The following is a 121,896-nucleotide window of genomic DNA, read 5'->3' as shown; positions in this document are numbered from 1 at the left end:
ATATACACCCGCGGGGGGACGACACACTGAGGCAATCAGAGATGTTACACAATGAACGACAATTGATTCATAATGTGCAAAAACACAGCAAAATTCAGGAACCACGACAATATGAGATATCTTCTTTGATATATAGTGACACTCCACCACCCCTGCGATTCGGTCTATACACACCTTCATGTTTGTATCCTTCGAAAAATACTACATCGAACGCACATGAGTACCAGGTCTCAGTGAAGGCCAAGAAAAGAAATGTATTATCCAATGAATCAAGCAGCAAATCAAGTTGTTTGTTTCTAAGACTGCGTATGTTTAAATGTAAAATCCACATTCTGTCCTGCTTCTTAAAAGAGTGGCACTGCAGAAGAGATTTAAAAGATTCAGCATCATGATATATGTCTTTATGAAAGATAGCCATAGTAGCAACACTAGTAATTGAAATGATGCAAAGGATAAAAGAAAAGAAGCCATTCAGTGAATCTTATCAAGGTCACTTTCATTGTCGATGCGCAGTGCTCGATCACCAGGCACCTTGCGCACAAAGAACTTGCCATTTTTGTACCACGTGAACTGATAATGATACTCCCCAGCTTTTGCTTGCATTAGCCAGAGAAGTTTCTAGTTCTGTGGCGTCAGATTATCAAGGAAATGCACGCCAGAATTAGCGGTTTTTAATTCGGCTTTCTTAGCCATCCATTGATCACATGTCGCACGTGATGCGAAACGGACGAGCACTAGAGGAACTTTGCCAGCTTTTGGCGGCAGTCTATGCACGCCTTCGACTTCGTAGCTAGTCAATCCAGGAAGGGTAAACTTAGTTGCTAAATTGTTCAGCTTCCCGAGCAAATTTTCATTCTGGGTGACAGGTAAGACATGGATTTCAATATTTTGTCACCTGCTGTATTGTTCTAGGGCACTGACTTGCTTTTGCAACTCAAGAACGTTCATGCTGGTGTTAGATGTCCCGCCGGTATCTGCCCTTTTGTTTAAGGGTGGTTATTTCAGTTGATTGATTTTGCATTTCAGCAAGCACCGAATCATATTGATCAGACAAATGCTGAACAGACAGCTTCGATTTGTCCACTGTATTCTTCCACACCATTAGTGAATCTACCTTGCTTTGTATGTCAGGTATTTGGGCCAGCTTATTATTAATTTCAATAAGTATTTTCTCGTAGGCCAATTTATGCATGCCTGTGTGGCTATTGTCACCATGTAGTACCCATCGGGCTGCCAAAACAAGGCAAACAAAGCATCGCTAGCGAAGGGGGTCGGCGAATGGGAAATAGCACTCACAAACAAAGGCTTTGTTGACTCGTCCCAATATTGCGTGAATGGTGGCTTCGCGCAAGCAACAAGGTAAATATGCTTGGTAGCGAAGCTTCCATAGGAGACCATACGTTCAAAACATGGCGGTTCGTTGACGGTTCAAGAGGCTTAGCGCCATCTGTATGTGGTGGGAGCACTTCCAGTGGAAAAAAAAAAATAATGTGACGCCATATCCGTTAAAAGCAAAAGTGACGTCGTTTTGTTTTCGAAGGCGCGAAATTTGTTCTGTTGGCCTGCCTTTGGAGCTATACATTCATATGCCCCGCCATTCGACTTGATGGGCGTTTCGAGCTTTCAGCGCGGAAAGCGATGCAGCAAAAGGCCAATCGTAGGGTTGTCTAAATCGCACCCCTTCACAGAACATACTTTCTTTGGAGGCCGACGAAAGCTTCAGGTGTAGAGTGCTGATCCTATCGTCGGGTGCCAAGCCCGTCGGCCAGCGCAGTCGCACGAATACCACCACACCGTTATCTGGCGGTCGTAACACACTACTTTTGACTGAACAGGTTAAGAAGCGATGAAGCTACCCGCGTCACCGAATTCAGACAAACTTCGACAAGCAAAAAAAGCACAACCTGTGAGGGGGGCGTATTTCAACGGGTGAAGTTTACGAGCGCACCTTTCTGCACATTTCAAGAGCTGCATTGCATTGCGAGTGATAGTGGCGTCAACGCCCCCTGTAACGATGGGCTGTCAAAGGAAGTGTAGTTATGAATAATAATAAATTCAATAAACCTGTATCTTCTTAACTCGTCACGAATATATAGGATTGGCCAGGAATATTATTTTCGTAGAATGAACCTGTGTCTCACTTGAATAAAAAAAAAGCGCTTTTTTCTTTCACAATGTTTGTTCCCTCCAAACGTAGTCACGCTTCAATCGCTGCTCCCATAACCCCACTTGCTGATGTCGGTGACAATTTGTGCTGAACCGCTTTTTGCCCGAAGCTTCGCGACCTATTTGGATCGACCTTGCAAGCAATTACATCCACCTTTTACATTTTCCTATGCTGCCCTCTGCTGCACGCCTATGCAAACATCTTGAAAGGGTACCGGGGCTTTCGCCTGTTAATTTGTGCACCTACGCTGGTGTGCTAACAGTGCGTCCGACAAAGGAACGGTTGCCTTGGGCTTTGTTGTCGCTGAATTCTGGCGCTTGCAGCTAGATTTTTGTATTCCTCTTACTCAATCTTTACACATTGAGCATATTCAAGAAGCCTTTGAGCGCAGCCTTTCGCGTCGGATTTACCAAAATCGCGCATTTGCTTACATCGACATGTACAGGCAAATATCATTCTTCAAATGTTGTGCAAACGGTGCCTCGCTCATATGAAATAATGTTAACACGTACCGAAACATACATATCTGCGCATATTTAGCTGCATTGTTCCACCCTGAGACGAGTCAATATGAGCGACCGAGCCACTTAAACCACGGCAACTGTGATACAGGCACATATATTGCCGACTGTTATTACTTTTTGTGACTTGTCTTTGACTTTATCGTACTTTAAGTTCGTGCGTGCCATAAAGTATTATTTGAGAAAACTGCGCTCCACACAAGTGCTCGCTTAAAGGCCATCTCGTTCTTTTCCGAAAACGCGGATGCTGTCATTGACAACGTTGGTAACTGAGCGACGCGATAGTTTGTGCTGCTGTACCGAATGCACTGTCTCTTGTTTCTCGTTTGACGCAGAGGTAAGCAGTACTTCTCTGGAATTAAGAAATATTCAGCATAACAACAAGTACAGACCCGCCCATCTACTAGCAGATACGAACAGCAGCCTTCAGTAACCGTGGCGTGCAGATGTTGGCGCAGCGCTGTGTCGTGTGAATATTAGTTGATATGAAAGTGCTATGGGACCACAAGTGAACGAGCAGTTTGCTTCGTTCTAACTGCTTATATTTCAGTTCAGGTCCGTCGGTAGCGGGTGCATGAGCTCGACGGTTTTTCTATAGGCCTAACCTTCGCTGAATAGGATCAACATCGGCTCAAAGTCAATGTGTATGGCTAGAGAGCCGAAATTTGTATATTTCAACTTCGAATCCACGTTTCGACTGAATTTCAGCTCGAATAATTATACAGGGTGTTTCAGCTGACTTGAGCCAAGTATTCCAAAAAGAAACCTAGGCGCTACGCGTGTCGAATTGCCGCAGTATTGTTCTGAGCCATATGGAGCACGTCATGCTACTTTTTTAAGCCACCAAGATGGGTAATTAACAAAGTTTTCTGAATTACCTTTTTAAATATGAACTCTAGCGAAAGATCTTCAATACATAAGTTGTAGAGCTTGTTCTGAACCATCGGATTATTTAATCTATGCTAAGGTAACTGCCCTGTATAATTTTCCCCCCTTTCTTTAAAGTGTGCGAAATTAAAAAGAACCACGTGACAGCTCGTTAATGCATCGAGCTTTTAGTGCCCCCAAATGTAAGTCGAACGAGCTAGCAAAGGCTGCTCCGCGCATGGAGATCGATTGAACAGGCTGTCGGTGAATGCGATTTACGTTAAATCACAAAATAGGCGTACCGTTTTAAAAAAGAAATTCTTCAATGAAAAAGCGGCCGCCACATGTGAATGCGATAGGGGATCGGAGGCAGCATTTCACGCAGCGCAGGCATTTTTTTCTTTTCTATTTGGACCAATCAAGAAACGCGGTGGAGCGGCGAGGCTGACAGTGTGATGAAAGACGGTGATTAGAACCATGCTGCCTCTGGTCCATCGCAGTCCTTCGCAGTCACCGACATAAAGTAGCATAGTAAACGGCAAGAGTGCACACTCGAGCTGTTTCGCGGCCGAGCAACGGAGATTCGCCAATTCCGCTAGGTGGCAAAGCACATCAAGAAAAGTGTGGCTGCAGCCATGGCTAGGAGCTTTACAGGCGACCAGTGAGACCTCGTCATCTTCACCGGGCTCGCGACGTCTTTACTCCGTAAAATGCGTCTCAAGGCCGTTGTAGGGTTCTTATTCTGCCAGCATCTGACACTACTGCTTCGTTGCCGTTTCACGGTAAGGCCATAGGAAGTTCTTTTCCGCGTTCTCAAAGACTTGTTCTCTTCATATTTCGTTTTGTCACTGTTAGCCGCATGAACGAGTTGCGGAAGGGTGCATGGCGGTCATGAAGCCATAAACAGCTGCTGCCCACTTGTAACGTTGAATTTAATTTTGCATTCTTTTTTTATTACGCGCAGCAATGAGTTGTGATGCCAGGGATAACAGCGACGTGGCAGATTCCGAGCTGCGAGGGATGTTCAAAACAATGACGAAGTTTGAAAATAAAATCATCGACTTTTGAATCTAGCGCCCAACGCCAGACAAGGAGAGAGGAAAAACTGACTTGTGTCGTGCGCTAGATGCAGAAAGGGAACACCAACATGCCCAAACTTACGTTTTTTTTTTTCAAGTAACATTGTTCGTTAAGAAATGCGGCCTATCATGCCGTTCGGTGCAGAGGGCTTTGCGTTAATTAAAGAAGGTTGTGCGCAGCGGCTTCTGAAAAAACATGGTGCCCCGTTTTGCAACAGAAATGTGGCTATATTTAAAACCGTGCACGTGAAATATTTGCAGTATTGCAATAACGCGATCTCTCTACCTCTGTACCAGGCTATGTGCGCTCGAGCGTTGTTAGCTGTTTTGCATTGAGCTGAAGATACGTGTTTTCACGTTTTAATTGTGTGTGGAGTCCTTAGCGTAGAAAGTTTCTTGTATGTCAGCATTTATTGCAGTGCTTCCTTGACAGCCATTTTCTTTGACGACATACTTAATGCCAGAGACAGTGGCTGTGTTAAATTATAAAAATATGTGTTACACAAAGGAACCTAGTATCTCCATTCAAAAGCTTTGAAGTATCCCTTAACTGCTGCCTCTGTCATTCCACGTAGTGCAGAAATCTCCACTTTTCCTTCCTGAAAATACACGCTACAGCCAAAGGACATCATGCATATTCAAGAACAAATTTCCAAGTATAAAAAGACGATTGCAACGCTTCGAAGACAGGAGGTGAAGACGCCAACACTGTGCAAGTGCTTAATTGGTTGAGAGAAGTGATTCTTGTGGGGAAGGAGAAAATGCTAGCGCTATTTTTTGCAACCAATGTGGGAGCACGGCTCAGCGCCAGCAGGGTGGAGGGGATAGTGCTAAAATAGAGAGAGGGTAGGAGGGAGAAAGGTAGAGGGTCGTAGAAATGGAAGCGAAGTAGTGGCCGATCAGGAAGCCCGAGGTGGTGGGATGGCCGTTGGGCCATCCGTCTTTGTAGAAATGTCCTATAGTCTCGCCGAGAGCCCCGACGAGTCGAGGTACTCGACGACACTTAGGAAGGCTTGTAGCTGATTACGACAGGGAAAGAGGATATCTTCCTGTCGTGAACGGGGAAGCCCCAGGCGGTGGAACTCTTGCAGAAGTCGACCGCGGCGCTGCAGGTGAGCAGGGCAGGCAAGCAGGAGGTGCTCCAGAGCTTCGGGTTCACCTAAGGAGGCACAGGCTGGCGAGGTGGCTTTCCCAAGGCGGTGCCGGCGGGCTGCCGTCCAGTAGCAGCCAGCTCGCAGTCAGAGCAGCAACGAGGCCGGGCTGTGGAAGAGGCCGTGGAGGCCGGCCGAGGGATACCCGTTTGTCCGGGTGGCAGGCAATGATGTGCCGGCGCAGCCTGTGTCTTGAGGAGTCGGCGATGCCAGTATCTTGCAGCTGTTCAATGAGGGACTCACTGGATTACGCATTAAAGATAATGATATTGGTACGTGCCCGATTGTTTATGCAGCCACTTTATTTTGAAACGCAAACATTCACATAATTTTGCTACCTTAGATCACCCTCCTTCGTAAAAGTAAGAAAAAGTGTCATATTTATTCCTTCTGAAGCAATCGCATTTTCAGTATATTTGGTGGCTTATGTGTGGTATCTTTTTCATTATCTGGATATTTACAACATGTGTTCTGTGTGTTGCTATGCTTGTGTGAAGTTTATTACCATCAGGCCAATAATTTCTAACTATTCTCCATTATACTGATGTCACACGACCATTTTCAATCGCGATCAAGCCCGATCCGGATCGAAATTCTCAACTGCGATTGGCCCTCTCGCGCACCTTGCGCAAAGGAATGAACCGCAACTGAGAAATACAATCCAGATGGGGCTTGATGGCAAATTGAAAGTGCGCTGAGTGACACCCGTATTACTTGCATTTCGCAGTTTCTTGCCGCTTTCATGCATCTGCCACTTTCCTAACAATCTTGCTGAAATAAATTCTTGTCTGCTATTTTCGTATTTTTGGCTGTCCAGCAAGCTGATTGATATTGATGGAGCATGAACGTTTGCAGGTAAAAAAAGGCCAGCATCGCCAGATTTTTATGACGCAGTTTGCCACACGCCGATGTTCTCCGACACACAATACAGCTAAACTGCCTGGCTAGAGAATCGTCGAGGTTAACGTAAAAAAAGAAGGAACAAAAAACACGCACGCGTACACTTGGGGCCCAACTACACCAAGCACTGCGCGACTGCACCACGCAGAAATCCGGTGGTGGCTCTGTTTTTCCTACCGCGTTCACCGCACGTGCGCCGCTGACGACACGCGGTAACGTCGCTGGCTCGGTGTGACGTAGCCCAGAAGAGTTCTATTGTTCCCTCGCTTGCTGCACACGCAGTGGCACGCACTCAGTGACCCATGTTGATGAGGTGTTCATTGTAGCGCAGCGCATTCATGGCGCAGCTCGCTAAAGTTTTTACCTGAAAGATGTATTATAAGAAGTTGAACATACCCAGTACGTTACTGGCGCAACCTGCTGAAGCATCCTGTTGCTGACCTTGCGAAGCTTGTGACGTGGCCTCGATTCTGCCCAGCATCGGAGAAATTTACAGGATATTTTTTGTCTTCGTACAGTGGCACATTCCCAGTGACACTTACCACGCTAGGCAAGTTGGCGTCAAAGAGGTTCATTGGGCACCAGCATAGACCGAGTGGCACATTCGCAGTGCTCCAAGTCAGCGTCAAAGAGTTTCATTGAACAGCGGTACCGACACAGTCCCGCACCTACACTCTGCCATGTTGCCGGGAAAGAGGCTCGTTGAAGAGCGACGCATATGTACACATTGCCACATACTTGGCGACTCAAGTTTGTCCGGTGGTTTGTTTCGAATCCTGTTCCCTCAGCCAAAGAGCCGGATGGTAAGAGCCATTCCGCCATGGACTAGAGAGTTCCCGAAGTTGACGGGAAAACAGTTACATACAAGCATACATAGATACGCAGATACATATCTCCCAGAAAGTGAGTACCCTAAGAATTCGAGCACATTAAATATGCTGTATCCATGGCAAAAAGCAACGCAATCCTTTAGGTAGCAGCTGCAGAAGAAATGTTAAGGGTGCAGTCAGCTAGGGCCTCCAAAACGCGCAAGAAACCTGTGACAGTGCTGGTTGCGTAGACAGCCCATCCCTGATTATGCGCTGCTTGCACAGCTCCATGTGAGTACTTTCACAATTCATGTTGCCCTCAGGGCCTACAAATTTTCGAGTAACATAGTTTGATTCAGAAACTAAGTTGCCATAAATTTTTTGAAGTATCCCAAAGCTAAGCAGATCCTGCTGCGTCTTTTTTACGATTGGGGGCCGGACGTGCAAACAACATAGCTAATGTGCATCGTCCGCTCATAGGCCCCGCATGGCACTTTGTGCGAGATTTGTCGCATATGTTCAGTGCAGACTAAACATTCCAAGCAACCATGGATATCCGTCGGACGTCCTATGGATATCCATTTCCATCATTACAGACGTCCAATGGACGTCCGCAAATCTTCGACAGAAGTTCATCAGCCACCCGACGCATATCTGAAAAAGCAAATTTCTACATCCATCAGACATCCGAAATGGGATCCTATGGCGGACGTATTTTGAATGGTGTGTGTGTCATGTATATATATGTGTATGTGTGTGTGCACGCACACACGCGCACACATCTTGGAGCAGCGATAGTGGAATGCATTCAAGCACTCAACCAATGTTAAATAACCGGTCGGGTGCTTCAATGCATTTGACTGTCGCCGCTCTGCTGAAAATAAACAATAAACATGGGTTGACACCAGATTCAAAATACAATAAATCTTTTACTGCCACGTTATCATATAAAGTCAACGAAGCACAAATGAATACTGTTCACAGCTACAAATATACATGCAGTTAAAAAGAGCACTTGCAGACCTAGGTATCATGACTGAAGTCAGGACAGCGCGAAGACATAAAAAACAAAAATGGAAACTCCTTCAGCACGTTGAACAGAGTCTCACAAATGTGGGAAAGACAATACAACGAAATGAGGTCCTATGTGATGATACTTAGTTTACTTTTTCGTACTGTCAAACCCTAATTACAGGCACATGCTTTAAAATAAAGAAAGAAAAACAAAAGCAAGAATAAACGTGTGGCGGAAATCGCAGAAGGACAGCACAATGCGTAGTGGGAGTTTAAGCATCACGGCTTACCAAATACAGCAAGGTATGAGAAAGAGCTAGACAAACGATGGCAAAAACGGTGGGACGAAGGCAAACAATGTCTTCGTCTCACCTTTTTTGCCGTCCTTTGTCTCATTTTGTTTTGACTCAACAAGATTACTTAATGAAGACATAAACAACTGTCTGCACAAAATAATGTAAAATAGAATTAGAACACAATTATGTACATGTCAGAAATAGAACGCGTTTTGAAAGATATGAAAAAAATAATGGCAACCATTTCACTCTGTGAAGACGGAATGGCAGCGAAAGTTGACGACAGTCAAAGCTCTCAAACGAAAACCGAAGTGCTTTCGCTGCCATTCCATCTTCACAGAGTGGAATGGTCGTCGTTTTTTCGCGTTGCGAGTCTGGTGTCGTTGCTCGTTCGCAGGTGCCCGGACTCGCGATTGTCGTTTTCACTCAGCATCGCGGAAACGTTCTTCGTCGGTAGTCGTTTCGTGCCGGCGCCTTTTACATTCTCGTTGCTGTTCCCTCCTGCGCTCCTCATACGCATGTTCTTCAGGTGCACGAACTATACGTGTCCGCCCCATCGATAATGCAGTTCTTTTTAGCGCCGACACTTCTCCTGCTTATATACTGGGATAACCTTGACGTCAAGCTATTCACGGCGAGCCTTCTAATCTTACCTAATCTGTTTCCCCGCCATTGAAACGATGGATTGGCGGCTATACCTTGGGTTGGATCGGATCGCTGCAGGACACTGTCGTCGAACAGCATGCGTTGCTGAGGCTTTCTGACAGATCAACGCACATATAAAAAGTTTTGTTGAAACATATTTATGACATATAAAATTATGCAGTGAAATAACTATTTGTTTTGGCAATAATTGGTGTCCGAAAACCAAACGTCTATGCCGTGTTTCCGGCTACTGAAATCACTTCCGCTCTATTCAAATACCAGCTTAGCCTTAGAGATTGCCTACCACTACACGTCGTCTATGATGTATTTTTTTCTGCTTCTGTAATTGTTCATGCAGCCAAAAAAAATGCTAGTCTTTAGGTGCTTTAATTGTCATTTTAGGTTGCAAAGATGCGTACCCTAAACTAAATTTAGTGCAATTTAGTATCTGAATAAAACTATGTGACCTCAAACGTTGACGCCGCTCAGGGCTACAGGAATAGTGAAAGTAGTCACATGGAGCTGTAAACAAACACGTACCTAAAAACCTTTAAAACAAACCCCCCAAAAATGACTTATCTAAATGTTTATCCATCTTTGTTAAAAATATGTCACAAAGAATTGTGGCCACACAGGACCCAATGCAGATACCGTTGAGTTGCAGAGAAGGCAGGTTGTCAAAAAAAAAATAAAAGTAGATTTCAAGTAAAACTGTCATATATAGATAAAAATATCAACTAAAAAGCCTGTTTAATTCTCGAAAAACACGTCGCCGTTTACGTCTATGCGTTCCTTAAAGGCCAACAAAAGCTGATCTTGAGGCATAGAATAAAACAAGTCTTCTACATCTACAGGGAAACCAAAGCGAGTGTTATCTGTGCTCTCAAGAAACAGCGTGACATCAGTAGATTCCTTTGTAAGGAACATATCATCTAAAGCAAGCATTTTGCGATGCTTTTGCAAAAACGCACTAACGTTTATCTGTCACGAACCTTCCTCACTAACGATAGTCCGGAATGGAATTTCTGGTTTGTGGGTCTTGGCTGTAAAAAAATGCGTTTAGGCTACTACCTCTGCTTTAATCAAAATCCATAGCAAGTTTCTGAAGATTGAATTACATACAAAAGTTTATAACCTTCGTCTTGACCCTAGCAGCACTTTTCTTAAAAGGGGAAAAATTCTTATTGATCCCCTCTTGCGTGTCGCGTCGGCTTCGCAGATTTTGAATGATTCTCGGCGTACATTCCAAGAATTCACCAATGCCTTATTATCGAGAAGGAAGTGCAAGTTCCACGGACCACCCTGATATCATTCTCAAGTAGGTGGACCGTTTATTTTCGGCACATCGACCACTTTATATAGCGCCAGGCCGACACGGCCGCTAAGCCTGACCCAACGAAGATGGTGGCTGGAGCCCCGTCTCTTTTCGGGTTAGAGCTGCAAGATGGCAGTGGTGAGCGTCGAAGGGGATGATATAACGAGAGAAGAGCATGAGGACGAAGCAGGTTGGCGTGTTGTGAAGAGAGGAGGATGTGCCACTGAGCGGACAAAATCTCACGGAACCAAGGATCAGGCAGCGCGCTTCTCCAGCGAGAACGCATTCAATAATAGGCGGAACAAGGGACAAAAAACAAAGCAAATCATGGCGGCAACCAGGATGCCCAGTTTTGAAGGCAGAGTACAAGATAATAGTGCGCCCACGTGGCAGCTTCAAGGTCACCGACTATGGGATCAAACGCCTAGAATGTTGCGTCGCGAACGCCGCGGAAATCCCCAGGAAGGAATCGGAAGATGACACGGTGTGTGCCAACTACAAACAGAACATTCTAGTGATCAGCACGTCATCGGAGGAGTGCACCAAATATACAGGACTATCACTCGACTGAGAATGGGAGACAAGGAGTTCGAAGCCAACGCGTTCGAGTCGGCTCCGGAGGATACATCTAAGGGAGTGATAAGAGGAGCAGCGCACGAGGTTTCTCCTAGAGAAATAGTGGAGATGCTTGTAACACCAAGAAATCCGACGGTCCTCATGGCCAAAAGGATGGAAAACACCACGAACGTCATCATCCTTTTCGACGGGCATCACGTCCCAAACTACGTGAGATACGGAAGTGCACTGGTCATGTGCTCACTATACCGGAAGCAAATAGACATATGCTACTAATTCGGACGCCTCGGACACAGAGCCGATGTCTGCCCGAACCCGAACAGCAGGATATGCAGAGGCTGCGGGATGGAGAACCCGCCATAGGACCACGAGTGCGAAGCGAAGGGCCACGAGTGCGAAGCGAAGTGCCAGCTCTGCGGCAAAAACCACCCTATGGCGGATCGCCGATGTAATGCCAGGTACAAGTTACCGTACTTGGTAAAGAGGCGCCGCTGGGAGCGAGTCAGACGAGAGGAAGAAAAAGCGATGTACCACGAAAGGGAAGCTGAAAGACTGTACAGGCCAGGACGGGAAGACAGGAGACAGCGGTCGGAATACCGAACAAGGAACCAATCTGGACTAGAAGATTTCCCCAAGCTCCAGGCAAAGGAAAGGGGCCGCTCGACGTCGAACAGAGCCAGATCGAGATCGCGGTCCAGATGGAGATCCAAACCCAAGACCAGTAATACCAAATCTCCCAGAGCACAAGGGGGAGGAGGATCCCAGAGCCCAAGAGGAAAGCGCACGTCAACGGCGCCGCGGGACCCTTAAAGGTGAGCTGGGCGGACGCGGCTTCCGGGGCGCGTGCGGAGGCAGAAGCTGCTTTTCAAAATAGAGTTAAGACGCTAGAGAAAGAATTGGCGCAGATCTGGCAGAGGAATGTTGCGTTTATGGATGAAATTAAAAAAACTCAGGGAAGAGAACGACCGTTTGAGGAGCGCGACAGTGCCATGCAACGAGGAAACCTCGCGAGGTATAAGGGAGGAAAAAGAGACAGCAATGGAAGAAGACGTAGCCCTCACAGTCATTAAACGTAGAATCGAGAACGCTCTGATTGAAACCGGAGTAAATAAACCCAAGCCAGTCATGACGCCTCAAGGAAGACAGGAGGAATTTGAACAGAAAATCGAAACCAGCATCAAACAGAACGAAACAAAATTTGAAACTAAACTAGAACAATAGGAAGTGAGGCTTGAGGCAAAGATAGAGGCGCTAGGAAAGGCGATACTACACCAAGTGCAACAAATGATGGCTGACTTCGAAGCAAAACTAGCAATGTGGGGACCGCAAACAAGTAGGGGGGAACCAGTTAAGACGGCCATTAAGCCGTACACTAGGCTCCCGGTACCCTCAGAGGGATTGAAGAACCTGTGACGCCACCATGGACAGACGAATTAGATACATTATTTGGCAATGGAATTGTAGAGGATACGATCGAAAACGACACACCTTGCAACAACACCCTAAAGACAAAGAAAACCCGGATAATATAATGATGCAGGAAACAAATGGGCTGGCAAAACTGTCGGGTTACAAGTCCTTTGGTACTGCCGTAGGGGAGACGAAGGCGCTAACGACGTTCGTAAAGCGAAATCACTCAGTCGTTCAACATGACACGGAAGTTAAGTCAATCCATCACATTCTTTTAGAACTCATGCCCATGCGGAAAACGAAGCACAGTCTCTTTGTATTAAATATTTATAGCAGTCCAAAATGCAGACACTATAAATTTCGATCGTTCTTTAAAAAAAACCTAGCCATTGCGGACAACCGAGTGGTAGTGATAGGAGGCGATATTAACGCCCAACACGTGGCATGGGGTTACAAAATCGAAACTCAAAAAGGCAGGAAACTATGGCTAGACGCGCAACAGGAAGGCCTGACCCTAGTGACCCCCCCCCCATTGGTTCCCACGAGAATAGGTACCAGCGTTTATGTGGATACTACGCCAGATTTAACATTCACCAAGAACATACGGGACACACAGTGGACAAATACGCAACACGACTTTGGGAGCGATCACAATATGCTAGCAATAACGGTAAGGGCAGGACGGCGCGAGACAAAGGGTAGACCACTTAAGATTGCCGACTGGGACAAATTCAGGAAAATAAGGGAGGAGGCCGACGACATGACACAAGGTATTGAGGAATGGACCAAAAAACTAAAGGGAGATGCGGCGGCAGCTACGAAAACGGTACCGCCGGAGGCGCATTTAGAGAACGTAGACAGTAATCTTCTTCACATGTGGAAAGCTAAGGCAGGGTTGCAATGGAGATGGAAAAAACAAAAACACAACCGGACGCTTCATAGAAAGATAGCCAAATTGAACAGGGACATAGAACAGTATGCCCAGCAGCTATGCAAACAACAGTGGGAGGAAAAATTCAACACGATGGACAGTCAAATAGGGATGGCAAAAATGTGGAACATCCTTCGATATTTGTGAGACCCGGATGGGACAAAGTCGGCACATAGGCAAAATATAAATTAGCTAATACAAACGTACCGAGGGACAGAGCAGGGCTTCCTCAAGGAAATGGAGAAAAGATACATCTCGCAAGCGCTGCCCGTCATACAACCTGACTGCACAGGGCAGGTAAATGACGAATTAGACAGCAAAATCGGCGAGTCAGAGGTCAGGGCAGCCCTACAGAAACTCAATACCAAGTCGGCACCCGGACTAGATGGTGTAATGAATAAAACGCTAAGGAACCTGGACGATGAGTCTATAGCTAAGTTAACCGAATATATTAACGAATGCTGGGAGGCACGGCAGATTCCTCAGCAATGGAAGACGGCACAAATCGTGTTAATACTTAAACCGGGCAGGCGACTGCAAATTGAGAACTTGAGACGCATATCTCCCACTTCTTGCGCGGGGGAACTCATGGAGCACGTGGTCCTAGCGAGGGTAACCACCCACCTCGAAGACTGCGACGCGCTCCCGCCCACGATGATAGGATTCAGGAGAAACCTCTCAGCGCAGGACGCTCTGTTGCAACTAAAACATCATATCGTAGAGGATTCGGGCAGATCGACAAAGGCAATTCTCGGGTTGGACCTGAAAAAGGCCTTCGATAACCTAACACATGCAATGATACAGGATAGAGTCAGCGAACTAGGACTGGGAAAACGCACGTACGATTATGTACGCAGTTTTCTAACGGGCAGAAAGGCAAAGATCACGATAGTGGACCTAGTTTCGGAGGAGATCGAGATAAGCAGCGCAGGTGCACACAGGGCTCGGTCTTATCACCGATGCTGTTCAATCTGGCGCTAATCGGGCTGCCAGCCAAGCTACAAGAAATCGAGGGTCTAAATTATACCTTATGCGCTGACGATATCACTCTATGGGTGAGAAACGGAAGTGACGGGTAGATAGAACAAATGCTTCAAACAGCGGTCGAAACAATCCAAAAATATCTAGAGGGGACAGGGTTAAGAGGAAGCTTTAGCTCGGGGGCTCCTATCTAAATACATGTAAAAGGAGAATTCGTTTTTTTCGGCAACCACCGCACCGAATTTGACGAGGTTTGTTGCATTTACAAGAAAAACTCAAGATCTAGTGACTGTTGGTTTCGAATTTTTGAGTTAGGTTGTCATTTCATTATTAAAAATTGGCAAAATCGAAAACTTTCAAAAAACGAAACTATCAAGTTTACAACTCTGTAAATCAATCACTAAAAATGACAATACAATTCTGTGAATTGCATCTAATCTAAAGCGGACAAAATTGATATGTTACACATGAAGATAAAAAAAATTAAACATAGGGAAATACAACTTTTGCAAAACCGTTGTAACCAACGTAACAAATTCACGTAAGATGTAAACTGACATACTGAATTTGTCCGCTTTGAATGATCTAATGGATGCCATTTACAGAACCGCGATATCAGTTCTTGATGCAGAGCTATGAATTTGTAAACTTCGTGCTTCTATTTTTTTCAAACGGTCAAATATTTGAAAATTGTTCTAAGAAAATTCAAGCCCTAAATCGAAATTCCACTTCCAACAGTCACTAGAATTTAACTTTCTCTTTCAAATGCAACAAATTTCATTAAAATCGGTCCAGGGGTTATCTCATAAAAACGTTTTTGCGTTTTAAATGTATTTGAATAGGCCGCGTCGGAGTTGGGCCCGAGCTAAAGCTTCCTCTTAACATGCTCTGCAGAGAAATCGGAGCTGTTGCTGTACAGACCGACTAGCAGAGGTCGCAAACCAGGCCACTACAGGGAAGATCTCACCCATAAAGAGGAGATACAGTTAAAGACGGCCGATGGGAAACCCATACCCAAGGTCGATAGGATCAGGGTATTGGGGCTCCTCATTGAAGCCAAGGGCAACAACGGAGAAACCCTCAGAAGACTGGAGGGAACTGTAGCGCAAATCATGAGGCTAATCAAAAGGATAACAAATAAACATAGCGAGATGAAAGAGGAAAACATGATCCGACTAGTACAGGCCTTCGTAATAAGTAGAATAGTATACGTAGCGCCGTATTTAAAATGGCAGGTCGTGGAAAAGATAAAACCAGAATGCCTCATTCGGAAAATATACAAACTAGCAAAATGATCGGACTACCGATCAGCACCAGCACGGACAAGGTGGTGCAATTAGGCCTACACAACACGATAGACGAGCTCATTGAAGCGCAATGTATGGCACAATATGAACGCCTCTCTAAGGCTAGAGCAGGCAGACAAATTTTAGAGAGATTAGGCATAGGTTACCACGCACAGCAAGGTGTCAAGGTGGACATCCGGAGAGAGACGAAGGAAAGATTGGTAATACCTCCCATACGAAAGAACATGCACCCAGAACACAATAAGGACAGCAGAGAGAACAGAGCGAAGCAAATACAGAAGAAATTCGGCAGTGACAAGGACGCAGTGTTCGTAGACGCGGCTCGATACAGTCGCATACGGGGGTTTACGGCAGCCGTAATCGATAGGTAGAAACGGCTCAAGACGTGCGCGACAATACGCACCACAAATAACGAGATAGTTGAATGAATGAATGAATGAATGAATGAATGAATGAATGAATGAATGAATGAATGAATGAATGAATGAATGTTTGATGTTTAATGGCACAAGGGCCAGATATGGCTAAAGAGCGCCAATCTAGTGCTAATGAGTTTGTAGTGGTCTAATGGGATCTGTGAAGCTAGTGTGACGTGGCTGTAAAGGGGCCTAAAAGACGTTGCTTTACATGACATAAAATCTACGCATAATAAAATTATGGCAATGATTAATGTCGTGTACTATGAACATTACAATGCATTGGGAAAAATGATGCAATATACAAAATATGTGGGAAGCTAAAATTGTCTAAGAGCACTACTGCCTCGCCAGAGCCCTTGAACCCAAGGGCCGAGAGGCATGTGCTATACGAAACAACTATCAGAGCGCTATCCTCTGGAGAGAGCAGGCGCTATGATCATATGGGGCTAATTACATGTAACACAACATCTTTCAGGAAAGCTAGGACTGCATTGGTATCAAAGAGCGGTTCTGCACCGAGTAACATAACAGGAAGAAGGGGGATGTGCTGCCGGTATGCTAAGGGAGAATGTTTCTTTCATATTCGGCTTCCCGACACTCCAGGAGGACGTGGAGGACGGTCAGCCTCTCCGCGCATCTACCACAGGTTGGAGGCTCATTTCCAGTGAGTAAAACGTTATGCGTGCCAAATGTGTGTCCTATTCTTAGACGACAGAATAGGACATCTGTCCGGCGTGATTTTGTTACAGGAAGCCAGAAACCTAATTGTGGCTTTATTACATGCAGCTTATTATTTTTTTTCCAAGTCCCACAAGCGTTACCACTAGTTTCGAAGTTTGCTTCTTAAGAAAGGCTTCAGGTACGTGACAGGGACTGCAGCGGTAGAATTAACAGTGTGTGATGCAATTGATGTGGTCATCTGGTCCGCTAGAACGTTACCCTGGATGCCCCTATGGCCAGGCACTCAGCATATAATCACATGCTGGTTAGATACATATGCTTTACATAAGACGGAATAGAGTTCAATTATTACAGGATTTTTGTGCTTACAGAACGATATCAAAGACTTCACAACACTTAGGGAGTCCGTACATATAACTGATTTTTGAGTTTCGATCTCCTTATATGCTTCACGGTCGACAATATTGCGTAGGCCTCAAACGTGAAGATACTAGTTTCCGGATGCAGTAAATAGGATTCTCAGAAGGATGGACCGATGGCTGCATAGGACACCCCGTCGTGCGACTTTGATGCTTCTGTGTAAAATTCCGTGCAGGAATGCTTATGCTGGAGTTACAGGAAATACATTTGGATTTCAATTTCTGGAGCGTGCTGTGTAACTTTCATGACAGATGTATCGCATTGTATCATCTGCCACTCCCAAGGAGGTAGCAGCTTAGCTGCAGGCCTTAGGCAATGTCTGAGGAGTGGTATATCCATTTAAGCGCTAAGCTCCCTCACACGCAGTGAAACGAGCTGTCTTACAGTGGGACGATTGTGAAAGAGTGTAGCATCTGTTATATCGCTAACGGTATTAAAACACGGATGTTAAGCATTAGAGCGAACGTTTAGAAAATATGTTTGGCTGGTGTACGCTCTCTGCAGATGGAGTGGCCACTCATTTGATTCCACATATAGACTTTCAATGGGACTTGTCCTAAAAGCGCCCATGGCCAGTCGGATTCCTAGATGCTGAAGCGGATCTAGCATATTTAGCGCGCTCGGGGCGGTAGAATGATAGATCACGGCACCATAGTCCAATCGTGATCGAATTAGGCTCTTGTGGAGATTCATCAAACATTTCCTGTCGCTGCCCCATGTTGTATGGGGTAAAATTTTCAGTAAGTTCATTGTTTTTAAGCATTTCACTTTGAGATACTTTATGTGTGGAATAAATGTTAGTTTACAGTGAAGTATGATTCCTAAGAACTTGTGCTCTTTGTTCACAGGGATTTGTTGGCCATACATTTCGATATTGGAATCTGCAATGAGCCCTCTCTTTCTTGTGAAAAGCACACAAGAACTTTTGTTCGGGTTCATTTTAAATCCGTTTTCGTCTGTCCATTTAGATACATTGTTCAAGCCTTGTTCTACTTGCCTCTCACAAACTGCAAGGTTGCAGGATTTGAAACATATTTCTATGTCATCTACGTAAACAGAATAAAAAATGGCTGGCGTTAATGAAGCCCGAAGCGTACTCTTCTTCACGATTAAGAGCGTGCAGCCAAGCTGTTAGGAATGGCCGTACGGGGTGACAACGTGCCAGCTATTTCAGCCCGCTGCATGTGTTCCAATCCAACCGGGACGGGGCGCACTTCAGACATCTGCGGATAACCGGCAGCCACGTGGCGCGGGGTCAGCTCAGGGGAGTTCTCTAGGGGAGGTAATTTGTGGAACATCCCTATGAGCTTTCGAGACACCAGTCAATGTGCTACCCGGCCGCTCCACCCGGGGTGGAGCAGAGTTCTACGAAGCCCCTCTGACGTCGGCTCCGGGTCCTTACACCAGTGTGTGTGTGCGGCACGTGTATGCTAGCCCTCATCCTCCTTCAAGTCGAGAGCCCTCATCCACCTCCAAAAGGGGGGGTCATCTTGAATGACGTCGAACTATGACGTCGAGCGGAGAGCTTATAAGCAGCGATTGTCGGCTGCTAGTGGGTGCTCGTTGTCGTGCTAGAAATGTACTCGTGAGCTGCGTGCTCGTTGTCGTGCTAGAAATGTACTCTTGAGCTGTGTGCTCGTTGTCGTGCTCGAAATGTACTCTTGAGCTGTGTGCTCGTAAGCTGTTTGCTGTATGTTTGTCTTGCGGGCTCCATATGGGAGTCACGCTACACTGTCGATATATGTCTTATCTAAGATGTAAATAATGTAAATAAATGCTGTTCACCGAGTTCCTCTCTACGACCGTCAACTCCTTCAAATGGTGGCAGCGGCGAGATCGTCCGACGACTCTTACATCTGGTTGACAGCGGTGGGATTGTCCGACAACTCTGACAACTGAATGGCAGCGGTGAGACCGGCCTACGGCTCCTAGATTGGCCTACGACTCGGAGACAGAAACGACAGCTGACAGACGTTGGCACATGGTGGCCGACCGGTATCCTGATCAAGTTGGAGGCGACTTGGGTTTGACCACCTCTTGCAACTGACTGGGCACGGCGGAGAAGGACTGGTGATATGGTGCTGCTTCAGTGGGTAAGCGTTTGGTTTTGGCTGTAAGATTTACCAGTCTTCAATTTCTCTGTGTTTTGGAATTTGATTCACTGGGGCTCTTTTACTTGTATTTTGATTTGCGTGGGTATCGCAGCCAGTATTGTGTGACAGCAGAGCCAAAGCTTAAAGTAGCGACCATGGTCCTAATGTGTTTTACGGGAGCTGACCTGTTGTGTTTATGTGAAGAGCTCATGGTAGACGTAGAGAAGGACTTGAGGGAATCAGAAATTCGTAAGACCATTTTGCAAAGTGGCAGGATTTGAAAGTCATCAAAAAACTAGGTGAACAAATTCTAAACAAAAGACAGGAACAGGAATCAATTAGGCAAAAATGCCAAGAGCGCGAGCGAAAACGCCAAGAGCGTGAGCAAAAACGGCAACAGGTTGAAAAAGAAATGGCAGCAGTGAACAAGGAGATAAAACATTTGCAGCAGTTAAACGCAGGAAGTCAACAGCGGCTTGAAAAACCTGTAGGTTGGACTCAGCGAAAACGGTAGATAGATAGCAGATTTTGGTCGAAAGCCGAGAGAAGTAGTAGCACCAGGGAGATCGGCGGCACGTTCATAAGTGAACTCAAAGTGCTAGAAGTTGACGATGCCTTAGTGGCAGCAGAGACTGTTAAAGGCCAGCGTGAGAGCAACGATGTGCTGTGCAAACAGAGGACTGTAGAGACAGCTAGGCCCGCTGCGAACAAATTGGCGCAGTTACCGCGCGTGTGCGTCGCTTGTAATGTTAGCGAGGTTGCTAGCGAAGTAGAGAGTACTGTTGGCCCGACAGACGCGAGCACCCATGTCGAGTCAGATCAGCGTGTCAAAGTAAAGTGTCAGCTGGACGATGCAGTCGAGGGTAATTCTCAGAATTGCGAGCTCCATAGCTCAAGAGAAAACAACTGCATTGTTCAGGGATCGGTGCAGCTCTCCGCCAGTCTAGGTAGCCAAGAGAGGACTGATTTAGTTAATGATCATTCAGACTGTGCGGGTAAGAGACCGATCCGTGCCGACGAGGTGTGTAATGGCCAGCACGAGGCGCGAGATTACGGCATGAAAGAGAGTTCGAGGAGAAAGCGCCGCAGAAAGAAGCGCCGAAAAGATCAGAATGCGGTGGCTCATGTAGCGAAGCCAAAGACGGCGACATGCGCGAAAAGGCAGGGCGCGGAGAAAAGAAAGGTGCGGTTGTCACGGATGACGGGTGCGCATCAAGCACGTTTTAGCCACCGGTCAAAAGGAGACCGAGAAGCATGCTCTGCAGGGGCGCGGACAAAGGGCACGGGGCAGTTAAATTCCTCGTTGTTCCGTCGTTGTTTTCGAAGCTCAGCGTGTAGGGCGAGGGAGCGCAAGGTGGCAAGACAAGACCAGATGGGGAGTAGCGACGCGGTCAATCGAGGTCGTGAGGAAAGAGGGGCGCCAGGACGCAAATTGGCAGGAGACTGTAACGTCTTGGAGGAGCTGATAGTGAGTCAGCCCTTTTGTTGCTCGTCGGTAGCCGGAATAGCTTTCGAACCGCGACCACCTGGAGTACAGCTAAAATAGTATGGAGTCAGTTGTAAACGTTTGAAAAGAGAGGCCAGGAGAGCTTCCGTAGAAGGAAAACGTGTTGTTTTGTTCTATTTTTGAACATTTCCAAATTTTCTCGATTTGAGACTACGATTTGTTTCAATACGTAAGGTATGAGCTTTCTTTATGTTTTCGTTCGAGGAGCTCCGAGAGTTCGAAGACGCGTTTTAAGTAAACCTGTAGTCCCGCCAGATGTTCATTAATGAGTACATAGGCTTTCTTTTTTTGTGTCCGAGTAACCTGAGTAAAGGTTATCGTTGAGAGGCCTATGGTAACGCGCGTGTATTTTAGTTAACCTTCTTCTTTTTTGTGTGTTTTTTATTTTCTAAGGTTAAGCGGGTAGATTTTCAGTTAGTGCATCATTTGCACTGAGAAGAGCTCTTAGGTCCATTAGCGCGTGTCCTGTGCGGACGGAAGGAAGCAGAAAGTTTATGACTGGGTTGCTCGTGTGTGTTCAGGGCAGCCATATTCTGACTTTGGTAGTTAGTGTGCAGGGAACGAGTTATTAGAAGACACATTTGTTTGAAAGTTCCTTTGTGTTGCGCAAGTTAGGCAAGTTTGGTTGTTCGTTTAATGAACGCGTCCTGTGTGGACTAAAGAAACAAATGTGAGTAAGCGTGATAAAAACTTTGTGTATGACGCAAGCACGTGTTGGGAATAGGGACCACAAAGCTAGCGCGATTGTATTTACGTACCTGTAGAGTTGGCCAAACGGTTCAGTGGCGCAAGTAAGTGCGATAAGTACACCACTGTGATAGGATAAGAAGAGGCTGTTCGTGAACTTAGGCTGCTTAAGCTATGTTTGGGTATTGGTGGTTAAGAGCCTTGAGTTCAATTCTGCGTAAACCTTTACTCTTATGCAGCGCGACGGTCGGGTTTGGTCGAACTCAAGAGGAACGTGAACGCTCGCTTTGGCGGCACAAAATTTTGGAGAAAAATCTGGGGTTTCACAGTTGAGTGGCTTGCATTGAAATTGTGATAGGAAGCCTGGTAGGTTAACAGCTAATTCCGGGCGTTTGAACGCTGAGCGGTATTGTGTTGCTGGGATCGACTCTTCTGTGCCAGTTGTTGTGAGATGGTTGAAGGCATTCCAAGTAGGCAGGGGTTGCAGAGAGCAAAGCCATCGTCTTGCTCGCTAGCAATTTTCTTCCTGCCCAGCAGGTTGCCAGCACTGGCCAGGCGAGATTTTCCGGGCCATGGAGGAGCTGTTAGGAATGGCCGTACGGGGCGACAACGTGCCAGCTATTTCAGCCCGCTGCACGTGTTCCAATCCGACCGGGATGGGGCGCACTTCAGAGAACTGCGGATAACCGGCAACCACGTGGCGCGGGGTCAGCTCAGGGGAGTTCTCGAGGGGAGGTAATTGGCGGAACCTCCCCATGAGCTTTTGGAGACACCAGTCAATGTGCTACCCGGCCGCGCCACCCGGGGCGGAGCAGAGTTCTACGAAGCCCCTCTGACGTCGGCTCCGGACCTTTACACCAGTGTGTGTGTGTGTGTGGCACGTGTATGTTAGCCCTCATCCTCCTCCAAGTCGACAGCCCTCATCCTCTTCCAAAAGGGCGGGTCATCTTGAATAACGTCGAACTATGACGTCGAGCGGAGAGCTTATAAGCAGCGATTGTCGGCTGCTAGAGCGTGCTCGTTGTCGTGCTAGAAATGTACTCGTGAGCTGCGTGCTCATTGTCGTGGTCGAAATGTACTCGTGAGCTGTGTGCTCGTAAGCTGTTTGCTGTATGTTAGTCTTGCGGGCTCCATATGGGAGTCACGCTAGACTGTCGATATATGTCTTGTCTAAGATGCAAATAATGTAAATAAATCCTGTTCACCGAGTTCCTCTCTACTACCGTCAACTCCTTCAAATGGTGGCAGCGGCGAGATCGTCCGACGACTCCTACATCTGGTTGACAGCGGTGGGTTCGTCCGACAACTCTGACAAAGCACACCTCCTTGAGGTACACCAGTTTCTTGTATAAAAGATCGAGACAATACATTGCCGATTTTCACGCGGAAGGTACGTTTGGACAGATAGCTTTCTAGTGTGTTTAGCATATTTCCACGAATGACCATCCCCGGTAAGTCTCGCAAAATCCCGTATCGCCACGTAGTGTCGTACGTCTTCTCCACATTAAGGAACATCGATAAGAAGAAATCTTTATGTACAAATGCATCGCGGATATTTGCTTCAATGCGTACAAGATGATCAGTTGTGAACCGCCCATCTCTGAAGCCACAGTGATAGGGATCAAGCATCTTGTTCAGTTCAAGGAAATGTATTAGTCTACGATTAATCATTTTTTGAATAGCTTACAAAGACAATTTGTAAGAGCTATCGAGCGATAACATGCCGCCAGGGCATGTTATGCCGATAACATGCCGCAGCTTTGCGAACCATGGCCATATCTTTGGCACTTGAAGCGTCTTCGTGGGTTTGGGATGTAAGGCCTGACTATGATTCTGGTATATCTCGTTTCTAGGTTTTCTGGTAGCACGCTCGATGCAAAGGTAAGGATGAGATGCTTAGTAGGAATATCTTGGTTGTCTCGCTTGAACATTATTCTTTGCACTTGAATAACATTGTGTTCTTTCCAGCCCTCCAGCAGCTCTTCCTCGCTTAGGCTCAATAGATCTTCATCAGAGATGACTTCTTCGCAGATGTTCAGTGAACGGAGGGGGGGGGGGGGGTAACGGTGATTACCAGATTACGGTATGCTAGGAGATTTGAGAGTTTTCCATGCTCTTGAGTTTCGCGGACCTCTAGAAGAAGGTCGTCACTGCTCATTTTTGTCACTTTGTAGCCAGCACCTAGTGTGTCGGTAAGGCATTTAGCTACGAAGAAAAGTGAGATAGTTCTGACTGTCTTTTCGGAATCTTGACTGTGTATTACATGAAAGCGGGGGAAAGTTTCTTTGCGCTGGCTGAATAGCTGAAAGGTTTTTTCGGTGTGCCCTCTTTTTGAAAGAGGACGATCATGAAGGGGGGAGGGGAATGACGTCTTAGCCATGCAGAATACTTTATTTCAGTAGCTACGCCAGCCGCCAACCACCGGGCCCAACAGGGGGACGCCATGAGTCCGGGAGGAAACGCAGACGTCAGCTGTACGTAGCTACTATAACCTAATATAATATACCGAAGGTTGGATACATACAACAGGTTAACCCTTGCCGCCTTGAAATTCGGGAGTGAGAAGAAGTGATAAGAAGACAGCGAGAGAGAAAGACAGCGAGAGGGAAAGCAAAAGATTGAATAGAGGGACAGGAAAAGGCGACTGCCGATTTCCTCCAGGTGGTCAGTCTGGAGGTGCCGTCTACGTGAAGCAGAGGCCAAAGAGGTGTGTTGCCTCCACCGGGGGGCCTTAAGGGTCCGAACCACGGCATCGGTTCAACCGCAGGATACCCCATTCCCCGGACACGGCTAAGCCACGGAAGGCTACACGCGGGAGGGTCCAACCCTTGTGTGCTAGGGTACGTGGTGTCGCAACACACCAAACGCCTGCTGACGCAGACGCCCCTGCAGGGGAGGTAGCTGAAGAAGTAGCCATAGCGCTCGCAGCAGCTCAGACTAACGCAACCGTGATAGTCAGTGACTCTCAGGCGGCAATAAGAAACTTTGCCAATGGTCGAATCTCCCCGGAGGCACTACGCATTCTTCTTGCAGGAGGCGAAAATTACAAAAGAAAGATATACATCACCTGGACACTCGCTCACACCCTCGCGGAGGACGGCAACAATGAGGCGGCACACGACGCGGCTCGAGGGCCGAGCCGCAGTCGCAAGTGACGCCCTGACACCCTCCGGACGTGACGGTGCGGTTAATGAGTGGGAGTGGGAGGACAGAATGACAACATATAATGACATTACGAAACATTATAGGTTACAGAGGCACATATTCCCGCGACCTCACGCAAAATTGACAGAAAAGCAGTCTGTCGCATGGCAGCAGTTACAAACTAGGACGTATCCGAATGGTGCGCTCTCGCACATCATATATCCCGAAGTATATCCTACGGACAAATGCAAAACATGTGAATCCAGAGCCACTCTGGAGAATATATTATGGGAATGCCGAGGAATATATAAGAATAAATAAAACGCGGCCTTTAGCAGCAGTCTTCGCACACGCTGGGAAGCCGCGCTGCTCAGCCCTGCCCTCGAGGATCAACTATGGGCCGTCCAGCGGGCCGAGGATGCCACCAGGACCCACGAACTCCTGGCCGTCACCTAGGCGGGGCCGTTGGCCCTCCTCACCAACTCGCAGGGCACACAATAAAGTTCTTTCCTCCTCCTCCTCCTCCCCTCTTGCGCTTTTCGATTGTACGTTTCCTTTGGTAGAACAACGAACCCAGTCCTCTTGAAGAAGCATAAGGTTGTTTATTTCAAACTTAGAAACCACACCATTTAACAGTCTTTTGTTACTCTGCGTGTCCAGAACGTTTGGTGAGCGCTTCCACAGACAGGCTACACCCTCAAGAAGGCAGCGGCCCCAGTCCTCTTCGTTTCTCGCTCTCATGGCCATTTTCCCGTTCGCTGCAATCAGCTCATGTGCTGGTATACCAGGCTCCAACCCATATTTTGGGCCCTTCTGCAGTAGACGTGTTACGTTCTCAGGCGGAGAAACATTTCCCAGGACAGTTACACTTCTTTTTTTTATTCTCCTTTGTCACGTCCCTGTTACCTCAACAAGACAGCAACTGGTTGAAAAGGCGCCTCCAATGGAACTCCTTGAGATGAGGAGCTGTTTTCATCAGTGACGCTAGCTTCATTGTGGCGAGCCATCTGGGGTGGTCAACCTAACAAACCAATCAAAGACAATCTTGAAAAATATGAACTTGCCACGGCAGTTCTGACCGGATTGATCTGCACAGTCTATTACCATGTTACCATGATGGCTTTACAGTGGCAAAGAGAGAACATCATCAGGGACCAGGCCCTCGCGGATACAGAAGGCGTAGCGTCTTGCCCGAAATGTAGCGTACACGCTTTTTCGTGAGAGCACAGATCACATTGGCTTTCGTTTCCCTGTAGCACAAGACATATTTTTTATGCCTCAAGATAAGCTTTTATTTGCTGTTAAGGAGTGCATAGAAGAAAACCGCGACGCGTCTGTCCTGAATTCATCAGGCTCGTCAGTAGATAATTTCACCTCTTTAACGGAGTTTAACCTGATATCAACTTCTTTTTGACAACCTGAGTTTTCTGCAACGCAACGGTATCTGCATTGGGTCCTGCGTGGCCCCAATCCTTTGGGACATATGTTTAGCAAAAGTGAATAAACTTTTGGATAGGTCATTTTTCGGGGGGGAGGGGGTTGTTTTAAAGGTTTTTAGGTACGTTGATAATTTCTTGGTCCTTCTAAGAAAGCAGACGGCCTTCACCTACGTCTCTAGAGTAGGTGAAGTTCTAAGGGCATATGACGAACGTGGACTTGGGCTCAATTTTACCCATTTACCCAACTACCTGACGCAGCTGTATTAGAGTATTTAGATCTAAGACTAACCTCGTGTGAAATGCACATTTGCTGGCGCTTCTTCTCTCCTGCAGAAAATGATTTGTCGCCATATGATTCGGCTTAACGTGTACAGTAGCCCCGGGACACGAAGCATAGTTTCAAATCACTCGTTACCAAGGCAGCCAGTCTCGCTAAGGATGCACCATTGTTTATTGGAGGGGACATTATTGCACCCTGTCATGTGTGCAAATATGTTTATAGCACAATTAAGGGCAGAGACTATGACAGCAGGCACTAGACTTTAACTCTCATTATATAGCCTTCATACCCCCCCCCCAGATGGGGTACCTTGACATGTAGAGATTCGACATCTGAGCTAGCTTTCGTTCGGGTGGTGGTGGATTCGTCTTGATCCCATTCTAATACAGATTTTGGTAGCGATCATTACATACTTATGATTACTTTGGTAGTGGCTAATAAAAAGGAGCGCACCTTCAGGATGGTTGACTGGGATGCATTTAGGAAACGAGGAGCGCAGAGAATCCAAGGTGAGGAAAGTGACGTTGAGGCGAGCACTAAGGAACTTAAGACCAATATTGACACAGAACAAAAGGATAGTCGCCTGGCGCATTTGTTGGAAGCGAAGCAGTCGATGTTAGCGAGATGGAAGGGTCAGAGGTTGAATAGAAGGCTTAGAACACGTATAACAAGGATTATTGGGGAAATTGAAGATCATTGTCGGGTACTGTGCAAGCATCAACGGGCTGAAATATGAAATTCTATTGATGGTCGTATTAAGAGGGGAGGTGCCTGGAGTTCGCTCATCAGAGGACTATGATACGTAAGCTAGTCCATCAGACGTGTCGGGACTCCACGGAGCAGGAGTTTCTGAAGGATTTGGCTGAGAAATTCCTTCCGTTGGAGACTTGGCATGATTCACCTGACATGATTTCGGAGTATAGTGGGGATGAGAATAGAGTTATGGATGAGGAATTTACTGAAAGGGATATAATGGTGGCGCTGCAGAATCCTAATGGTCGATCGGCATCAGGACCGGATGGGATTACGAATAAAATGTTACAGAATCTACACAATGGGTCAATTGAGTTGCTTACGCAGGACATCAATAGACGATGGAAGGAAGGCTCTTTCCCGGAATAGTGGAAACTTCATCTATTGTTCTGATACCCAAACCGGGGAATGCCATAGGGCTTGGAGATCTCAGACCAATTTCCCTGACATTGTGCTTGGGGAAAGTCACTGAGCATGTCATTTTAAATAGGCTAACACATTATGTTGAGGGCAATGGGTTCTTTCCACATTCGATGATAGGATTGAGGCCAGGCCTCTCAACTCAGGATGCTATGATCAGGGTTAAGCATCAGCTCCTTGACCGGCGGACGAGGGATACTAAGGTACTAATTGGACTTGATGTGGAAAAAGCGTTTGATAAAATCCGACATTCTTTTATTCTACGGGTGCTATCGAGCTTGAATATCGGGCAGCAGCTTTTCCATTTTGTCGGCTTTCCTTATGGATAGAAGGAAATGTCTTAGGTTTGGGGAGATCAATTCGGAACTCATTAAATTGGGTTGTTGTGGTACTCCGTAGGGGATCCGTACTCTCGCCTATGTTATTCAGTCTGGCGATGTCGAAGTTGACTAATACATTGGACACCGTCGAAGGTATTGGCTATTTTATCTACGCGGATGACGTTAACATACGGTGCGTCGGTGGTAGTGATTGAGAGCTCGAGGCTAGGCTGCAGGAGGCGGTAACACTTAAGGAAGAATATTTGTGCTTTATGGGGCTCAAGTGCTCCGCTAAAAAGTCGGAGTTGTTGATCTTCAAATCTAAGAAGCTAGGTCGTAGGCTGAAGGATTGGGTACCGGAAGTTGAGCGTTGCATTAGAATGCATACTAAGGAAGGGTCGTTGATACTCATAGGTGAAGCAATCAGGGTCCTGAGTTTTGTAGTTGAAGTGAAGGGATCGAATATTAGAACCATTCAGCGTATTATCAAAAAGACGGAGGAGGCCATGAGACTTATCAGAAGGATCTCTAATAGGCACACAAAATTATGGGGTTTTACGTGCCAAAACCAATTTCTGATTATGAGGCACGCGTAGTGGAGGACTCCGAAAATTTCGACCACCTGGGGTTCTTTAACGTGCACCTAAATCTAAGTACACGGGTGTTTTCGCCCCCATCGAAATGCGGCCGCCGTGGCCGGGATTCGATCCCGCGACCTCGTGCTCAGCAGCCTAACACCATAGCCACTGAGCAACCACGGCGGGTCTCTAATAGGCATAAAGGTTTAGGATAAGAACGTGCGATGCGGTTAGTTCACGCATTTATTATGTGTCATTTCTCGTATGTGGCAGCTATGCTAAATTGGAATGGGGGAGGAAAGATAAGTTGCAAGCTTTAATCATAAAAGCCGTTAAGCCGGTGCTTGGTCTGCCTGTAGGTTGTTGTTGCGGCTGGGTTTGCAAATACTTTAGATGAAATTGCCGAGGCTCGGCGTACCGCTCAGAGAGAGCGGTTGCTAGGTAAACCAGTGGGTAGGTATATTTTAGAGTCAATTGGAGAATCGTCGGCTATGTCGCGCGATGGGGTGAAACTACACGAGTTGACGGTGAACCTTAGGGCCAATATCACGCTTCGTTGGCTTCCGTGGAATGTGTACCCTGTGCACAATGTAGGGAGGAGGGTTACGCGAGCTAGGGCTTTGTTGCGACAGGCAAAGGATCAGGAGGAGGAGCCTGCGTTTGTTGTCGCGGCATGGATTAATGGGAAAGATGCTTATTTGGTGGCGGTTGTAGATGGCAAAGAGAGTGTTCGAAACGCCGCTTCATTTATACGAATGTTCGGGGGGTCTCTGAGCAGGTGGCTATTGCTCTAGCACTAATTGACCCAAGAAGTGTTTTGGTGTTTAGTGACTCGCGATCTGCGATTAAAGCCTTCTCGAGGGGATTTGTGGAACCGGCTAACAAACTGCTGCATGGTAGGGATATCACTGCGCATACAGTTACATGGTTCCCGGCGCTCATAGGGTCAGTGGAGAAAGCCCCGCATAATCTAAACAAGGTGGTGAACATGGCGGCACGAGGATTAGTATGCCATGAACTCCATGAACGGGCTGGATTTCTCGCTCCTGACTTCCGAGACCAGCTGTTAACCTACAGCGAGATCACCAACCACTTTTAATTAGGGCGCAGGGCATTCCGCCTGCCACATCTAAAATTAAGTAGGCCACAGGCGGTTACATTAAGGCTTCTGCAGACACGAATGTACCTAACGTACCTAAATTATTCCAAACTGGGGGGGGGTTCAGTCTATTGTAGTATGTGTGGGGGTTTGCTCGATTTAGAACAAATCTTTTGGCGCGGCTTGGCGTTGGCCGGTGATGGTGCTCAAGGTGAACAGTGGTGGCAGTGGACGGTTCACAGGGAAGTGCTGGTGGACCAACTCAAGACTGTCCAGAGGGCCCGTGCGATGGCACAGGGGCTTGGCCTCTCTATCCCGACGTGGGAGCAGCCCGCATCAGTCCCAGACGGATCCCCCAGGACCTAAATAAAGTTCTGCATACCATTGCATATGATTCGGCGGATTGAAAAACTATGAAAAGGGCTATAGCGTCGTACTATTTGGAATCGTCTCTTCAAAAAGCGTGCCCACGCCTAACGCAGAAAAGTTTTGAAAATTAGGCCAGCCGACCTTTAGTGGTGGGGTTCCCCTTGGCGGTAATGATTGTTGTTTCTGAGACCCTCCTTGACAAGCTAAACCTAGGAATACAAAGAAGATGACCTTCTGAAGAACGACAAGCCTTTGGTTGTGCCGTACCTGCACAAGAATTCGCACAACCTCAAGAAGATAACCAACAGGCATGAGGTGTCCGTCGTTTATTCGGCACCGAGCAAGCTGGCACAGTTGTGCCCACGCGTTTGCAACACTAAACAAAGAGGCTGTGAGGTAAAACATGAAAAGCCATTCGTCAAGTGTTCCACAGCAGTGGTCTATGTTATTCCTGAGCACGTGCTGGTGTAATACTTATTTGGCGCCTTCGTCGTAATTATGCTATTGCCTTGAAGTGTGGAAGGCTTTATACCGGCCAAGCCTGCCGCTGCATCAATGGCTGCTTGGGGGACGATGCCCGAAATTTAAGTGATTTAAAGGGCTAGTACGCACATTTGGTCGAGCACGTAATTAAACGCAGATGATGCGGGCTCTGTTTGGAGAAACAAAGGTTCTAAGTAAGAGCACCGACAAGACGGTGCGAGTCAATTCTGAAGCGTTCCACATAAAGAAATATAGCATCAAGCGCGTGAGCACCGCCTCATTGTCACTATTTGCTGCAGAGCTTGAATATTTAGAAGTGACCAAATACTGAATTGGTTGTCTTTTAGTATAGGTTGCTGTTTTCTGTTTTTCTTTTTGTTTCTGTTTCTGTTGATTGCCTGCACGTACTTTCATCGATGCGCGGTATAATTTTTCCCGATTGTATCGCTCCCTTCCACTTCATCTGTCTTTCGCCTTATATAAGATGTCCGTCTTCCGCAAGTAAAATTTAGTTGATATTCAGCGCTTGTGCCCCACCTTGTTCCTTTGTGGTTGCATGTGTTAGCGTTGTTATACTTGTCAAATGAACTATGCACCAACTCGTCCAGAATAAGAAGCTTTAATCAAACACATGTAAAACGCAGGAATGCTTTTATGAGATAACCGCTGCACTGATTTGAATCAGATTTGTTGCATTTAAGAGAAAGTTAATTTGCAGTGATGCAGCAAATAGAAGTTTGATTCACACATAGAAATTTTTCACAAAAATGCATGAAATCGATAAACTTGAATAAACAAATAGAAACTCAAAGTTTGCAAATGCGCAACTCCACCACGCAACGAGCTATGGAAAGAAGAATGATGGGTGTAACGTTAAGGGATAAGAAAAGAGCAGATTGGGTGAGGGAACAAGCGCGAGTTAATGATATCTTAGTTGAAATCAAGAAAGAAGAAATGGGCATGAGCAGGACATGTAATGAGAAGGGAAGATAACCGATGGTCATTAAGGGTTACGGACTGGATTCCAAATGAAGGGAAGCCTAGCAGGGGACGGCAGAAAGTGATGTGGGCGGATGAGACTAAGAAGTTTGCAGGGGCAACGTGGCCACAATTAGTACATGACTGGGGTAGTTGGAGAAGTATGGGAGAGTCCTTTGTCCTGCAGTGGGCGTAACCAGGCTGATGATGATGATGAAACTTCCCGTGTGGAAGCGTGGCCTCCGACACTTTCTCCCGATCTCGAAGGCCACGTGCGTCGAAAGCATGCTCGAAAGTAGGGAGCCGGAAGCACGCCACAAATTTGTCACTAAATGAAAAATGGTGTTCAAAGACGTCAGAAAAGTCAAATGATTTAAAGAGATTTTGCTCAGCATTATTGCCCAATTATCAATTATTCTCACAGTACCCTGCCTGCCATACGTCACCATAAGCGCATCCACTGCAATGACGCAGCATGCAATCGTATGCGGGCATATGTGAGCTTGCGTTCCAATGCTGGCGCTGAGCTTTCTCTATGGCTGAGCCGTGCTGCACTATGCTGTGCTCCCTGAAGGGCTGCAGAAGATAGCGCGAACCTTTCCGTTCTCACAACTAACCCCTTTTAGGTTGCGATGCGGATCTGTGACACTTGATTTCTTATTCTCGCCATGTCTGCCGTGGTGTCAGGTCGTCAGCAGGCACAAGGTTATCAAGGTATGTCGGTGTTTTGTTTTTGTACTATCTTCTCTTTTATGCCTCTAATGAGTGCTTAGCATGGGCCGGAAGAGCTGATGCATAACGCAAACGCCCAGCGGTTTCGGCAGTACCCTGCAATGCACGTCGGTGGTGTTTCTTCTCGGAATAGTACTAAACTGAGCCAATTGGCGCATAGCTACACTGTTAAAAAACCACCTTCATATTACGGTAAAACAACCTGCTAACTCTTGATGCCAGGCAGTTCCCGTAACCTTACATGATACTACTGCAGCCGTAGTTACCCACCAACATTATCAATGCCGTAACTCGAGAAACTACCTTTGAAGCCGTAGTGTTCCTTAACATTTCCAATCCCGTGCCACAAGAAACTACCGTTAAAGCCGTAGTACCTCCCAACGTTGCCGATGGCGTACCATGAATGAAAACTTTTATAGGCGTAGTTACCTACCAACATTCTCAATGCCGCACCACGGGTGAACGGTTATATTACTGTAACATGCAAGTTCACGGTCGGAACTGCAACTGGCGTACAAGGGATCTCACCTGTGAGAAATTGTGACTAGACTGACACCGTAATGAATTTGTACGGTTGCTGTGCTGTTGTGCAGGTTTCATGAGTAATGTAAATACTATCATAAAATGATGCAACATAAGTAGACGGAAGAAAATGAATCTCAACACCAGCGATTGCTACAGGTGCTCGTGTGTCACTCCTTTCCTTCCGTCTTGTGCAGCATTCCCTATTGTTGTAGCCATCTGTTACGTAGTGTAATTACAGTGGAACTCGTGCAGTTGAGTCCATTAGGAAATAAAGATGTTAGCCAGAATAATGAACAAAACGACCTTTTGGTCCTTGTATAGGAATTGGGAGCTGAACTTTTGTTGGTGAACTTTCTCCTTTTCTAACACCACCAAATGTCTTTTATGCAGTAATAATTGATACTCCATAAAGGTTACATGAATACTCAGGATAGTTTTTGGAAAAAAGACAAACACAAGAAGGTCAATTTTCAATTGTGTATTCAAGGAACATGTACGTCAGCCAGAACATGAGCCTGTCTTCGGCCATCAGAGGAGCTGAAAATGAAAAGCAGGAAATGCAAGTCAGTACCTGAAGTCAACGAAGCAATAATAACAGGCTCACAGAGCTCTATTTCTTCTGGAATGGCGCAATCTCTGCGCACGCCGCCAGATCTTTCGAACGGGCACCTTTGCTCCTTTTAATTTCCTGGCATGTGCCCTCCTCTTCTGATGTGCCGACGAGGTATCTGGAATGAATAAGAGATAGGCAGGTGACAAATGCAATTAAAAACAGCTATGCAAAAAAACCATTGTGGTAACTAAATTGAATTTCCAGGTTGGTGCTGCATCCTCTACTAACCTGCGCACGTAATTTCAGTCCCTACCAGTAGATACACACAGATATCTGCAGCTACGGACAATCATCTATCCAAATCTTGGCACTCATGCTAGGCTGTTCCACGCTGCAATGGAAATATGTGCAGCCATGACAGTATCCATGTAATGAACAGCTTGTATATGTATATCTGTTCCTGCATTCTTAACAGGCATAATCAGTGATGGACTAACTGAAACCGTTGTTCTTAAATATACAGGAAGTGATAACATGATAACATTTAGCTTGAAACTGCCAAACCTCAGCAAAGAAAAAGTGATACTTTCAATGTAACACAATGCAGAAATGAAAGATGGCATGTCTTCCTGGTGGAGAAGTCAAAATCAGTATAATAAAAATAAAACCCAAGGACACTAGTCCAATAAATCTGCCTTGTGTTCATTTTCTTGAGTAATATTGTCGACAGGCAGCGTTATCTGTACAGGTGTAAGGGAGATTAAGTACACCAATACATGTCACCGTAACTTGCAGATACAACTTGCAAAGTATACTGCTTAGTCTCACATGCTTCCTTCAGACCATCAATACCTGCTTTTTGTGGTTAAGCTGTAAATATGGCAGGGCATAACAGACAAGGTAATACCATGCAGTGTTACCTTGGCCAGTCTCGGCTAAAAGAAACTTTTACAGAAAAAAAAAGTTGAGAACTGCCAACTGTAGCGCACATTTTACAGCAAGTAGGTCACCTATATTCACCCTTCCCTTTAGTGCTAATAGCACATGTTATAAAAAGCAAGGCGAATAAACGAGCTAATAAAGGCTATCTATCGCGATACATAGCTGTGTTCCACGTTAGCTCTGTGGAATACCTACTGTCTGCTGTGTTCAAATAATTTATTAATTCCTCAAACACCTCTGTCAGAGTATCACATGACGGGCGGGGTCTGTTCGATAAAGAAAAATTTCTTCTATAGTGGCCTTGAAATGGTACAGTTTGATCGGCGGCCGTCTTAACGAAGGATGTCGGGTACAAAGAAGTATGTGCAGGCGGCAGATACATAGTTTTATGTGGGATGTGCGATGGCGCAGTTGCAATTTACAGGCGATATTGCAGTTAAGAGAGGAAGAACCCTGCAAAAAAATCAAAATTTTGTGTCTTGTTTCCAAGTCGTGAAAGTTAGCCTGTAAGGACATGCTACAGTAGTAGAAATACCCGTAATAAACAAATTACTAACACGAATTGCCGGTTTCATACTCGATTACAAATATTTAGGGTGCTTAAAATTCAATTTTTGCTAATTGCACTGAACTCTGCTAATTTTGACTACCATACAATCCAAAGCAGATGCACATTTCTATTTTTTCAATAGGCTCAGCTTTGATTTATGTGTATCGGGTTATACCATTCATAGTAGTGTTTCGCCTTGTTGAATGCTAATGTCTTTAGTGTTTTTCTAGAGTGAGGTTGCCTGGTGTCTTGAAGAGAGTTGCTTTGTTATTGTCTCAAGAAAAAATGTCTCAAGAAGCAAGAGGTACTCTCCTCTGAAGAAATTCAAGAGTTGCCCCTACACGTGCATCATATTCGATGTTCAAGCAGTAGTGGACAGCAAACAGGTACTGAATAGCCAGCTTCAAGCCGATGTTTGGCATTATGAGCTCCCTATCCACAAAAAGATGGCAGGTGGATTGAAAGATGGACTGACCTGGAAAAAAGCAGACAGTGAGAAACATATATCTTTGTTAATACACGCTGAGCAGTATTATTCATTTATTCTCCAGTGGTTAATAAGAAAGGCATTACAGGCAGATCAGAAATTAGTCAATCTGGAAGTGGGGGTGTGCAAATAAAAATGAATACAACTGCTTAGCTAAAAGGGCTCAGAGCATTTAAAATCCTCTCCAAGTTCCCAGTTATCTGCCCTCATCAAAACTGCCACTCAGCTACCAGCCAAGAACGATAACCGCAACAGTCAATTGAGAAAAGCGCTCATGCCTGCTGTACAGCGCACTACACCAGCCACAGATGAAAGTATGCCTATGATAGAATGTGCACCACTCCTGTCAGTGACAGTGTTCATGAGGATACTGTTTTATTTGTCGCTCTTAAGCAGCGTCCTCATGATGTGATCCTTGGACAGGACTTCTTGTCTGTCCACTCTGCACTTATCAACCGTGCGAACGGTGTTCTTCAGCTTCAGCTTACGTCTGAACCTGACATTGTTCGTGATCCCCTGAAACACCTGTGCTGCATTGATTTCTTTTGCTCACTGTCTCAAGCTGTAACCAAAGTCTCTTCGACGCCTTCTATTCATGTAATGATATCCTGTTAGTTTGAAGACATTTCACGTTTCCGTTGATAAACGTTCATGGCAGTTGAGTGCTTGAGCAGTGTACCGGTGACATCAGGGCCAAGAAACTAAACGAGAAATCGCATTATATCGTATCTATAAAGGTTCTATTGTGTGAGTCAAATCCTCGAACTGCCAATTCTTGTCTCATTCACTCCTTCATTTAACATAAGTGGTTGCATGAAGATTACCAGGGCTTCCAGTGAAAAACTAGTTTGGAGAAATCTTTCGTACACATAACTTTGAATTTTAGAGTTATTTAGAGCAGACACACAAAATGTTTTATTTTTGAGATAGTTGAAGCGTTCTAGGTTATAATTTTAGGGATGTGTTTCGCTAGATGATACACATGTATGTTCATTGTATCCGGCGGGCTCATTTGGCTTGCTCATTGACAATGCGAAGTTAAAGCAAGGAGGGCATATGGGTGTTCTGGTGCTTGTCCTGAACCCCTTTACGTGATAAAGAATGTACAGGTTATTTTGCTAGTCATTGCAAAATGTTTTCGTGTACTCAAATTCACAGTCCATATATACATACAATAAAACACTAGCCAAGCCCTGTTGCTCTTTCGACTATTCAGGTCACTTTGGAGTAATCGTGCTTAACTGAAATGACGTTAATGTTAAATGCTGCATTAAACAACCCCAACATTCAGAAATGCAGTGTTATGTTACAGATCGTTTGAATGATAGGAACAAAGTCCATCGTGCAGCTTGTTTTTTCTAACCATGGAGCTGATCACTCAAGTCTCAGCTTTGCCAAGAGTACTTAGGTGGGAGACCCCTGTGCCCTCCACCTTGCTTCAGCATTGAAGAATGAGCCGAAAGGCTCTTGGTAAGTCACTGGTGGTGAACAGAGCTGGCAACTCTATATGAAGATCCTTTTCCTAACAAGAGTCTCCATTCCAAGTACCACCAACTGCTGCAGCAATGTCTACATCAAATCAATTTACTACTGGCTGCACATTGCCATAATTAGTCACAAATAAGTACCCTCTCAGCTCTGATGGAATGGCACCTGAGAAAAGCCACAGCTCACTATTTGTTTCAACATATTCAGTTGAAACATATACGAGTGTAGCAACAGGTGCTTGAACATTACCAACTGCATGAAGCCTGCTTTGTGGAAACATATTCGTTTAGGAACATAGCATAAACCGAAGAGCGTGACAGGCAAGCCACAAACATACCTAGTCATTTATGCTGATTGATCTTAATGCAATAAGCTACTCTAGCTTTCTGTAGAAGAAATTCATCACAGTCTCAGGTTTAACTTTTTTTCCAGGTGCCATTTTTCTATGCTTTGTTGCAATTACATCTATGTTTAGTTTGGTATCGACAATCGGACTGGTAAGCAGCTCCCAAACAAGTCAACAGCTGTAATTGGGCCATGAAGCAGCCACAGCTGTGGGAATAGGCATTAGATAGATTACGATGATTTTGTTATGTAGCATTTGGTGACATACACTATCTAGCTCTTCAGAAACTTCCTCGCGACCTTTGCAGTTACTTGCTTTTCTTCATGATGAAGAGTGCGTTTCAGACTTTTGGGTATAGGACGTATTTTAAAACATTGGTAAATTAAAAAAGGCTGAGAAAGCTCACCAAGTGCAACTGCGACAGGGGAAACGGGCCGGGTGTTAAGAAAATTGCCAGTCATTTCTGTTGAAGCCTGAAACAAAAAAGAGTGCAACCACAGCTTAAAGTAATCACATAAATTTTAGAGAATGAAACATTTTTGTGCATTTGAAATGTAGGTTAGTTCCAACTGAAACACATTTGCTGTAGATCTGTGCTTAGTGTCTGGACCAGGACATCTGGTCAGTGAGGCACGAAGTCTACTTTTTGATAATCTAAAAATGCATGTCTTATTTTTATAACCAAGAAGTGCATACGAGAGAAAGAGCTTGCTGATTAGGTCTCTATATTGTATCTAGGCCTGTCTGTGTGTGCTGGAAATACAAAACGATTGAGAAACAAAGCAAACATATCATAGCATTTCTTCTGATCGGTTCAAAACAGAGCCGCATGCTCATGATAACTGCACTGGTTTAGGGAACTTGTGTGCTTGTGTGCTTAAATCCTTACAATTGTGAGATTGACTTGTTTAGTTTGCCTAACGTTCATGAAAAGGCCCTTTGTGATAATCCTTGGGGATCTGTAGTCAAATATATCCAATCATTTGAGGTTAGAAAGATAATGGTTGAACATGGTAGAACCTTAGACGCCTACACCCAATTGAAAGAATAACATCACCAGTAACAAATCATAACACCACCTTTCCTGCTCACATAAGCATGGATTGACTGTTTTTCCAGTTTAAGTGTTGAAACTTGAACCTTATAAATAATGTATAACCTTTAGCCTGACAGTTCCAATGGTTTTACAGTGGAAACATTTGCCTGAATTACAGTGCTTCTAGTATCAGGCATCAGCTGCATCACAGTGTTAAAAGAGTGAGAAATCTAATGCGGTAGTGTGGCACAGAGATACTTAGAATTATCTAGCCCAATTACATTTGAAAACTACTGGGAAAACAAGGGGAATGCGGGAGATGGAAATTCAAGATGATGAGAAACACAAGAACAAGGTGAAAGCCACAGCCAATGTTTCAACAAGTGGACTTGTCTTTTTCAAGGTGACATATGCTCCCTTCGGCACAGTATATATAGGTACGTTTCTTCTAAAGGGGAGAGAGGGTAAGGCGGGTTGGCGAGGAGACTACGGAAGGTGTGTTAGCGGCGAGGGTGTAGAATTCAGGAGAAAGTTGTGCTCTCAACGTCGGTGGAGGAAGCAGCGTGTGTGAGCATGCTTTTATTAGGGTGAAATGATGTTAGCTGACTTTTGCATGCACCAACATGTGTTTAAAATTTCTGTTGCAGCAATAGGTCACTCTTGGTACCACCAGGAACACTTTTATCAGTTGCTCGTTACTTGATAATATTGGGTGCTATTTTTGTACGATGTTCTTTATGTTCGGGAGTGCATTAGAACATTTTCTTATAAAAACTGGTGGGCTCTAAGATTCTGATGTAGGCTGTTTCTTAGCTAATTCCGGCTGCCTGTTCAATCTTGGTGCGACGTCTTAAGTCCTGTCGAGAGGAATGTGTCGATAGTTTCTGCTAGCGTTGCTTTAAAGTCATTCAGATGATGGATATAATCGTTGTCTTCACTAAATTTTCTTCTTCGTTTTGCTTGTCCGCCGAAAATTCCTCGCTTGCAGTGTCACGGATGATGACTGGTGTAGTCCAAATACTGCTGGCTATCCATAGGCTTCCGGTAGTGTTGTTCTCAGTTTTCTATTTTCTATGTAGACCGTCGTGTTGAGCAAGTTTATTTGACTAGGAAAGTGGCGAGCTGTAATGTTAATACTCGGGTGAAAGTGGTTCAAAAGGTTAATTAGGTCGGTTAGCGTACTTATGCCATGTTCCCATATTATAAATATGTTGTCAATGTAACGCAGATAGGTGTGGGGTGTTAAAGGGTATGATTTTATATGAGGTTTGTTTCAAGCTGCCGCATGAAAATGTTGGCATACGTGGGAGCGAATAGTGTTCCCATGCTTTTGCCGAAAGTTTGCAGGTAGTGAGCAGAAACGAATTCGAAATAGTCTGGTGTGAGAACTAACCTAAGGAGTGACAGGTAAGCTTCAGGAGCGTGCGCTTGAGGACTGACTGCGAGGGACTTTGATACAGCTTCAATTCCTTCACACATGGGTATGTTAGTGTAAAGGGCAGAAACATCTAAAGTTACTAGAATAGCGCTGCCTGAGAGGATTTGGTTGGCGTTAATGCCGTCGATAATTCGAAGGAAGTGAGGCGTCTTGAACAAAAGGTGGGAGGGTGTGCGGCATGTTTGACAAGTGGTGATTTAAGAATTTAGATAGTGACTTGGTAGGTGTGTTGTTATTAGACACTTTAGGCCGAACTGAGATTTCTGCTGTGAATATTTATTGTACGGGAACCTGATGTTTTTTAACAAGAAGATAAAAGCGGCCTGCTTCTTTGTTTTTAGGCATCATAAAGCTATATTCAGACTCGGTGATCAGTGCCTGGGACAGGAGCTCTGCTATTGTACTTTGCACAAGGTTGCTGTAAACCGAAGTCGGGTTAGAGTCAAGTTTTGTGTAATGGGCAGGATTGCGCAGTTTGAAGGCCTCAGTTTTGTACTTTTCTATAGGCCAGATTACAATACTGCCACCTTTGTCTGCAGGTTTTATTACAATATCCATTCTTTCCACAAGTTCCTTAAGAGTTTGGTGTTGAGCGGGGGACAAATTTTTGCTCTTGCGGCAACGCCGCATTGACTCTAGAATGCACTTTGATATTAGCTTTATGCACAAATTGAAGTAAGGGCACTGTTCGACTTCCGGTGTCCACGTGCTAGGTGGTCTAAGAGTCTTTATCCTGTTTTCCTACATCTGGCCTATCGAAAAAGAATCCCTTGATTCGCATGCACCTTGAAAACTGTTATATCCTTGTGGAGTTCATACTCATTTACTGCGTTGTTCATGAGAAAAAATGTTAGACCACGTTAGAGGAGATCAACTTCATCGGGATTTAAGCTCTGTGATATGTCCACTACATTGCTGCAGTGTTCTGGATGCTCGCTCGTAGCACTATCGGTGGAGGTATGTGCTGTAGAAGTCATAGCAGTTTTCTTGGGTGGATCTGTGGTTACAATACCTTTGTGTTGGTATTTATCTAGTAGATTTTCCTCCCTAGTTTCTGCGAATTGTTCAATTTCTCTTTTTTCCAGTTCTGATCAACTTGGGCTCTCAAGCTGATTAGTAGTTATCATAAGTCGTTCCCGGCAGTGTCGAGAATATAAATTAAAGAGAGTTACGCATTTTCTAAGACAGCATTCCACTTCAATAATATTCTGAAGGGTAAAGAGCCGAGGGCACATCTAACCTTAATTCTAAGGCCTTCTGAGATTTTCCCGTGGTTAATGCTGCTAGTGTAAGTTTTTAGGTGAAATCTGTAATTTGTTTGTTTGGCGGCGAGTTTGCGGGAGTGGAGGAAAGGGTGAGAGTTGTTATTGCGTGTGCAATATATTTGGAAACTACTGTAAAACATAACTACAGGCTGCACATTGTGCTGTACATTCAAGGTACAGCCACATACAACTGTAAAAAAAGCAAAGGTAATCAATCTTGCACTTATGCAGCAGAAATCAAAGAATGACCACTAACGAATCACTTACAGCCAACATTACACCCCAAAAACTGACTAAACCTTGTGCACATGTGGCTTGCATACAATGCATGCATGTTAACACCGGCTCTTACCTCATGTACTTGTACGAGTTGGCTGGGGTCACCTTTGAAGTAGGACACCACAATGGGTATAAGACCGACCGATGCAGCATCCTTGTGACCCAGACTGGTCTCTGCTTGCGTTATCTTCAAACTCCACTCCAGCGCTGCGTCATGCCCCGTGTTCGAGTGCAAGAACGATGTAAGCAGCAGCACTACATCTGTGGGTATGTTGCTCAGCCTTCCATCCATTCGCACCCCTGTAAGTCTTAAATAAAGAGATGCAGAGAATAAAATGTTATTATGTACCCATATATTTCTTACATATGGAAGAATAAAGAGCTGGGCACATTGGTACAACATGGAAATACTTGTAGAGGCATGAGCCTGTTGATATTGATCTTTTAGCACATTTGTGTTATCTCAGTCAACACATGATTTTGCTGCATTGTGTTCAATCCATGGTTGAATGTTTAGTTGCAAGTCAGCACCGGTGCATATTTTCATTTCCTACAAAAACCCAAACAGTCCCAAACAGTCCAGTCCTGCTATCACCAACCAATTCACAAGCTAGATGGCAGGTTTGCAGACTGTGGGTATACATAACCCACATTCTTGAATCATCCAGGCCTAAGTGGCTTTCTCTATGCCCTACAGCTTCCAAACCCTGTATGTTTCAGCATGCTTTAACTGTGCTGCATAAACATTGATATATAAGTGGTTTTGCATCCACTAATGCAAGCGGCAATTTTCACCCTACAACTTTAACTGCCTTATTTAACATGCTTCTTTAGTTTCAAGTATGCATATGTGCAAAAAATTTCAAATTGATACACGTTACAGAAAACCTAAAATTCTTTAGCTTATATGTACTTCAGCCTTTCTGTCTGGATCTTGCTGACGTTAAATAACCCCAGGTGGTCAAAATTAATCCGGAGCCCTTCATTACGGTGTGCCTCATAATGAGCACTGGTTTCGGCACGCGAAACTCCAGAATCAATCAATAAATCAATTTTGCTGAAGTGCACCCTAATTAACTCCTTTGCCTGCTATGAAATATTGTTTCCATGCCCAAAGAATGAGGCAAATTCCTCTTTGCTGCTATTTTGTTCATAAAGGTACTCTGGGCTGCTTCCAGTTACATTAAAGCTAAAAGCTCGCCCCAGCTTCAGATGCAGTTGCTTCAACTGCTGTTCACAAGATATGGACAGTAAGAGTACTATTGTAGTCAACGTTGCTGACGTCTACTGCAGAGCTATTTTACAGCAGTTATGGCAGTCACTGCCCCACAAACAGCCTTGACAGAATGCCTCTGCACCACTTCAACATACCCCGGCTTGAATGAAACCATGAAGGTCACTGTGGGTACTGCTAGTGTGAGGCAAACACAGGAAGACAGGCTGAAAGGCAATTCAACTTCTGCTGGAACCGACGGTGACATGTTTCTACCTACTTTCTCACTCGTCTTGGCACTTCCACTTTGCTCCTGGAACTCACATGGGCAGAGCTCTTAAGAATTGTGTGTTGTCAAGCTCAGATCAGACCAATCAGAGAAGAATGGTGAAGTCACTCACTGCCAACTTGCTCAATTTTTCAATTTACTTTTGTTCAAGTTAAGCAGCCATTTCAGTTTCTCTTTTCAGCTGCTTATACTACTATAGTTAGACAATATGAATAAATTTCCCCTAGTAGCTCGTTGAAACATATACCTTTGGAAATGGTCGAGAAGATGTTCCTTCTTAAACAGTAGTGGCCACATCTCCTTAATTTCCTTGGCTGAGTGTACTGGCTCTGAAGAATTTATAAAGGCTCTGATCAAAGGGTAGCATTCTGCCATTGCCTTCCTCTTGAGGGGGATGTCCTCTTCACACGGTGCTTTCGATGCTGGGTCAGCCAAACTTTTCTTTGATGATTCTAGCTCATCAGGCGCTAATGTGACAGTAGCAGGCTGCCAATAAATGCAGCCATACGAATAATTCGAGGCTTGTTTTTTTGTATTTGTGTTACTAGAGAGTGCATCTGCGAGACGCTTACAGCCTCTGCGGGTGTTCTCAATTCTTGTTTCAATCTTGTAGGCTAGTCCCACCAAGGAAACTGAGTTTGAGCTGGAGTTAGGGTCACCAAGTGAATGTGAGAATTTGCCGACAGCATAGTTTGCGATGTTCCTGATTTCCTTCGCAGAAGGTAGGTCCTTCACTTTTCGGCATGCAGCTGCTATCATTCTCACTACTTTCTGTTTTTCGAGTGGCCGAAGATATGCACCTTTGTCTAAGGCATCCAGCACATCCTGGCTAAGGTTTTTCCAAGAGAGCTCTACCTTAGAAACGAAAGATGTTGCTAGGTCTCTGCTGCTCGATGACCTGACTTCATCGTCGCCTGAAAAGCATGAAGCATAGCCTTCAACTTAGACCACAACAGCACTACATCACCATAACATTTGGTATACAAAGTGTACCTGAAATTAGCATGTGCGCCTTTCCAGTAAAAGTAGTGACGTTTGAATAGACTTGCCTGAAGTCCATTCACCATTGCACACAGTGAACGTATGAGTGCCACTCTCAACTGATTCAGCCAAGCAGCTGAAAGGCTCTTCATCAACCTCTGTTCCATCAAGTAGATAGACCTTCAAGCAGCATAGAGTATTTATTACCTTGTACACAGAAATGAAATGCGCACAAATTTCAGGCTTTGCCACAGGTGTGTTCTAGCTACATTAAGAAATCTACGAAGGGGTGAGCACAGAACCTCCTTATCCTGCAAAAAAACACCAATCGCACAGCCCTCAGAGCTCAAATGAAATCATTTGCGTTGGTCGTCTGCACTTTGCATACCAAAGACTAAATTATAAATAAACGTAACAGAAACTAACACTAACACAAGGCACATTTCTTAGGAGCAGCCACATACGACATTCAATGCTTCTAACGATGAGCAGCAACCATGTCAGGTCATCCAAAACTTGGCATCATTTAGCACCTTCAGCTGACCCCTTCAGACTGCCACCTGGTGCTATAAATTCATGCTAATCCATACCCGGCACAACTCTTCATGTAACATGGCTTCTATTGGATTACAACAAAATTACAGTGCTGCTTATCCAAGCCAGAGCATGAAGAAAAAAGGCATGCCATTGACAGCATCAACAGCTGTAAGCAACATTGAGTCCAGCTACACCTACTGCACTCACAGGAGCAAATAACAGCCTGAAAATACGAAAAGCAAAGATACTATGCATTTCCTATATGTATTTCCTAGTTGCCATGGAATTAGGAATATATTCAAACTGGTAAGCATAAGCTCAAAGTACATTTACAAACCTTCATGTCCTCATCGCGACACATTCCAAATTCCACAGCTTTCCTTTTTACGGCATCAAGCTTGCTCACAACTGCGAGTTTCTTGATGGTCTTATCACTGCACCATAGCTTCACGATCATCTGAAAAAAACAAGGCACGTACATAGTTGCTTGCTTAATACGAATGCAATGCCAGGGTGACAAGAAATGTAGTCAAAAGAGCCTCAAGTTGGTCAAATGAGAGTGGAACTTGATAGAGGAATTCTGTGAAACATGCAAGGTGGAGAAGTAAATATTGAAGTGGAAATTAGACATGTACTCAATTATACGAAATTGCTGCAAAGGAGACCAATACAGGTTTCTCGAAGGTAACACTTTGCAGATGAGGAAAAATTCGTCCTGTTCTGGGACTGAAACAAAGGACTACCTACTTTCTTTCCGGGGCAATCACTTCACCGTTTAAACTAACTAGGTGGATAGCAGATGGCAGCATTTACTGGAACTCAATAAAAGCTCGAAGCAGCGCCAATTGACAAAGAAATCTTGTGAAAACTAACAACGGGGAAAGAAGGTGAATTACTTCACTTTGTAGGTGTATAACTCCACCTTGCGAATTTTTCAACTACGAAGCTCCACTATGGAGAAACCCGTATGGGTTGTCTTTGTAGCAACTTGTTAGAATTGAATAGATGTATTATTTCTATTTCATTAAATATGCAACTAACTGTACAACTGGACCACATATGTTTATTGATATTTCAACTAATTGCACTGTGAAATTGCAGCAGTCCACTTAAATGCATTGATTGCTTCTTGCCCCTGAATTAAGCTGCAAAATTACAGCTGCACCGCCAAAAACACAAGTGGGCTAACTGTTAATCCACCGCTCAAAAAAAAATATCATGAACCACTCCACTCTGTGAAGGTGGGTGACCAGCGAAGCTGTTTAGCGCACGACACATAGGTGACATAATTTTTACCAAAGTACGAACATATTTATTGTCCTGATTGGTGGTCATCGTGCCGATAGGTACGCACACACGTTAGCGTATCACCTCTATTGTTAAATCTGTCCGTCACGTAAGACAATGAATGGCTCATATCGCCATACCGCCGTAAACGTGGCCTCCCCATTACAACAACAGTAGTGAAATTCTACTCTGGATTGATGGGCGGCAACGAAGCCAGCTGTGAAAGAAGACAACGCTTGATCCATTGCTGATGCTGATAGTTGTTTGCACAACGGAGCCAGCTGCGGAAGAAGACGATGCCGAACGCGCAAGAATTGGAGCTCTTCTCTGGAGCTCCAGCCTACATGTCCCGTCCTCTAATCCTCTTAAAAAGAGAAGCATTACGTCTGTGTTTAGGTCTTCCTAAATTTGTTGCCAATTCTATTCTTTATATAGAACCCCATGTTCCGCCACTTTCGGGCAGGTTCCGGCTTTTGACGGTGCAGACGTTCTTAAGGATTTATGAATCACCACTGCGTCATCCCGAAATAATCTTTATTTCACAACCTGCATTGTTTTTCGGTGTCATCTGGCCGCGACTACATAATCCGCAAAATATATTCATGCAAAAATTACTTGACTCTTTGCGCGTGCACATATGCGATGTACTTGCTATTAACGACAGAGCTATTGCCACGGGTATGCAATTCGATGACATCTTTCCTAATTATGCAAAATTACTTCCACACCGTATTCTAGACGGTATATTACAACATCACCTGAAAAACCTTCAGACAAACGTTGTAATTGCTACAGATGTTTCACAATGTGAAGAAAAGCCAGGTGAAGGAATATTTTCCAGATTCTCGATTGGACATTTTCTCTTCAGCTGCCAGATTTCATACCGATATTTGTAGCCGAATTCATGGCCGTGGTGCTGGCATTACGCAAATTAGGACCATCAACTACGTCAGGCGTGATAGTCACTGATTCGTTATCATTGTGCTCATCCCTTACTGCTTCTAGTGATTCTCGCGTGATGAGGACATTTCAATCATTGGTACCTGGTTACTTGAGAAGCATGCGTTTAATTTGGGTGCCTGGCCATAAAGGACTAATGATTAATGAAATTGCAGACTCTCTAGCCAAGGCATCGATAAGTGGCGCGATTCTTTCTTGCTGCCCTTTGACTGCTTATATTACTGCTGCCAGATTTCGCAGGAGTATCATTACGCAGTCAGTATCAGGCTCCGCAATTACTAACTCTGTGGATTACGGACATCTCCTACACCCTTGGAACAGAGACTTTTGCCGAACACGGAAAATTAAAGTGTCCATCACGAAGCTGCGCTGCCGTATACCTGCATTGAACTTCTACCTCCACAGGTCCCCTCACCATTATGCTCATTCTTTGGCGAAGCGGAGACAATCGACCATTTCTTGTTGTCTTGCAGACCTTTTTCTATTATAAGAAAACGACTACTCGATATCCCGCTTCGCTCTATTGGTCTAACTTTATCAGTGCCTGTGATCCTATCTTTTGGAGCCTCCATTGTTGAGTTCAGCCACAGAAATGTTTGCTTGGCGATGCAAAATTACCTCATCGAAACCAATCGATTGCTATGTTAGATTGATCATTCTCCCTTCCAACCATAGCTTTCTTTAAATTTTTTTCTATTATTATTATTATTTTATACCCGGTTTTCATCTGATTATTTTCTTTTTTCGCCAAACAAAACGTTTACTTTTAAACTCACACGCTCAAATTGTTAACTCCCTTGTTATCATTATTATTTTTATGCACCTAATTAAACCACCCGATTCTTGGCCAATCCTCCACTGTGGGTATGTGCCACGGCCACTTAGAACAACAACGAGTGTGTTTGTGCAGTTGCGCTGAGTTGTGCCAGCTCTGGAAGAAGACAACGGTACTAAAGCTATTGCTGATGATAGTTTCTGCGCCCATCGGACGAACAGATTTTAGTTTTGCCTAGCAATATATAGCTTCGCTGTAAAAGCTATTTTGCTTAGTAGGCATACTACTCCAATCCCTATAGCTGCAATAAGTGTGCATTGCCTTTCATTTTGTTAAATGACGTCACTTGGGCGTCGAATTTTCAATCAGCCAGCTCACCATGAAGTCAGCGCAGCACGAAGTTTCAAACTCAATTAAATAAATTGTTGCACTGGATGTCACTTTAGCATGGCGGCAAGCAGCTGTTTTCCCTAGTATTCCTGTTTCATGATGGTTAAGGCAATACTATTGAAAGGATTGCACATATGTAATATTGTTAGCCCCTTGTCGGTACTCTACATGAGCAATGGTGGTGCTGCGTCCTTGTTGGTTGAAAACGTGGGTTCATGCTTGTAACCAAACAGCAACATATATATTTTACCTTTGCAACAAAAAGTTAAGCCCTACTTCAAGCTAAACACTTGTTTGACAAACCAGGATGGCTTATTTCATTCTACCAATATCACTGGGAGCTTGTCCTCCCCCAAAAATATGTCGTCAAAGAATTAGGAAATTAGAAAAGGAACAGCCCCACAATAATTCTGGATCGCAATGAGAAGCCTGCTTGGGCCTGCTGACTATGTGGGCTAGGTGATTTATTGATACTCTATCATATTAATGGCTAACGCTTTATTCATTACTAGAATTGAATCAGGTTAATCAGTGCAAGTCATCCGTGATTAATTAGTTAAGCGTGTCCCCTTAAAACTATACATGCAATTCTTTACACATGCAAGTTTCATTTCTGCGTTGAAATCTTTTCGTCACAGCAGGATTTCATGTGCAGCTATACATATGTATTCCGCTGAATGTGCGAAGGCAGACAACTTGTCAGGTGGTGTTTGATTTCAAACCACAGTGATGATGATACAACACTTTGCAGGGTGTATTAAGCACAATCTCACTCTTTCATGCATAGGGCCAGTGCCCAAACAGATGTACATTCGAGGAATTTCAATGCATAGCCAGCGTTTCTGGTGCAACTCAAATGTGCTCTGGCATATGAAGCTTTCTATAGAAGGAAAATACCAGCAAAATTTGCCGCTGCAACTGAACTCCAATTCTTGTAATTGTGTGAAATGCATGGTGCACGTCTGTAAGGGGAAAAACAATTATCTAATGTAATGTATAAATGTGGAATAATCTTTTTTTAGGTTTTGCGCACATCAACAAGCAGGACCATTTTGCTGTTTAGTGGCTGGCTACACAAAAAATGTTAACGGACTAAACCTGGTGTTTATTGGCTTGAAAAATCAGGCTAGGCTTGTCACTATTCTATGTAGACGAGATTGAGACGAAGGCCACCTTCAAACCTTGCAGGCAAACTACATCTAGTTTGTACGACATAACTGCTGCATCCAGGGTTGAAAGTTTCTTTGTAGCAAGAAAAAGGGGGAAATTGATTTGAGGGCTTTAAATGTGGAAGCCTTTAGTTATGCTTAATTGTTCAGATCAATGTCCTACAAACAGATATATCCTTGTTAATTTCTTGTATATATCTACGGCTTAAAATATCAAGTTTGACTGATCAATCCTGTTTTCATATTATCTCTAATGAATTAATTTCTTAACATACATCTGTCGAGTAAGGCACAAAACTCTCGAGATCCCCATGACTTGCTATCACCTAGCAGCAGCATTGCATTATCATGCCACGCTTTCAATTGCCTCGCAGCTCATAATTTGGTAACAGAGCATAATTATTGGGGAAACATATAGAAGGGTGGGGGAGAGGTTCAACACAGGGTTTCCCTTTTGACTTTTGTGTTGCAACCACTGTGCTGTTTGCCAGACTGCAACCTAGTGCAATAGTACAACTAACATTTTTACTCTATTTTTAGTCTTCTGCAACATCATAAACGTGCATACTAAAAATATTCTTACATGCTATGCCACCCATGTCCATTATGTTCACAATCTTGGGATTGGGACTACGCCGTTTCTAATAAAGCTCAGTTGATAGTCGAGTCGTTGTGGGGTGAACCTCCCCTCTTGTCCTTTGTGTTTTTTTACTTGTTTTTTTCCTTCAACTATGTACCTACTCGAGCACTATGAAAGCAAACACCCAAAGTAACACGTGAAAGGCTTTATAGCACTTCAATGCACATGCTTCACACAAAATGTTCCATAAGAGTGCATATTTAAATTATTTCCCATCAGGTTAGTTCAAAGCACAGGGTACAGTTATACCTGCAAATAGCAGGGTGCAATGAAGGAAACTATGTCAGTTTTCTCAGTTTTCAGAAAATTATATTGTAGTATATATATTTCTGTGTTTTTCTTAATTAAAGACAAGTTTCATGTTCCTATCATGCTCACAATGCACATTCACCTTTACTCAGAGAAGTACAAAATTAATTCACAGACATCCACTCCTACTTCACGTGCCCGCACAGGGCTACATCACCCCCGCACAGGGCTACAGGCACCTCAACTACATAATATCGCGTTCAGTACGAGCTAATACGCGCAAGCGCGTGGCTAAAACCATCGCGGGTTATAGCACGTACTGAGCAGCACTGGCCGGCGATTCGGCGACACATTTTAATTTTCAGGGGATAGCGCAAGGTAAGCCGTTCAGTTGCATGCCCAGAAAGTATGTCTACGATTGAACGTCACAAAAGCACTCGCATGAGGCCTAGAAAACTTAACCTATAGAAAGGCAGGCGCACGGGCGTCAGGTGATTCGCAGATGAACAGCTTTTCGACACAACAAAGTTTTCAAGTTCATTCAAACTTACCGTGCAATCCTTTGACAGAGGAGCCGTACAGTCCACACCGCTGGTTGCACCTTACAGCAGCGAAAAACGCTCTAAATGAAAGTTGCCGCCGGGACACAACCGCTCCGTCTCGCAAATCCGAAACCACGACAGCAATTGGGCCTGCGTGCGACTGGCGGTATTCTTCCGCGCCGTGGTGTCGTCGGGCGTGGTCGCGCAAGTTCCGAGCAAGAAGTGAGTTCTATGGAAGCTTTAATGCTGCATTACCGAAACGGATATAGGATGAGCCTTCTTGCAATCGCAGACGATAACGGTACTTACCACATTAGTTGCCATACACATAACTACTTATCATGCCCCCAAATAAGATTCCGTTGTGAAACGCATTCATAGCCGTTGAAGCCCGTTACAGGACGCGGCAACTACGGCGTTCGCGCGGCTGCGGTCGCGTAAATGTTCCTGTAATTTTACGGGTTTTTTTAACAGTATAAGACTAGTCCAATTGGTGCATAGCTAAGACTAGTTTAAACAGCTGAAGTGCAACCCGAAACAAATATCCATAGAGAAGCGACGGTCTTGTTTGTCTCCTTTTGTCCCGTGTTTCGGTTCATCTTCTCATACTCGTCCTAGTCTTTCTTGTACTTTACGTGCTTCTCGCGGTCCGCAGGTTTTGTGCACAACGGCGCGATGGTTTCGGTGGTTCTGGCACACGTGTTCGATAGCGGTGCTCGATGTTGTGAGGTAGTCACCGTTCATGTGTTGCCTTGGAGGTCTTTTGTAATAAGTGATGTCCGTAGAGCTACGTCATAGCTTGCACGCTTTGTTGCTCCACTGTACGTTTACATAGTTCCGGTGTGCAGTATTACGTGCTTGTATCATTTGTAGGCACAAGCCATGTACTTCCACGTGTTCTTGAACAGTCGATCTTTTTGCACATTATATAAAGCTTTGCTGTGCTCTACTGCTTGCAAAGACAAATTTTATTGTCAGTGGTACTATTTAAGCAGATGCCTTATATCTGCCTCCATGATAAATGTGCTATAGGTGTGGATTTATACTTTGGGATTTTAACCTAATCATTGCATTTAGAGAAGCTGAAAACGGGTTTGTTTAGGCGTCTTAAGCTACCTTGTATGTCTCACCCACGCATTCAGAAATGTGCCTTTGCTTGAAGCCCATCATTCATTTGGTCGAGATAAAGCCATTATGGTCGAGATAAAGCCATCGAGATAAAGCGAGCGCGCCCAAGGAGAGACAGTGAGTGTCTTGGGCACGTTCGCATCTGGCGTTATAGTGACTAAGTCAAGTATGGGCTTCAAGTAAGTGTGAATATCGAAATGCGGGGTAAGAATAAACTATGTGTTTGCATAGTTGTAAAGATTCTGTCCTCTTTTTCAGGTTTAGGTTGCTCAACCGAGCTAGCAAGAGAGTTATCTTCCAAGTACGATTCACCCTGCAGCCCCACATAGCATCGTACCGGGTGCCTTAAGAGAGCTGACAACTTTTTTTCCTCTTTTGAAACTGGTAGCGGTCTAACTTGTAGTCATGGTAATGACTACAAAGCTGAACATCACTATCTTCAGCGCCCAAAAGTAATGTTCCCTTTGAAGTGGCAACCTTAAGATGAGCACTCACTGCCCCATGTTTCCTTCGTGGTACTGCTGCGAAGGCCAATGCAATTAACCACTGCTGCTATGTTGAGCCCAGTGTATGAACGCCAGCCAGATAACGATACAGAGATGTAGTGGCTCTTCTCCAGCATCAGCTGAATCTATGCCTTGGCCTTTCGTGGCACCTGACTGCATTTTAAGTAGTGCGGTATGTTTTCCAAAATGTGACAAATCTAGAATCCTGTTACGTGATGTCAGGCTGAGTGTACGGAAAGCACTGAGACGGTTTAAAAGGAAAGGGCTGATTTGATACTGCTACAAGTGGCTCAGCACTCTCAGCAGCATGGTGTGGCCTGATATCCCTGCATTGGGTTGTCTAGTTCATGCCAAGTGTGCTGTAGTACCAGGTAACCACTAAGTGCAAGTACATTGACATTCTTTATGATCCATGAATCTACACACGAATTGGCTGTAGTCTCACTCGCATGGATATATGGTACAGTTATTCTACTCGAATAATTTATAGAGCATACCATTTTTGTACTTACATTGCATGCTTACTTATTAGAAGAAAATGACTTCCTCGTTATAACAGTCTTCATTTCTAAAAAGTCAGAATAATATGTTACAACTATTTTTTTATGCAGCAGCTGTGTTCCGAATTTTTCTCCTTCATCGAGAAGCCAATTTAGCACCTTTTTGCTGCAGGGGTTACCTGTTTCTCTTACACAATTTATAATTGCACTATAGTATTGGTGTTTTTTTTTAGATTGTTTTTCTTAAAGTATATTGCTGTTTTGGGCCTTCAGCGGTTGCTCTCCTTTATGTTTCACTACATTGTTTCTATTTTTTTTCTTTTGCTGAATACAAGGGTAGTCGAATAGTGCTTTAATGTTTCCATATGTGAATTTTGTTTTTGTTCATGAGAATCAAGTCTGATGGGCCATTTGTGTTTTATTTTACTTGAGAGACGCAACTGACACTGTACTGTGAGAAGTGTTCTTGTGCAAGCGTTGCTTTTTTGGCTCATTTTATTTATCCTTTAGTATGTTTATGCTTAGCTGCTATGCATATGTGGTATTCTTGTATTGGTTCGTGCGTAAAGTGCTCATTGTGCCTTTCAGAAACCAAGAGATGGCATTATGTTCTATTTTTCCTGTTCACTTTATTTTCGTGAGACAGCTGCAGTCTGCTATTGTATTTCACTGCAAATATTGTGTAAAAAATTACGTACTTGTCGAGCGGTTGATACCAGTAAGAAGTTGCACAATAAAAATGCTGGTGGTGACAACAAAGTTTTTCTTCGCTTAGTAACAGTTGCACTTTGATTTGTTGTCCCAAACAGTTCTGGACTGCCTGAGAAGCTGCGTACACCAATAATTACTGGCTGTAGTAGCGTCTCGAGCAGTTTGGGGTGCAATAAATTGAAAAAGCCCAGTGTATGCATGCATGATGAATAAAACAAATAGCCAAAATTAGTGCTAGGCAAATCCAGTGAATATATATTAAATGTTGCATATACAGCCATATGTAGTACAATTGATGTCTTGTGGATGTTTTGGACGTCTATCATATGTTGCATATATCCAGCCCTGACATCCCCACAACGTACCACTTACGTTTTCTGGGTGCATTTGCGATGATTCATAGTACATCCATGCAACGTTTTCTGGACAAATCTGCATATCTAATGAATCTCCCAGGTGTACCATATTATGCACATCTAATGGATGTATCTGGCTATCTGGGTAAGAAATATGGAATTGGACAAGCATTGACGTCGATGGCAATGACAACGGTGGTATGACGACAACGAGATGATTACAACCATATGACCATTCTTAAATGGTGATGTTGGTATAACGACGACAGCGTGACAACTGCAACATGAGGACAACTGCATCACGATGAGTGTCCCGTAGGACCACCAACGTGCTGCAGATGTCCAGCGGAGATCCGGAACGGGACATGCGAACGTCCCTAGGACATAGGAAGCCTGTGGATCTTTACTGGATGTCCATAGGATCGGCCCATGCACGCGAAGTGACGTTCATAGAAACATTCCACGAACATCATAATAGGATATTGGGACGTCCAAGAAATGTTTGAATATGGCTTATTCTTTTTGCATAATCCCGAGTACGTCAAAAGACATTTTTGTGAGGATGTAGTGCGCTTATGGGACAGTTTGTGCTACCAATCGTCTAAAGGACATTTGGTTGTGTTACCAATCGTTTATGGGACATTTGGTTGTGGATTTAGGATATCCATAGGACGCGCATATTGATTATAAATTAACATAATAGGGATGTACCTCATAATGTGCCCTAGCAGTGCAGCAGGCCTGCTGCAGCTTACATTTCATTAATAAAGCTTGGCCTCGTTTGTTGGCCTGTGAAGCAATAATGAAAAGGAACTGCAAGGCTTTTGAAGATCCACCCCAGCGGTCCAGTAAGGCGACAAAACAATTTGTTGGAATACCAGGAAACAGGCAAGAAATACAAACCACCGCGTTTCAAAGCATGCTAAAGAAGGCTGCATTGCAGCTGAGCATCGTGCGCATAATTCGCTGCTACGGTAAGCTAATACGTTACGTACAACTTGATAAAAGTGCGTTAAATGAAAATATATAGACATGCAATCTACACTTTTTGTGCCAACATGAACAGAGCTACGGAACAAAGTTCTGCAGGTTGCAGAATGATTTGACAGTCACATTAAAAATACAACATTTATTTCAATATAGCAGTTGCAGGAAGACCACAAGTTCAACTCTCAAATGCACTCAGCAGTTTTCAGCAAAGCGCATCAATGCAAACAAATAAAAATAAATAGTTTCACCATCCAAGCTCAGCTATTAGGATTTATTTATGACGCAACATGGTTAGTAAAAATGTACGTGAATTAAACTATTTACAAATGCACTTTGGGTAGCTAGAAAATTTAAGGATTCGCAGTGGAGCAACTACGGAACTAATCAGGAGGCTTGCTGTGGGCTCACTTCCGTGGTAGCAGGCAGAGAATGCAAAATTTGCTGAACAGTTCAGATACGTTGGTCACTGTAGTTACCAAAGCCTTTCTCGAGGCCATATGTAGTTGTTGCATAAGTTATGCTAAAGACGTCACAACTACCTTAGGAATTACCGAAATTACTTGAGACTAGTTCAGTGCTTATATACAGACAGAAACAGCTGCTGTATGATCATCCATTTATAGAGCATCATAACAAATTCTGGTAAAGGACACCAGACCAAACATTCACACTTTCGTGTAGTGGCTAGACCATTTCAGTTGAGCTAATATTTTGCAGGTGCAGCTCGGCCAGTACAATAACTTCAAAAGCTCTGTGCACGGGTGGATGTACAAAGAAAGTAAGTAGGAGGCCTACGGCGGGCTGACCCACTTCAGCGGTCGCAGGCACAAAGATACTTGCTGTACTTGAGTCGTCACCGACACCAATTCAACGTAAGTGTTCATAGGCTCGAAGGCCTCTAAGCAAGTAAACAGAAGCGTAATGCGACCTTTCCGTGGTCGCAGCCAAATATTGCTGAAGCCGCCACACGTACCTTGGCGACTACAAAATTAACTAAAGGCTTGCAGCATGCTCATTTCAGCGGTCATAGACACAACAATGCGTTGTATGAGTTCGCCCGTACAAAACGTTACCGGAGGATGTCTGTGGGCTTTCTTCAGCGACCATACGCAAACGCAAGTTCATCCTAAAAATTCACGGGTATCTGACAGCATCCATGGAAGTTACCAGAGGCAGAGCGTGGCTGTTCTCCCAAGGCAACAGATACAAATACTTCCGAAAAGATTGCAGGTATCTAGGCGACTAAACATTTTACGAAAGCTTGTTGCTGCAGGCTGGCTTCAGCGGTCGCAAAGAGTCGCATTCAAGTTCACATGTACTAAGAAATTTAGTGAGGCACTTCTGTAGATTTGCTTCAACACTCACAGAGACAAAACTTAACCCAGAGCATAGAGGTACGTTGGCCCACAAGGAAATTACCACTCTCTGAATGCAGCCTTTCATCCATGGTTGCTGATGCAAAACAGAAGAGATCACGGGTATTCTACACACTCTACTAGTCATCCTGCAGGATTAGTTCTAGTGGTTCCAAACACGAAAATGCACTGTTAAGATCAGCGGTACTATGAAAGTTAGCAGATTTCTATGAGTTTGTTTCTGTGCTGTTCATCAATGAAAAACGATGTTCGACACAAAGTGAGACCAGGCTGATTGCAGGAACATAGCGCGGCTGTAAAGTATGAAACAAAAACTTCTTGGAAATATGTATGACAATTATTATCCACAATGCGCATGTTAACAACCGGCCCTTTTAACAGGGATCTGTTAGTTTTACAGCAACTTTGCTTCCTTGTGGCTTCATACAAACTTGCTGAGCTAGTCATCAGAAAAGAAGTAATAATTTCAACTCGGTGCAAAGATGAAAGGAATTATCCTAGTCTCTACGTCAGCATAGCTTTGTTAAACGAGCTTATAACAGTAAAAAAACGTCGCAGTTTCGCACGAAAAGCGAAGCAGTGATTGCGACAGCAAATTACAAGACAGCAAAAATTAAGCCGCTGTAGGTGTCATCGCCAGTGTAGATTAGAGTAAACCTTTGCTTCTTTGTTAAATTAACAAACTTGTTGTCTTGCGCAATGCCAAACATGAACACATCTCACTGATGGTAAGCTCGCTGTAGGAATGCTGGGGTGATGAAGCAAGGCAGCAGCGACAAGCGGTCGCTTCTTGCTGCTTGCAGGTACAATGTGTTTCCAGAGCCAAGTTTACGCGACCTTCGGCATTAGAGCTGCGCGGGAACAGCGCTTGTGAAGCCACAACCCAGCATGGCGCACGTCCGCATCATTCGAATTTCGTCCATCGCAATATTACAACAACAAAAATCAGGCGACTGTCGTCTATATAGCTTCACTAAGAATACAATGAAAATATGGGGATGCAAGCGCGTAGCGCACATGCGACAGCACACACGCTGACCCGAATGATAGCAATTGCGAGAGCAAAGAAAACTGAAGCAGAATGGTTGGTCAAGCGCTCTGTATGAGAGGTGCTGTCATTGTTATCCAAATGCCTACAATATAGTTCCGTTATTCGGTGCTTCTACGTTGTTACGATTGCTCTTGCAATCGCGGTAACGCAAAAAAACTCAATAAGTAGACGAAGCTTAAGCGACGCCCTAAATCTTCTGAAAAAATTTAATTAACAGTCAACGGAGACAAACGGTATCCCTTACTAAAAGTAAATTATTGGGCTTTATCTGCCAAAACCACGATTTGATTATCAGGCAACCCATAGTGGTGGAGTGAGTGCGAAAACTTTATTTCGAAATAGAACGATTCGCGCCCGGCGAGTTCGTGGGCTGGGGCGCCCGCTGAGGTTACGACCGAGAGTTGTTGCCTCTCAGCGGCTTCCTTGGCCCGCTGGACTGCCCAGAGTTGGTCTTCCAGGTTCGAGCTGAGCAGCGCGGCTTGACATCGCGCGCGGAGGCTGTCGATGGAGGCTTCTCTCGCATTGCGCTGTATTAGTTCTTGGCATTCCCATAGCATGTGTTCTAGCGTGGCTCTGGTGCCACACACTTTGCATCTATCTGTTGTGTATATGTCTGGATAAATAGCGTGGAGTAGTATCGGGCTCTTGTATCATTTAGTTTGTAATTGCTAGTGAGTTGGGGATGGGATGGTGGATAAGCGAATCTTTGCATCTTGTAATGGTTGGTGATGTCGCTGAACCTGATCATTCAGTCTTCCCTTTCCCATACTTCGGACAGCCCTGTCGAGGGGCCTACGTTCGTCGCAGCTCGGAAAGTCAGTCCTCGAGGTACGTTGTGTGCCGCCGCGTTAGGGTTGTCTTCTCCCGTTGAATCGGTGGTGTGGGCTGGTATATATAGGATTTGGACGCATCTGTCTTCCCTTGCTGGTTTGCCTTTTCTGAGTATGTTTAGCGCCTCAGGTGAGATCCGGACGTTCTCGAAGTTGCGTATTGCCGTCTGGGAATCGCCGATTACATAATATGCGTTGGTTTGTGCTATAGCTAACGCTATATCCGCTTCCTCCACCGTTTCGATGCGTGTCGTGTTTATAGTGAAGCTTGTGCAGCATTGTTTGTTGCGGTTAAGCACTGCTGCGACAAAACTGCGTTTGTGTTTGTATCGTGCCGCGTCCTTGTTCCTTCCGTAGTTCTTCGCCATGTTCTTTGTCCTGCTTTTTCTCCTGCCCTCGGGGTGCACAGGATGCACATTCTTGGGTAAGGGAGGTACCGTGAGTTTGGCTCTTATTTCCTTGGGTATGCCCCGTTTGTCTCCGTGTTGTGTATTGTAGCGGATCCCTAATTTATATAGGATGTGTCTGCCCGCCGTCGTCTTGGAGAGGAGTTCGTATTGCGTTATACGTTGAGCTTCTATTAGCTCCTCTAGCACGTTCTGCAGTCCCAGCTCTAGGAGTTTCACCGTGCTCGTGCTTAGCATGACTCCAATCGCTTGTTTATATATCTTTCTAATCAGGCCGTCTAGCGTCTTCTTTTCTGCGGCGCCCCATCTGCGGTATGCCGCCACATACCTGATCTGACTTTTGACGAACGCTTGGATGATTCTCATGACGCTTGGTTCTTTCATTCCCTCGTGCCTGTTGGTGATTCTCTTGATCAATCGCATCGTCTGAGAAACTTTGGCTTCGATTTTGCGAATAGTTTCTCCCTTGGTGCCCTTGGCTTCTATGATCATTCGCAACACCCTTATCTTCTCGACTTTGGGTATGGGTTGTTCATCTTGGGTCATGAGTTGTATGTCTTTGTAGGTTTGTGTATTGTTCTTGGGAGGTCTCCCCGTTAGCGTTAGTCTGCACAGCAACAGCTCAGATTTTTCGGCCGAGCATGTTATACCAGTGCCTTCTAGGTATTTTTCGACTGTTTCAAGAGCTGTTTGTAGTCTTTGTTAAATCGATCCATCACTACCATCGTCTATCCATAGCGTGATGTCATCTTCATAGACTGCATGGTGAAGTCCTTCGATTCTGCGTAATTTGCTAGGAAGATCAATCAGAGCCATGTTAAAGAGCATAGGCGATATAACCGATCTCTGCGGTGTGCCTGCACTGCCAATAGGCACTTTCTCTGGCGTCAGATTTCCTAGCGTGCTTCTCTATCCATTAAGAAGTTTCGTGTATAGTTGTACGTCCGCTCGCCCAAGCCAAGGTTGCTGATTTGGTGCAATATGGTTTGGTGTGCCACATTGTCGAATGCCTTCTTGAGATATAGCCCGAGTATGGTTCGAATCAGTCTCCCAGGTTCGTCTATTACTTGAAGCTTCAGTTGCAGCATGGTGCCTTGTGTAGACAGGTTTCTTCAGAACCCTATCATCGTGTTTTGGAGTAATTCATTGTCTTCTATGTAGTTGGTGAGCCACGCGATGAAGGCATGGTTCATTAGTTTGCCCACGCAGGAAGTTAAAGATATGGGTCCCGAGTTGTAGTTGTTTGCGAGGCTTTGGTATTAGGATGACTTGTGCCGTCTTCCGCTGCTGCGGTATCTTTCCTTGTTTCCACCACTCATTGATGTATTCTGTTAGTTTGCCAATGGACGCGTCCTCTAGGTTTCTGAGTGTCTTGTTTGTAAGGGCGTCTGGGCCAAGTGCCGAATTGGTGTTGAGTTTGTGCAGGACTATTGTTATTTCTGCTTCGCTAAACTCTTCATAGAGGTCAGAATGCTGTTCCCCCTAGTATTCGGGGTGAATACACGGCGATGCCTGTGATATGTATTTGAGTTCGACCTCTTTCAAAACTTTTGTTCTGTTTCTTGATACTCGTATATGATCTTGTGCATGTTTTGCCTGTGCACCGTTTTTGTTTCCTCGGGGTTAAGGAGATATTTGAGTAACCTCCACGTCTTGCTCGTTCTAAGTTGCTTATCCATCTCTGTGCATAGGTCCTCCCACTGTCGTCTTTGGAGCTGTTGTGCATATTGTTCTATTTCTTTGTTTAGCAAGGCTATCTTCTCGCTTAATCTCTTGTTATGTTTCTGCGTTTTCGATCGTTTCTGCAGCCCTTGTTTGGCCTCCCACATGTGCGAGAGCCTGCTGTCTATCGCTTCTAGCTGAGCCTCTTGCAGGATCAGCTGCGTTAATTTGGAGATGTCTTCCTTTAGGTTGGCTGTCTACTGGCCAATGTCTGTAATGGTTTCTATGTTCCTCTCTTCCCTTATTTTCCTTAATTTCACCCAATCAGGTAATTTGAGTTGATTACCCGCGCGTTTGTCGGGGCCTCCATTGAGCTGGATTTCCATTATGGAGTGGTCGCTCCCCATGTCTTCCTGTGTATTTAGCCACCTTATGGATTGTATATTCTCAGGGAACGTGAGGTCTGCTCTGGAGTCATCATAGTGGGGGACTCCGGAATAATTTGGACTACCTGGGGTTCTTAACTTGTACCAAACTCTAAGTACCCGGGTGTTTTCGCATTTCGCCTCGATCGATATGCGGGTGCCGTGGCCGGGAATGCCATGGCTAAAAATACGACAACTTGCGCAGGGGCAATATTCTAATGAAAAGCATAAACGTCTCGATCATTACAAACAGCTGAGACGCAAGCTTGACCTAACTATCACAGTAGAATGCACCCGAGAGCGTGTAAAGAACAGCATTTTCACAATCGCCCAAAAGTTTCGTTATTTCCAGGAACGCAAGTGTACGGCATTCTTTCGAACGAGCAATAGTATAACATGAGAATTCAGCAGCTTGGCTGGCCAACCATCACGTGCAACAAGTGCTGCGATCGGGGTACAAATGCTCACAAATGGTTAGTTATTCCAACCGTACGCCGTTTTACGATTGATCTCGCAATCGAAGGGTTACGCAAAGGAAACTAAAACAGCAGACGAAGCTTCAGCGACACGATTAACTAGCGGAGTCACGTGACAGAAATTTAACTAACAGTCAACAAATACAAACGTTGCCCATTAATAAAATAATGACAGGGTGGGAATGATCAATAATCTAATTTAAATTACCGTAAACGTTTCGATTGTAACAGACAGTATAGACATAAGCTTGACCTCACTATCATACTAGCATGCATCTGATAACATGCAAATAAGCAGCAGTTCACAAGTCGCCCAACAGTTTCGTTATTCCCAGAAACGAGCATGTCTGGCATTGTTTGACAGAAATGGGTGGGTAAATTTAGCAGCACCGCTGGCCAACCATCACGTGCAACAAGTGCTGCGGTCGCAATATAAATGCCGAAAAATGTTTAGTTATTTCAATCCGTACGCCGTTTTACCATCGCTCTCACAATCGTGGTTACGCAAACTCAGACGCAGACGATGCTCAAGCGACACGGTTAATCAATGAGGGCGGGCGCGTGACACAAATTCAGCAGTCAACAAAGATCTACAGACGCTCCCCATTACTAATGCTAAATAATACGACCAAGAAGCGTAAATGTTTGGATTGTTACACGAAGCTGCGACCTAAGCTTGATCTGATTACCATCATAATAGCATGCATCCGACCACACGCATATAGGCAGTAGCCTAACAATTGGCCTACCCGCCATGGTTGCTCATTGGCTATGGTGTTGGGCTGCTGAGCACGAGGTCACGGGATCGAATCCCGGCCATGGCGGCCGCATTTCGATGGGGGCGAAATGCGAAAACACCCATGTACCGTATTTACTCGATTCTAAGCACCCCCTTTTTTTCATGATCGCGATGCCCAACGTGAGGGGGAGTGCTTACCCCTATGAAAATGGTCATTGCCCTAATGTTTCCTTCTTGTGCCCTATGTGACCTTTATGATTCCCTGTCCTTTTTGTGACCTCCGGGACGCCAACTTTGTGTGTACCACATGTTTACTCATCCTAACGTATACCTCGAGGAAGTGACCTTTATTATGCCTCTAGGATGTGTCCTTTATGTTTACGGCAGGATGTTAACTGGGTGTGTACTATGTGTTACGTGAGTGTACACTTGAGTGCACATGTAGGTGACATAGAGTGCACATAACAACTGTCTGTACATATAATACAGGCAGATACATCTGTACTTTGTGACAGCCGTTGATACACTCTGCAGAGTCATTGTAAGTACTAAATCTTGACTTATCCTTTCCTTTGCCCCAAGAAAACAACCCTTATTATAATTATTGTAGTATGTGCCCTTTGTGTTTACGGCGGGATGTTACCTAGGTGTGCACTTCAGTGCACACGTAGGTAGCATAGAGCATTATTCTATATATTGTGCATGCACTCTTTATGTGTTACCTACATGTGCACTTAAGGGCACATGTAGATAACAGAATGTGCGCAGTAAGCATCTTTTGCGAATAGTACAGTTAGATCTATCTGCACTGTATGTTAGTCACTGGCAGATTCAAGGAAAAGGCACTGCTTCAATCCCTCGCACTAGACATGCCGACCGGCACTAATTGTGGCTATATTGTGCGGAAAATCGAGCATGCCATGAAATAGCATAGTGTATATAATGATTCATCCCATGCGTTCTCTTAATATATAAAATATTTCTTATTTTTTCAACCTGCTATTCTCCAGCAGCAAGTCATATGCAGAAATCTGCAGTATTTACCCTAATATGCAAGAATTTCATTAAAATTTTGCGCCAGCTAGGCTATCAAATATAGTTGATTGTGTGTTTAAGACGGTTCTCAGAGCAGGCGTCTTTCAGATGCTCCGCTTCGCCTCCAGTTTGGGAAATAATCTACTTAATTTATATCTGGCTTATATACATATGTGTATATATATATATATATCCATATATATATATATATATATATATATATATATATATATATATATATATATATATATATATATATATATAAGCACTATGTTACCTGTGTGAGCACTCCATGTTACCTGGCTGTGTACTCCCTCGAGTGCACATCCAGGTAACATAGAGTGTGCTCAGTGATTATTTTTTTACACATGCTACAGATAGATCGTCTACCTGAAAGATGTATTAACTTTAACTACTGGCGTATCACAGTAAAAAAAAAAGGGGGGGGTGTGCACCTGCCTCCCCCTCCCTGTCTATCTTGGCCGTATTGATCACCACGCGTCATCAACAGTACATACGCACATCAAAGCCTCATGCAGCGAATAATCCCTCACGACAAATAACAATTGCGCGGCGGCTGGAGACGCGGTGGCACGACGCGCAGTGTTCGATGGCTTGCGCTATATGAACCGCAAAAGAGGCGGACGCCTCCGCGGCCAATCTGCCGCTTTGCTAGTGAGCGTATATGATTATACAACCATTTAGTAGCTGTTCTCGTCGCTTTCGCGCTGACCACAAGTACGAGTAACTGCTGTGTCGATATTAGCACGCGTAGAAGGGCAGCGCGGATCCAGTAAATGCTTGCTTGGGCATACAACTGAATAATTTATAATTGTGAATTGGCTGAGTATGAAAGTTCTGTGCGGGGTATGGTCGTTTTTGATTACGCGAGCATGCAAGCAGTACGCCCGTTTCACTTTGGCCGAAGTTCCGCTGCCGCTGCAAGCCAGCAATCGCCACATTTTGTTGCCTTTATTCCTTACGCTACGGGAAATATGGTTCCACCTATTCAAAATAAGGCCTGACATTCTCAAAAACACGCCACTGGGCGCCATAAGAAGCGTGTATATGTGTGGCGATTCCGAATCTCTGATCGGTGGGTGTCACAGCTATCGCGGCTGCCCGCACACCGTGCGCCATTTCAAGCAGACGGAGCTGCACATGGTGCGCGCTGATTGGCTCGTGTCCGCCGGCAAACGTTCGCCTAAAATCTCTGTATATACTTTAAAAAAACAAGGCAGCGCACCAAGACACTTTAAACTCAACAATTTGTGTTTAAATACTAGCCTTCCTTCCAGCTACGATATTTTTTTAATCTCGAAGGCCGTGCTTTTTCAACATGCACGCCTTAAAAGGAAATGCAGATCTTGGAGGCTAAATTCAATTGTTAACCGCAGTGCGGCGCTGCCGCAGTGTGACGGTTGACGGTGAGCTGGGCCACGTTGTGTTGCCAAGGTAAATGTACCTGGTAGCGAAGCTTCCATAGGAGCCTATACGTTCAAAACCTGGCGGTCCATCGGCGGTCCATGGGGCTTAGCGCCATCTGTATGTGGTGGGAACACTTCCGGCGGAAGAAAAAATAATGTGATGCCATGTCCGTTAAAAGCAAAAGTGACGTCATTTTGTTTTCGAAGGCACGAAATTTGTTTTGTTCTTTCTTTGGAGCTATATATTCAAATGCCCTGCCATTCGACTTGATGGGCGTTTCGAGCTTTCAGCGTGGAAAGCGATGCAGGAAAAGGCCAGCCGTACGGTTGTCGAAATCGCATCCCTGCACAGAACGTACTTTCTTTGAAAGCCGACGAAAGCTTTAGGTGTAGAGTGCTGATCCTATTGTTGGATGCCAAGCCCATCGGCCAGCGCGGTCGCACGAAAACAACTACACAATTATCTGGCGGTCGTAACTCACTACATTTGACTGAATAGATTAAGAAGCAATGAAGGTACCCGCGTCACCAAAATCAGACAAACTTTGACAAGCAAGAAAGCACAAACATTCAAGGGGCCGTATTTCAACAGGTCATACGAGTGCGCCTTTCTGCCCATTTCAAGACGTGCATTGCATTGCGAGTGATAGTGGCGTCAACGCTCCCTGTAGCGATGGGCGCTTAAAAGAAATGCATTTATTAATAATAATAAAATTAAACTTGTATTTTCTTAACTCGTCAAGAATGTATAAAATTGTCTTGGAATTTTATTTTCGTTGAATGAATCTAACTGTGTCTCTTTTGAATTAAAAAACGCGTTTTTCTTTCCCAAAGTTTGTTCCCTCCAAACATAGTCGCGCTTCAATCGCTGCTCCCATAACCCCCCATGCTGATGTCGGTGACAATCTGTACTGAACCGCTTTTCGGCCGAAGCTTCGCGACCTATTTGGATCGGCCTTGGTGTTGCTGTGAGCGATGAGAGTGCTCGTTGCAGTTACACGGTAATTTATTCATATTTTCGAAGTGCCTAAACAAACTGTGATCCGTACCGTGTGCATAAACCATCAGGAAACCTCTGGACTCGTGTAACGCCATTAGTTCGCCTTATGTTTCCTGTGATACGCCAGTGTCTTATGTGTACTGCAGCGCCCGTCCGAGCTGCCTTTGTTCTCGCCTGTCCGCGTTCGCTCGTGGAATACCTGGTACTGTGGCTTCGAATTATGGTGCGCGGAAGAATTTGTTGAAAGTTGTGCTTTCGTGCGCTGGTGTTCATCGGAAATTCGACAGTATTCGCGCCGGAAAGAGCATCGTCGCGTGGTGCCTGCGAGACGAAGGAGCCATTTGCTGACCACATTGAAGGTAAGCAGGTCTGATGCTTGCGCGCATTCTCGCAGCTTTTGGTTCATGTAGTAAGCTCTGTGGAACGACAACAGCACACGTTCTGAGCGTATGTTGACCATGTTGCTGTGCACATTTAGCAAAGCGTTTCACGAGGGGAGTTTCCACGAAATGTATTATTTCTTGCTGCTTACTTGCTTTATGGAGTAATGTGCTACCACCGCTGATCGTTGGGACTTAATGGGCAAATATTTACGTTAACGCTGAGAGTTACTGTTTTCTCGGTAGTCTCCCGGCAAGAAATTCTTCCGTAGATATGAATTTCCGCAACTTACGTGTGTAATGCATGTCGATGTGTCACGGGCATCGCGAGTTGGCACGCGACTGCGATGTTTGACACTTGAACAGATATTAGCTTGTGTGAAGATTATTTTATTGATAGTGTTCAGTTTGAAGTCCAGCTTCGCGAGAACTTGTCTGCATTGTTTGTGTTCGACGTGCTCGCGTATTTGTCTTTTATATTGTAGGGCAAATATATACCGACATTACAACAGCGAAATTCCTTTTTAATTGAGGCATGTCAATCAGACGCTCGCTTTCATTAATATTTTCATCCGAAGAACAGGATGTCAGTGCCTGCGATTGTTAAAGACAGTGGCTTGTAGCACTGCCTAATAAGGGATGCGATTTTCTTGCGATGCTTTCCGCTCGATGTTTGCCACTCTTATAACCCACCTTCCATGGCTGGCTATTCTAGTTAATAACGATAGAGGAATGTCGGTCAGATCAATGAGCAAAAGGAGTAGCATCGGAAAAGGGATCGCTACAAAATCGCGGCCTAGGTTTTAGACCCTTCGTAACCGATTGTTCGTTTGATTTACTAGATATTTAAGTTTTGGTGATAATTTCCCAGGTAGTCTGATGTTTGCTGCTAGTTTTATTCCCACCTGAATCTTACCATATAACAGTGTAACCACTTGAGATATAACTACGAGACATCTGTACAAGCAGGCACACAAAGATTTGTTGGCCAGTTGCCTACTCGTAAAGGTCATGTACTACTTAGCAGCTGCTGCAGAAATGTTTAAAATAATTTGTGAGCAGTTTAATACTTGAGTGGACTGGCAGCTCAGTCTGTTTCAAACAACAATTAGTTAAAAGCTTCTGTGTTGCCCTGATGTTTTTATGAGCTGTTTTTGACTGCTCCACGTTTCTTAGCGGTGTGCATACAGGCCAGGCTGTTCTGGCTTATATGAATATTTTTGAATAAGTGAAAAAGATTGGCTTTTGTTTTGTTTTTCAGGTCCCAAGCACCACATTCCAGAGGTCTGCTGTCAGCAGACGTGGCAAATTGCAGTAACATCCAGATAGTCCAACAAACTGTTCGTAGTTTCAGACAAACCTTTGCAAAGTATAGTCAAAACTTTCTTTTAAAAGTGCGAGCACTGATCCAACCTGATCTTTCTATCCAAACATTTCATTTTATATTAGTAAGAAAGACATAACTAGAACAGCAGCACTGCAGTGAGGAACGTACAGTGGCACTCCAAGTGTTATACTGAAATAATCTATGAAGTCTAATTACGTTGTTATTTTAGAAGAAATTGGCATGAATTTCTGTGGCATAGCAGAGTTCCAATCCGTGCGCTGCATCATGTAGGGAACAGTAACCTTACAATGAAAACCAATGCAAGACTTTTTAACTCAGGAAATGTTTATAAAAATCAAATGTGCACACGAAACTCTTCATCTGTGCATGTCTACGTAAAATACAGGATTTAATCACTGCGGCCACGTAAAGGATGCATAAAGGTAGGACACACGAAGGAAACATAAAAGCAGTGGCCGAATTGCAACATGGAGGAAACAAAGTGTGGTAACATATGGGATACATAAAGGGAGGACACATGAAGGAAACGTAAAAGCAGTGGCCAAATTTCAACATGAAGGAAACATAAAGTACGGTAACATAAGGGATACATAAAGGGAGGACATATATGACGGAAACATAAAAGCAGTGGCCAAATTTCAACATGGAGGAAACATAAAGGACATTTCCTCATGTGAACTGCGGGAAACATACAGTAAACATAAAGGGCATAACCATTTTCATAAGGGATAGATTCGAAAAATCTAGAATGACACCCCCTCCCTTTTTTCGCTGCGACATCACGACGAGACGGGTGCGAGAAATAACATTTTATTTTGCAAACATTCAAAAGAAAAATCGGTGCACACAGTGAACCCACCGCTTGTGTCGGATGCTCAGTTACTATCACTGCCACTCGAGTTCGTCGCACCGCTTGAACCGCCGCGCTCGGTATCCCACAGCAGGTCGACTTCCGTTCCGTCGAAGTGGTTTGTGATCGAGCAGTTCTTAAATGATTTGACTACAACGTCCACTTGAACCCGCTTCCAATCATCTGAAATCCACTTTGCGATGGTTGATGGGGGCCTTTCTGCAGCTTTTATCATACATCCGTACAGTCCGGCTGTACGGAGTATTCGCGCCGCGGACGCCGTGCCAACTCGGGAGTCCGACGGCTCCGACTCGATGACAGAGTGAGCAAGCGTGCTTGGCGGCCTTGGCTACGCGCGCTTCCTAACAAATAGTGGGGTGGCTTAGATTTGCATGGAAACTTTTTTCCAAACTTTTTCGCGAAAATAGAGGGGGGGGGGGTGCTTAGAATCGGGGGGTGCTTAAAATCACGAAAATACAGTACTTAGATTTAGGTGCACGTTAAGGAACACCAAGTAGTCGAAATTTCTGGAGTCATCCACTATGGCATGCCTCATATTCAGAAAGTGGTTTTTGCACTTAAAACCCCATAATTGTTTTAACTATCGGCCAAAAGTTTCGTTATTTCGAAAAATATGCTTGGCAATGTTTGGTACGAATATACCAGCCGTAAAGACAAGCGTGGTAAAGTTCAGCAGTGCGGCTGGGCCAATTAACCATCACGTGCAGCAAGTGGTCCTATTGTTACACAGATGCTAATATACAGTATGTATTCCACGCCCCATGTTCACGTACAAACCTGCAAGCTTATTCCTTCATTCTAAGGACAGCGACAAGCTGTTCCATCATGCTTAAAAACTACGATATCCATTTACTTTACAGAATCCCATTCCTCTTTGTAACGCCGTACGTTACATTCAGAGTATTGAAATAAATAAATAAATAAAGGAAATTTAGTTAATCCATCCTTATGCAGTTTTTACGGTTGCTATCGGGATTGTTACGCAAACAAAACGCCAATGCAGAAGAAGCTTAAAGGGCCCCTCACCAGGCCCCATAGCAAATTTTGGTTATACGCTGGAAGTTGTTACGTGTCCTTTAGGACGCGTTCTGCCTAAAATGTTTTTCGAATCGGCTCATTAATAGTGGATAAAGAAATATTTCACTGCCGCAAACCCATGATTTCAGGAGGCGAGCGCCACTGCCAAGCGAGACACTCTCTCCATTCGCCCCGTCTAGCCTCCGCAGGCGAAATTCCTTCCCGGCGTTCTCCCATGCTAGGGTGGCTCCATGTAGCACGCCACTAGTGTCCCATTATATGCTCCCTCAGTGAGCACAGTTGCGCATATGTCCACCAGTATGTTCCCGCTATGCAGTGAAACCACTGCTCGCGCGCGCAAAAGACAAATGCCGCGTGGTGTTCCATTTGTGTTTTTATCTGCTGTTCACCAGTTACATGCGCCAATTGTTGCCAAGCGCTGAGTAAGATGGCACTTCTGAATGGAAGCGACGCTTGAACATCTGCGTAGCCGCAGGGGGGGGGGGGGAGTAGGGCGCAAACACTCCGAAGTTTTGTTTGTACGTACGTAATACACATATATACAAACACACGCACGAACGTAGATATAGAGAGTAGGACCCTCCTAGATCCCTTGAAATAAAATCCCTACTACCACCGTGGCTCGAACTGCTCACAATTTCGCTTGCAAACACGCAATACCTTGCAAAAATAGTGGTGCAATGTTTTCCAGCATGCATATGAAGTTTTCTCACCGAGGCCGGAAGGCAAGAAATGTTTTAAAGGGTGTTCAAACTTCCCACGCATAAGGTGCACAATTATGCGAGTCGATTTTGGCTGTCGAAACAAGACGAAAAATTATTGTTGTCAAGTAAACTATCGTGCCTGCAGTTATGTCAGTGACCGTTAACCGTGATCGTCATTCATCACTAACCGTCGTTCACAGCAGCTATACGTTTTCGATATGTACGGTGCCGACACGTAGATTTAAGCGCATTTCAAATGTTCACATGCGCAAATTTTATGCAACGCTTACATTTACGATTCATTCACGCCGCATACTAACCAGCTGCTTCGTAGTAGCAAGTATTCAAGTGAAAAAAGAATCAAGATCCATGAGCGTCTATACCAAATCTATTTCGTACAAGGGAATGGAAGACCAATGGCTGCTGGCAGAAGGGCAAGAGTTCTGATTTTTGGATCTTCAAAGCAACTTACGTCCCTTACGTCGTACGACTCCGTCGAAGAGAGCGCAACAGGACTCGGTCGTCAACAAGAGCGCAGTCGGAGGCGCATCAGCTGGCGCCCAACCATCGCCCCGAAGACAGGGAGCACTCGCGCTCCAGGAGTCGCACCAGATCCAGGCATCGTTCGCTATCCATGGAGAGAAGGCGCTCCAAGTCAAGGGAAGCGCAGGTGCACTTCGTGCAAAGAGACTCAATCCCTGGCGAGAAGACGACGCCAGGAACCACCTGGGCTGACAAAGTCAAAGGTATGGCGAGGGTTGCTGGGGGCGCCTCGGCGGCTGTGGGTGAAGACAATGATGCCAGAATAGAGCAATTAATTAAACAAGTAGCCTCTTTAAGAAAAGCTAATGAAGAATTGACCAGGCAGGTAGTAGAGCTTCGTAAAAAAGAGCAGTCAAGCCCTGCTAGTGTAGAGATAGATAGACCTGTGAGCAAAAGCAACGATCCAGGGGAATCCAGCTCCCCTGCCCCTAAAAAGAGAGCGGCGAGTTCCGAGGGTGATTCAGTCTTCTCAGCCCTCAGTGAAATAAAAGAGGCAATTAAAGCGTTAAGAGAGACAGTGGAAACGACCAACTTTAAAGTGGACAAATTGTGGAAATGGAGGCTAACGGCAGAGAAAAGACTTAGGAAAATGGAGGCGCGAGGGGATGACGACGATGAGTATCTGCCATCGGAGGCGGATAGTATAAAGTCCATTCCTGGATTGTCGGGGGCCACCACAAAGAGGAAAATAGCAGGTAATAGAAAGGCATCCTCACCTAATAACAATGGACAGTAATCATGGATTTAACGTGTGTCAATGGAATTGTCGTGGGTTCCAACACAAAAAAGCAGCACTGCAACAGGTGATCAGGTCATCTGAGGCCAGGCCAAAGGTAATTATGCTGCAGGAAACCTTAGCGGACGAAATTATGCTCACTGGGTACAAAGTTATATGTAGAGACAAAAGAATGCGGAAGGGGTTGCCGACCCTCATTGACAAAAAGTTGCCGTACATTGAGCATGAGATTCACCTTAGACATTCCAGGTTTGAATTTATTCTAGTTGAGATTATACTTAAAAGAAACAGAGGTAAGACGCAAAGCATTTTCTGCTTGAATATTTACAGCAGTCCTAACGACATGAGACAAAGGTTTAGAGCACTCTTCAACAAGGTGCTTTCGGTTGCCAAAAACTCCCCTCTCATTATTGGAGGGGACTTTAATGCTCCCTATCACACATGGGGATACGCTTGGAACACAAAGAAGGGAGAAGAGCTATGGAGTCTTGCCATGGATCTGGGGTTATGCTTGATTACTGATCCTGCGTATCCCACCCGTTGTGGCACTTCCACAAGCAGGGACTCCACGCCAGATCTTACTTTTGTAAACAATTCAAGAGGAGCCAATTGGGAAAATTCAAACTTGGATCTCGGAAGCGATCATTACATCATACACATAACCATACGCATACCGAGACAGGAAACAAGAATCTTCAAATTCACTGATTGGGATCACTTCAGAAAAATTAGGGCGAACAGAGGGACAGTGGGGCCTCCACATGCCGAGCAGCAGCCCCTTCAGACATGGGTCATCCAGCTCAGAGAGGACGTCAAGGAGGCCACTAAAGAAATCAGGACAGAGGAAAATATTGAAGCTATGGACAGCAGGCTGGCGCATCTGATTGAGGCCAAACAGGCTATATTACAGAGATGGAAAACGCAGAGACTTAACAGAAGGCTAAGAAAAAAAATAGCGCAATTAAACAGAGAAATTGATGATCATTCGAAGACCCTCGTGAAGCAACAGTGGGATGAGATCTGTAATTCGGCTGATGGTAGACTCAAACATGGAGGTAGCTGGAACCTCCTCAAGCACTTGCTCAACGAGAATGAAACAAGGACAAGCAAGAGAACAGCTATAGCTAAGTTGGTTCATCAGAAAAGCCAAGATAAAACAGAGAAAGATATCATGGATAGTCTCGCAGCCAAATATCTCCCACTTAAACAACGAAACGAAGGAGAGGAGAGCCCCGAGTATACGGGAGGCATATGTGAAGGACTTGACCGGGACTTCACTGTGAGGGAAGTGAGGGCCGCTCTTCACAGTCTTAATGGTAGATCGGCGGCTGGACCTGACGCAATACCTAACAAGATGTTAAGAAATCTAGATGATGCATCAATCTATTATCTAACTGAACACTTCAATGAATGTTGGAGAAAAGGGGTATACTCAGAGGAATGGAGGGTGGCCAATACTATCCTCATACCAAAGCCAGGCAAACAACTCACTCTAGACAACCTCCGTCCTATTTCCTTAACGTCATGTCTAGGCAAAGCTATGGAACATGTCATCCTAAATCGACTTACGAAATACGTTGAGCAGAACGAGATCCTCCCATACAACTTGATCGGCTTTCGTCCAGGGCTGTCAACTCAGGATGCTATGCTGCTGATCAAACATCAACTTATACAGGCTAGCCCAGCGCATACGAAAGCTCTTTTGGGGTTGGATATGGAAAAAGCTTTTGATCGTATAAAGCATAAGGCAATACTTGACGTTGTCTCGGAGATGGGTTTGGTTAAGAGACTTTTTAACATGATTAAGGACTTTCTTAGAAATAGAACTGCACAACTCATGCTGGGTGAGCTCAAATCAGAAGCTAAGAATTTGGGAAATAGGGGCACTCCACAAGGGGCTGTGCTCTCACCCATGCTATTCAATTTAGCAATGTCCAAGGTTGCAAGAAATCTGGAGAAAATTGAGGGTATACGTTATGTGATATATGCCGACGACATAACCATATGGAGTGCCAAGGGCAATATAGGACAGACAGAGAACAGATTACAGGAAAGTTTATACGTTGTGGAGAACACACTGAAAGCCATGGGGTTGAAATGCTCGGCAGCCAAATCAGAACTCTTAGTCATTAAACATTGCAGAAAAGGTCGTAAACCAAGAGGTTACATTCCGGAAGAGGAGCCAAGAGTGTGCTTATATACTCATGAAGGATCCGCAATCAGGCTAGTTGAAAAAATCAAGGTTCTTGGGTATCACATAGACGGAAACAATACTAACTACAGAACAATACAACATATCTCGAATAAAACAGATGAGGTCATTAGGTTACTAAGGAGAATTACCAATAGACACAGAGGCCTGGGAGAAGACAGCGCTTTGAGGATAATATATGCCTTTGCTCTCTGTCACTTCACTTATGTGGCTGGATTATTCAAATGGAAGCAGGCAGAACTTAACAAACTTAATGTGATGCTCAGGAAGCTCGTTAAAGTAGCCCTAGGTATACCCAGTAACGCTGCAACCGACAAACTAATGAGTCTAGGGGTGCACAATACAATACAAGAAATTGCGGAGGCCCAACAGCTAGCGCAACACGAAAGATTGACAAAGTCACGAGCTGGCAGGAACATATTACAGGCAATAGGTGCAGAACTGAATACATCGAGGAGTCCGATAGAGGCTGAAGTAGAATTAATGACTGAAGTTAGGAGCAAGATCAGAACCAACCCTCTCCCCAGAAACATGCATCCAGAATATAATGTCGAAAGGAGAAAGGCAAGAGCTAAAGCACTCTTGAAGAAAATAGAGCAGCAGAACCAACTGGCAGCTATAGTTGATGCCGCCTGGGTGAACGGTAAAGAAGCCTATACGGCCATTGTATCAAATTATCAAGGGAAGGTGCAAGACGCTCTCACAATTTTTACCAAGGACCCCACGGTGGCGGAACAAGCGGCAATTGCTCTAGCCATCAGGAGTAATAAGTGGGCCTTCATTTACAGTGATTCAAAAACCGCTGTAAAGTGTTTTGATAAAGGCTACGTAGCTGGAGTTGCAGCTAAACTTTTTGAAAACATTGTGATTATGACAACTGAAATCCGATGGTTTCCTGCGCATATGGGGAAAGTGGACGAGACTCGGGTAAACCTCAATGAGGTTGCTCATGACTTGGCACGAGGACTTGCTAACCGTGACAGTCACAACCGAGCCGTTCACCATCAAGCGAGGGAATCCAGAGATCATTTATTAACATACAATGATGTTACCAAACATTACTATTTAGGACGCAGACAATTCCCATTGCCACATTCAAAACTGAACATGGCTCAGGCAGTCTCACTGCGCTTATTGCAAACGGGTACATATCCCACACCGTACACCATTAATAAAATATATCCAGAGAGGGAGATTAAGATGGAATGCAATGATTGTAATGGCATCATTGGAATCAGACATATGCTGGCGGGGTGTCCCGCGACTCTCCCCAACCTCGTTGAAGAATGGACACAGTGGGAGAAAAGGATTCAAAGCCCATTGTTTCAGGACCAACTAAGGGCAGTCCAGAGGGCCCATGATGTCGCTGAAAGGCTTGGCCTGACAGTGCCAACGTGGGAGCGGCCCGCCTTGGCTTGAGAAGTCGAGCCTCCGGACCTCAGTACAATAAACGTTTTCACACACACTAATTACGTCAAGATGGTGAACTTACAAAGTAATTTTTCACGCATTTCAGACTGTAGTAGGACAACACAGTTTTCTTTATTCTTTCATATTCGATATATCGCTCAATTAGATATTCCGTGAAGTCCGAACTTTAGTGCTGACTCCGATGTGCTAGACTGCTAGTCCACACGAGACAAGCTGCAGCGTACACGACGACCCTTTGCTCTCTTTTTTTCATGCATTAACGTGCACATGCAGAGAGCGCTGCGAAGGCCACGGGGCCACGTGACGGCTGGTGCCCGGAACTCTGGCTGCATCACGCGACCATAACCGACCGCCGAGGTAGCTGCTGTCAGGCTCCATCGGGACCTCGCTGATTTTCATGCAGGGTCTTCGAAGGTAGGAGAGCGTGTCGCGCGTTATTATGGCTCTTTTAAGAGATGTCTGCTTTTACGAGATACCACTAATAACGAACTGAATTTCCTGTCATAATGTTTCGTTGTACGAAGAGTTTACTGTAGTATATGCGACGGACGGGACGCCACTATAAGTGTGGGCGCGCACAGAGAGGCACGGGCGTCGGGCAGTGATTCTCATGCACTGCGGCCGCATTTCGTCGCTCTTTTTTTCCTGTTTTGTTCTCCATTTATTGCATCCTTCTACCGAGATGCACTGCTGAAGTAAGGAACGGCATCCAACTTTCACAGTGTCTGTGGCAAGTACCACGGTCATGCTTATTACCGTGTTACCATATTTTCTTAGCACAAATTGAGTCCCCATAAATGAAAAAAAAAGCTTAATTGTCCCCGCGTCGGACCCCGGAGTTTCGTTCCGCGTCCGTCGCGTGTGAGTTTTTCGCAGCTTTTCTGACTGTCGTCGCCTCAGGTATCGTTGTCGCTGTGCCATTGACGCAGTCCTTGTCGACGACACTATGTCCTGCTGTTGTGGGTGCCACTTTAGGGCTTTCTCTTGAGTGGCCTTCGGCATGCTTCTATTTTTTTTCTGCTTGCAAGGAGGACCAGAAGAGATTCGCTGTATCTCGTTGTTCGTCGATGTGTGCTTTCAGGCGGCACAGTTACTTCAATGGGTTGTTTCTGGCATAATTTGATTCGTCCGGTTCGCTTCTTTCTTTTTTTCTCTATTGATTCACATTTAGCATATGAAGTAGGGTAAAAGAAGCCGTGAAAAGCGGGCTTTGGAAACTCTGACGCCCTACATCACATGACATCAAGGCATGGCAGAAAACAAATGTACGCAAAAAAATAATCATTCTTAAAATTAGAAAATGAAGACGCGGCATGTAACCTCAAACAAGGTAAACACCGCAGACACACGTACCTTTGAGCGATTAAGCCTATAAGGTACAGTGTGCACATTCATCAACCAAGAACAGTTACAACAACAACATACGGTTACAAATGTGACTGACGCTTTGCCACTCCAAAATAATGAATTGAGAGGTAAACATACTGAGTAACCTACCTTGCCATACTGTAAGTCCACTGATGTTACGCATTCGACGTGACGCTACGTGATACGTGCTCTTGGAAGCCCGCACTCTGGACCGGCTCCATCTCTCCGATGAAACGACGTTTAACTGCGCGTGGAACCCTTGAGCATTATCGTCTTCAGAGAAGCTAGGCTCTTTTATAAATATCCACGTTTGGGCTCTACAGCGCAAACGTGGATATGTGGCGTTCGGATACGTTGATCTGGCAAATGTTAGCGATTCTTTCTTCCACTTTCGCCTGTCGGGAGCCTCGTGCTCCTGGAATGTGTGAAGTTGCGTTCGCCGCTACAAAGTACAGCGAAGACTGAAATTTTTGTCTGTTGCGGCCATCCGTTTGTGCATAGTCACTTTCATTCCGCGGTGCAAGTAGTACGTCATCGCGGACGCGTGACGCGTCTGAATTTTTGACACAGGATCGCTCTACCCCCCCTCTTCCCTTGTCTCATCCCCTGCTTTGTTTCCCAGGTTGTTTGTTACGTACAAGAGCAGTACACGAGCGGGTATTTGCTACCTCCCCCAGCGCCCCCCACAGACACACTTTTCCTCTCCGCGACCGCGAAGCATCGTTCACGCCTCGAGTGCGTTCCTCGCACTGTCTCCGCGTGTGCCTTCCCCCGCTCTCTCCCTCGTGTGGCCGCAAGTGACACGAAACACGCGCGCGTCAGCCCCGGCCGTGCGACTACCGCTTCGCCGCGGCTATGGAACGAACAGTAGTGCAGACCGCGACCGCTTCGCGAGACCTTCCGGGAACGTTAGTTGGTGGCCCTACCATGCGACGCGTGAACAGGCGTTTTATATCCTCAGTCTTAAGGCTCGGTCCGTCTCACTGGCGCCGTGCAGCGTCGAAGTGGGCAAGGCACGGACGTCACGTAATCACGAAGAACGAGTTGACAAATATTTTTGGACGTAAGAATGGTCCGCGCTAATCTCAGTGCACGTATGTCTTGGCCATTCGTAATGGACAAAGATAATATACTGTCACGAGCTCTGTCATGATCCACGGCAGCCACGCAGACAACGAGGTGGAAGAAGAAGAGAACGACGTTAGCCAAGCTGCCGCGAGACCGCTCTTCAACAACCACTCCTATCAACCAGATTCATCTGGTTCTGCCTTAATAAACACCTTTTGTGTAACATTTGGTGGAGGTGTGGGGTAACTCCCACGACCAACAACAGAGCCACCAGCACAAGAGCTACGCCGAAGCCGTCGCCTCGCCGGACTTTCGCCGTCGCGCTCAGTCATGGCCACAGAGCAAAATACCCTCACCAGCAGTGCCTCGGCGAGCCCGGTCCATATCCAGCACTACCGAGAGCCACGCACGTTCTCGGCGAAGGCAGAGGAAGATGTGGATGGGTGACTAACCCATTACGAAAGGGTAACCCAATACGATAACTGGAACGCTGCTAGTCAGTTTAGGAACGTTGTTTTCTTCTTGGCCGGCACGGCGTTGGTATGGTATGACAACCACGCGGATATGCTAACTTCATGGACACGCTTTGTTGGGGAGATAAAAACATGTTTCGGCGACTCGGACGCAAAGAGGAAACGTGCGGAACTCACATTAGCCCAGAGAGCTCAGGTACCCGGCGAGACTTGCACTACCTATATCGAAGAAATATTGAAGCTGTGCCGAACCGTCAACCCTCAAATGACAGAGGAAGATAAAGTGGGGCACGTGGTAAAAGCAATAGCGGAAGACGTGTACAACTTCCTCATTGGTAAAGAGAGCTTGCACACTGTATCAGAACTGATACGGCACTGCCGTACGTTCGAGGCGCTGAAGACTCGCCGAATTGCACCAAAGTTTGGACGGCTGGCCAATGTAACGACCGTAGCAAGTGTCGACACGAGTCCTCCGCTCCCAGACCTTTCGTCCGCCATCCGCCAGATAGTCCGCGAGGAGCTCCAGTGACATGACGAACAGGCACGTTATGCGGCGCCGCGTTGCAGCTCCTCCGTTTTCCGAGACACTCTTTGGGAAACCCCTTCGGCTACTTGGAACCACTCGGTGAACGTCGCGGATCTTAACGGCTACAAAGACGAACCGCATTATATTACGACCAAACCACCACGCAATGATTCGGCCCGTCAACGTTTTGATCCACGCCCACGCAACTTTCGTCCACGAAGACTCGCCGCTACCTACGACTTTCAAGGGGAAGAGCCTCGTTGCCGTCAATCGATGTCTTCGGCAGAATACTTCAATCCGCATTCTGAAGTTCGCCCTTCGCCAGTGTGTTACTGCTGCGGCATGCCATCTCCTGTGATCTCACGTTATCCTGTGAGCAGTGGCGTAGCCTGAAATTTTGTTCGAGGGGAAGGGGGGCACGTTGCGGCTCGGTCTCCTCCTATAGTAGGTCGGTTTTGGTTTGAAGTTTGGACGCATTGGCAGTGCACAGGTTTGAGTAGAAAATAACGGCTCTTCGCTTCAGCGCTGTCGCACAGCACCGACAATGCAGCGGTTGCGCTGACGAGCATTTTGGGAGTCAGAAGTTCAGGTCACTATAGAAGGCGCGTCACACGCTTCACGTCTTGCTCGCTGGAGTAAAAGCTCGCTGTACGTCTGTAAACACCGTAGGGTCAGTTCACTAGGGGTGCGGTTTAAACGTGCTCTGAACGCACCCCTCAATTTAGGCGCAGTCCGGGTTGCCCTAAGTGTGCACAAGAAGCAAGTACACTCATCAACTCAGATACCAGGGGAACAAAGAACAATCTGGCTCTCGCGATAATTCCGCGCTTAATTATTTAAAATGAAATTGTGGGGTTTTACGTGCCAAAAACACTTTCTGATTATGAGGCACGCCGTAGTGGAGGGTTCCGAAAATGCGCACCTAAATCTAAGTGCACGGGTGTTTTCTCCCCCATCGAATAAAGAAAGAAAGAAAGTGCGGCCGCCGTGGCCGGGTTTCGATCTCGCGACCTCGTGCGCAGCAGTCCAACACCAGAGCAATGGAGCAACCACGGCGGGTCACGCTTAATCGTCGGTAGAAATTTTCGGCTGCCATTAACTAAAGGAATATAAAAAGCCGGCACATCTGCAGCTCTCCCAAAATCTTAAATAGTCAATAGAAAGCCCATTGACTTTCTTCTGTCAAGTATGCACATTCTGTATATGTCGAGTACTGTAGAATAGGGGCTTTATACACTTTCTCAACCAACTTAAGCATTCTCGTAACTAATGTCTATGGACTTTACAGTGTGAATGCAACCCATTCGCAACTCTGCGGCTCACAATAGATTAAAGGAAGGAGACTTCTTTCTGGAACGCTTTATTGAATTTGTTGCGTAAGCACATGCATCATGCACAAACTGTAGAAGTCGCTTGTTGAGCTGATTGTACATAAGCAACGACACATTGTTTTCAGGATGACCTATCCCGTATCCTCACGGCTCTAAGTACTTTCACTCGCACAGCCTTTGTGTTTAGAATCAACCACAGTAGATAGCGAGCTTGCGCAAGACACGTAATTAAGACCCAGAAAACTTTGAGGAGTTCGCGCGGTATTTAGGCGCTCGACCTCAGGCCCAAACGACGGAAGAAGTAAACGCCGCTCTGATGTCTCCAGAAAGCAACACTCCACCCGAGTAACAATATGGAGGAGGGCGAAGACACGAGGGGGATTGCAGCGTGTGCCTATAAATTGAAGAGGTATTTTCAGTTTACGCAGGTTGAACGTGGGGTCCTAGGGAAGAGGAATAAGCAAGGTGTCAGACGAAGGAGAGTAAGTGATATGGTCGGTAGTCCGCTAGATAAATATAGAGATCATGGCCTCTAGAGTCAGCTGATCGCAGGGCGGCATAACGCCCTGTGGCCAGTCTGTGCAGTCTAGAAGCAGTTCATCAATGCCCATTGATCTTGTAACTTGTTTTAGCTGCCTCGCAGCCTCGAGCCAGTCCATAGAGATGTGAATGACAACGTTTGAAAACTGGCACAGCTCTGACTGCAACGCATAAACTTGCAGCTCAAGTAGGAAAGTATCATACCCAAAATTTTATTACGTAAGCGGCGTCAGTGATTCAGCACTACCGCGGATATAGTCTCGGTATCGGGCTTATCGGCATCATCAGTCACAGGAGCCTGAATTACGGTTAATGACAAAATGCTCCTACTGTGCAATAGTAAGTTTCGTGAATATGTGCCATGGTGCTTCAAAAAATGAAACTAGTTTCCGGAGTTTATGTGCCGAAATCCCAGTCTGACCATGAGCCACGCCGTAGGGGGGGGGGGGGATTAATTTTGACCACTTGTGTTTCTTTAACGTAGACCTCAATGTAAGCGCACGAGTGTATCTTTTTCTTTCACCCCCATCGTAATGCGGCCGCCGCTGCCGGGATTCGATCTCGGGACGTCGAGCTCCGCAGCATATTGCGGTGTTTATGACAGGTATCTGGTGAGTGACTTAATTTCCCCGCTCTGCGAGTCTAACCAAGCTGGCGTTTGTCTATGGACAGTATGTAAACAATATATTGCCAAAAAGAAAGTTCTACAAGTCAGCAAACTGGTCTGCAGGGAGACTATGACTCTATAGACTGCATAAATTATTGTTTATATGGGTGGACATGACACGTTCCACGTTTAGTTCCGGATAGAAGAAAGACGTAGTTCCAAACACAAAAGGTCATACACGTTTCAACATTAGTAGAGGCCAGGGCTAAATCTGGCTTGAATGGTACAGCACGATTTGCCAGCGACAGCTGCTATGCGTCGTGGTTGGGCTAGTGGCAAGGAACACGCGTTGCCGTCGAGGAGAAGTGAGGGAGACGAGGGAAAAAGCTAAAGACAGACGAGTGCTGCTGGCCCGCACTTCGGAGCCACGACTACCTCACATTGGCTCGCAACGTTTTCCGCCAGTGTTCAGAGACACGGGATCTGCACACTGGAGGGCACCGAGACTCGGAAGAGCCGATGTTTGAATAGCTCATCCGATGAGGCAGTGTTGCAACTCTGGCGCACCTGGCTCTCCCGACGAGGCTGTCCAGACCACCCGGTAGGCTCCGGTAAAGCCCAACAAACAGCGTGATGCTCGCGTTGTGCGACGCGATTATTATTATTATTATTATTATTATTATTATTATTATTATTATTATTATTATATTCTGCTCTATTATACCTATTATAGGTATAATACAACCTATTATACCTCCCACCTACGGAGAAAAGTGGATGCAGCAGTTTACACATGCAGGCAATGTAGGTGTTGGGGTCGGGGTCGTTTTTATAGGAGTCGGCCATCACTCAGACGGTCGCTAACCGACGCCATCGGTTCATCTCAAATGGGCATCGCTGTCCTACGCTACCGGCGCGTCACACGAAGGCGAAGTGGGCCCACGCCGCCATCCCTATTTTCGTGACGAGAGTGACTCGTCCGTGACGAGCTATATGTCGAAAGTTTGAAGAAAAAGTAAACGTTTGAGTTACATTTTTACTGGAACTGAGGAACGCGCATGTTTATGCAATTAAGGGACGCTCATTGTTACGGGAATATGGGGCTCTCATATAGCAGCACTGATGTACACGATTAACGGAGCATACAGCTGCATGTTGTAGGTAACTTCTCACACACGTCCTCTCAAAATACACTCTTAAAAAAGGGGAGTTTCAACTGACTCTTTTCGGGGTGTATCTGCTCGTCGCACATATTATGACCTTTTGGGTGGTAACACGGACTCTCTTGGAAATACAGTACCGGCGACTCCCTCAGAGTACCGGTGACTCTCTCCCACAAGACCAACTGAGGTGTATGTATTACTCCCAAAGTAGGAGTTGATGCGACTACCTCAGTGGTCCATGCAAGTACCCCTTGGTAGTCAGAGGAACCCCTTTGGAATGGCCACAATGACCCTTCCTACGGTAGTCATCTGAATACTGACAATGGTGGCGTACATGACTACCATTGCAAGAGTTGGTGAAACTACCCCATGTATGGCTTGCTGTGCATGCACGCTGTTCCCATGCCAATTGTGCTACTTCAAGTACGATATGGGTAAGACCATCCATGTGCTTGTGAATAACAGACATTCTTTCAAACCAAGGAGTGCAGCCACGCATGCTAGTATGATGTGCCAAAAAACTTTCTCTGCCATTGCACACATTATATGCATGTTTGCACAACCTCTCATGAGGCATCTGGCAGTCTGCCCCATATGACAAGCGCCGCATGAAAGAGAAATTTCGTGCACAACCTTTTCTGTGGAGTCAACATGCCAAATCTTGCGCTTGACTTTGCAGATGCCTTTCTGACTGCCCTATCAGAAAAAGAGCTTAAGTTTTTCTGGAAGTCACGTTAACGGCCTGTATTTGTGATACCTTACGTTTTTTTGTATCTCGATTTCCAGCGTAGTTCATTTTTTGCCCACTCGTCTGCTTTTCTCGTTTCTATCTTCAGAAGTTAGTGTTTTTCAGAGAGGTCTTTCACTTGCTTGTGTAAATTCGGCACATTGAATAATAACATCTCAGTTGACAGTCGGCACTTCTATGTACTCGTTTACCTTTGTGGTGTACACTACCTATAAGAACTGTAACCAGCAGGCAAAGAAGCTTTATTCAACGCGTCATTCTAGCACCCTCACCCACTCATTAACCCAAGACTCTTGGCAAGGAAACCACGGAGGATATTGCTCCATTGAAGCATGACATAAGTTATGACTGAGTGTTAACCTTTCTGTAGCTTTCATGACTGTTTTTTGTGAAGAAAGAGGAATGGAAGTAGAAGAAATGCTGCTGGTGGTAACCGAACCCACAAATTTGACTTGACGCATGCAGCGCTTCACCAATAAATCTAGTCATGGCTGTCTTTTTCTCCTGGTAGCCAAACCCTCATATTTCACATGAAACACGCAGCACTGTACGAATTCATCTAGCCACAACTGTCTTTCCATCCAATTCACTTGGTATTTGCATACCCACATAAAATGTAGCGTGGGTAGTGTTAGGGTTCGTGTTGATAGTCAGAATAAAGAAAATGGGCTCAGGGCTGCAATGTCGACATTGTCATTCAATATTTAAATTTCGAGATCATGAGTGAACTGTCATTCAGAACTAGTCAACGATATATCAGTGATAAAAATATTTCGAACCAACAATGCCATATACACTGCTGAACACTTAAACAGGCACTACACAAATTGGACATTGTTCACTGCCCCAATGCAAAGCTTTAGGAAAACAATTTTTTCCCGTCGGTTATAGAGTTTTCAAGGGGAACTACGCTGCAACTAAGTTATAGTCATGAATTAGACAACAAAAACTTGTTTTGATTATAGACACCTCCCACTTGCCTTAGGTCTAACCTAACCGCATGAGAATGGAAGGCAATACCCTTTCTAATTAACATTGTGCTTACGATTCATATTGCAATACAAGGTTGGGAAAAATTCTTGACCGAACATTAATTGAGACATTTACTGTGGAATGAATTCTCATTAAATATATTCTATCCCAACTTTATTTACATCTGGCATAGATCGGCAAACTGATGCATGAGTCGACTCACTCAGACTGATCTCGAAAGTGAGTCTCACTGAGTCCGACTGAGTCGAATTTCTGTAGGTCTTAGCCCGAATGAACCCGGCTGAATAGAATTTCGGTGACTGTGAGTGAGGTCTCATTATTTTGCTGAACTATGCATCCAGGTTATTGTTGTGACTTACATTGTCTGAGATGACGAATTGTAAGGCAATCCATTCAATTTTCTTTTGAAGACTGCCAGGCACGCCTCCTGCTGTAATATTTCAGAGGTGTGCAGCAATGTCAACGGGCATCGGAAGCAGTGTGTAAGTTGACCGTGCTCGTGCCGCTTGAACAAAGCGTAATGAGCTCAGAAAGCGCTTATATGTTCTTTGAAGCTGTGTCCAAAGCATCGTCTGTCGTCCACCCAGTAACCATCTACGATATCCGCGAGCCACACTGGCGTGGCGTATACCCATGGAAAACACAGAGGCCACGGAGGCAGCTGAGGCAAACAAGACACAAGTCACCACGTTACTAAACATGGCAGCACCGCGAAAAGTAACAATATCCGTTATCGAAATAGAGAGGGCGTAACTGCACTTTCGACCACCCCTAAGAGCCTCTGTACAAACGTGAAAATGGCCAGCTACACAGTTGTAGCGAGGACTGCACGCATAAGCATCTGGTCTGCTGCAATCAGCTACTTTTTTATCACCTTTTTGAGGCAGTGGACGCGTGAATGTTGGAAAGCCTGTCGCTGCCTGATTGAAATCACAAGACACGCTAAGAAAGTATGCTTACAAAGTAAAAGCAGCTTCGGGCATAATAAACATGACGCGCCCTCCCGGTCCTGCGAAAGTGGATGTCCAGAGAAGCTGTGCAAATCCGCCACTACAACTGATAAGGGAGCTATTCTTGGTAAATAGGAAATAGTTATATGGCCCATGCAGTGATAAACCCGGCGTTGCCATCCAATGGTACAAAAACACATGTGATCGAGTGGTGAGGTCATGTTAGGCATGATGATGAAATGTAATTATCCCATCACCTCAAATCTCGTGTGGCGCTGTCACGACACCAAAGCTCGGGCGATGACATCAACTCAAGCATTACGTTGCGTGATAACGGCATCGTCACGTGACGACATCGCCTGATGAGGTCATGTGCTTTCCGTACCAGTTTCTCGTCTTCATTGCTCATGACAGCTCGCGTTTTAAGGCGTTCTGTTAGACTGATCTGGGTATGGGATCAGCCCACCTTCCATAGTACTTTCCTCGTGGGAGTTTACACTGCGTACAACCTGAGCCACGTAGTACCGCCTTCACGATATACCTAGGTTGATCATGTTTTAAGGTTTCTTCCCTGCAGTACCAATTTCATCATCGCTTTACAACAGACCACATGGTAGAGACGGGGTATGTATGCTTGTACAACACTTACTCCCACGTGAGGTCGTAGAGCGTACCTGTCTCGCTTGCGCTCTTTAAATTGTCGTGCCGAACCCAACAATTAGATGTATATGTTCGCGACAACAGCCGCAGTGGAATTTTTGCCATTTCTGTCATACGATCGTCGTGAACATGGTCGTCGTCTTGCTGCTGTCGTCACATTCATGTTCGCGAGCATCACACACACAAACACGTTAATCCACTTTGCAAGCAGCTACGTATCCAGTATTGATTCGGGTTCCTCAAAGCGTTACAAAGTACTTCCTATAACAGCGATTCCCCCAGCACGAGCGACCAACAAAATTATTGCTGGGTCAATTATATGCACACTCCAAGCAAACTGCCGGCATCGGCGTCTCCTTGAGGCGCTGCATATATTTGGTTATATGTATGTTTTCATTTCTTCAGCGACTTCTTAGCAACATTACGTACGCACTACCAAAGCAGGTCACGTGGTGGTAAGCAGTATTATTAAATCATTTGGCTAGTCAACTAACCTAAATGCTCTCACATAGGCCATCACAGACAGCAAACCGTCAAGTTCCTGAAACCACTCAGGTAGTTCAAACATGTGCTTTGTGGCATGGCCAGTGTACATACAACTGTGAATAATGTGTTGTCTCACAGATCCTACATCTACGCGAGAATTACTGACATCCATACGCGTTCTTCTCGTACACGCTACATACACAAAAAAAACGTTAGCATGCGAGCCGGCACTCAACATGCGCCTGCGCATGGTGAGAAACAGACGCTGAACAGATTATCAGCATTACGTTTCTCACAGTTCGTATAAGGAACTCCTGGAAAACATGGATTCGTGGCAATCTACGACGATGTGCTTATTAGTAGCGGTGCGTAATGGATTTGACATATGCGCATGTGCCCACTCCTCCTGATTCCACAAATGATGAGCCGCACACGTTCTTTATGTCATCCTTTACACTTCGACACGAGGCACTTGCACATGAGCATTGATTCGGCTTTGATAAAGCATCGTTGACAGCATTGCCAGTGCGGACGCTCATGCACCTCATACGTAACGCAGGGACCCGAAGACCTGCCGCACCAATGTGTACATGGAAGTAGTCGAACACGACGATGAAGGTCAGCAAGCTTTCTTCTTTTTCTGCTTTTATTTTTTTACTTCCGCATGAACCTGATTACTTTGCTACTCATTCCTACTTTTTACTAATGCTATAGCTTTACTTTGTACTTTCGTTCATAATTTTTTGACACTGCAACCCGATTCTTGGCCTCTCCCGCACAATGTATCTGCGCCATTTTCAGAGGATACCATCACCATCATTTATTCAGGGTTATTATTATTATTGTTATTATTATTATTGTTATTATTATTAGTAGTAGTAGTAGTAGTATCATACTGTTACGGAAGGATGAAAGAAGACAGAGGACGAAGAAGATCGCGAGACGCTGGCTGCTGCGTGTTGTTGGTGGTCAGCCATCTTACCTACGCTGATAATAATAATTGGAGTTTTGCGTGCCAAAACCACTTTCTGATAATGAGGCACGCCGTAGTGGAGGACTCCGGAAATTTGACCACCTGGGGTTCTTTAACGTGCACCTAAATCTAAGCACACGGGTGTTTTCGCATTTCGCCCCCATCGAAATGCGGCCGCCGTGGCCGGGATTCGATCCCGCGACCTCGTGCTCAGCAGCCCAACACCATAGCCACTGAGCAACCACGGCGGGTAATCTACGCTGACTCAACCTGTGTATATATTTTAAATACAGCCTTTATATACGGCCTACATCCCCGTAGCATATTGGCGAGAGGTGCGGGTTACCACGGCTGGAAACGGAGCTCCGCAGTGGACGTCGCACCGCCGTCCGCTCCAAGAAGGATGGTGAGCACGCGGGATGAACATCGTTGCCACCTCCAACGCGACCGTCGCCACCGATTTCGCTGTCGCCTTCGGTTGTGGTTGTGCCACCCAAGGATCCTGGAACTTTCTACGGGACCGATGGCACCGACGTTGAAGAGTGGGTGGCTATGTACGAACGCGTGAGTGGAATCAACAGATGGGAGCCTACGCTTATGCTAGCCAACCTGTTGTTCTACCTACGAGGCACGACAAAGGTGTGGTACGAAAACCACGAAGAGGAGCTCACCAGCTGGGGCCAATGCAAAGAGAAGTTGACAGAGTTGTTTGGCAAACCAGCTGGCCCTCGAGTAATTACTCCAATTACTTCAATCCAGTAACTACGTCCTAATACAGCTACCGAGCCCATGGTGCTGCGCTACAATTGTTAACGAATGTGTTCATGTCATACGGTCTTTGTTGCTTTTGTCGGGTGATATAGAAACTAACCCTGGCCCTCCCGGTACTGAAGACGTAATGTCTGAATTAGGAAAGCTAGCTTCTGGCCAGTCAAAACTTATTACCGAAGTACTAGACCTAAAAAGCAAGCTACTAACAACAGACAAAACCCTATCGGATTTAGGTAAACGCTAGAATGATTTAGAAAGGCATTACAAAGCCATTTCAACACTACGAACTGACCTTGATACCATAAGAATATATACCACCCAAATGGCAGGTCAGATCGCACGCCTTGCTACACAGATGGATGATAACGAAAACAGGTCACGCCGTAATAATCTAATATTTTATAACATCTCCGATCCTAACCCCAAAGAAACATTTGCAGAATCTGAAAAAATCGTCATCCGCCACTGCAATGAACACATGAACTTCGTCATTGATCCCAACCATATTGACCGTGCGCATCGCCTTGGACGCCATACAGAAGGCCGTGCTCGGCCACTTATCATAAAATTTATTCAATTCAAAACTAGAGAGTCCCTACTTTCTAATGGCCCTAAATTTAAGGGAAGCAATTTCAGCGTCGGAGAATATTTCCTTCAGCCCATCAGAATTGCTCGTAAAAACCTTATTGCATTCGCTAAATGAAAATCCACGTCCTACTCTCTCCGCTTCAAAACATTACATATAGGTACAAAACGATACGTGTTTGACCATTCCACAGAATCTGTTAAGGAACTATCGTAGCAATTGCCCAGTCGTCAACATGTGCCTTCCCACCCTCGGCGCGCCCCGCGATCAAACTTGTTCCTTTCCGCTATTTACACTAACATATGGAGCTTCATCCCAAAACGTGACATTATTTCTAATCTGGTTTCGTCATCTTGCAGTAACCTTTTAATATTACCGGAAACATGGATTACAGGAGACGTAACAGACAGCGAAGTGCTCACTGACCTACCAAATTTTCAGCTCTTCCGAAACGATCGCAAGGGCACGAGGGGGCGAGGGGTACTTGCCGCCGTTGACCAAAACATATCTTGTACATCTGTTAACACTATGTCCGATCTTGAAATGCTATGGCTTAAATGCCATGCCGCACCCTATTCAACTTTACTTGGCGTTTGCTATAGGCCCCCTCATAGTACTCCAGACTTCTCTTTCAAACTGAAGAACATCTTAAGTGAAATAACGACCAAACACCCCAACATGCATGTAATTCTATTTGGAGACTTTAATTTTCCTAATATCGATTGGTCAAGCCGGCCTGCATCAACAGCTACATCAAGGGAATCGAACGAGTTCCTTGAGGTATACCTCAACTTTAACTTATCTCAAGTGCTCACGGAACCAACCCGTGTCACCGATAACTGCCAAAATATTCTAGACCTTGTTTTAAAAAGTAATCCTGAGAGCGTGTCATCCATCGCGTATCTTCCCGAAATCAGTGACCATAAAGTCATTCATGTCGACTTCGTAATTAAACCCGTTTTCACCCCGACTGTTCAAAAAACTATTCGCTTGTATGAAAAGGGCAATTATGAAGCAAATAATCATGAACTAACGAAATTTAACCCCGGTTTTTCAAGTGCCTTTCCTTGTCATAACATGGGTGAAAATTGGATAATTTTCAAAGGGAAACTACACAATTTAGTTGGCAAATACATTCCCCAAATTAGCATTCATTCCAATTCAGCACAACCCTGGTTTAGTAAAGCACTGAAGCGATTAGAAAACAACAAAAAACGTCTCTTCCGAGCAGCTAAGTCCCGTAACACAACTGACGCATGGAAAAAATACAAAGCCGCTCAAACTGCCTATCTGGAAGCCATACTTCATGCCAAACGCTCATTCTTTTATTCTGATGTACCGAACATGCTTAAGAATAACCCCAAAAAAATTCTGGCAATTCTTAAGCCCACACAAATTCTGAATTCTTAAGCCCACACGAATTCTGAATGAATCAGGTGATTCCCTAACCGACGCTGAATGCGCTCACTTGTTTAACACAACCTTTGCGTCACTATTTACACAAGAAACTGAAATGTCATTTTCTATTCCTCCTGAGAACTTTGAATGTACCATGCCACCTAATACACTTTTTCTATCCGGCATTACACCCCTCATAGACAATATCAAACCTTCATCGGCAGCTGGTGTGGACGACATTACGTCTAAACTTCTAAAAAACAATAAACATATTTGTGCAGCATATCTCTGTCTTCTATTGTCACAGTCAGTTTCCAAAGGCGTGCTGCCTCCTGATTGGAAGCACGGAAAGGTCGTTCCAGTTCACAAATGGGGCAACAAACACTCCCCATTACATTATCGCCCCATCTCGTTAACCAGTGTACCCTGCAAAATCTTTGAACATATCATCTACACACCTATCATGGACTTCCTTGAAGCTAACCATTTTTTTCGTCTTGCGCAGCTCGGCTTCAGAAAAGGTTTTTCCTGCGAAACGCAGCTAGCTATGTTCTTTCACGACCTGCATGCAAACCTTGACTCTAACTTCCAGACTGGCGCTATCGTCCTAGATTTCGCCAAAGCTTTTGACGAAGTTCCTCATGAGCATCTACTACTAAAACTTGCCGCATTACATCTGAATACCAATATCTTAGCATGGATTAAGGAATTCTTAACCAACCATTCACAATCAGTCTTTGTCAACAATCAAGCATCTAACTCTACCCCTGTAACCTCAGGCGTACCCCAAGGGTCAGTCCTTGATCCACTACTATTTCTAATTTATATTAATGACCTACCAATGCATGTATCTTCTAACATCCGTATGTTTGCAGACGACTGTGTAATTTATTGTAAAATTAACAGCGTTTCCGCTAACACGTCTCTTCAAAACGACCTGCGAAGTGTACAGGAATGGTGTAACCTTTGGCTAATGGAACTAAACCCTAACAAATGTAAAACTGTCTCCTTCCACCGCCGCAGAAGTCCACTTGTTTTCTCCTACCAAATTGCTGACGTCAACCTTGAAATAGTTACTTCCTACAAATATCTCAGATTAACCCTTTGTAGTGATTTAACCTGGGAAACGCACATTATGAACATCATTTCATCTGCTAACAAAACACTCGGGTTTTTAAAACGCCACTTGCGCCACTCCCCCAACATGTAAAATTACTAACCTATCAGTCTCTCGTCAGGGTGAAATTAGAATATGCATCCCCCATTTGGAACCCTCATCAAGTATATCTCATCAATCAACTAGAATCGCTTCAAGATCGAGCTGCAAGATTTATTCATTCTAAGTACTCCTACAACATCAGTATATCGGCACTAAAACAGAATCTGGCTTATCATTGCTTGCATCTCACCGCCGCATTGCTAGTCTTTGTCTTTTTCACAAGTTGCTTTACATCTCACTTGGCAAATCACCATACATTCTCCCCCCGGCACGCATATCCAGCCGCACCGGTCACCCGCAACAAGTCGCGCGCCCACGTACACGCACTGTCACTTTTTCGTCTTCATTTTTTTTTCGTGCAGCAACAGACTGGAACGGCCTTTCCAACGAAATCACAGTCATAACCTGCCCTAGCAAATTTTTAAACACCGTAACAAATTATCTTCTCTGTAATAAAAATATGGCCTTCAATTTTTTTATGTATGTATGTACCCACCCCTTATCTAATACCCCTTCAATGGGGCCTTTAAGGAAATAAAATGAAATGAAATGAAATAATATTGCCGGCAAGCAGGAAATGGCCTCCCGTGCCCTATCCCCCACTCAGTGCTGTCTCGGACATCCGGGACGTGCTGGCACTTTATCGTAAAGCCGATCGCGGCATGGCAGAAGCTGAAAAGGTCGGGTACGTGCTTAAGGGCATTGCTGACAACGCCTTTAATTTGCTCATGTGCAAAAGCTGTTCTACAGTTGATGCCATCATTAAAGAGTGCCGACAATTCGAGCAGGCAAAAAGCCGACGCAATTTGCAACCATTCGCCTGACTTCCCAATACTGCCGCAACGTCGACGTGTGAAGATCAACCAACACAGCAGCATGCGTCGCCATCAGAGAACGTGGTGCGGATCGTTCGACGGGAACTGGATGTGATGGCGCCCGAAGCTTTCTGTTCGCGTAGCCCTGATGCTACCACTTTTTAGGTTCCCTTCGTACAAACCGTCATTCGCCAGGAACTTGAAAACATTGGATTACATTCTGTCTGTGCTGTCGCCAATCCCAGAGCTAACGAACGCCCATCTACTATTTTCGCTCCACGCCGATGCTTCTCTCCGCGTTATGGCAACCCGACTGAGTGGAGAACTGCGGATGACCAGCCGACATGTTTCACCTGTCGCCGCATTGGTCATGTCGCCCGATACTGTCGCAACTCGTGGCCCTAAACATCTCGCACGCCGACCAACATGAATCGTTTTGAAGGAAATGTCCGCAATGTTTCGCCCCCCGCTGAGTCCAACAGCGCCGACAACTCTGCTAGGCACACGTGGTACAGTCTTTTTTTTATAGCAATAAAGCCTTGCCCTTAAGGCATAATTCTTGGAGCGTGTATGTGTCTTATATGTGTGCTGTGAGGCCTGTGTTGTGTAGGAATTGAAGCAGTGTTTTGTGGAATCTTTTGTCATGTATCCAGCGGTCATAGCTGGTTGTCACACTGTAACGGAGGCCGGCTTGCAGTAGGAGACGTGAGCGTTCCGATTGTAAACCCGTACATGTCCATATTAGGTGGTATGTATCTGATTCCACCACAGGAACGGAGCAGTATGGACACGTAGCACCCAGTGGTAAATGCGACCAGTTCCACCTTGAGACAACAGCTGGTGTAAGGGCCAGCCCGGCCCGAAGCCTCCTAAGCACAACTTCCTCCGCCCTAGTAAGGTGAAGGGGGAGGGAGCAGACACATGGTGGGATAAGGTGCGGGTGTCCTGCCGGAGAACATTTTTACGGGCTCGCAGCGAGTTACGGGGTTGGGGTGGGAGGGGAATAGGTGTAGGATCAGGATTAGGAGGGCAGTGTACCTGCTGGGCAGCAGCAATGTTGTGAGGGTTCGCTGAATGGCCTTGAATCCAGTGTACGATTACGCAAGTAGCTGTCTTACTATTCATAGTGTGTATTGTCTCGAAGATTTACATCGCCTTATCAACCTTCTTAAGTTCCTGAATAGCCGCTAAAGAATCAGTGAAGATATCTAGTTGCTTGATGGTAGGCAGCTTAGATGTCGCATCTTGCACAGCGTCGCGGATGGCTTGAAGTTCCATTACTAGAGCGCTGGCTTCCGTAGATAAATAGCGCTGGTGGCCGCTGATGAAATTATGCGTAGTACTCAGGTATGATGTCCTTCCGCCATCTGGGAGAATGGCAGCATCCATATAGACTTTGCAGGTGTTAACGCATGATGCATCGACGATGTTGTGTTCGGCAATAATACCTGTTGTATCGCTGCGTCGTAACTTCGTTGGCTTATTAGTTGTGATGCTGGTGAATTCCTAGGGAGGCATTGGATAGGGCTGATTGTCAGTCCGAGAGCCGCGGTGAAAATGAGCATGCAACGCAGCGACAGCCGGAATAAAAAGCCTTTTTATTTCACGTGCTTTTTCATGTTGCAAAATTAGCTCTGCAATTGTGTTGAGCTGGGCATGTTCCTGTAAGGTTAGTATCGGAGTGATGTGGGGCAGTGCTGTGATTGTGCGCATAGCATCGCGGTTAATCGTATCCAACTGTGCCAACTGTGCCAACTGTGCCAAAGTCAGCCGTTGAAATTGTGCTTGATATAAAATTCGTGGCTCCAAGACTGCACGCACCAACCGTCGAGCTACGTCAGTACGAGCTCCAGCTGCTTTTGCTGCAATGCGACGAATAAGGTGAAGTGTTTTTGTCGAATTCTGTCTGGTTTTACGGAGCCAGTGTACACCACTGCCGGATTGGTGAATATCGAGACCCAGTATGCAGACCTCAGAAGCCTCAGGGATTGTCACTGCGCCGAGTCTAAATGTAAAGGGGTGCTGCGTGATTCTTGTGCGTCCTTTCTTGTTGGACACCACAACATAGCTTGATTTTTGGGCGGAAATGTCCAACCCTGCTTTCCGAGCGTAGTTGTTCAGCACATCAAGGGCTTCCTGAAGCTGTTGAGTTTGTCTAGATATATCTTTATGCATGGACCACAAAGTGACGTCATCCGCATAGATTAAGAACCTCACATTTGGAGTCCGACGTAGTTGCCAGGCTAGAGGTATTAGAGCAACGTTGAAGAGAAGAGGAGCCAGAACCAAACCTTGTGGCACTCCTCTGTTCGATATGAGGTATTCTTCTTGCCTTCCATCTACTCTAATCGCAAATGTTCGATTCTGAAGGAATGAGTAGATGAATCTTATCACCCGCGGTGGAAGTCCCAGGTTGATGAGGTTGGATATAATGATTTCATGGTCTACATTGTCATAAGCTTTCGTTATGTCTGTTGCTACTACCGTGCGCACAGCGTGACTGTGTGGAGAAACCTGTAAAACATCGTCTGATAACATAGAAAGTCCGTCTTCAGTTCTCAAGTAAGAACGGAATCCCATTTGAGCAGGATGACATTTATCGTGGCGTTCGAGCCACCAGGAAACTCGTGTGGCCGGCATCTTTTCAGCGAGTTTGCAGACAGTTGAGGTTAGTGAAATTGGGCGTAAAGACTGCAGGCTATTTGAAGATTTTCCTGGCTTCGGAATCGCGACAACAATTGAATTCTTCCAATCAGGTGGAATGTTTCCAGTCTCCCATGCTTTATTATTAGCCTGAAGAAGTGCGTAGATAGCTGCTCCTTCCATGTTCTTGAAAACCTCATAAGGAATACCATCGGGACCAGGTGTTGTTGGTTGCATCGAAGTTGCAATCGCCGCTATTAGTTCGGCCATGCTGAAAGGGCTGGATATTTCGAAAGGGCTGTATCAAATTCGGGGAAGTGTATAGGTGACGCTTGATTGTATTTCGGAAAAACGCTCTAGCAGCGTGTTCTGCAAATTGATGTGGCGAACTCTGCATCGCTAACCTAACGCTCGCTGCAGGGTCAGGTTGCTTATGACCGCGTTCCATTGACCGGAACGTACTCGAACGTGCTCTGTTTCCAATGCCCGATCCAAGATTCTTGCACCACTCATACCATCGTCGTCGAGAAAGTTGCTTTTCGTGCTGACGCGCCTTCGCCGCTATATGGTTAGCATGTGCACGGCTACCTGGTGCATCGGGATTCCTCGACGCATACAATTCTGCCTGACATCGCTTTGCCCAAAGTTGCAAAAGGCTGAGGTCCGGTTGAGGTTGTTCCTATTGAACTGTGGTTACAGTGGTGTTCCTCCGTAGCAGTTCTTACATAGCGGGAAGAATTTCTGAAGGGTCTGAGGGTACTTTATCAATCGATGATTCCCGAAACTTATGCCAATGCGTGACTGTTACTCGTCGTCGAATTTTCTTTATGCACGTTCTGTGCAAACCAATCATTATTGGCAAATGATCACTACCCCATGTATCTGGTTCCTCCCGCCACTGCGGCATTCCAGGACCCAACCACCACGTGAGGTCTGGAGCGTTTGTTCTAGATACTGCGGGTACAGCACAGGTAGCCTCAGCTTGATGGTTCAGCAGTGTGAAAGTGGCATCGCTCATGATGTTTTTAAGTTGGTATCCTCTTCGGGAGTTGTACTTGTGTCCCCATTCTGTATGTGGGGCATTGAAGTCTCCACCCACGAGAATATGAATTCCCGGGTACGTAGACCGGAGATGAGCTGTCCACCCCAAGTTCAAACTTGTGTGCCGCGGTCTGGCGTAGAATGACACTAGAATGACAGGAGTCTTCACTGGTCGTGTCAGGACCCCGACAACTTCTTGATTACCGCTGCACCATGGCTCCAAGTCAATCACTGTGTGAGCAATATGCGATGATATATAACCTGCAGCTTTTCCCCGAGCTGAAGCCATTGCAGTAGCACGTCTATCTCTAATAGATGGGTCATGATACCCATTAAACTTGGATAGGGAGCATAGCTTCTTATGCTCTTGAATAAGCAGTGCCCATGCATGTAGCTTATTGTATTAAAGCTTGGTTTCAATTTCTCCTAACTTGGAGTTTAGGTCCTGACAATTCCACTGTAGAATTCCATCCTGTGACAGCTGCTGCAGAGAATTAACCATGATTCAGGCAATTCTCAATGAGCAACGTTAGTTGAGCAAGTTGATCTAAAACTGCTGTCCAAACTGCTTGGTTGACCTGTGGTGCCGGACGGAATCCAGGCGTAACGGCGGCATTCGCAGTGATTGATGCGTCACGTGTCCGTCCTATTTTCTGACGACGCAGAACTACCAATTCTTTATGTTTGCGTAGTCGCTCAATCTCTCTGGCCAGTGCGTCTATCCGAGCGTCAATGTCATCATGGTCATCATCTGACTGATGCAGAGGTTCCGGTAATTTCTGTTTCATTGTCTGCGACAGCTCGCCACGTTTAAGAACCGAAGAATACAGTTGTGTTTCTGGGGCTTTTTCTTCTTCTGCCAAGAGCATCTCTGGCTCTTCTGCAAGAACCTCGTAACGAGTGTGTGTTGTTACTATAGTCGTTTTTGGTATAGCCTTTCGTATCCGTATTGTGGCCTTCTGTTGAGTCGGACAATTTGTGCTTGTCATATCGTGCTCATCAGATTTACATAAGCCACATCGATATCGTGGTTGGCCTTCTGGTGTGAGCTTTTCTGGATCAATAGTACGCTGTGGGCAAAATGCCTGCAAGTGTCCGCGTTGAAAGCAGCGGTAGCAGAATATTGCTCGAGGGAGGTAGGGTTTAGGTTGCAATATGCAACCATAGTAATAAAACCGCTCTGGGATACATTGAGGGCCCTGTACCCTCACTCAGCATGTACGGCTTTTGCCCATGAATCTAGCTGCGAGCACCCTGTGTGTCGTGGAGGTCAATTCACGACATATTATCTCAGGGGTGTCTTCTGGGTCAATGCCATAGACAACACACCTCTGTATATTAGGGCCCGATGCAAAGTAGCACTGCACAGGAGAGTGTTGATCTTCTGACAGCGGGATAGATGTTAAAGTGGAAATTTTCTGCACATCACTGAGAGATGCCAAGTGCACAGTGATCGAGTTGGTAGATTTATGTGCTGCGAATCCTTTGTATCCGGTGGTTTCAAAAGATTGGTCGATGACCCTTTGGACGTATTTTGTGTCTACTGAAGTTATGTCGTAGCATGAAAGGGGCCGTATATGAACTCGATATGATTGAGAAGGGGTGGGCGTTGGGTAAGACTGAGAGGGAGCGGGCGTAGGGGAGGCCGTGGAGGAATTGTCTGGGGTGGCCCTTACCTTTTTTGCCCGTTCCTCCGATGCGATGGCGTCTTGTTGAATCAGGTTGATAGGGGGACCTCGCTTGGCTGCATTCGTCGAACGGCCAGATGGCTGCACGTTCATAGGGTCACCAGTGTCCGTCGGCACGACTACGGATAGGTTCACATTAACATCACGAAGAGGACTGTCCTTCGTTGTTGCATCTTGGGTATTCGAGCTATCGGTTGCACACTTCGGCTGCATAGTTGGCATGGATGTTGTCACGCGCAGCAGTCCAGTGGAAGTTACAGATGAGGAGCTCACACCTGGCACAAACACTTCTTCGTCGGGCCAGCGCGGCGGCTCGGCCACACTAAGCCTAAGCGCCAGCTTTATTTGAGTCTATCAGACGAGCAGGATCAGTAGGACAAGGCAAAGAAGAGTCCTCACCAGAGTCCACAGGTCCCGATAGGCTTCCCATGAGCTTCGTATCCGGATAAGGGCGAGATTTTCTTTGCTGTCGAGCGATTTCCAAGGAACACAAGGAAACCACGTCTGCGTGGAAACGTTGTCGTCTTTCTCCCCACGTGGTACAGTCGCTCACCATCGCCGCGTGGACACCAGTCGCGCTCGCCGCAAGGCTGTCACCCATCTTCGTGTTCGCCGCAGCCACATCGCCTTTCGTCCCCTGTTGCTTTTGGCCGCAACTTTTCGGAAAACTAAGCAATGCAGCCTTCGGAGGTGGTGCTGCATTATCTACTAGTGCAGCAAATTTTCTGTCTGTGCCCACAAGGAGAAGCTTACTTGACGCTAAAATAGACGGCGTACCTGTCCAAACGCTCGTCCACACTGAAGCCCACGTTTCTGTGATGAGTGCTAGCTTACGTAGACGTTTAAAGAGGGTCCTCACCCCAGCAGCTGCCGAGTGCTTCGTGTGACCGACGGCGGCGCACTGGTTGTTCTTGGAATGTGTACTGCGCGTTTAGGTATAGCCGGCCGCCCTACTTCAGTTCTGTTTGCTGTGATCCACAACTGTTCTCACGACGTTATCCTTGGATTGGACCTTTTATCCACTCATTCTGCTCTCATCTACTGCGCGACCGGCGTTCTTCAGTTAGAACTGCCTCAACTCGCCGATGTTTCGAGCACCTCCCCACCGCACGTGTGCTCGCTTCACGATGTGCGTCTGTCACCCGAGGCAGTTACTTACGTCACTTTGACCGCTCAGCCACAGGTTCCTGACGGTGAATATGTGGTTCACCCCATCGTCGACGTGCTTTTGAACCGCAACCTTGCTGTTCCGCATACGCTGGTCACGGTTACTAATAACGACGTCGTTCTACCGCTTGTGAATTTCAGCCTGTGCCGTCAAGTGCTTCCGGTAGGCATCTTCTTGGCCAGTGTTTCTAGTGCTTCCGAATTCGACATTGAGAGTCTGAATGCCGAGAGCGGTTTATTAGCGCCAGTTGCAGCTCACAGCTTTGGTTCCTTAGCGGCTAACGGCGCGAAAATGATTTCACCTCACCTCACCTCCGCACTGGCCACGGACATACGTCTCCTGCTTGAATTGTACAGTTACATCTTTGATTTCGACTACAGGCCTTTAGGCCAAACATCTGTTGTTCACCACCGTATAAACACTAGAGACACGAATCCTATTCGGCAGCGTTCCTATTGTGTATCACATGCTGAACGTCGAGTCATACAATCAGAAGTGGACAAAATTCCCAGCAAACGGGCCATCGAGCCATCAGCTAGCCCTGGGGCTTCGCCTGTCGTCCTTGTGAAAAAGAAGATGGTACCTGGCGTTTTTTTGTCGACTATTGCCGCTTAAACAGGATCACATGAAAAGACGTCTACCGACTACCACGCATCGATGACGCCTTGGACTGCTTGCACATAGCAGTAAATGGGATATAATAGGGCTCAGTGAAGTTAGGAGTCCAAAAGAAGACTATAGAGCGCTAAAAAGCGGACACGTCCTGTGCTACCGGGGTTTAGCGGAGAGACGAGAACTAGGAATCGGATTCCTGATTGATACGAATATAGCTGGTGACATACAGGAATTCTATAGCATTAACGAGAGGGCGGCAGGTCTTGTGAAACTTAATAAGAGGTACAAAATGAAGGTTGTACAGGTCTACGCCCCTACATCCAGTCATGATGACTAGGAAGTCGAAAGCTTCTATGAAGACGTGGAATCGGCGATGGGTAAAGTGAAAACAATATACACTATACTGATGGGCGACTTCAATGCCAGGGTAGGCAAGAAGCAGGCTGGAGACAAGGCAGTGGGGGAATATGGCATAGGCACTAGGAATAGCAGGGGATAGCTATTAGTAGACTTTGCCGAACATAGTAATAAGCGGATAATGAATACCTTCTTCCGCAAGCGGGATAGCCGAAAGTTGACGTGGAGAAGCCCGAACGACGAGAGCAGAAATGAAATGGACTTTGTACTCTGCGCTAACCCTGGCATCATACAAGATGTGGATGTGCTCGACAAGGTGCGCTGCAGTGACCATAGGATGCTAAGAACTCGAATTAGCCTAAACTTGAGGAGAGAACGGACGAAACTGGTGCACAAGAAGCCGATAAATGAGTTAGCGGTAAGAGGGAAAATATAGCAATTCCAGATCAAGCTACTGAAACGGTTTTCGGCTTTAACTAAGGAAGATGACCTTAATGTTGAAGCAATGAACGACTATCTTGTGGGCATGATTAAGGAGTGTGCAATAGAAGTCGGTGGTAACTCCGTTAGACAGGATACCAGTAAGCTATCGTAGGAGACGAAAGATCTGATCAAGAAACGCCAATGTATGATGGCCTCTAACCCTACAGCTAGAAGTGGCAGAACTTTCGAAGGTTATCAACACGCGTAAAACAGCTGACATAAGGAAGTATAATATGGATAGATTTGAACATGCTCTCAGGAACGGAAGAAACCTAAAAACATTGAAGAAGAAACTAGCAATTGGCAAGAATCAGTTGTATGCGTTAGGAGACAAAGCCGGCAATATCATTACTAAAATGGATGAGATAGTTCAAGTGGCTGAGGAGTTCTATAGAAATTTATACAGTACCAGCGGCACACACAACGTTAATGGAAGAGAAAATAGTCTAGAGGAATTCGAAATCCCACAAGTAACGCCAGAAGCAGTAAAGAAAGCCTTGGCAGCTATGCAAAGGGGGAAGGCGGCTGGGGAGGATCAGGTAACAGCAGATTTGTTGAAGGATGGTGGGCCGATTGTTTTAGAGAAACTGGCCACCCTGTATACGCAATGCTTCATAACCTCGAGGGCACCGGATTCTAGGAAGAACGCTAACATAATCCTAATCCATAAGAAAGGGGACGCCAAGGTCTTGAAAAATAATAGACCGATCAGCCTACTGTCCGTTGCCTACAAACTATTTCCTTAGGTAATCGCAAATAGAATCAGGAGCGCCCTGCGTCAAGTAAAAGGGCCAGGCAGGATTCCGTAAAAGCTACTCAACAATAGACCATATTCGCACTATCAAACAGGTGATAGAGGAATGTGCGGAATATAACCAACCTTTATATATAGCTTTCATTGATTACGAGAAAGGATTTGATTCAGTCGAAACCTCAGCAGTCATGGAGGCATTGCGGAGTCAGGGTGTACACGAGTCGTACGTAAAAATACTGAAAGATATCTATAGCGGCTCCACAGCCACCGTAGTCCTCCATAAAGAAAGCAACAAAATCCCAATAAAGAAAGGCGTCAGGCAGGGAGATACGATCTCTCCAATGTTATTCACAGCGTGTTTACAGGACGTATTCAGAGATCTGGATTGGGAAGTAACTGGCGATTCGCTGATGATATTGCCTTGCTTAGTATCTCAGGGGACCAATTGCAATGCATGCTCACTGACCTGGAGAGGCAAAGCAGAAGAGTGGGTCTAAAAATTAATCTGCAGAAAACTAAAGTAATGTTTAACAGTCTCGGAAGAGAACAGCAATTTACAATAGGCAGGGAGGCACTGGAAGTAGTAAGGGAATACATCTACTTAGGACAGAGTGACGGCAGATCCGGATCATGAGACCGAAATAATAAGAAGAATAAGAATGGGCTGGGGTGCGTTTGGCAGCCCGTCTCAGATTATGAACAGCAGATTGCCATTATCCCTCAAGAGAAAAGTGTATAATAGCTGTGTGTTACCAGTACTCCCCTACGGGGCAGAAACCTGGAGGCTTACGAAAAGGGTTCTACTTAAATTGAGGACGACGCAATGAGGTATGGAAAGAAAATTGATGGGTGTAACGTTAAGGGATAAGAAAAGAGCAGGTTGGGTGAGGGAACAAGCGTGAGGTAATGACATCTTAGTTGAAATCAAGAAAAAGAAATGGGCATCGGCAGGACATGTAATGAGGAGGGAAGATAACCGATGGTCATTTAGGGTTACGGAATAGATTCCGAGGGAAGGGAAGCGTAGCAGGGGGCGGCAGAAAGTTAAGTGGGCGGAGGAGATTAAGAAGTTTGCAGGGACGACATGGCCATAGTGCATGACCGGGGTAGTTGGAGAAGTATGGGAGAGGCCTTTGCCCTGCAGTGGGCGTAACCAGGCTTATGATAATGATGGTGGTGATGATGAAATACTTATCGTCCATCGATCTTAGATCCGGCTACTGGCAGATTTCAGTTGATGAAATGGACCACGAGAAGACGGCCTTCATCACGCCGGATGGCTTATATCAGTTCAAAGTCATTGCCTTTGGCCTATGCAATGCTCCTGCGACATTTTAACGTATGATGGACTTTCTTCTGCGAGGCTACAAATGGACCACCTCTCTTTGTTATGATGACGACTTTTTTTTCCCACGTTCGGCAGCCACATTACCCGACTCCCTGCCATTCCTGCGGTCTTTCGAAGAGCCAACCTCCAACTGAACTCCACGAAGTGTCGCTTCGGGTGCCGTCAGATTACCGTGTCGGGACACCTCGTTGACGCATGCGGTGTTCAAATCCGGAAAATGTTCGCGCCGTACGCAGTTTCCCTGTGCCACGTTCTACTTCGGGCATGCGCTGCTTCGTCGGCCTGTGTTCTTACTCTCGCCGTTTCGTCAAAAACTTCGCCGATGTTGCTGGGCCTTTGACAGGTCTTCTGAAGAAGAACGCGCCATTCACATGGGGTCCGGAGCAGGCTTACGCGTTGGCAGCTCTCATCGGGTTTCTCACCACCCCTCTCATACTTGCCCACTTTTATCCGTCTGCACCGACCAAAGTCCACACTGACGCAAGCCGCTATGGAATCGGCGCTGTTCTCACCCAACACCACAATGGTACTGAGTGCGTGATCGCTTACGCCAGCTGCCTCCTATCACCTGCCGAGAGAAATTCCTCCATCACCGAGCGAGAGTGCTGGGCTTTAGTATCAGCTGTCGCCATGTTTCGGCCCTATTTGTACGGCCGCACGTTTTTGGTCGTTACAGACCACCACGCACTCTGCTGGCTCTCTTCCCGCCGGGACCCGCAGAACGGCTTGGTCGCTGGGCTTTGCGGCTCCAGGAATTTTCATTTATTGTCAGTTACAAGACTGGACGCCTCTACAAGACGCTGACTGCCTCTTTCGTCACCCCGTGGATCCCCCTGATCCTGCTGTGCATGATCCGATGACCTGCGTGATGGCTTTTGCTGACACGACCGACATTCGCCCTGAACAACAACGCGACGCATCCTTACAGTCCATCATCGCCGGAGTGCAATCTGGCAGCACTCACGGCACATGCCGCATGTTCATGCTGCGCGACGGCATCCTCTACCGCCGCAATATGACCCCTGACAGCCCTGTGTTGTTGCTTGTCCTTCCTCGTCATCTGCTGTCCATCGCTCTGGAGCAACTTCACGATGCACCGACGGCGGGACACCTTGGAGTTTCGCGTACATACGACCGCGTACGACGCCGGTTCTTCTGGCCGGATCTCTACCGCTCCGTACGTCGCTATGTCACAAATTACGAATTGTGTCAGCGCTGGAAGAAACCTCCCCTGCCACCTGTCGGACGACTCCATCCTACTGAAGTTTCCTCTGAACCATTCTTTCGCGTAGGCCTTGACCTGCTTGGCCCTTTTCCGACGACGAGAGAGGGAATAGGTGGATCGTCGTCCACTGATTACGCGACACGCTACGCGATAACAAAGGCGTTGCCGACTAGTTGCGCAACCTACGTCGCCGATTTTCTCCTTCATGGCGTTATTCTCCACCATGGTGCGCCTCGACAGTTGCAGAGCGTGACCGCTAGTTCTTGTCTCCATTTGTAGACGGCCTCCTCCGCTCTTGTTCCACTGAGCACAAGCTGTCCAGCGCCTACCACCCACAAGCGAACGGTCTTACGGAACGTCTCAGCCAAATAATCACAAATATGCTGTGGATGTACGGCTCCAACGATCACTGCGACTGGGACGCCGCGCTAGCTTACGTGACGTTCGCGTATAACTCGTCCCCACATGACAGCGAGGATATTTACCCTTTGTCTTCTTTTGCATGATCGCGTCCCCACATTGCCGTTTGACACCATCCTCCCTTCTATGCCACATCTTGCAACTGAGTATGCTCGTGAAGTCATCGATCGCGCGCACATGGCACGTGAAGTCGCCCGATCTCGTTTGTAAGCCTCGTAGTATGTACAAAAACAGCGTTATAACCGGTGCCATCGCGATGTTAAGTTCGCGCCAGGTGCTTGGGTGTTCCTTTGGCCACCATGTCGTCGGGTTGGTCTCTCCCAGAAGTTTCTCCCTCACTACACATGGCCTTATGAAGTCCTATGTCACGTTAGCGATGTAAATTACGAGATTTCGCCCCTACAGTTTGATGCATCCTCAATTCCGACGCCTGTTGATGTCGTGCACGTTTCGCTGCTGAAGCCATACTTCGCTCACACGTTTTCGCCTACCATGCACCGAGACGGCGCTTCACCACCCGGGGTCCTGTTATGGAAGGATGAAAGAAGACAGAGGACGAAGAAGATCGCGAGACGCTGGCTGCTCCGTGTTGTTGGTCAGCCATCTTATCTACGCTGACTCATCCTGTGTATATATTGTAAATACAGGCTTTATATACTCGCAACATCCCCTTAACATTATTATTATTATTATTATTATTATTATTATTATTATTATTATTATTATTATTATTATTATTATTATCACTTGTCGTCTTTACCTGCAGTAAAATAATTCAGCACAAATTGGCAGACACTGGTCGTAACAGATGAATTAGCATGCATGCCTTTCTGCCGCGCCATCGTTCGACTTTCGAGGGTTGGTGCAAATCAACCTAAAGATAAATAAATAAATAAAGTTAGTTAGTTAGTTAGTCAGTTAGTTAGTTAGTTAGTTAGTTAGTTAGTTAGTTAGTTAGTTAGTTAGTTAGTTAGTTAGTTAGTTAGTTAGTTAGTTAGTTAGTTAGTTAGTTAGTTAGTTAGTTAGTTAGTTAGTTAGTTAGTTAGTTAGTTAGTTAGTTAAGGATGGAAACCTCTATGGCTATTATGGTAGTGTGCCTACATTAGTTATGTTTGGGGCTAAGCACTGATGGCAGCATGCTTGGCTCCCTCTTGTCGAGTCTTTTATTGTAACGACTCAGGCTCTGTAGCCCAATTGGGCAGATATTTCGCGGCGCGGACACGTCCGTAGCAGTTGGTGCGTTGTGGCTTGTCGCAAGTGACACTGGTCAGGTCCAGTCAAGGTATTGGGCTTCAAACTGTGCACTGCTGTGTCGGCGCCAAGTTGGTGGAGTGGCAAGCGTTGCCGGAGTGCAATGAAGAACAGAGAATCTGCCACGTCACCTGAATATTAGCATCCGGGGACCGCCTTTATACCACTCGTCATCATCCGTTGTAAAGAGTATATACACGCGTGGCGACAGCTCACGCATGCTTAGGCCGGCTTCTCCTTTTCTCAAAGCGAGCTCTTTTCGAAAATGGCGAAGCACAAGTGTTAAAATAGAACACGATGCACAAATGATCACGCAGATACACGGAGCTAGCTATGTGTTCTTTCGGTTTTCGTCCTGCCTTTCAGCACAGTTTTTTTTTAATTCGCAGCTTTTAGGCGCTCGTCCCTGCATTGAGCGTCGGCGTCCCTCGGCGTAATCGAGCGAACGAGCGCAGCGAAGGATGAAATAGTGAATGCGGAGGGCAGCAGGGGATGAAAGACGGCGAGAGCGAAGAGAGCGCGAGGTGAAAAGTGGAGGAGAAAAGTATAGTAAAAGGGTGTGGAGGAAAGCTCAGTGCCGTATGGGAGATGCGTCACGACGGCTACTAGACATGCCTCGTGCGCGTCCACCGATGCCATATACGGAAACAAAGCACAGGTGTGGCCTTCGGAACCACTACGCATGGGCTACTTCACCTACGCCGCCGCCAGAATGCGCTGCACGCGAACCACGCGTTCCCGTGTTCACGCTTTCTTGCTGAACAATGAGCGACGCAACCTGTGGGAATGCTTCGTCTGCCGCAGCTGCTAAACTAGCTGCCCAAGCAGAGGCTCAGCGCTGCCTCCGAGAGGAACTTGTCATTCAAGATCAAATTCCTTACCACAATATATTGCCAAGTCAAAACACCTAAGCAGCTGCTCTGAAAATTCGCGTTAAGGAGCATCCTAATCATCGGTTAATTATTTTTTTAATAAGAAAGCATTATATGACCAATTACGTGAAAATTCATCGGCGTAGTCGGCGCATTTTCACCAGAATTTTCTGTAAATTCTTCCTTTTTTTTCGGGGAACACAGTTCCCTGCTCGACGGGAATGGAGGTGGAGCCACTCACACTCCCACCCGATTTAGCGGCGCCCGCGTCGGCAGCCTCAAAGAAGCGCAACTGCCTCTCGATCGACAGCGAGGCTGCCCTGATAGACTCGACCGAGAGCAACGAAAGCTCCGGCGACGACTAAGTGACTGTCCTGAGTCAGAAAGAAAGTGGCGGATGCTTAGGGCCTCTGTGGATACATCTACTATGAGGACTCCGCAGAGTTCGCCGAAGTACACCATCCTTTTCTTACCTGTGCTACCCTCCGACAAGATGACGTTCCTCAGCAGGCAAGTTACACCGGTTGAACTTGAGAGACTGTTGCCAAATCGCATTGAGGACGTCCGATTCAACCTTCGGAAGAATGTTGTTGTGGTAGACGTCGATCAAGCGTCGGCGTTAGATTCTCTGCGAGATGTCACTGTCCTCGGTGGCATGAACGTTCGTACCATCATCCCGATGGGAAAAGAGGCTACTACAGGCTTCATATATGACATTGATGCAGCCATCTCAGGCGAGGGTTTGCCACTTTTGGTAAAGCCTGGCAATCATGGGACTCAAATACAGCAGGTGACCCGTCTCAGAAATTGCAGATGCGTATAACTTGTCTTTAAAGGTGACTGCCTTTCGTCGCATTTGAACGTAGGTCATTTCCGACTTGCTGTCCGGCCCTTTGTTCCCAGGCCACTTCAGCGCAGAAACTACCAGAAATTTGGTCACGTGAGCGCAGGCTGTGGAAAGTCTACGATATGTTTCCGCTGTGCAGCACAACACCCTGCAGACAACTGCCAGGCAAAAACTTAGAAGTGTCTGAACTGTCGAGGGCCCCACGACGCCTCTTCAAAGGAATGTCCAAGAGTTAAGAGAGAACTCTCCGCCTTGAAGAAAATGGTGAGGGATCGGTCGGCTCATCGTGAAGCAGCTGCTGAGGTCAGGCAACGTCGTTGTCGTCGCAGATGCTCATCAAGGAATTCGGCCCTCCGTGCACAGAATACGCGTGCCGCAAAGCCTCTTGCTGTTGAATCCACTCCGAACCCAGTGCAGAATGTATCTAAATCGCGTATTGATAATGAAGCAGCTGAAAAGCCATTGCCAAATATAAGCCTGGTGGAGAAACTCCAACAAGCAGTGGCACCACAATGCTCCACCCCTCACCCAGATGGGCTGACAGAGCATGAGTACCAAATTGTAGCCATGCTAAAGCCTTTTATCAATGCGATTTGCACGCTTGTGGGCAACTCAAGTACGCCAACAGCTCCAAGTGCAATGCAAGTGTTGGATGACCTGAGCCCAGTGCTTGCAAATCTTGCGTAAGCACAATGGCTCTTCCACTGCCTTCACACCATGATGAAGTACTTAGTATGAACATTTTCCAGTGGAATGCCAGAGGACTTAAATCACGGATTTCATGTTTCCGCCAATACGTTCTTACGAACCGATTTCTTATAGTGATAGTATGTGAACCAAACGTGTCAAAAGCACTAAGACTCACTAGATACAAAGCCGTTAGGGTGTCGACGCGCGGGCAATCCAGCAAAGTAATTGTTTTCATCCGTACAAAACTAGCTTACACTCCGCACTCGGTGCAGCCTCATGATGGAAACCAGTACGTGTCTCTCCGCATTACAAAGAATAAAGTTGCCTTCACCCTTATGGGCGCCTACATCTCCCCATTATCTCCCCATATAGTCGGTTGGACGGCGACTGACTGCGAGACATCTTGACGGCGACTTCTGGACCCTGGATTATGACGGGAGACTTTAATGCTCATCACTTGGTTTGGGGAAGCTCCAGAATAGATTCCAGGGACCGGAAACTTGTGGAATTTGCTTCTGACCATGAACTCAGCAGTATGAATGATGGCATTCCAACGTACTTGCGTGGTTCCACCTCTGGCAGTTGCTTAGATCTGACTCTGGTGTCACAGCATCTTGGTCAAAATGTTCGATAGTTTTCTCACATGGAGATTCGAGGCAATGGCAATATTCTCACCTACTTAAGAATGCCTGGATTTGGAAGCTTCTCGTTTTCTACTTCCCGACAAGTAAGGTGGTCAACATATGAGACAAAGGTGGAAGAGGCAGCACAGAAGGGTTTACCTGCACCATTGATAACCTTATTACAAGTTTACTGGAATCGTTTAGGTGAACCTTTAAATCCGCTAAAAAACGTGCGGATATCGACATGGAACTTGAGTGACTTCGAACGATTCGCAGAAAGGCCGAGAGGCGATACCGGCACACCAAGTCAATTCATGGCCGTAGAGTCGCTCGACGTATACAGAAGAAAAGCCTGCAGAAGAAAAACAGGCTCCAGGAACAACGATGGAAGGCGTTCTGCGAATCGCTTGACCCCCGCAAGCCGCTGTCTGTCATATGGAGGAGGGTGCGCGGCCTTGACTTATCTCCACAGCAACTACACCCATTCTCAGCCCTAGTCCTTCATCAAGGCCGCTCGCAGGTTGATATAGCCGAAGATTTCTGTGTGAAGATTGCGGGCAGTGTGATCACCATCAATAGCGAAATTCCAGGTGAGATTACTGCGATACGCATCCCAGAATTTAATGCGTCCTTCACACTTGAGGAAATGGACACCTGTCTGGCTACATGCAGGCGCTCATTGTCGCCAGGACCAGACGTTATCATCTACGCTGCTTTATGCCACTTAGATGAAGATGGGCGAGGTGGACTTCTGCAATGTTACAACCAGTCATGGAATGATGGCGTCGTTCCTGAGCGGTGGAAGTCTAGTCACTTGATACCACTCTTGAAGCCTGGAAAGTCGCCACCTGACCTAGCGTCCTACCGACCCATTGCGCAGTCCAGCTGTGTTGGGAAGGTCATGGAAAGAATGATTCTCACAGGCCTAGAGTGGTACCTTGAGTACCACAACGTATACCCCGATGCCATGGCTGGGTTTCGAAGAGGGCGTTCCTCTATTGAGAATTTCGTCGACCTCGTGACGTCTGTGCAACAAGAAAAACACCGCAAACGAATATCGGTTGCATTTTTCCTCGATGTGAAAAGCGCTTATGATAACGTTACGCATGAAGCCATCCTTGATGCCCTGGAAAATATTGGAATTGGTGGCCGCATGTTTTGGTGGATTCGGAGCTATCTATTCAAAAGATCCCTCTTTGTGCACAGTGCAGATGGCCGAACCGCTGGCCATTACACTTGCCGTGGCGTCCCGCAGGGTGGCGTTCTTAGCGCCACTTTGTTCAACCTTGCAATCCTTGGACTTTCCGACGATGTACCACATACAGTAAACTTTTCCATATATGTTGACGGCATATGTATATGGACCTCGGCAGTTACGTCTCCAGGTGCGCGCATGGCTCCGAAAATCAGTGACCCTAAGATCATCTGCCCACGTGCTCAAGGCCTCAGCATTTCGACCGAGAAGTACGCCTTAGTCGCTTTTACCCGCAAGCCCATGTCAGGACCTGGCACCCCATTTTTATTGAACGCCAAACAATTTCATACACAAAATCTCACCAATTTCTAGGCGTTATTATCGACAGGGACCTTTCAGGGAGCCCCCACATCTCATGCTTGAAGAAGAGGCTTACTTCTATCGCCCGTATACTAACGTTTTCTGCAGATAAAATGTGGTGCACATCCCTGGCATCTATGCTTCAACTACACAGTACGCTCTTCCTAGGATACTTGCAATATAGCACACTAGTGTGGTCGAATGCTAACAAAGCTATCATCTACGTCCTAAATAGCATTCAAGGAGGCCCTTCGAACATGTCTGGGGTTACCTCGAAGTGCTTCAACCGTAGCAACAATTGCGGCCGCGAGGCACGACCCAGTAAAGACTGATATAGCTATCGAGGCACTCCTGGCGCATGTTCGCCATATATCAAGAGTCCCTGACCGCAATCCCGCTCGCTTGCCTGAGAAAAGACCCAAAGCAGCGCTCTCCATATCATTTGCGGATAACCGGCACTCTTTGTCAATGAGGCACTCAGCCACAACAAGAATGCCATCTCCTCTGTGATGCTTGAAAAAGCCTCCTGTGTGCATTGCTGTTAGAGCAATAGTGAATAAAGCTAGCCTGACCACCGCGGCTCTCAAGCAGATCACATTGGAACTTCTGCATTGTTCATACGCTAACCGATTTCAGGTTTACACAGATGGTTCCGTCTCAGAAAATTCGACGGGCGCCATTGTTATGCTGTCACATGGTTATGACGTATAAAGAACACATTAGCAATACTGTGGAAAACGAAACTAACTTTTATTGGGTGAACTTGTGCCCACAAAAACAGGCTACACTTAAGAACAGCGACAGCGGCGAACACAGTCGGCGGTCGTCAAAATTTCATGAGCGGGTCAAGCGCCTCGGCTTTTATACATGAGTCTTCGAATGCTCCAGAGTAATCGCTGGGATCCGCGTGCCTTCTACAAAATTCTACATTATTCGCGTCGCGCATACATGCAATCAGATTACACAAGGTTCGGTGACAGACTGCGAATGGAACCATCGATAACATTCCAGAAACTTCCGATACATGCAGGCGCGTCCTGCGCTGTGCGATAGCATTTGTTAGGCGGTGCAACGTGTCGCCCAAAAAAGACAAGTACACGTGTCAATACCTCCCTCTTTAAAAGCGTCGACCCGATGCTGCAAACAAACAAAAGTAATAAACAAAAACACTTGTCGCAGAGAATTAACAAAATAAGGATGCTGATCAGCGCGCGTAAAAGGGTTTAAGATGCACCGCGTGGACCACTTCTGATCGTGCGCGGCGCCACTGTGAATGCAAAATGCCGTCTGGCACGACCTCATAGTCGAATTCACCAATATGTTGGATGATCTTGTAGGGTCCGGAATAGTGTCGCAATAATTTCTCAATGAGTGCTCGTAAGCGTATTGCGGTCGAAACCCAAACACGGTCGCCAGGCTGGTACTGGAAGTAGCTTAATCGGAGGTTATAGTGTCGGCTGTTGGTACGCTGCAGATTCTTGATCCGTAGGCGGACGAGCTGTGGGGCTTCTTGGGCGCGCTGAAGATAGGTAGCGACGTCAAGATCATCTTCGTCTGTGACGTGCGGCAGCATGGCATCGGGAGCCGTCGTCGGATTGTTACCGTAAACCAGCTTGAACGGCGTGATCTGTGTTGTTTCTTGTACCGCCGTGTTGCAAGCAAAGGTTACGTACGGCAGGAAAGCGTCCCACGTCATATACTCGACGTCGAAGTACATTGCCAGCATGTCGGCGAGGGTCTTGTTCAGGCTCTCCGTGAGACCATTCGTCTGCTCGTGGTAGCCAGTTGTCCTCCTGTGGCTTGTCTGGCTGTATTGCAGAATGGCTTGGCTGAGCTCTGCTGTAAAGGCCATTCCTCTGTCGGTGATGAGGACTTTTGGGGCACCACGTCGCAGCAGGATGTTCTCGATGAAAAATTTCGTCACTTTGGCGGCACTGCCTTTCGGTAGAGCTTTAGTTTCAGGGAAGCGGGTGATATAGCCCGTCACCACGACAATCCAAGTATTTCTAGATGTAGATGTCGGAAACGGTGCCAACAAATCTATCCCGATCGGCTGAAATGATCGGCAAGGAGGTTTAATCAGCTGCAGTTCTTCTGCTGGACTTGTCGGTGGTGTGTTGCGTCGCAGACAGTCTCGGCATGTCTTCACGTAATGGGCGACGTTGGCGGTCAGACGCGGCCAGTGAAACCTTTCCTGTATCCTCGGCAGCATCCGGGAGAAGCCGAGGTGCCCAGTGGTTGGATCGTCATGTAGGGCGTGCAGTATTTCTGGACGCAGCGCTGACGGAACAACAAGAAGATACTTGGCGTGGACTGGTGAGAAGGACTTCTTCATGAGCAGGTTGTTTGGTAGCCGGAACGACGACAATCCGCGTTTAATGCCCTAAGGACAACGTCGGTGTTCCCTTCTAAATACTCGACAAGGCCTTTTAATTAGTAAAGGCAAGGCGAAGAACACAAACGACAGGACCGGCGCATTTTTTGTGTTTGTGTTCTTCTTGTTGAGTCCTGGTTTTCTGCGCCTTGCCTTTACTAATTAAAGCATGAACCAACTAGCCCAAGCAAGAGTTTTACTTGAGACCTTTTAACTGCGGGTCTGCTCGTTGCTGTTTAGTGAAGTCTTCCGCGCTTATTATTCCAAGGAAGGCGTCGTCGTCCTCGTGGTTTTGTGGCGGGAGATCGATGGGGGCACGTGATATGCAATCGGCTTAAGAGTTACAATAGCAGCTTGGGCTTGTTGGTTTTCCATCCTGCTGTTAACAGCACATAATGGAGACGAGAGGCGTGTCGTCTTGTCTCGTATCTCGTCTACATTTTGCGCTGTTAACAGCAGGGCGTAAGAGAGATTTCGTCCGGACTTGTAGATTACTGTGACGTCACATTCTTGCAGTCTGAGGGTCCACCACGCCTGCCATCCTGAAGGGTCCTTTAAGTTGGCTAGCCAACACATAGAGTGATGGTCGCTGATGACTCTGAATGGCCTGCCATATAGGTATAGGCGGAATTTCGCTGTAGCCCAAAAGATGGCGAGGTATTCCTGTTCAGGCGTAGAATAATATTATTCCGCTTTTGGCAGCGACCGGCTTGCAAAGATATCACCCATTCAAGTCCATCTTTCCTCTGGACTAGGACGGCACCGAGGCCTAGGCCACTGGTGTCAGTGTGGATTTCGGTACAGGCGTCCTCGCTGAAGTGTGCATGTACTGGGGGTGATGCATGTGTCGTTTGAGTTCATGAAATGTGTCGGCGTGTGGCGTTTCCCACTTAAGCTCGACATCGCATTTGGTTAGATGTGTTAGTGGCTCCGCGATGCGTGAAACGTCCTTGACGAAGCGCCTATAGCAGGCACATGTGCCAAAGAATCTACGCACCGCCTTCTTGTCGATGGGCTGCGAGAACATTGGAATGGCATCTGTCTTCTGCGTGTCGGGGCGGACTCCAGATTTGTTGATGACGCGGCCTAGGAACAGAAGGTCATCGTAAGCGAAGTGGCACTTTCTTGGCTTTTGAGTGAGCCCTGATGACATGATGGCCTCTAATACTGTCGCAAGTTGCCTAAGGTGATCGTCGAAATTTCCGGCGAAGACAACGACGTCATCCAAGTAAACAAGACGCATCTACCACTTCAATCCTGCTAACATTGTGTCTATGACGCGCTGAAACGTTGCACGCGCCGAGCACAGTCCGAATGGCATGACCTTGAACTCGCAGAGGTCATCTGGTGTGATGAAGGGGGTCTTTTAGCGACCTCCCTCGTCGAGTTCTATTTGCCAGTAGCCAGACTTGAGGTCCATCGATGGGAAGTATTTAGCGTTCCAGAGCCGATCCAATGCGTCGTCTATCCGTGGCAAGTGGTATACGTTTTTCTTCGTGGTCTTGTTAAGTCGACGATAATCGACACAGAAACGTAGGGTTCCGTCCTTTTTCTTCACCATCACTACAGGAGATGCTCACGGGCTTTTCTACGGCTGGATGATGTCTTCGCACGGCATTTCGTCGACGTGTGGCCTAGTGTCGTCACGTTCTCGCGTCGAAACTTGCTAAGGGCTGTGGCGGAGTAGTCAAGCGCACTCTACAGTTATTATACGATGCTTTGCCACTGGTGTTTGTCGAATCCGCGCTGACATCGAAAAACACTCTGTATCGTCGGAGAAGACTTCTGAGCTGTTTCTGCTTCCTCATAGGAAGACTTGGATTTGTGTCGAAATCTGGTTCGGGGACTATGGTCGTCAGGGAAGATAGGGCAGAATCCGAGAGGACAAACGCATTGCTGGTTTCCCCAGTTTCCTCTACGTACGCGATTGTAGGACCTTTGTTGACGTGCTTTAACTCCTTGCTGAAATTTTTCAGCAGCACCATCGTTTTTCCTCCGTGCAGTTCAGCGATCCCTCGTGCAATAAAAATTTCACGCTCGAGTAGTAGACGTTGGTCACCCTCGATGACGGCTTCTACGTCAGTGGGTGTTTCGGTGCCGACGGGAATAATAATGCTGGCGGCGCGCGGTTGGATGCTCACTTGCTCCTCGAGTGCACTCAAGGCGTGGTGACTACGAGAGCTCTTCGGTGGCAACGCTTTATTTTCCGACAACGATATCGATTTCGACTTCAGGTCGTTGACTACGCCGTGCTGGTTCAGGAAGTCCATGCCGAGAATGGCGTCTCGTGAACAGTGTTGGAGGATAACTAAGGTGGCAGGGTAAGTCCTGTCATAAACACTAATTCTTGCCATGCAGATTCTAGTCGGCGTAATAAGGTGCGCTCCAGCCATCCGAATTTGAGAGCCTTCCCATGCAGTCCTAACGCTCTTTAACTGGGCGGCGGTCCGTCCGCTCACGACGGAGTAATCGGCCCTTGTGTCCACTAAGGCGGTGACTTCGTGGCTGTCGAGAAGCACGTCAAGGTCGGTGGTTCTTTGTCTGGCATTGCAATTAGGTCTTGGCATCGGATCTTGGCTGCGTCGCGCTGAGCTGTGGCTGTTGCGTGGCGTCGTCAGGTCGTCTTTCGTCGGTGGATTCTTTGCTTTTAGACTTTGTCGGGACGGCGGCGTGTCGTTGTTATGTAGTCGAGATAGTCTTTTCGGCGTCCATGTCGGCGGCAGAGGATCAGAGAAAGAAGAGGGGAGGGGCAGGTTGAGCAGCCACCCCGGGTACCGAGAAGCCAAGTGACGCCACTGGGTGTGCATATAGCTATAATTTCTCTCAATATACTTTCTGGTCAGAATTTGTCTTGACGTGCCAAGAAGGTTATGTCCTTCTAATGCAGGTTGCATTTGTGTTCCGAGAGGCTATCAATTTTCTTGTTTGGCAATTTTAAACAGGCATTGTTTATGGCTGCCAATCTCTTGTGGACTTGCATATTCTGACCAAATTGCTGAATGTTTTAATGCACAGGTAAAGAACCACTTATCATCCTTGAATGCTTTCGAGGCACCTGCTAGCGCATATCAGGAATTCTGGATGCATCTAAAAGGAGGGATACTGATTTTATTTTGTCACCACGACCAGAGCACAATGGAAATATTGGGGACCTTATAATAAAAGCAAAAGGGACAACTATACTAGCAAGCCACCAGCTGCATTTAGTGTAAAAGAATTCTGGTTTACACAAGAGCCCAATTTGCTTTAGCTTTGATTCCTCTCGAGATATTTTTCTCTTCACAGGTATTTTTTCCTTCAGTTCTGTGCCTCTTTACAAGGCACCCTGCCCACGGCACGCAATATGGGCTATCATGAGAAGCCTGATGGACCCTACAAACACCAAAATGTTAGTGAACACCACCCTCCAACATATAAGCAATGAGTTCGTGGGACCAGACGTGGAAACCATAGAACGCCTCAAGAAGACATGTTAATTCCAAACAGATACCACACAGAGACGCTGCGTCACGGACATCAGGGGCATCAAAAACGAGAAAATTGAAAGCCCCAGAATGGCGGCAGAGGTTTATTTAGCAGCACAGTCATTCGGAAAGAGCACCACCACAGGTAGTGATCGAATCACGAACGCTATGATTCGCAACTTAAATCGTGACACATTAGCTCAATTAACGGACTTTTTTATTGGCAACGTATGGAACCCTAACCCTGGTACAGTACCACGCGAATGGGAGGAAGCTAACATAATCCTCATACCCAAACAAGCAAAACCAACAAAAGATCCAAAATCTATGACCTGTATACTCACTTCGTGCATATAGGAAAGCTTTTCGAGAAAGTAGCCCAGACGCACCTTAGCAGGCATATTGAAGATTAGGGCGTCTTTCCACACTCCATGTTTTGCGTTCGACTACACATTTTAGCGCAAGACGTCGTCCTACCCTTAAAAGAGAAGGCACTGAATCTATCAAACGGAGTCGAGGATAGTATAATCTTAGCAGTAGACATCAAAAAAGCTTTCGATACCTTCTGCTATCTCACTATATTACACATAACATCACATCACATCACTTTATTTTCCTTAAGGACCCCTTTTAGGGTGTTACATAAGGGGTAGAGTTTACAAAATGCAGGCGTTAATATTGGTCAAAAATGTTGATGGACAGGTTATGGCAGCGACCTGATGGGGAAGGCCGCTCCAATCGGTTGCGGCTTGTGTAAAAAATGAATTGATGACGGTGGGGGGTACGAGGTCGCGGATACAAACCTTGAAACGGGTGACCGATGCGATTGGGATCGGTGTGATGGGGGTGCGCGGATGTGTGATTCTTGTCTTAGCGGTGAATAAAAGAACTTGTGATACAAGACAAGACTGGCAATGCGGCAGCGAGCAGAAAGATTACACAAACCTGATTGCAATTTTAGAGATGACGTGCTAACGTCGTATGAGTATGAAGAGTGAATGAACCTGGTAGCTCGGTTTTGGACAGCTTCGATATCATTTGTTAAATATGTTTGATGAGGATTCCAGATGGCTGATGCATATTCCAGTTTAGTTCTAATGAGTGAAATGTAAGCTTGTGGTCTGATGTGTCGTGGTGCTTCCCGCAGGTGACACTTTAAGAAACCTAGTCTTTTATTACCCGATGATATCAGGTTAGTCACGTGTAGATGCCAGTACAAGTTTTCAGAAATGGTGACACCTAAGTATTTGTAAGAATGGACGAGGTGAACAGCGGAGCTAGAAACGGTATATTCGAAAAACAAAGAGTTTGCCACTGCGGTCAAAAGACATGTGCTTACATTGATTAGTATTGAGTGTCACCATTCACTGCGAACACAAGTTTAGCGCATGGCTTAGGTCTGCCTGAAGAGTTTCTTGGTCAGACGTGTTAGTCACTGAGCAATAAATAACGCAATCATCAGCGAACAAGCGGATGCGATAAGATACATGCTTGGGTAAGTCGTTAATGTAAATGAGGAATAACAAGGGATGGAGGATGGAGCACTGAGGGACGTCGGAAGTCACTGGAAGTGCTTGGACGGTCGGTTATTAATGAAAGCAGACTGAGAGCGATGCATGAGGAGTTCGTTAGTCCACGTGACTATGTTTGGATGTAAGTTCACCTGGGAAAGTTTAAGAAGCAAGCGTTAATGAGGTAGCTTATCGAATGCTTTAGCGAAGCCTAAGAAGATGGCATCAGTTTATAGAGTAAGATCAAGGTTGGTGATAATGTGATGAAGAAAAACAGCTAGTTGAGTTTCGCATGAAAAACCCTTACGAAATCCATGTGGTGACAGATGGAAGACGGTATTGCAATCTAAGAATGCCATGATTTGGGAGTAAATGACATGTTCCATGATTTTGCAGGGTATACTTGTTAATGAAAAGGGACGATAATTAAGAGGCGTATCAGTGGTACTTCTTTTATGCGCAGGATTGACCTTCCCCATTTTTCAGTCGTCTGGAAAGGATCCTTCAAGGAGTGATTGTGAAAACAATAAAGAGAAAATACCGGAACAGGCTAGGTTAGTGTTTTTCAAAATTTTTTGAATTGATGTCACCTATGCCAGTGGCAGAGGAATTTTTGATTTTATCTATTATGCAAGAAATTCCACTACTACTAAACGCTATGGCTTCCAAGGCTGGAGTATAATTAATAAGTGGTAATGTGCAACATGGTGCTTCAGATTCGTCAGTAAAAACAGGTCAAAATGCATTGTTAAAGCTGTCTACACAGGTGGTACCGAACATGATTACACCCCCATTGTAAGTAAGGGTGATAGCGGGCGCTTCTTTTCGGTTTATCACCTTCCAGAATATCTTGGAGTTATCCACTATCATTTTTCGTACCTCTACTTCGTCAAATGAGCGCTTAGCCCTTCCAATCGCGGCCAAGTATTCGTGTTCAGCTTCATAGTACTTTTCCCCGTGTGTGCATTTACATGGTGCGCAGCTGTAAGAAATGCGTGTTTTTTCTTGTTTTCAAGTATTTTTACTGTCCTTGTGAACGTGGATTTCTGATTACTCTTTGAAAAACTGCATGTTGGAATGTATTTATTTGTTAGTTCGCTACTTCTGTTTGAAAAGTGTCATGTCTTCATTTACACTTCCGGAATGAAAGGTCTTTTCAAAGACACAAAAAGTTAGTTAATGCACTGTTGATTGCTTCGTAGTTTCCCTTATCGTATAGCCTAATAGTTTTCTGGGTAGTTTGTTTTATTACAGGTGAGAAGTTAAAATTGGCATAGATTACTTTAGGATCACTGATTTCTCGGAGGCATAAATTGATTGAAGGATGTCATTATGTGTGGTCAGTATGAGGTACAGATTGTTAGTTAGCTGCTTCTCGTGCGACGCGTGTCGGTTCAGATACAAGTAGGGTCAAGTTAAGATAAGGCAAACATCAATGAAGTATTTCGCCTGTTTTTGACTATGTACTGAGGTTGATTACTCCAGTCGATATTGGAGTAATTGAAATCCCAAAATAGGAGGGTGTGTGCTTTAGGGCACTTTCAAACAAGTGGCTTTAGAACATGGTGAAGCTTGCGGAGAAAGTCGGGACTAGCGCGAGGTGGCCTATAATACACATTCAATATAACACTATCCATAGCGTTAGTGGTGAAGTGCGGCATATAACCCACAACATTTCCAAGTCTGACGCGACATTAATGGCAGAACAAGACAGTTAATCATTGACTGTAATTAGGCCTACTCCCCCGCAAGAATCTTTGTGATCCGCGCGAGAAAGATGAAAATTGGGCAGCTGAAGCAGAACCTCTGAGTCATTGACATCCTTGTGCAACCACGTTTTCGGTAGTACATACAGTGCTGCCTGACGATGTCATAAAGTTTGATACCATATCGCGTTTCGGCAGGAAGCTGCGAATGTTAGTATAGTTTACCGATGGAGAGGCGTTGGCACGAGGAGTAGGCGGGGATAGCGCGATGACTGGCAACGATGAGTTGATTGTTAAGATATTTCTTTTACAGATTCTGCAGATTCATCAAAAACGTAACGTTTTGGGCCAATATGCTAAGTTTTAAGCCTCAGGGAAAAAGACACAGACTTAGCCCAAGGAAAAGCGACAAGGTGTTTCCGGCAGTTTTGAACACGGCGTGAACAGTCTTCACCTACGCTGTATACGGTACCTTTGCATTTTTGACCTTTAGAAAGAAATGATTCTTTAGTTTTGAAGGATGTCAACTTAGCGATAATCTGGCGTTTCCTGTTTTTAGAGTGTCTTCCGAGGCGATGTGGGCGTTCAATATCGTTAGGGCTCAACTTGGTGTCTAGGTGGTCAGAGCAGTGGCGAATGATTGCATCTTCTGATTCCGAATACGTTTCAGAGGGGTTATTATTGGGTAAACCATAGAAAAGTAGGTTATTTCCCCTGGATCGATTTTCCGCGTCATCCAGACGAGGCTCTAGTACACTAACTACACGAGTTGTTTCAGTTGCAGTGGTTTGAATTGTCTCTCGATCGCTACTGAATGTAGTGAGACTCGCAGTGAGTTTCTAAAGTGCTGAGACGCATGGTCAGCTCCGTAATTTTCGGTCCATTGAGAGCAGTTGACCATCAAGCCCTTGCAAATTACTTATCAATTCAGTCTGGCCAGCAGACATCTTTAGCTGGTCAAGGATAATGTCTAGCTTGTCGGGTCCAGGATTGCTCTCAATGTCACCGTAAATCAGTAATAGGGACCGAAGAACATGAAAGCACTCGACACAGTTAGCAAGGCAACACTGGGAACCTGAGAAAACTGGAGGTGGAGAAAGAACATACATTTTAATAGGATCTTTCTTATCGAAGAGAACGGCAACAGGTATAGGGTGCATGAGATCCGCACGCATCACACTAAACAACAAAGGAATTCCGCAAGGTGCCATCCTATCCCCACTCGTCTTCAATATAGGAATGCTAAAATTGGCACTAGCTCTCGGGCAAGACCAACACATGGGGCTTTTTTCAAGAGGCAGGCATGAAATGTGCACTGGAAAATTCGGAATATATACGAGTGAAAGCCAAATCCTTGAGAACTGAGCATCCGGACGTGAACTTAATATTGTATAGACAGCCCATTGGTCCGGTACAAAAACTCAGAACATTAGGGCAGCATATGATTCGGTCTATCAGTAAGCAATACTTGACACTTTGGACACCCTTGGTTTTAGATGCTTTACGCATGCATTGCACACTATCTTCAATGACGTCAACTTCTGATGCGTACTCCGGACGGCCCCACGGCACGTTATGCCGTCGAGGAGGGAGTGCCACAAGGAGCTGTGTTAAGCCCGGTATTATATAATTCAGTCCTCATCTATCTGAGTAGAAACCTGCCCCACAGCGTTAAAATCACACTGTATGCAGGCGACATTTGCATATGGAGCATGGCGCGTTGCCACATTACCAATCAAAAACGTGTCCAGAGAGCGCTGGCAAACATATCGGCCTACTCAAATCCAAGGGTTCTGAATTTGTCCCCCGACAAAAGCATTGCTATGGCTTTCGCGCACAGGCGCATGGAAAAATACGCACTAGTGCTGGCTAGTCGTACCCTTCCATACATCAAGACACAAAGGTTTCTTGAAGAGACGATCCATAGCAACCTCACATGGTCACCTCAAGTGAAAAGAACTGAGTGTGGAAATTCCAATTTTTAGCCGGATCACAGTGGAGCAGCAACTGTCGATCCATGGTGCTTCTCCATAAGGCCTACGTCGATGGAACACTAAGATATTACCTCCCGATCCTGCAGAAAATGTCTCCCACAAGCAAGAGAGAACTTGAGGCAGCACGGAACAACCGCCTAAGCGTATGTCTTGGTCTTCCGAGGGGGTCATCCCGCACAAGAACTGTAGTAGAAGCTGGGTGCCTGCCTCCTGAAGTGCTATCTTCGCAGGAGACACTTCGGATTCACATCCGACACGTCATTCATACGAAGACCCACTTTTTAAAGGATATTTCTAGAACCCATGCTAATCTAGCTTTGGACAGGCCATTGGAAGCATATCTGTTTAGATTCCTGCTCACTCGTCACTAATTAGGCCATGAAGCATTTCACCGTTGACACTGTTCGAAATGGAAATCGCGCTATATATCCCAGGAATCAGTCCGAAAAAGGAAATGCCTCAAGCAGCGAATTATAAGACAGCTTTGGAATATATGCACAAAAAATACGCAGCCGCAACGCACATTTTTACAGATGGCTCTACAACTCCGTATCGCTCATCATGCGGACTTTTTGTTCCCTCTACAGGGCAACGATTCTCGTTTTGTCTGGAGCAAGGGACGTCATCTACTTCAGCAGAGCTATATGGCATTAAGGAGGCCCTTTTGTATGTACTTAAACAGCAGCCGCCAAAGACATGGATAATTTTCCCGGACTCAAAAGCAGCCCTACAAAGTAAGTGGAACATGCACAAGCGTTGTAATAATTACCCACCTGCAGCATTTCACATTGCTCACCTTCACGGCAAGGCTAAAATTACTGGGCATTGCACCAAGTTCAAGTGGATACCTGGCCATGCCGGTATTTCGGGAAATAAAAAAGCGGATGAAGCTGCCCGAAATGGACTCCAATATCGCAATTTCAAAAGATCATTTTTTACAAAAGCTGACATTTCAAACACGGCAAAAAATATGCCTATCAAGAAAAAGACCGCATCTGGAATTTGTCGCTTCACCAAGATAACTTCTTGCATTATATGTACCCAGAAATGAGACCGAAAATTCCACGACCACTTCCTCGACACTTAGAGACATTGTACCATCATCTTCGACTGAACGTGGCATACACGATCAACTATCTGTAGCGCAAAGGGCTTACTACTAACCCCTACGGTGATAACTGTGGCAACTTAGAGACAATGGAGCATATATTACTACAATGCCCCACGTACCACCACGAAAGACAATTTTTTTGAGCAACAAATGAACATGATTTGCCACGACCCGTTAACATTACCCAGCATCTTAGGTCCAATGCCCGGCCCTTCAAAACAGCGGTGGGTTTTGGATTTATTGTTCAAATACCTGTCAGGAATTGGTCTAACAGGTTTTTAAAACATTGAACATTTCATATACAAAAGCCTAAATTTACTTTGCATGTCACCTGCATATATTAGTATAAGGTCCACTTGTGCATTTCAGATTTATTTTCATTCTGTTTTTTTTTCTGATTCTCCTCTGGAATCATTTAATCCCATTCCCCAGCCCTATACAGAGCAGCATGCCAGTGGTTGTATACGTGCCGGCAAAATTATCTCTTTTTCTAATGAAGAGTCTCTCTCTCTCTCTCAAATTAGATCATGTGGATTCAAGACAATGGCAGGGTATCACACATGCTAGAAACAAAACAAAGCACAACGAATGTGGCATGATTGATCCCCAGGGTCACAAAACAGGCGACGCTGATTTAGCTGGCCTTGAGAAAAGCCGTAGCGTGAATAGCGCTCCACAGCTGCACATCTGCCGGTGAAGCGACCTTTGTCCTGAGGGACCGCCAGGCACAATACCGCAGAGATCTTGTGTTTAGTCAACACCATTCTATCTATTGCATGTGTTCATTTGGCCATATTCGTAACATTTGAAGCAGGCCCTACCAGTACCTTTTCAAAGAAACAGACATTGAAATTGTTTTTATATGCGATCTGGAAGGGTACACACATGTGTGGGAGCTTGTACTCACAAGAATTTCATGAAAGTGAAAAATTGGCATGCCCTCGACTGTAAGATCTAGCGAAAAAAGAGAACTCGTACTGGTTTCTCTTACATGAATGCTTCATATTTGAAGAAAAATACCTTGTGGCCCTGGTGAACTTGAAACTAATACTTTTATGGGGCAGTTGCTCTACCATCTGCGCTAACTAGGAGGCTAGAAAGTTACAGAGCAAGACTGAATTCATCAAAAACTTGAAGTACAGGCACGCACAATACGGCTAATTAGTTCTGCAGAAAGCCGCAAGGTGATAGAAGGTTCATGTAAGGAAAAATTGCTAACTACCTCAATGGAATATAAACAAAACAAGGGCTTCCGAACCTGCAGGACAGAGACTTCGTCCTGCAGTG

General features: G+C 45.8%; 1 protein-coding gene across 1 annotated transcript; it reads right to left on the bottom strand.

Annotated features, from left to right (window-relative positions):
* Positions 1-5,789: 5,789 nt before the first annotated feature.
* LOC135921347 (uncharacterized) lies at positions 5,790-50,444 on the bottom strand. Its single transcript, XM_070528515.1, has 6 exons — positions 50,322-50,444; positions 44,638-44,757; positions 41,354-41,588; positions 37,669-37,735; positions 35,283-35,416; positions 5,790-6,008 (listed from the first exon to the last, which is right to left on the bottom strand). The coding sequence occupies exons 3-6, from the start codon at positions 41,570-41,572 to the stop codon at positions 5,790-5,792; spliced, it is 639 nt and encodes a 212-aa protein (XP_070384616.1). The 5' UTR covers positions 41,573-41,588; positions 44,638-44,757; positions 50,322-50,444.
* Positions 50,445-121,896: the final 71,452 nt, after the last annotated feature.

Source organism: Dermacentor albipictus, unplaced genomic scaffold (genome assembly GCF_038994185.2).
Source record: "Dermacentor albipictus isolate Rhodes 1998 colony unplaced genomic scaffold, USDA_Dalb.pri_finalv2 scaffold_12, whole genome shotgun sequence".
NCBI lineage: Eukaryota > Metazoa > Arthropoda > Arachnida > Ixodida > Ixodidae > Dermacentor > Dermacentor albipictus.
Note: the sequence above shows the minus strand (reverse complement) of the source record. Positions and strands in the feature narration are given on the sequence as shown.

Bases quoted from the DNA above. Each gene is read 5' to 3' on its own strand.
- LOC135921347 (XM_070528515.1), bottom strand. From the start codon at position 41,572: ATGGATGGAAGGCTGAGCAACATACCCACAGATGTAGTGCTGCTGCTT. The intron at 37,736-41,353 runs GTAAGAGCCGGT...TTTTTGTTTCAG, and splicing joins AACTCGTACAAGTACATGAG to GCTTCAACAGAAATGACTGG. The intron at 6,009-35,282 runs GTAGGGGCAACT...CTCATTGAACAG, and splicing joins ACATCGAATATGATGCACGT to CTGCAAGATACTGGCATCGC.